Source organism: Hypomesus transpacificus, chromosome 10, assembly GCF_021917145.1.
Source record: "Hypomesus transpacificus isolate Combined female chromosome 10, fHypTra1, whole genome shotgun sequence".
In the NCBI taxonomy this organism is placed as follows: Eukaryota; Metazoa; Chordata; class Actinopteri; order Osmeriformes; family Osmeridae; genus Hypomesus; species Hypomesus transpacificus.
This window is the reverse complement of record NC_061069.1, coordinates 9051995-9188802: the sequence shown is the minus strand read 5'-3', so window position 1 is coordinate 9188802 and position 136808 is coordinate 9051995. Positions and strand designations below refer to the sequence as shown.

Sequence of the window (136808 nt, the reverse complement as noted above, 5' to 3'; positions counted from 1 at the left end):
CTACACCCTCCGGGCAACCGTGGTGAACAGGAGCACGGGTCACAAGCTGGAACCGGAGACAGAGTTTGTGGTCAAGCTCCACGACATCAACGACAATGAGCCTAAATTCGCTAAGGAGGTCTACACCGGAACAGTACCAGAGAGGTCGGACATTGGTGAGTCACTCACGATGTCCCCATCTGGTTGTTTGATTTAAGTGTGTGTGTGTCAGAAATATTATTGATTGATTAGTATTGAAGACATTTGATAAATCAGTCTCTCTCTCTCTCTCTCTCTCTCTCTCTCTCTCTCTCTCTCTCTCTCTCTCTCTCTCTCTCTCTCTCCCCCTCCCAGGCACGTCAGTAATCCAGGTGACCGCCACTGATAATGATGACAGCATGTACGGAAACAGCGCCAAGCTGGTGTACAGCATCAGCCAAGGACACCCTTACTTTTCTGTCGATCTCACCACAGGTCAGTGGGCTTGCGTAGTGGAGGTGGTTCGAAGACCTGTCCGGTGGGCAGGGGCAGTAACGCAGTGTCAAGAGATCCAGGCCAAATCTCTTTGGCAAGGATATACCACTCTGCACCTGTAGTTCCTCTCCTCTACATGCCTCTCTTTTCTTTCTAATGACCTGTCTAGTGAAGAGGATGTGTGAGTGGACTGCCTCTTTGCTTTAGCAAAAAGAAAAATGAATGTCTCGATGAAAGGAATTGTGTGTCTGTGCGTACGCGTGTGTGTGTGTGTGGCAGGGACCGGTGTATTGTAATGCACTACTCAGAACGGGCCATTAGTGCATTCCCAACCTCCATTTTCACTGTCTAAAGCAGAGCGACGACACATTTAATCATTTATAATGTGCACCCTGGAAAATCTCCTCCACTGCTCTGTGTTTTAAACAAAAGGGAGATGGCCTCAGAAAAGGCTGCCAGATTATGACAAGGCTTAGCAGCGATATGCCTGATCCCAGTTGTGACATGCCAGAGGTTGTCCCTGTCACACAGACACACACACATTTACACACAGACAGGACTTGAAAGCCTAAGAGCTTTGGAGACAAGAAGAGATGGCTCCCCCGTGGGCTCTGGGGTTAATCTCTAAAACAGAAGCTCTTATTCACAGAAACGCTCCGACAGAAGCTATTGTACGAGGCAAAATGACCGCCTGACTGGCAGGCTGCTTCGCTTCTGTCCATGTCGGGCAGTACTCAGTGTATCATGGAGGATTAGAGGAGGGAACAGCCCCCCCGGTCAGCTCCGCTCACGGCTGTGTTCAAACATCCTACGTACACTTTACCTGTAAATTATCTGTTGACGTTCGTGGAGAAATGACATCGACGGGGGGGGACATTTTTTTGGGGGGGGAAAAAAGATACAAGAGTTCATTGTGGCACGTAGTAGTATGGAATGAGAAAAGGTACCGCTTGCAGAAACCTATTCTTTTGAGACAGAGTATAGTGTCCTAATCACAAAGAAAGGGCAATGAAAGCCTCCGCTGCAGCTTCATGTACAGTAACAGTGAGTGGTCAGTGATGTGGATTCACTAAACTCTTCAGTTTGCTTGTTTTCTGTGTAGGCGTGATCAGGACAGCCTTGGGTCCAAACGACATGGACCGGGAGCAGCGCGAACACTACCAGGTGGTGATCGAGGCCAAGGACATGGCCGGCCAGAGGGGAGGCTTGACGGGATCCACGGTGATCAACATCACTCTGACCGACGTCAACGATAACCCGCCCCGTTTCACCCAGAGTGAGTACTAATGTTTCGCACGCTGTTTTTATAGACCAGGAAAAGCCTGTATTTCCCCAGAGACCAATCACTGGGAGTAGTCCCAGTACGCTTTGGAATTAGCAGGATGGAAGGAGGTCCTCTGGGTGTGGGCTTCAGCTGTGCTCACCCCATGGGGACATCATTCAGAACTGTCTGCTGCACACAGTGTAGTCTCTCAGCAGAAGAGGTGGTCGCTGAGTGTCCATCGAGAATGAGGACATGATTAAACAACCACAGTGCTGGCCCAATTCACAAAGTCATTCAGTTTTTCTTTTTCTAATCCAGATTAAATCAACAGAGTACTTCTATCCCCCTCTCTTTCCTCTCCTCTTTGACACTCTCTCACTTCCTCCCGTTTCTCACTCTAACCTTCTCTTCCTCTCATTCTGACACTGCCAATGTTTTCTCTTTCTTTATTTCCCTAACCCCCTTTCCTCACCCTGTGTTGTCAAGACTCTGGCGGCTGTCAATTGATTGCACCCGGGGATCTGTTGGACAGATTGCTTTTGGCATTACAATATAAGTCCCTTCATGCTAGATGGTAGAGAGAAGGCTGATCACAAACACTCACACACATACATAAACACACACACACTACAGTTTGAGGTAGGACGTGGCTGAGAGGACCATTCGCCTCTTTGTATTCAGTCGTGTCAAAGACAAGATTCACACTCTTACATGTGTTCCAAGGTTGTGTAACACTGCCTTTTGGTTCAGGCTTCAGAGCAGGAGTTGTCCATGGTGGTAAATCACAATGAACGTTGAACTAATGTTCTTGTGAATGTGTGCGTGTCAATGCCTCCAGGCATATACCAGTTCAGCGTTCCTGAGTCGATGAGGGCAGGGACTCCCGTGGGGAGGATCCGAGCCACAGATAAAGACATCGGCAGCAATGCCGAGATGGACTACACCGTAGTCAGCGGCGACGGCATCGACATGTTCGACATCAGCACAGACAAAGACACACAAGAAGGAGTCATCACTGTTGTCAAGGTAAATACCAACCGCTGCCAGTCAGCATCTGGGCTACACGGACATGTGTCACGGCACAATGCCAGTGCTCCAGCATCATTTGGGTTGGCTAACTCTGCGCGGTTCTGTAGCCTCTAGACTACGAGAGGAAACGCTCGTACACGCTGGAGATCCAGGTGCAGAACACGCAGCTGGACTCGCGCTTCCTGTCCATGGGCACCAAGGACATGGCGACGGTGCGCGTCAGCGTGGAAGACGTGGACGAACCGCCGCTGTTTGAGCGGGCCAGCTACATGATGGAGGTGAAAGAGGACGCCGCCGTGGGCGTGGCCCTGGGCTCGGTCAGCGCCGTGGACCCGGACGCCTACCGCAGCCCAGTCAGGTATGGAAAGAATGTTCCGGGAACATCAACCCTTCGAGTCCGACCTGCTGGCTAGCACGCGGTGGCAATCCTAGACTAGAATTGTGGAAAGGCGTCGTAGAAGAAGTCTGTATGTGTGGGTGCATTTGTGTGTGTGTGTGTGTGTGAACCCACCTGTGAGTCTGAGCAAATTAAATCATGGTCCCATGATCCCTAATTATCGGCTTGTTGCCACCCTCATGGGTAGTCAGGTAAAGGGCATCACAGTGAAAGAGAACCCAGCCAGGAGTTGCCACAGGCACACTGTACTCTCTGTATCTAGCTGCTCTGTTGCTCTGTGGGCACATGTCCCTCCATCTACCTGACTGACAGGGTAGGAATTGTAGACAGAGAGAGAGAGACTAAGAGGGAGAGAGACTTTGAATGAGAGCAAATTACATATTACCATCGTAAATCGAACCCAAATGACATTCTTTGTTCTCCTAGCGCTGCGGTACGAGCAGGAGCTTAGGTCAAGTGAAATCAACCCCGCTCAAGGGTTCGACTACATTCAAGAATAACTCTTGTCTACATGCTTCACGGCACACGTCGCCTCGTTCTTTCTTTCTTTCTCTTTCCCTTTCTCCTCCTCCCTCTCAATTGGTGTCTGGGCTTCTTGCAGGTATTCGATCGACAGGCGCACAGACCTGGACCGGGTCTTCAACGTTCACCCGGGGAACGGCTCCGTGTTCCTGCTCAGGTCTCTAGATCGAGAGGAGGCGGCCTGGCACAACATTTCCCTCATCGCCACAGAGTTCAGTGAGTGTCCTGTCCCAACGACATGCGTATGACTTCCAGCGCACTGATGAGTCACCAGCATCCTCATTAGAGTGAGGATCCAACCTGATGGTTGTGTGTTTCTGTCTCCTTTGGCAGACAACCCCAGGCAGACCAGTCGGGTCCCTGTGTACGTGCGTGTGCTGGATGTCAATGACAACGCGCCCGTCTTTCCTACCATCTACGAGACATTCGTCTGCGAGAGGACCAAACCCGGCCAGGTGTGGACACTTCCCTTGCTGAACCCTTACAAATGCTCTCCTCGTCCATGTGACAAATACCCACCTACGTTTATATACTAACATGGTGCTTGTTAGTTCTTGTAACAAGTGTTAACATGGTCAGTGAAGTGTATTCCTAGTACAATACCACAAAACCATCTATTTGACCACAAATAGGGGGTACATTATTACCAAATACTACTCAGCAGGTTTGAATGCAGGCAGTCTGGTGTCTATTAGTCCTATAGCGTCTCAGGTGGCTGTGACAATAAGACATGTCCATCATTCCAGCACATGCATATGGAGATAAAGCTTGGGGATGACAGCCCACCCATCTCCTGCTGTGTGATTGGTCCCCTGGGCCCTTCTCTCTTCTTCTATGGTGTCTGATGAGCTAATCCGTCATAGAGGATGACAGGAAGCTGTCACACATCAAGAACGAGTTTGAATAGGTGGCTCTGTGCCACTCATCTCCTCTCCGACTCTTTCATCCCCCATCCATCTAGTCATAATTCATTTTGGAGGGAGAAATCAAGCCAAGCCCTGCTTCCCAGTGGAGCATACTTGCGTGTGTGTTTGATTCTCTGTTCAAGTTTGGGACTGTGCGTCCTGTAAATGAGGAGGATTTCCATCAGGTGTGTCTCTGTTGTCCTGTGAGCAGAAGATCCAGACAGTGAGCGCAGTGGACGCTGACGAGCCCCAGAATGGGAACAAGTTCTTCTTCAGTCTGTCCCCAGAGGCCAACTACCGCAGCAACTTCACCGTCAGAGATAACGGAGGTGGGTAGATCCCCCCCCCACACACATCAAATCATATTGGGTAGCTGCCCAATGTCAGAATTTAGAAGTGCATGTCATTTGCTTTATAACTGCCTCAAAAAAGTTACAAATGCCCATGTAAATATTTTGTCAACAATGCCACGGACCACATTTTTGCACAGTTATCGGAGAAATCGAGGAAGTCAATGATTTAACCATGTACAACAGTCTGTGCAATGTCCTCCAAGCTCCACCTGACACAAATATTGTTCTCACCGTGTAGATAACACAGCTGGAATACTCACAAGGAGAGGGAGCTACAGCAGGCTCACCCAGAGTATCTACCACGTTCCCGTGGTGATGACGGACGGTGACTACCCCATGCAGAGCAGCACGGGCACGCTCACGGTGCGCGTATGCACGTGTGACCGCGAGGGCAACATGGAGCTGTGTAACGCAGAGGCCCTGACCAGCTCAGCTGGCCTTAGCACTGGAGCCCTCATCGCCATCCTGCTCTGTGTCATCATACTGCTAAGTGAGTACAGCGTGTGTGTGTGTGTTTGTGTGTGTGTGTGTGTGTGTGTGGAGCTGTCATCATCGTCCTGCTGTGCGCTGAACGATGCTGAGATGGCTGGAGGTGAACATGAGTGTGTGAGTGGGAGGTGACATGATATCTGAAAGCAGAACCATCGGGGGGTTGTTGAAACCATCCGTTGGGTAACATGAAATCTTGGCATTCACAATCAAATGGATTGCATACTTTGAATTATGAAAATGACAAGAAAAACTGAAACTTTGAATCAGGCAAAAATCTAAAGCTTTTACAGATGTCAGATTAAGTATTGAGCGGGCTTCTCGGTCTTATTTATTATTTCCATATAGCCATGACCTCCATGACTTTCATGAACTCAGCCAAGCGTCATATTTTACAGATTGCACACAGGAAAAAGAGCACCTTGAATATATGGAAATTAATACAATAGACCTGTCACCTTTTCTAAATTACCTACAATCCCATGGGATGCTGACAATCTATTCAGCAAAAGAGACTGAGAGATGGGATCTGGGTTATGCATGCATGAAGCAGCTAGTGCTCACAGGGTGTGTTCAGTGCAGCGCGAGAGCTGAGTGACCAAATGGAACCAACTACCCCTGAAAGGCAAAACACCCATCTAGCCTAATATACCTCCACTCCTTTCTTAACCTCTCTCTCTTTCTCTTTCTCCCTACTATTGTCTTTGACTTTCTCCCTATCTCTCTTTCAGTCTCTCACTCTCTCTTTGAGATATGAGGACCACTATTAATGAATGGTTGATGAAATGAATCATTCCAGTTTGGCGTTGCAGTGATCACGCTGTGCATGGGGACGTTTTGGGCCGATAAACCTGGTGTTAAGCTCCCCTCTCCCTCTCTCTCTCCTCCAGTGATCGTGGTGCTGTTCGCAGCCCTGAAGCGCCAGAGGAAACAGGAGCCGCTGATCATCTCCAAGGAGGACGTGAGGGACAACGTGGTCAGCTACAACGACGAGGGCGGTGGAGAGGAGGACACCCAGGCCTTTGACATCGGCGCCCTGCGTCACCCCGACACCGTGGAGGAGACCAAGCAGCGGCGCGACATCATCCCCACCGACACGCTCCTGTACCCGCCCCTGCGACGCCACGCCGCTGCGCTCGCCGTCCCCACGCAACGGGACAACGCCGACGTCAGGGACTTCATAAACCAGAGGGTTCTGGACAACGACAGTAACCCCACGGCCCCGCCCTACGACTCCCTCGCCACCTATGCCTATGAGGGGGCGGGCTCTGTGGCGGAGTCGTTGAGCTCACTAGGCTCCTCCTCCTCCGAGGGTGACCAGGACTATAATTACCTCAGCGACTGGGGGCCGCGCTTCAGGAAACTGGCAGACATGTACGGGGCAGAGGACAGCGACCGAGACTCCTAGCTAATGCAGTTCCAGTACAACGCTCATACACACACAGACACACACACATACATAAACACCTACATACACTCTGCAGACATAGTGACTCTGGTCAGGCTGAAGAGGAGGATTAAGTCAGCCGAGTATTTTTTTACTAAGTGCCCTTCTGTTGCCCTGGAAACTGACGGCCATTGTCTTTGATGTCCGATAAATTGGGTGTTTTCAGTTTTTTTACTCTTTGTGCTAAAACGTCTTCATAGACAAAGTGATTCTCACTTGGAAGTTCTATGGATTTATATATTTTTCTGTTCTCCCAGTAAAATGCATTGAGATGAAAAAACATTCTTTGTTTCTCAGTGCTTTATGTCACTGTCAGTATTTTTGCCAGATTGCTAACATTTGATGTGGATTTAATAGACATTGTGACACTGATTCAGTATTGTGAGAACAATATGTTGCTGGGCTTCACGTTTGTTTAAAAAAATTGAGAGACACTTCTTATGCAACAGTGCTTAGTTTAGGCTGTATTACAGTAGCCCACGGATTCTGCAACTCTCCTTTCTTCAACCCCCCAAACATTTAGAGCACAACTGCAACATGTGAAACCTTTTGAAAGAAGTAGGTAAAAGGAGAAGACAGTACTGTGCATAACCAACAAATTACCATTACTATTACTGACCCCTGACCCCAAGTGTTTACAGGAAATCAAGGAATGCAGTATCCAAGAAATACCTTGTATAGCTTTTAAACTGTATCTGCTACCTTATTTAATGAGCTTACACACGTTGCACATTTTTGTTTCTGTATTTCAACTGCTGTCACCAAGGTAAACAACTGCTGTCACCAAGGTAAACAACTGCTGTCACCAAGGTAAACAACTGTAACTATTTTTATGAACAGAGACATCATTAATTTGTGTTGTTGTGTTTACACTGTTCCAACAAGCAAGTTCAAAAAAAAATTGTTGTTTTTACCGGTAAGGCTCTGATTTTCGCTGGGCAGCTAAAGCATGTACTGTGGCAGACAGCTCAGAAGGTTCAAAAGTTTGTTTTCATAGGACAGAAGGAGAAATAGTAACTGTTTCTTGAAAAAGCGTTGTGGAAAAGAAACCACTATTAACCAGTTCCTGGACGTTGAAAAGTTTGTTTTATTTTATTCATGTTTATATTCCTGTTGATTTGCATATCATTTATATTTTGATCTATTTTGGTTTTGGTTTTGGTACCTGAACCGGTCTCTATTCCTGGTTGGCACATCTGGTAAAGGCTTAAGTTCGCAAGCTTCAGTTATTTGATTGTGATTGGCCACGTAATGGGAAGAGGGACACATATAAAGCTCCTCCCCTTCCCAGGAGTAAGCCGGGCACGGCCGTCATGCTACCCCACATGGGCACGAGGAAGAACATCTTTTGCTGTACTTCTCAGAAAGGTTCCTAATCTGACCATTGTGATATTATAATCTGCAAGAGGTTTGTAAACCGCCCAAACAGCACAGTTTAAAACTAAAAGCTTCATATTTAATGTTGATCCCAACTGAAATGCTCAACCTTCCTGCCTAGACCTTGAAGACCTTGAAGAAGTGAGTGCTAAGTGTACACGTAACTGCAGGAGCGTTTGCTTGCATTTTAAGTAGCGATAAATCTTGTGTTTCCTTAAAAGAAAGCAGAATTAGTCATGCCATAATTAATTACAAATATTTGTATGCTGTGTTGATCTATCAGAAATATGATGGTTGGAGTGGTACTGCCTTCTAAAAGATTCAATATCAGAGAGAATTCTTTCAATGGAAGCCAAAATTAGCATAAATTATTGCTTTGCCACATTAAAAGCATTGGTATGTTAGACTGTGTTGTCTGTTTGGTGCAGCAATTGGTTGGCTATCAAGGTGTTTGTCTGTAAGATGTTCTGGTGGTGAATGAAACTGTGGACCAGTCAGAGCTGCATATTGTGGCAGTGATTGAGGAGCTTAGACGATGTTCATGTCAACTGCTTTTTATATTGTGGTTCTTTTTTTGTACCAAATATTTATAGGACACAACGACAATGATGATGATGATGATTAATTGATATTCTTGAAAAACAAAAGACTCGCTGTTTTTTGATGTATTTTGGAGGTGTACAATTTGATGTGGCCAGTCAGAAGTCTTACTATGGTGTATTAAATGTTTAATTTTATCATAATAAACTTTTACAGTAAACCACAACAGAAGTGTGGTCCATGGTTCATGCTTTAGAGAAAAGGAAAATGTTCTTTAAGCAGCAGCCAATTTGGAGAAGTGCTCGTTTAACTAATTAGAGTAATCCATAATTTGATTTTAAAGGTGAACCATTAATCTGCCAAATCTGATTCATTTACATTTAGAGAGAGCTGATTCATTACAGGCTGACTCTGACTCATTTACATTCAGAAGCAGATGATTCGTTTAGCAACTGATTGTGGATGATCAGAACCTGAGCCAGATGGTGCTATTTCAGCCAATGTCGGTGTTAATTGAATCATTTTAGACCTTTGCCATTGTGTAATTTGGTATCGTTTCTCTGCTGTTGATGACCTGCCTTTTTCTCTCCCTCCATCACTGCATCCAGATGCAGCAGCTGCAGTGGTAAGTGTAATACAAGCATAGGATTGTTATGTATTCAGAATGTTGACAATTTTATACAGTAGATCTTTTATGAATAATCGAAACATACATCCTGGTAAAATTTGAACATCCACATCACTTATTCCTTCAGAGATGAGAAAAAAACATATAATAATAACAACATAATGATAACGACATAATAAAACAATAACACTTAAACGATGATCCAACATTGAGTAACCCAGAGTAGAAAAAGGAATAATCAAAAAATGTGCAATATAATTTCGATCTACCATATGGCATGTTTTAAAGCCTTTTCTTCCTAGTCCTAGCTATGGACCATATTTGGGCCCATCTGCTGAAAACAGAAGACTTTTAGCTAAATATACGCAGCACAATGAGCTTGGTAAATGCACATGAACCTTGTCCACAAGCTGTTCCAGCTGAGGAATTAGTGGAGAGATGTGACTTGTCCATGTTCATCCCAAAGGCGTCCTTCATTAGGGCCTGCTCACTACTAGTCCCACTGTTAATCTTTAATGGGACTGTGTCGCGTGGGGGTGAATGCTTGACGAACATACACACTAAAATAGACATATACACATGCATGAATTCCCTCATGAAGCACAGAGGACAATGGATACATGCATCCACGTATACATCTTTCTCATTCGTTCTTTCCTCTCTCCCTCTCTCTCTCTCTCTCTCTCTCTCTCTCTCTCTCCCTCCCTCTCTCTCTCTCTCTCTCTCTCTCTCTCTCTCTCCCTCCCTCTCTCTCTCTCTCTCTCTCTCTTTCTCTCTCTAACCCTAACCCTCTCTCTGCTCATGCTACACAAATGCTTTGTAAACCAAAAACATTAACCAATCTAAATACATTTGATTTACTATAGCATTAAATCCTTGCAATAGGATGCATGACTGTGGATCTAGATTCGGTTAAATCCATCCTGCATGCATCAGGTATATATCGGGGAGTGGAAGAGACTGGAGAATGGTTGGATGGTACAGCAGAATAACAAATTGATTTAGTGTCCATTGACAACAGAGCTGGAGGTTTGAGTGCTGCTCCTCTGACAGAGTGAAGGAGAGAGAGCCTAGCACTCATGAAGAGAGAGAGACCACGTGTGACTACACCAACAATGTCTGGAATTAGTGAATCATTATTTCCTCATAAAGCCGTTTGATTTCAATTAGTCACGTGATCATGGTGACAATTAAAAAAAAGAAGAAAAAAAAAACATATTTAAAGACCAGAGACATATTTCTTGATTTAATTTGAAAGGCAGACTGGGCTGGTATGAGAGAGAGAAAGACAAAAAGATATTTTGGAGCTCACTTTTCACAGAGACTTGGAATTCGACTACATTTGATTGGTTTAGCTTTCCTGCAACAACAGAATCGTTAATGCATTGTGTTTCCATAGTAGCTGCAAAGGAGTGGTGTGACTTAATGTTAAGGATAAAAATAGGCCTGTGATTGATGCATTGTCTTTTCAGGTGTATGTGTGGGGTAAAGGTACATTTGACATAAATGCGAGGTGGGGGGACGGTAATGGGGACAGTGATGGGGACTGTGATGGGGACAGTGAGGTACTGCTGTAGACATCCTCTGTCTGTCCTTCTGCTGCTTGTTCACTCTCCAGAGGATGAATGGGCACCTCTTCTGGTCCAAGGACAGATCTGAGTATCGCGTGTTATAGTGTAAATAGTGTTATTTACTTGATACTTTATTGCACACGATATGGTTGTGCTTGTAGCGGCTCCCTGCCCTACCCAACTGATACGCCGTCTCCACCCGAGACACCGTCTCCCCCGAGACACCGTCTCCCCTGAGACACCGTCTCCCCCGAGACACCGTCTCCCCTGAGACACCGGCTCCCCCGAGACACCGTCTCCCCCGAGACACTGTGTCTCGACATCCGGGCAGAGAGCAGCGAACGCATTCCCCCTGAGAAAGAAGAACCAGACAAAGGGAGGAGGCCGGGGAGGCGGAGGCCACAGGAGGCCGAGAGCGTCTGTGTCGCACTAGCAATGCAGGAGCTGGGATCCTTGCTATATATACCCTATGAGGAAGGTGTGCCTTGCAAGTGATGTGACGAGTTGCTGGTGACGCACAAGGTCTCGCATCTCCTGCATGAACCAGCTCTGCTTGATTTTCATGAGACTTTAGTGTAATGTACACATAAACACTCTGCTTCTTAGTGAATCAATTGAGAACAACACTTCACATTCCCAGCACACATCAGCATCATGTTTTCAAGGCACCCATTGAGGACTCTTCACTGTCCTATTTTTCTCTGTCTGGAGGCTTTTATTTGTTCCAGTACATTCAGATTTGTTTTGTGTGTGTGGATTCTACCCATCACCACTTTCAGTGATAGTATCTTCTCCTGTTTAGCCTTCTTCCCTTCTCCTTTTTCTTTACTTCTTTCAACTCATCCAACATTTCTATCTCCTTCCACTCTTTGTCCATTAATACTCGGTTCTGGTGGTCTACATTTCTTTGGACAGAAACCTGCCAGTTGTCCTTCTCAACCAGGATGCTTTGGAAGTTGACTATTTCTGCCCTTGCCGTCTTCACCTTGGTTTCCTCCATCTTGTGTATTCTCCTTCTGAGTTTGGTCATCTTCACTTCAAGATCCCAGTTTCCTCTCGTCATGTGTTTTTGCTCCGTTTTGTCCATCACCATTAACTTATCTTCCTCTCCTGTCTGATGGCAGTCACAATTAAGTTATTGATTTTATTCATCAAAGTCAGTCACAGGCCTTGAACTTAGTTTTTCCTTATTTGCAATATCAGACTTAGGATTGGCTATGTCTTGTTTCCGTTCAACTTTAGTTTCATCTCTCTTTAGTAGATGTTCTTGCTTCCTCTCTGGCTAACCACTTCCCTCCTCTAGTCCTTCTCCTTCTCTTCCAGCACCCTCTCCCTGGTGTTGAGAGAAGCTTCCTTTAACTTCTAGCTCCTCAGCCACACTGACTTGTTCTCTTTGACATTGGTCAAACAAGTTTTTCATCTCTTCCTTTTCCAGCATGACCTTCTGAACAGCATCTGCCTGCGCCTTTAAGATCTCCACTTCTTTCATATTCTGCTTCATGTCCACCTTCACCTTCTCTGTGATGGCGTTCCTTTTTGCCAATATGACCCTGTTTACTTTAGCTTTTGCCATCATTTTCTCCACTTGTTCCATATTTCTCTTCAGATCTTTCATCTCATTATCCATAATCTGCTCTTCTCGCCTTTTCTGTTTTTAGACAATGGCAAAGTTCCAGCTGCAGTAAACATATGAACCTCCATGTGGAGTTATACCATGTAAACAGCAAATGTACAGTACTACAATTATTTTAGAGGATGAGTTTCTAAGGTCATTAATACCATATGTCTTCAATTAAACGCCACCCTTAAATAACTCTCGATCGATCGCCGCATTGAAATCTGATAGTTAAATAAACACCGTACTTGAATAAACGCTGTACCTTTCATTTACCGTAGGTACGGTACAATGCTAGACTGTCACTAAATATATATTTCTGCATCATATGTCCTCTTTGGCATCCTCGTCAGTGTCTTTGCAGACGTTCGCTTATTTGAAAAATCAACTCATCAATCTAACTCTGTATGCACATGGCTGTTTATATAGTTGACATAACGTAATTTGGTTACTTAAATTGTTACAATACACCAGAGATGTACTAATAAATAAACTGCTTTATGCAATCTCTGTGTTGTTCTTACTTACTAATTAATTATACGCCTACCCCAATGGAGGCATATATTTAATACGATCGTATTACCGCAAAAACATAGTTAGAACAAATATGGTATAGCCTATAGGCTATGTCTATTTTCGGAAACTCCCCACATAGGCCTACTGTATTAGGGGTTAGGGGTAAAACAGAGAATTGGGATTCTGCCTTAATCCCACTTTAGCGTTTTGTCAGTCATGATCCTCCAAATGTTTATTCTTAGACCATTTGGTGTGTTAAAAATTATTTGAATTTCAACCGTTTTTCAGATTATGAATTGGCCATGTTTCAGAAAACAGAATTTGCTGGTTCACATCTGCAGGAGCCAGGACCTTGCCGACTCGTATCTCCTCAACATTTAGACTGTCAGAAGTAGCTGACATGCAGTCAATCATCAGGAAAGCTGGATTAGGGAAGACTGTGTCCAAAGTCCATTTGGAACGAAATGATAAAGTCTCATGTATGAGTCAGAGCAGACCTGAAGCACACACACACACACACACAGGGGCACGCCGACACACATTCACAAATGCAGCCCAGAGTGTGTGGGGGTACACTCACAGCTTTAGCCTTCAATCCCCTGTCTGGCAGGTTCTGTCTGGCAGGTTCTGTCTGGCACATGGTAAAGGCTGGTCCACCTTGTAAAGAGTGCATAAGAAGACTGTCACAGCGTTACTCTGTGGCACATGTAGTGACAGTGTATGCAATTGCAATCCAGGAAAAAGGGAGTGTTTTTGTCTGTATCGGGTTCACTGTGTATGCGTGTGTGTGTTTGAGTGTGAGAGAGAGAGAGAGAGAGAGAGAGAGAGAGAGAGAGAGAGAGTAATCATGTGGTTGTACGTGTTATCACTGTATAGTGGAGTACACAACAAGTTGCAACATTAGTCAACATGAGCATGGTTTGTGGAGTATCTGTCCTAGTCCCATTTTCCTCAGCTTTTCAACTTTTGAACTCATTCGGGATCAGTGAGCAAACCCAATTTTCTGTTTGAACACTCCAGAGCTTCTCCAAACAGGACACATTGGATGTGTGAACATCCCTCTCCCTGTCTCCTCCCTTTCTCCCTTCCGTCCTCCCACTCTCTCTCCCTCCTTTCTTACTGCGCACATTCTCTCTCCCTGCACTCACCCACCCCTCGGTCTCCCATCTCAATCTCTTCGGCAAGAGAACTCGTTGATGTGTGGCCGTTCAGATGACAGAGAAACATGCTGTGGAGAAGCTCTGTCTTTGTGTGGCTAGACTGTCTACAAACCTGACTGTATCACTGTTTAGACACCATGGCAATGTTTGTGTTTTCTTGTAATTCATCACTTTTCTTCATATATTTTGCTAGCATGTTCCATTAGATATTACTGGAGATGACTATATCATTTTTTTCTCCCTTTTCATGAGTACAGCATCTTGTTTAAATTACTTTGATGCTTGAATTGCAAATTGAGTCGTCAATATGGAATACATTACATGTCTATATAAAGAAAATAATGTTTGTTGTGCTTGATGTGTAAGCAGAAAAGATGATCCTGTTTGGAACATCAGATCCTATTTAGCGTAGCAGAATCTAACTGTGCCCTTCTCTTGTGAAACAGATCAAGCAAAATGTCGCTGTGTTCCTCATGGCTGATCAAAAGATGAAAGCATACTTTCTTTGGCTCTTCTTTGTCTAATTCCCTTTCTCTCTTTTCTCCATTTATATCTACCTTATATTTAACACTCTCTCTCTCACACACAGACTGATAATAGGAACACACTGATTAAGTAAAAATAGAAGAATCAGTCTCTTTTATTGTGGGACGTTGTTTTACGTTTGTGTGGCCATTAGGTGCACTAAGAGGACATCACCTCCAAGTGCTATATTGATTGAGCAAAGAGGGCCCTTTTAAACCTATTTATAAAAATGTTTCTCCTCTTGTTCAATATCAGTCTATTTGTAGCTGTTGGTAGCATTCTTGTACAGAGTTCATGTCTATGGGAGAAGCATTTTACATGATAAACAATATAGAATATCTGTTGAAATGTTATAGTTGCAAATAGCCTGAATTGATCACATTTGTATTCAGAGACTGCATATATCTGAAAAACAAGACAGCTAACTTTCTATGACTATAGGCTAACATTGCTTTCAAATGAAGCACACAGATCTGAGTTTTCATCTCTCTCAACAAAGGTTTCCCACTTGGAAAAATTCTTCCATTGTTACTGTTAAGTGCCCACTCAGTCTCTCCCACTCTGAAGCAATGCTCTCTCAGAAACAGAGAAGAACAGACCTCTAACAGCTCTCCAGATCTAAAGTCTCTCTTTGTGACTCTTTTAAGAATTTGTGCTGGTACTTCACAAAACCACTGAGCTGAAAACCACTATTCTCTGTCCCAAACAAACTCAAGAGAGCTGGCTCTATACCTGTCCGTCTTGAGAGTGCCTAATATGTGACCCAGGAGGGTCCTGCCCTCTCACTACATGAGGCCCCATTGGTCAAAAACTCTAAGAGTCCTTGACAGAAAAATGTGCAATTGGTTGATAAGCACTTCCTAAATATTGTCATTAAGAGGACTAAGGAAAGCTATCTTCCAACTCTTTATTTGACAATGGTGACGATATGATGCGTGGGGATTAATTTCTCCTTTCACTCATTTAAATGCATTGAGTCAGGGGTTATGTAGCAGAGGTGGTTTGGGGACAGGCTACCGTGGGGATGTAGGCCTGTTAAAGCTCAACTGCTGCCCTAAAAGAACATCCTGTTGGTCTCATGGTAGACAGTTTCATAATTTTATTCTTATCAAAAGTGCTGGCTCTCTTTGAATCGAGACATTAAGTTGATAATATTTTTTGTTTAGTTGTTTAGTACTAGGTACATCTTACAGTACTTGGTACACATCTCCCTGCATTAAGGCTTCTGTATATATTAATTACATTTACATTTAGTCATTTACCAGACACTCCTATCCAGAGCGACTTGCAGTAAGTACAGGGAAATTCCACCGAGGCAAATAAGGTGAAGTGCCTTGCTCAAGGACAGAATGTAATTTTGCACGGCCAGGATTCAAACCAGAAACCTTCTGAACAATAGCCCCATTTACTAACCGCTCAGCCATCTGACTCCCCATTAATCCCTCATTCATATACAGACACTCATCTGAACAGTTTTTATTCTATTCACTGGTTCATGCTATTCACATGATATTTTCATGGTATTCACTGGTATTCACATGCTATTTACTGGTATTAGTTTTACCTGCATACCTGTGTCTCCACTTGTGTCAAATTATTTGTAAATAGTTTTGCACATATGTGTATGTAACGATCGGACTCAGGAGAAGTAGTGGCGATCCAAGTGAGGGCTTTTAATGGTACTACAGAATAGTCAAGCAGGCACAAGTCATCAACAGGCAATGCAGGCAAATCCAAAGGCTAGTCGGGTCACAGGCTTGGGTGGAACAGGGGCTGGCAGGGACATCAGACGCTAGGCACAGAGCAGGTACGGATGTCAGGCTGGGGTTGTTATGTCGGTTTCTAAGGATCCAAAGGGAAGAGCAGGAGAACGGTCGAGACAATAACAAAGGTTCGGTACACATATATCTAGATCACAAGTAACGCTCGGTATTGCAGGTGAAGAATCACTAACAAGACTTTGCAGTGAAGAAACAGGCTAAGCTGGTATATATATAGACAGAAATATCTAATCAGGTAGACGAGATGCAGGTGTGTGTGTGTTGAGGAAATTCAAAACCCTGGTGACTGTGATCTGGGGAGGGGAGCCACCACTGTCACTGTGTATTACACTGTGATTGAATCCTGTGTTTTACCCTGTGTACAGCCCTGTGTATTTTTGGCATTGCGTATTTTGTTTGTTTGTGTTATATATATATATATTGTATTTGTATATTTAGCATTGGTAACATGTTTTTTTCCTATTCCTATTTCCTCCACTTGCCTTCTGCCACGCAACAATTTCCCCCTGGGGATCAATAAAGTACCAACCTACCTAACATGAGTAGTCACTCTTACTTAGCTGGGAGATACACATGTATTCATATCTCCCCAGTTTATTTGAACAGGGACCGACGTGAACACAGTGGCATAATGACAATCAAACAAAAGTCTGCCGTGTTACAGCAGTGTGAATAGAATCAACACATGGTCTCAGCATGCCTCTCTCTCCCCCTCTCTCTCTCTCCCTCTCTCTATCTCCTTCTCTCTCTCTCTTTATATCTCTCTTTCAGGGTGTTCATTTAACATGGTTGGTTTTCCTTTGTGACCCTCAAGGAATTAAAACCTTTCATCAAGTTCACTGTCCCATATTTACTAATGAAACAGTATGTAATGTACAACAGGGTATCTCAGCTGGCATTCTCTAAAGACAAACGACATCATTAAGATAGTCGTGATGCAAAAGAGAGAATAATAGATTAGAGAAAAGAAAGCAAAGTAACAGTCCCCTGATGATGAAAGTGATATCATTAAAATGGAAACCCAAAATGAATGTGAAGGACTAAAAGAGAACGTATTTATCTCCCCCTGAGCTTAGGGGTGGTAGAAGATGAAGAAGCAGAAAGAGGGAGGGGTGAAGGGAAGCAGAAACCCAGGCTGCATGGGGAGAGGACTGGGGCCAGAGAGGAAGGGAGAGTGGGTTGGAGGTTCAGATTATAGCTAGGCCATAATGTGAGCGAAGTGGAACCAAAGTCTTAATTCCAGGGGGACTTTGATCTAGAACACCTCACCCAGCCTGGGGGACTGTGGGAGTCGTAGGAGTAATTGGTTGGGTTCCATTTTACTGACGCGCACCAGCTGTGAGAGTCCCACTCAGGGGGAGATTCAGATGAAACAGTTCAGTTCTCCATCTCTGAGCCAGATGAAAACCCCACTTTATCTTTCTCTTCTTTAGTGCATGCACACATCTATCTCAAATGTAATGTATGCATTTGCACACAGTAAATGGTCTATGAACAGTATATACTTCCCCATTAGAAATTGTAGGAGAGGCAATTGCTTTATTGATTGAATGCGATGACCGAGTATTTGTTGCGATTCTAAGAAAAATGGGTGTGGAGGGATGGAGAGACTGAGAGGAGGGATGGAGGAGTGTAGGCAGAGCAGCCATTCATCATGTCAACGTTTCCCTTCTTTGTCCGTTTTACTTCACCCCAGAGAGCATTGAAACATTTTTCCTCCTCTGTTCAGTTCCACTCTCCCTCCTCCATGGACTGATTAACTAAGCACGTCTCGCACAACAAACGTGTAAAGTAAAATGTGCATGTAATGCTTTCGAAAGTTACTCGGATGTCAAAGTTTGTTTCACAGTTTATTCAATTCCACCAACATAGCTCCATTCTTGAACTATTCCCTCTCTCTCTTCACCCCCCCCCCCCCCCCCCCAACCACCACAGAGCTGTTTCAATCCCTCTATCTCGGAGTCTATCCCTCCTTCCTATACCCTAGAAGGCAGTCTTCCTCTACCAGCCCTGTCGCTGCCAAGGAGGGGAACATCAAAGCCTGGGCCAGCTCTAAGCAGCCCTGGAGATCAAAGTTAGGATCATCTATAAGATCCAGTTCTGTATTCTCACCTTGAATAAGCCACAGCACCATGGAGGTCTAAGAAAGAGACAGACATTGTATGAGAGAGCTAGAGAGAAGACATATAGAGGTAGAAGAGAGAGACAGGGAGATGGAGAAGACGGTAAAACAAAGAGAGAAAAAAAGTCAATTCAAAATTTTGAGTTAAATATGTGATTTACAGAGTAAAGAATGGTGCCACAGACCAACTTGGAAAATTGGAAGGCTGTCCATCAAGTTTACGAAATACAGGTGTGATTCCCGCACTTCACTTCACCCGTAGAATGTACCGTTCACATTGATTCATGGCCTTTTCTTATTGTACATCCCAGAGTCTGTATGAAGGTGGTTTTCCATTCTGTGGGATTAGGGAGTGGAGACTGAGTGACTACAAAGATGGGAGCTCAGTAGGGGAGCTCAGATGGGAGCAACATGGGGTAAGACAGCATCGCCGCAGCTACGCAGCCAGATTCTATATGGGAGAGAACGTGCTGGAACAGGGTAGAGGGGATGCAGGGAAGACACAGTGTGGATGATGCCAACATGAGGCTGACATGTCGGAGAGTCGAGCAGATTATGTTGGTGAGACTCTGGGACAGCTTAGCTTCCTGCTTCTCCCTGTCACAAATCAACTGCTTCAATAGTCTGTTCTTTGGCGAGGGGCTTCTGTGTGGCTCAACTCTCTGGTTCTACCAGGGTTGGGGGGTTGATCCCGTATTGTCACAAAACAGAGCAAGGGCTACTCACACACTACACACACAGTCATCTTTACAGTCCCTTTGATTTTTGACCTGAATACATAGTAATTTCCATATTATTACACCGCGAGCCCTTTGCATTTTAGACACCGTCACCTGCAGTGCGTTTACACAGTGTCATTCATCATGCACACCAACCCTGTCTGAGTGATGTCATCAACCTGTGCCATTCGCGGTCGCGAGGGGGCGGGGGGGGGGGGGGGGCTTAATGGGCACCAGGCTCCTTGCTCCACTTAGTCTCCATCTTCAAATAATCAATCATGTGATCAGGATGATGACACACAAGGTGAAAACAGCTGGGGAAGCAGCAGGGAGGAGAGAGATAGGGAAAAGCAAAAGAGAGACAAAAAAAAAGAGAGTAGATGAGAGCAAAAGAGAGAGAAAGAGGGAAGGAGAGAGAGAGAGCGAGAGAGAGCGAGAGGGGGGGGGGGGAAGCCCCCCTGTTTTAGACAGGCTTCAGAAGGTTAAGCTACAGCTGGACCCATGAGGACTGCTGAAGGGCAGAGTGAACAAGGACATCTTGAGAGAAGCAACCCCTTTTTTTGGTGCAGCATTTCTGACTGACATTTACTCTCTGTGTGATTCATAGCCCGGATAGATCACACATCTCCCATGATCTCCAGGGATAACAGAGATACGGAGTTCCACACTTTTAAACAAACAAGTTGTGAGGTTATGTTGCCACTTCATAACTTGAGCTGAAACTGTAGGAACAATAATGTGGCAGAGAGTCTTATCTACACCACCAACCTGTTCACTGAAGAATCGCTAGTGATTATGAATGAGTTATATACTGCAACAGATATGGTGGAAAAGTAAATTTATCCCACTGTGTGTGCGTAGCTGCTCCAGGCCTTGAACACATAAGAGCCAAGGATCATCTTCACCCGGGCCAGTAACCTTCCCTCATGTGAACAGGGTCTAAGCAGCAGTTTGAAAGGTCACAACCTCTCCAGTCTTCCATGCTGCATGACTTAACAACCCCCCAAAGATCACCACCACATGGACTGACGATGCAGAGAGTGGGCTTACTTATTTACGCTTTCCTACGCGAACATAGGAACAGACCCCCATAGATACTCTTACATATCACTCCAAACATACACACACTATAAAATATTGGTGCTACTGTACTTCAGTTACCCAACGGTTATAGGAAACACAGATATTTCACGTGTGCTTCCATTTCTTGCCGAAAACGGAAGAAAATCCAGAATCACACACTGTGGTGCTTTTTTTGTGGAAATGTGCAGTCATCGTCATCTGTCAAAATCGTCCTTCGATTTTCGTCGCTGTTCATAGCTGCTCAACGTTGACCCTCAGCGAAGGTTGACTGTTTATTCCACCATTTGAGCAATTTCATGAAAAGGGATAGGCCTACTGAATGCCAGCGCCCTGTAATGAACCATGATAAGAAGCTACAGAAGTCGGTGTACAGTATATCCTCAGGCTGACAACTGAACACAGAGAGAAAACCCCCACTGTGAAAATAATAACATCCAGAGTATCAGCCATAATCCCTTTTTCTGTTCTCTTTATTAGGGAAAAGCTTCCATCGACACAAAGCGCCACCATCTGCTATCCAATAGCAGCTACTGCTAGCACACTGTAATCCACACATCAACTGTGTACGGAAATTAGGGACAAGAAGGAGAAAGAGAAGGCGGAAGAAAGAAAGACAGAAAGAAAGGGAAAGAGAAATTGAGAGGGGAAGAGACAGAATGGACTCGCAATGGATAAAGATGAGGATAAGTCACTTATTCGACAGAAAGTGTACGAATGTTTGATGAATGTGTATGAAGGAGACAGAGTGGGAACAAATTGAGAGAGATTAAGGGAGAACAAAGGTTTGTAAAAGGTTCAGTGGTTCAGTCATAAGACTGCAGAAAATTCCCTGTACCAAGTCAGAAAAGACACTGGATCCCCAAAACACACACACACAGATGCACACGTGGACTTACACGGTTTCTATTGTCAGACACATTCCTTGGAGAGAGACCTCTTGTCTGCCCCAGTGAGCATGGGTACTATCACACCAAGAAGTCAAAGGTCAACGGAACTCGAAAAGGTCAGGGTTGTCCTGCTCCGCAAGCATGTCCCCCATTCCGAGGGTGAAACCCTCTCTGACTGAAAGGAAGATAAAGAATGCATTTCTGGATTCCCCCATGTGTACATTAGCGAGCGAAACTGTTTGTGTTGAGGTGACACTCGAGTCACACACTCCAGATGTTTATGCACATCCATATCAGCATGTGTTTATTCACCTCCTACAGCTTTCAGATAGGAAGAGACCTGTAGATAGTGAGCTCAATGTGGTGTCTTTAAAATGCTACGGGTGCCACTGAGTTAACTGCCTAGAATGGTTGCAAAGTGCATACCATTTCTACGTAGTGTGCTAGGCATAGCATCAGGAATGCTTTTAGTCACCCTTATCAAACACTATTTTGACCCACTTATCCGTCTGTTTCGGTCTGTGTACAGGCCTACCATACATTCAGATTGTCTGTCTGTCTCATTTCCTGCCAGTCTTATTGCATGCCTGTCTATCTGCCTCACGACCTACCTGCCTCAATGTATGTCTTTTCTTGAGCCAGCCTGCGAGTCGGCCCCATTGCCCGCCCGCCCGGTCGGTCGGTAAGCTGGGCAGTGAAAAGGCAAACCAAGGAACTGAATGACCAACAAAGCATCCAATCAAATACTGATGAAAAGAGCTCAGCCATGCACAGAGTGGCACCAGGAAGAGGAGGGGGTAGAGAACTGCATGGTAAAATGAGTGGACAGCCTGCTTTGTTTGCCCACAGTTACTATCAAAACACGGGTTTCAGTCTAAGTCTCCCAAAAGGTCTCCTAGTGCGTCAAGACATACACCACATACACACACACACACGTGTTGTTTGCAGTTTGCAGAGATGACATCTTGAAATCTTAGAATAGAACACCTCCCCGAGCATGCATACAATAGACATCTGTGACCAACCCAATGCTTAGGACTAGCAGAAGGTTTGTACAATAATAGCCATCAATCATGGCACAATGGTGAAACTGAATTTATCTTAACATCCATACTTGGTTTGAACTATATGCCATCTCATAGACATGACAGGCTGCTCACACTGATATGAGAAAGAGATTATCTGCTGCTGGAGGAGGGACAGATGTTCCCCATCTTGTTTCTGGTGGGACATGCTAAGCCGTAACGATGAGAATTGCCAGTGTGGAAGGGCTGTTACAGCAGTCATGTAACACGAACACACACACACACGCGTGTACAGGCTATGATGAGACACATCATGCTGGAACACTCTGAACAACACCAGTTGTAATCCGATGGATGAACATGATTGGAATGATGACGACATAGGGCTCTATTCACGCAAGGGTATCGTTAAAGAGATGTTTGAACACTGAAGTTGTATGTTATTTAATCTTAAAGTGTTGTGCTGAAAGGTGCCAAAAATGACAATTTTACGCATGTTATGTCAGGATGAAAAGGACTGGCATAGGACCGAAATATGAATATAAAAGTTTGTCTATTTCACTAAAATAAACAGATCTATAATTTTGAAGGCATTTAGTTACTTTCATATTGAGTACAAAAACACCATATTGGATGAAGTTAATGCACTTTTCTATGCTGAATATGACCCGCCAAAATGAATCAAAGGGATTAGTAAATGGTTAACAAGTGGTCTGTACTTATATTAATGTATAGTGTCATGATGGTGACATTTTGTGGTGAACAGCGCTCTCTCCTGGTCAGATGTCTAATAGACGCACTTTCAAGAGTGAGGGGCTATAAATGTGAATGTCTGCACCACTAACGATGTACAATCTAATAAAATAACTGTTGAAAGTAAATACGAATAAGCGAAAGGAGATGAAAGTACTATCCCGCCCCTCACAAGGGACACAGATACCACAGAGGAAATGCATGCTCAACTGTGAAGAAAAGTAGAAAGTGCATATTTTGAAGGGAATTAAGAGCAGAAAACTGGGGCGCAGGATAAACAACTTCCCCGCTCTTCCCTTCCCCAGGCTGCTGCCTCCCACTCACCTCTGGTGGCTGCATGGGGCTGAAAGCGTGACCAGCCAGCCAGCCAACCAGCGGCCCTGGGGCGCCTAGGCAGATCTGATGAGGGTAAGCTAAACCCTGGGTGTGTGGGATGATGGTACAGAGCCATCGAGAACACTGTTGAGGGGTTCTGTTTGTTTCAAGAGAATTTAACTGAGTTGAGGTATTCTTTAAAGGTTCTCTCTCCCCTTCCATGTGTAAAGGTGCAACTAAGTTCACGTTAAACTCATTAATGCTTGTAGTACCATCTGCTGGCAGTTTGGAGAAGTGTTTTATAAATGTGTGAATTCAGTCATAGGTATGGAATGGTGAGTTACACATATAATGCTCACCATTAGGTTTCTGCCCCCTGCCTGTTCTTTTCATTTATGTTATGTTGTCCCTGGTTGCACTCAGTGGTTGTCACTGAATTCAAATGAGCTATTTTGTTTAAGTTGAGTAGTTTATGCAAAATGTACACTGGACAAGGTAGCGATGAAACTGTGGGAGCTTTATTAGGTTGACTGATGATTATGATTAATCTTTGATAGAAATTGAACATAATACTTTTGCACCAGGAGTACTGTACATGTTTAGAGCATTTCAGACAAACGGCGAAATGGAAACATGATCAACATTAGACATTCATATCAGAATGTATTTTCCTTTTATATAAAAATAAAGCATGGCTTACATAGCTGCACTGTGACAACCAAGTATATAAAATACACAGTGGCAGTTTAAAATGGAGGCTGATAAAACAAACAAAGTAATCCCAAAAGTGAAAAGTCAGTAAAAGGTTAAACCAGTCAAAACCAGTCAAAACCAGCCAAAACCAGTCAAAACCAGTCAAAACCAGTCAATAAATTATTTATATTAATCTTGTATTGTTTACTGTCTTTTCTTATCTCATGCGTGAAATAAGAAAAGTAAAAGAAAAGTAGGTAAGATACAACAGAAAAGGGAAGAAAAACTTTTTGGGGGGCAATATTTTTACTCCTGAGAACCTTTGACTTCGCTTTTGAGATTCCATAGATTTGTGCCAATAGGCTATTGCCAATATTAACTATTTAAAAGGTGAAAATGCATTTAATGATTTGAATCCATAATTATTTGTATATTATTATATAGTTATGTCTCAAATTATTTATAGCAAACATTTGATGGTAAAAAATTGTAAATTGCTTTTGCCTGCTGTTGCTGTTTTGAAAGTTGAGGCATCAACAATGGAAGTGGTTGTGTATTGTGTTGTATAATATAAATAGTATATAATAAATAAATTATCCATGTTCACGTGCCATTGTAGGGGATGTATTGCAGTTTTTCTCAAAGGCTTACACACTAAAACCAGAACTTGAGACACAATGACCAAAATCTGAAACTTGGGAACCAATTCACCAATTCTGCGCAAATGAAAACATTTCCTGCTTTTCAATACATTTTGCAATCCCACTTTTTGCTTAACACTTAAAACATTCTCTACATTTGGCACAATAATGTTTGTAATATTGTTAAAAAAAACAAGAATGCAAATCTGTTAGACTAACTTTTCACATTTTAAATTATTAATATTGGCACAAATCATTCTCCATAGTTAAGTCATTTATTCATCCAAAGTTTGTTTTCCAACAAATTTATTGACCCAGTATTGTTCTGTGTGGTGTTTAGTGGTTCAAACAACAGCATTCATTACACAGGGACCTTTTGTAATGGTTTCATTTGCTGTTCTATCATCAAGTCAAATTCCTCCCTCTCTCTGTTGGGGAAAAAACAAAAACAAAAACCACCCATTACCCATTGTAACATCTGATTGGTTTGTATTACAGTATTGTTCATAAAATCACCCCTCTTACCTTTTACTGAGACATGGCCCTTTGAGATACTTGTCCTCTGCTCTCTCCAGTGAAACCTTGTCCACACCAGCTATGGCATAGATGATGGCCTGGTGCAAAGGAACAACAATGTTGACAACAACATATATTTAATCTAATGTGAACTACACTCTCAAACAAATCCCATTTGGAAAATGTACCAAAACCAGAATCAACCAGTTTAACTACGTACAGTGCCCTCAAAATTGCTTGGGACAAAAACATGTAATTTTCTTGGGTACTCCAGTTTTAGATGTGTCGCAGTTGGCAATCTGTCGCCTGGCGAAATTGTTTCTCTGGTTAATCGGTGGTTTGCATCTAGCAGTTTGGCCTCTGTATTTTTTAAGTGTGTTCCTGGTCTGTCAGACAGGTGTCTTTATTCATTATGATTTGTCATTGTGAGTGCTTCTACCATCAACTGTGGGGGTCTCACCTGGCCTACCAGTCACTTTGAAATAAATACAGTCACCCTTGTTTTCTTCTCATATTCTGATACTGGCTTTCTTGACTTTCATTGGCACAATTCTGTTCCTCAGGACGAATGGCAGCAGCAGACTCCTGAGGTAATCAAAACCCTAGGAGGAAGACTAGGTGCTGATAGCTTTATTAAACCTGCACCAACATAGCAATTAAACACACCTAAGGAATCGCAAACACCTGTGAATCCTGAAAGGGGGGGGACTATGTATAAAATGTGTCATCAGTTCTACAAGTAGTATTATAGATTTATGAAAACTAACTTTTATAAAAACCTGAGAATCTGCCTTTTACCCACTTAGTTTGAATACAAATCTAAAACTGTAAAAGTACAGAAGAAGGTCAAGAAAATGTTTTGTCCCAAAACATTATGGAGGCCACAGTAATTGAACATTGGTGTGGACTTCACACCAAATGGCTATCTGACAACGTTCTCTAAAAAGGTAGCACAAACTTAGAAGTTAGACCTCGGGGAGCAGGACGTCAAGGACAAAGCGGATGCGATCAGCGTCGGCCAGGCAGCGGGCGATGCATGGGGCCTGGTCGTACACCCCCTTCAGGTAGAGGTACACCTGGTCCAGCTGCTTCTCATCCTCCAGGTAGGTGTCCACTACTGTCCGGCTGGCCCGCAGGAAGGAGCGCAGCCACTTGGACTGCTGCTGTCCGCTGATCACTGCCTGGAGGAGGAGGGAGGCAGGCATTCAGAAAATGACAGCGTGGAAACAGGGATAGGGCGTGCAGACGCTCTCGGGAGATCAAATTATAGCATCCTGACCCTAAGAATAACATTGGAACCCTTGGTGCAAAATGCTGGTATTGTTATGCAGGGGGATCAAGCACGAGGGGCAGATGCAGTCAAAACAACACGACAGGGTTTCCATGCAACCAAACAGACGGAACCGTGGGACGGGCCGTCTCTCCACCCTGCTGTACCCACCAGCAGACGCTTCTCCACCCTGCGCTGCTTGATGATGAAGTGCACCAGCTTGTCGTTGGCACGGTTGCGTGCCGCCTTTGAGCGGTCAGGCAGGAGCTTCTTGGCACCTTGTTCCTCTTGCTGCTCGCTGAAGCTCTCGTCCTCGTGGTCATCCAGGACCACGTAGTCGTCCTCCATGATGAGTTTACTAGGGAAGGTGAGAGCAGATGTGCCCTGAGGGTACATCTTCCTCACTGGGCAGCCTGTGGGGGGAGGTGGGGGACAGTATGGTTGTGTCATTGGAGATCCTATTTTGGTTTGGCATGTCTGGTAGGCCTATGTATTTTACATGGGTGTCCAACTTGCTGTTTGTGCAACAGAAAAATATTTTATTTTATGCTCTTAATGGTGTTGGGTATCCCTGGGTAAAAAGGGTTGCAAAGAACAAAACTTTTTATATGTAAATACCGTTGAGACAGGACAACTTACTTATGTCATCAGCAAAGTATTCAATAAAGGAGCCAGTGAATGAGCCACATCCTGAAAAGACAGGAGCTCACATTACAGACCACATCCCAATACTGTCATATTTTTTCTGAAAGAAACTTTGATGGTGCTTGCTATAAACTTTTTACCGATACGGATTCTATAGTCGGTAATCAGCTCCCGGCACCATGTGATGGCACCCTCATACTTCTCTTTGGCTTTTTCCTGTCAGGACATGGAAGAGAAATATTTGTTAATAAGATTTTTTGTTTGTTTGTTTGTTTTTTAAGGTAAAAATACGTTTAAAAAAAATAATAATAATAGGAAAGGCATGAGATATCACATTTACCATAAGTTGATCAGCCTCTTCACAATCAAAAGGCTTCAGGGTCTTTAGCGCCACAGAAAAACTATGAATCCAAACGGTTAGGGTTGATTGTCAATGTCAAAGTGAAGCTTAACAAAAGAGAATGGAGTGCAGTAATAGATCAATTACAACTGAAAGTCCTACCCTTTGCGTATCCTCTTTTTGTCAAGCAGTTGATCATCAATAAAAACAATGCTTGCCTTTTTTAGCTTTCTGTTTACACGTTTCACCTAAGAAATACAATTCTTTAAAACTTTCCATTTTAAAAACCTTTCAAACGACATAAATATGTAGAGGTTAAACTCACCATTGCAGGCCAGAAAGGGTAGTTCCTAAATTTGCACCAAACACATTTTCCCTCTGTTATATGTGGGGGCTCTGAAAGACGGAACAAAGATTGTCTCCATTTTGTATCAAATCAAGTTAACATGAGCAGAATCCAATCAAAACAAACTCCTCACGTTTGTCAATCTGTGTTAAAAAGCTGGGTAGTTCCTCTTCATCCTCCTCCTCTTCGTGTTCTTCCAGGAGAGGAAGTGAGGTCAGATGATCTTCTTGTAGACTCAGTTCAATGGACAGGTCTGAGGACAGGGTAGTTTCATCTGGATTTAACCTGACTGCATAAACAAATACAACAGTATTTTGCACAATCCCATAGATATATTAAATCTATGTTTGCACCTCACTGGCTGCAACATGTATATATTCCAGTACCTTGTTCCGGTGACTTTGCCTCAGACAGGGGCTCAAGCCTGGGTCTACAGCGCTGGTAAGACTGAGAGTTGCTGGCGTTTTCATCCTCTCTCCTAGTCTTCAGTCCCTTTCTGCACCTGCGCTTTGCTGGAGGGCACCTAACGGAGCAGGACTGTGTCTTTGTCCATTTCTCATTTCCCTGCGTTTCCACAGCGATCAGATTCTTCCGAGGCCGACCTCTGCCCCTGCGTGGGGGGATTACCGGCAACTCTGATGTCTGGAAAAAGTTCAGGTTATGAACAGCAGTCACTCAGAATCTACAGTACATCAAACTATATAGTTGTCATATGTGGTTCACACAAAATGTGATTATGAACAATAGATTATTATACAAGACCTTTTCTAAAGGGGTTGTATCCGACTCCTTCCATTCACTAGGTAGGGAATCTTGAAATGTCCTTCTACAAAATTCGACAGGTGACAGGGGGACAGGGAGTGGGTTGATTGTAGACATACTACGGTCTGGAGTGGAGCTGAGACATGGCCTTGGAAACTGGCATGGTTGCTTTCTGCATTTCCTTGGTGTGCTTGGTAAGGAAACATGGCTTTCACCTTGCAGACTAGGCATATCTGTAATTCTGGTAAATTGGTGAAGGTGTGAAGATCTTTCAGATTCATTTTTGACTAATGATTTTCTTGACGTATTCTGCCGCTTTCTTCGAGACCCTACCAAATTGCTTGTTGGTAGATGTTTTTTGGCTTCTTTTGATACTTCTTCAGTCTTAATGCATCTCTTGTGGGTTTTGCTCCCATGCTCTTTTGCCAAGGTATCTGTTACTGTCCCAGTGGCTAAGTCATTTGGACACTGGGACAAATCTGGGAAAGTCAAATTTGTCATTTTTCTCCTATTCCCTTTTTTAGTCTGTCCCGTCACAGGCTCTTTCAAGACTTTAGATGGGCAATGTGGATTAGACTTAGGTTGGGGTAAAATACATTTTTTCTTTGACACATGTGAATTCAGTTCTTTCTGTGAATGACAACTTGTATTTGACTTGTCCCCACATGCATGGCAAGTTTGAAGTCTGTTGTCGGGTAATATCCTCTTTCGGAGATGATGTCCATTTGTTGTAACCTCTGAGACAGACCTTTGTTTCTCAAGGGAAATAAATGTTGTTGATGGGATGGGGCTTTTTGACTGAACGTTTGCTTCCAAAGCGAGATGTTGTGAAGAGAGTGCATTGCACCGACGACTGGTGCGGCGTAATCTTCCCAGTATGGGACAGGGAGGGGTGTCGTCTGAGGATATTATGTTCATGATGCTTCAAGTATTTAAGTGAGTTTCGCTTGTCATGTTAAGCCTTGTTTGACTGTGAAGAGAAACCCAATGTTATTTTAAGGATTGATAATGTTGTATCGGTCGTATGTTGCATCGGTCGTGTGTCATGTCAAGATGATCTTATATGTAAATTATGTTCCGTGTACTTATATGTTATGTTATGCCAGGTGCTTGCGTTGTCTTGTCTTAGGAATTTCAGTGCCCAGTCTAACCTTGTGTTGTTCTGTTTACCTGACAAATAAAAGACTTGACGTCAAGCATCCTAGTTAAGTAAACCATCGTGTTTATGTTGTGATTCAATTTGGCGTAGCTAGGCAAACAACAATCTACGACAAAAACAATTGACCTGTAACAATGTAAACATCCGTATATTTGTTTGTAAGCATACGTAATACTTAAGTAGTAGTGCCACCTGGCACACAATATTTGGTCAACTAGTTATATAACTAACACCCGATAAATAATGACGGTGTGCTCGCACAAACTTAGAGCTAGCATTTCCGTTGCTGTGTTGTAAAAATGTTGTATTAGCTAGCATAGCTAGCACTAGTGCTAAATGTGTTGTCTTGCCCATGGCGAGCATGCAACTGCAAGTTGATTCTAAACCCTCTCAAACAGCAAACAATCGTATTTCTGCACTAAAACAGCAACGGGTGAGGCAAACTTTTTGGGTCACAACGAACAATAGAAAAGATGATACCTACTCACTTAAGTTTTCAACCTTCGTCGTCGCAAAAACTTTCATTTCCGGGTTTGCCCACCTGGGTTTATGGGATATGTAGTACGCTACTTTTGTAGGATGACGCTGGCCCATAACATTAGATGTATTCGACAACGCTGCGCCGGCTTCGGCTGCAGCCGCCTGCAGCCCGGCTGACTTGAAGTAGCCAATGGCATTCTCAGCTTCAAGGCAGCCGACTGTAGCCGTCTGTCGGCGCCGCCGTCGCTGCATGAAGTTGAACACACCTATTCTTGTCAAATAGCCTAATTATGTCATTACCCTTTTGCAAAACGTTACATTGCATTATTTAATTTAAATGTAGGTTAATTGTCTAAATATATTTTTTATATAGGTGTGAATTCACTTTAATTATAAGTGCCCCTGAATGCCAAACTCTTTCTATCTATACACGTTTTCAATTAATGCACATTTAAACTTATTAGCCTAATCATTATTATTAATTGATCTAAACGTCAATGCTAGTGCTTGACCATCTAGACAGCTATGTTTGATGGCCATCAATCGGTTTCATTATGTCCGAAATTATAGAAAGCTAGCTAAATGACAATGCCTGTTATGAAAATGATTCTACCGTATAACGAGCTATCTACCGCAGTTTAACTTTTTTCGCTAAAGAAAAGAATGACCTGCCCATTAAATCCTAGATTTGTGAATGTAGCCTAAGTAGGCTGTAGGTTGGCTTACACGTATTAAATAGCTTGCGAATGAAGTTTAGACTGGTATTTACATTTAAAACATGGACAATAGTAATTCGTGTCATTATTTTGCATCAATCCTCACCAGATGTTCACATTCAGTGTTTTAATCAAACATGTGTGATCTCACATTAAAGGGTTAACCCAGGGAAACGGAACTATTTGGCTCGTGACGCGAGTTGGCTTGCGCTGAGAATGTGGGCAGGAAACGCAAGACAAGAAGAGAGAAGTGATCACGTTTTCCAACGTCGTTGTATACGAAAAGCAACAAAATGTGCAGCAATATATATGATTAGTGTCCTGGAACAGTCGTTTTCCACGGATTCATTAGTCTTGGATATTTAGAGACAATCCTCGAAAGCTTTCACGACGAGGGATTTGACCAGAGAGAGCTGCCTTCGTTCCCTGCCTGCCTGGTTGAAAACATCGGGGCGGCCAGCGGGTGGGACTGGGATTGGAAAGAGGATTCGTGGAAAGGAGCCGTCTGCTCTCTGAAGCCATGAGGGAGTATAAAGTGGTCGTTTTGGGTTCGGGTGGAGTGGGCAAGTCAGCTTTAACTGTTCAGTTTGTGACAGGATCTTTCATCGAAAAATACGACCCAACAATAGAGGATTTCTACAGAAAGGAGATCGAGGTGGACTCGTCTCCGTCCGTGTTAGAGATACTGGACACGGCAGGAACCGAACAATTTGCCTCTATGCGAGATCTGTATATCAAAAACGGTCAGGGATTCATTCTGGTCTACAGTCTGGTCAACCAACAGAGCTTCCAAGATATCAAACCGATGAGGGATCAGATCATCCGCGTGAAAAGATACGAGCGAGTGCCCATGATCTTGGTTGGAAACAAGGTGGACTTGGAAGGCGAGAGAGAGGTCTCTTCCGGGGAGGGAAAGGCGCTGGCTCAGGAATGGAATTGCCCGTTCATGGAAACTTCTGCCAAAAATAAAGGCTCGGTGGACGAACTGTTTGCTGAAATCGTCAGACAAATGAACTATTCTGCTGTTCCTAGTGGTACTGATCAGTGTTGTTCGTGTATTCTTCTCTAAGAAAACATAAATAGCTATCTTGCTAGATATGTGAATCCGAGCGATAAGGCCTAAAAGTCAAGAGCATCGAACAAGCCCAGTTTTGAAAACTTGTTGATAACTAAAGACACAGTCTCAGTGTCTTTAGGCCATTAGTATTTGAAGCTTCCCTCAGTTGTCTTATTGCACACACATCGACGACGAATACAACAATCGATTATGTAAATAGCCTGATAAGTGTTTACATGACAAAGTACTTGAATGTTTGATTTTTATAGCTTTGTATATGACACTTCTCTGGAAATGTGCCTCAAGGGGAATGTCTTATTGTGAAACCTAAGAGAGACACTTATTTTCTTGTCATGTTCTCTGTTTTGGAAAATGTGTGGTGATTTGATTTTTGTTGAGTTGTACTGTTACATGTCTTCTGGGTGGATCCTTCAGTATTGGACGAAAATATTCGACTCCTCCCCCAGAATAACAGGGGTTGGTCACTTTTAGGGGATTCCTGTAGACTGAAGGAAAACATCCCAGAAACATAAGAAAAATGTTCTTATTTGCTTATTGTTCAATGCAACTCTAAACCCCAGCCAGTCAAGCCTTGCACAGGTGATTGGAATTACACCTGAACATCTGAGCCCCAAAATACCATCCCTGATCAAGTTTGCTACAGCAAAACCTGAACATGTCTTCCCTCTTTCGGATGTGTGGTACAGCTAAAGAGAGAGACAGGTGTGCATTGTAATGAAAACATTAGTGGATCTAACAATAAGACTTGCACTTCTGATGACACTGTCCCTCTTCAGTGTTAGTAACTAAGTACCTGTAGTGTGTTATTGTCCAGGGGACTGAGTCTCATGTCGAGTGCCTTCTGAAGAAAACAACTGACTGTGCCAACTGATGACCCCTTCTCCTTATACAGAGACACTGAATGGCAATCACAAAAAAAATATTTACATTTCCTTTTACTAACTTTACCTTTGTTCTCAGTTGATCGTCGTGAAAGAGGATGTTTAAATTAAGCCTACATCCTTTTAAATCAGTTTCGTTTGGGAAGTTGATGTAGAACAACTGTTGTATTACGCCATGGTTTGGCCAGCTCTTCTGCGATGGTACTACTTTACCAGGAAAAACTAAAAACAACCCAAACCACTTACAGTATGTCTTTTAGTTCAGTGAATTGCAAGCCATGTCTGTTATTCTTTTTGTTTTGTTTTTTTATTTTTCTAAAATGTGAAAATCTGACCCAATTGTAATTTTGACCTCTGACAAACCTTTTACCATTCAACTATCTGCTTTGGAAGACTTTTAATACATAAAGCATTTTATGTAACATGTTGGTTAGTGGCTTCTTTATTTCATTCAAAGATATTGATGCATTTGTTCATGACATTTTATCCAATCATTTTACTGCAGTACTTTATTTGTAAAATATTTCCAGAATCCTAACACACTCTACGTTTTGTAGACCCAGTAACTGATGTTTTGCCTTTAGTTAATATAAGATTAATATAAGATTAATGATGTTGTATAAGTGAAGAAAAAGTATTCATGTGAACAATTTGCCTATTTTTGAATGAGCCTAGATTCAAGGTCACAGCATAAAGCATACCATGCATAATATGCACATTTCACCCTATTATTTCACTAAAATACTATACAACTTATAGGTGTGTATTATTTCTGTGCCACAGTTTCGGTAGTGGGCAGGGCTTCCAGTAAGTGCGTGTGCCTCAACCCACAGGTCTAAATATTTTCTCGATGGTAGAGAAGGACAGAGAGTGCTTTCACTATCTGTAACCAACCTTGGAACCTAACTTTAGTGCAATGCTTTTACAAATCCTATCACGTTCAAAGGTGAAGTCATCACCATATTGAGGTGAAATAAATTCACTATATATCGTGGGGTCTGATCTTAATAGGCTACGACAAGGAGATACACACCAGCCATTACTATGGGCCTGTAGTGTCATTAGTATGCATTATGCGATGCATAAGTGTGATAGAAGCAGAGATAGAATGTGAGTAAATAGGAGTTGGTGCAAGATTGATCTGCATTTTGTCTTGTTCTCTTGTCAAGAATACCTCACAGGGACATGCAGCCAACATAGCCTCTGCCTGGAGGGCTTTGATCACATGACCTGCTCTCCGCTTCACCAAGACACAGCTTCCTCCATGAACTCAGTGACCCAAACATTCTGACTGATGTATTGTTACATGCCTTCGCCTGTGTCTCCCAAACCAACCTACAGATACTGCCTCTCCCCTGTGCTCCGGGGAAATCCCAAGAAAACAGGTTTAGCTAAATAGCCAGCAGCTGTTGTGTATCTGATGGTATATTGTCACTTAATTATTAACCAATGGTTGGCAATTACTGTCAACAAAGGGAATCAAGGCATTAATTCAGGAATGGCTATTTCCATTCCATATTCTCTGTGTGGTGATCTGGCCTTCTGAAGAGTAACAGAATGCAGTGTGACCTAAATTTGGTGTTCCTGGTAGAGGAGACTCATGTCCCTGAGGAGCCAGTGTGGAGGCAGGTTGGGTAGAAAGACACCAGAGAGAGACTGAACCATTCACAAACATTCTCCTTTCATGTGAATGAGAACCACAACTAGAACCCCACTGACCACAAAGGAAGTACTTGACATCCCCTTGTGATGATGTTATATAGCTTGTACATGGCTGCTTATCAGAAGTGTTCAGTAGCTTATTATCTGTGTGGAATTCTAGGCCAGAGGAAGGGTGGGTCAGTTTGAGATTTCCTGTCTTCCTTTAGAGTCTAACTGCTGCTAGGCCTGCTGTTGGTGTGTTGTGACACTTCCTCTTAACCATGCAGAGATGGGTCACACTCAGTGATGTGGAAAGCGTTCACTGCCTGACCTCTGAATGTGATTGGCCAGGAATACACGACACAAACTATGAACCCCAGATCCAGAGAGTACTCTTGGTTACACGTACCCATGTAGTGTGTACGAAGGGAATGGAGGGAGAGAGGAAAAGGAAGATGAGACGGTTTCACTTGCAGTGGATATGATGGCTCCGTGTGTAATTTCATTTGCGGAAAAGGGGCCAGCAAGATCATATGACCCTAACTTTGTCGTCACTGTAACCTAAACATAGCATCAATACGGTTAGGTTAGAAACATTGGACAGGCCGAGAGACACGACTTCTGGCGTGGGACCTATTTTGGCATAGGTATGCCATTGACTTAGGAATCTGCTTTGGAATCACAGTCTAAATGACTCACCTGCGGTATGTTTTGTGGAATGAGAATATATGATCTCCAATCCCCCTGACTCATCTATTTGCTCCTAGCCCAGTCTATACCATACAATATCATGGCATTTCCTCGATAGTTACACATGTCCAAAAGTAACTATTGACATGATCACTTAGTTCCTTAGCTCTTCACCAGTGCTATTGGGACTTGAGAGTACTTAAGGGTCTTGTTGTTGGTATGTTGCTGTTGTGTGGCCATAAGGAGAAATGAACCAGAACATTCTTAAGATTTCTTGATGAAAGCTCCTGTACAGCTCATGACTACATGGAGTTGAGATTTATTTACATTTTTAATGCTTGAGTAAACATGTGCAACTTATTTATTATTAACTTATTTCTTATTAACTTATTGAGTTCAATACTACTGTTTTTATGGAGATTGACAAAAAATGACAACAAATCTAACCAGAAAATTTAACTGAGTTTTATCTACCTGTGGTTGGGTTATATGCCCCCCTGCTGTTTGTGTAGACATCTTTGTAAGTTAGTGTAATTTCCGTGTTGAATGGGCCAATGTTCCTATTCCTCACATCACCAATAGAAGCTGCAAAGGCAACCTTTTTTTCTGCAATACATATATAAATAGGACACATGAGGACTGAGTTGGTTGCACAACGCTGTAACACATTACTTCTGAATAGCCAGGTAACATTTCAATATTATTATTATGTTGTTGTAATGGACTGTTACTATTGCTATGTCACATAACTGTTGTTACCTTGCTCGTCTTTCAGGAATCTAACCTCTCTTTCACTGGCCTGCAGCCTGACCTCCAGCGCGGTCTTGGTGGCCTCCAGCGCGGTCTTGGTGGCCTCCAGCGCGCTCTTGGTGGCTTTCAGCTCCCGTTTCTGATCAGCTAACAAAATGCTCAACTCTCGTAGCACAGCATGGATCTCCGAGTTGCAGGAATGCCGGCTATCTACTGTGTCTGATCTCTCAAAGAAAACTTCCCTGGCAGCTTGCACTTCATTCTCTCTGGCCTCTCCTCCCAGGTGGTTCAGTGGCAGGGTGACAGGTCTCCCACTGCTCTCAGCTGGGCCTTGGTCTTCACCCACAGATAGGTGGCACAAGGCCGCCACCACAACTGCTGCACTGATTTTCATTCTTCTTAGAGTCTGATTCTTCATTCTTTTCCTCACTTCTGTGTATCTTCTTCTGGTGTGTTTCAACAGTTGCCCCGTTTGAGCTTTTATATCTTGGTGCCATAATCACGCTAGGCTTATCTCCTACACCTATAGCCCCTGTGGGCAGGAAATGTTCACAAATAACCTTGTTTTTTTGCAAATGCTTATCTTTTGTATCACAACAACCACATGGTTTATGGAGGCACGAGGCACGTGAAATAACAATAACATGTGCCATTTGGCATCATATAGTGATAGTTGAGAAACAGCCATTTATTTTTACTGTGTGCCATAACCAAATAGTGAATACCTTGATATCAAAAGTGCATCATCAGTTTACAGGAAATGAAAGGCCCTTATCCACGTGATGTCACCTATATTTATTCTGCACGTGCATGTTGTACCATATGTACGCAAGTATGTTAGAGAGACAACAGCTAGCTGACCTGATTCAGCCTGCTGCTTCATATTAAGGTCAACAGAGCCACTCATGCAAGCTTTCTGTCTGAGCAGGAGTCCCTGTCTTACAAAAGGTAGTCAAATGTCAAATGCTCGAGACTGAGCAACAGGAAGCAAACTGTCTTCACTTCCTCTGTGTGATTTTATGCAGGATGTGGTTACCACGGTGATGGTAGAGGGCAAAGACTTGAATGGCAAGCACCATTTGCTTGATATTGTGACATTTCCCCGTGTTCTTGACTGGTCAGCTGTCCATCTGACAGTTTGGGATGTTTGGTAGACAGTCTGGGATGTTCGGTAGACAGTCTGGGATGTTTAGGAGACACAAGGGGATGTGACAGAGAGACAAATTGAGAGACCAACATAAAGAGTTCAATGAATAAATGAGCTGGAAGAGCCAACAGGGACCTGGGGATGAGAAAAAAGGAAGCTGGTCGAGTAGAGGCTGGAAGGAAGGATGATGTTGTACATATGTGTGATGTTCCTCTACTGATGCCATGGTGCCTGCTGCAGAGAAAGACAGTGTGGAGGACTGGATGAGTCACTCTGGGCTCAGGCAGTGGAGTGCAGGCCTCACATCACAACATACTGAAGGCCTGAAATAGACCAGCGCTTTGCCTTAGTCTGCCTCTTACTCTCACTGCACTGAGTGGGTGGATGTACCATGGAGACACAGAGCTGCTTCCAGCTCTCCCCTCTCGCTCACACACACATACACACACGCACACACATACACAGACTGTTACGTGTCACTTAAAGCATTGGATGATAGAATACCTTATGAAGCAATGTAGTAGTGTAATAGACGTACATGTGTATGAGCATTAGAGAGTGAGGGTGAGAAGGAGGAGAGAACATCTGAGATGCTTCTTAATAGGTTTATATTATCCTCCTTGGACTTCCTGTTCAGATATGCAGTTGGAAGGTCGATCGTAGCAGCACGCAGTGTAATAAACCTTCAACTTCATTATGAATTAGGTTTAATAACCGATCATAAAATCCTTCATCTCCACACACTTTTTCCTGACTGCCTAGGCCAGTCACCTCACCATGGATGAACAACAAACACAGGCACACCCTGTCCCAGTATGGACGCTATCACATGTTCTGTGACCCTTTGTGTGGTTCGGATATTCTGAGCTATGAGATGCAAAGTTATTACACACATAGTCAAGGAAACACACCTCCTTGTAAAAGTGCTGTTAAACAAATAATAACATCACTTTTTGGTTTTACAACACATTTGCAGGAGGCAGGAGTGTAGAGTCTTTGTTTTAGGAGGGTGGAAGAAAGAACTCCAGCTCTCTCATGGAATATGGACTGTGTTGTGTTTCTGCATGTGTGTGTGCTCACTGGACAGCAGAGGGCAGCACATTCTTGATTGTTTCCCTCAGTCCCTTTCCACCTCTCACTCCTTCCTCCTCAGTCGGGGTGTCTCTCTCTCTCTCTCTCTCTCTCTCTCTCTCTCTCTCTCTCTCTCTCTCTCTCTCTCTCTCTCTCTCTCTCTCTCTCTCTCTCTCTCTTGTGAGCGTGTGTCTCTCTTTGATGTGGAGCAATGGGAGACGTGCGTTTCTTCTTTGACCTGGGCCTTCCCGTCCTCTCTTGGCTCGCTATGAAAGACATCGGTCTCCTCCTCCTTCCTCTCCATGGGGGCTGTGCAGAGTGCAGGAGCAGTGTGCTCTATGTGTGTCTGAGACTGCAGGCAGCGAGCCCCAAATGCATGTCTGTGTGTGTGTGTGTGTGTGTGTGTGCAGGTGTGTGTGTGCGCGTGTGTGCGTGTGTTTATGCGGGGCGGCTGTGCGTGTGAGTGTGTTTATGTGTATGTGTCTGGACTCGGAGAAACGTCTTTATCCTGGGCCGACAAGTAAAAAAGAACTTTTCCCTCTCTCTACACAAACAAACACACACACACACCCACCCATGCACTCAGCAACAGTTAGCACATCAGAGGTCGTCGTGGGCAGCGTTGCTAATGAGAGATGACGGGGTTGGCCGGTGTAAACAAACAGCCGCTACTGAAGAGGCCCGTTCCCGCTCTCTCACACTCTCTCTCTCTCTTGCTCGCTCATTCGCTTGCCGTCCAGCCCCGCCGGTGGGGGGACAAAGGGCCCTCTCATGGAGCTCCTCACAGGGGCAGAGGGGGCAGGAGCACGAGGAAGGACCACAGAGCTCACCGTACACCCAACCACAACAGCCCAAATCGCACACCACTTTGCATTACTCCCACTCATTCTGCCCCAGACAGAGACCCACCCAGCCTATCATACTCCCCCCCCCCCCCCCCCCCCCCCCCCACGACCATTAACCATCCATCTCCACCCAAACCCCAACCTTAGAACCGATTTGTCTCTGTTGGGAGGGAGGGTAAAATGTAAGGATGTAGCCGTGGGCTGTTATGAAGATGTTCCCAGTGTTTTAGTTCTGCACGAAGAGACTGAGGAAGGCTTCAGTATGTCAGTTTGTGCGTGCGTGTGTGTGAGTGTGTGTATCTACAATATGGAGTCGAGAGAAAACATGCTGATTAACTGTTGTGACAGTTAACCAAACTGCTCAGTCAACTTAATATCTTACATCCTTCAGATATGAATCTCCATGTTCTATTCATGGCAGTCAACTTTCAGTACGCGCGCGCACCTCCATCAGTCGTGCGCGCCGCCGTTCTTGCGGAATTCAGGGGGCTGTGGTCGGACTCCGAAAGACTCCCACATAGAAAATAATGAACAACAAATTTGACGCGTGAGTAATCAAAGCTGTTTTGAACAATTAACGTAGAATGAGCCCCCCGCTACAAGTGCAAATGCAAAATCGCCAGGGAAATAAGTACTGGTCCTCAGTTGCGTGGAGAAAAAGAGGTGTGTCTCTGGACTGAAGTCTTGCAGGGTCTGGGAACACACGAGTGCTTATCATGTTTTGTCTCAATGCAGTTGACAGCTATCATAAAAGTTATGATGCATGACAATAGCGAAATCACCCTTTACTATCGGTGAATGCTTCGTTTTGCGGTAGTATTTATGGCGTTAAGGACCCATGGGCCGTGCCTGAATCCTCGGCTTGCAAGTAGTTGAGAGGCAGGGGCAGGTGCGCGGATAGTCGGCTGCAAATAGTCCCTCGTGCGCTGGTGGTACTTTTCAGTTATTTTAAACCAGAGGCAGCCACTTTCGTTGATATATCCCATTCACTCAAAGTGTGGTGCCGACGTGGGTGTATATCTTAGTGTGTGTGCACCCTGTCATTAGGGCTTTGGCGCTGGCATTCAAATAACATTTTATACCGTGCAGTGAGGCAAATGCCACACCTTGCTTTGAGCAAAAGACTCCAAACCAAACTTCGCATTACTTTTCACTCGTTCTCCAGTACTTTATGTTGTCCTACCTGTCTACTCTCCTCCCCAGTCTAAAAGATGACGATAGTGGGGACCACGATCAGGAACACGGCTCACCGAAAGACTGTGAGAAGGAAAGACATGAGGAGGAGGAGAGGGACCAGAACCCTGCCAAAAAGAAGGTGTGTGTGAGAGTGGGTTTCATGTATCTGTTGAATGAGTGCGTATGTGTGGAATGATGATGATGACGATGAGGGTGACTCTCTGTCCTCAGATAGCGGTACCGGGAGCAGGAGAGCATCCTCTCCAGTACAACTACGCCTTCTGGTACTCCAGACGCACGCCAGGCCGGCCCAGCAGCACCCAGAGCTACGAACAGAACATCAAGCAGATCGGCAGCTTTGCCTCGGTCTGTCAGCCTCGCCTCCGGCCTGCCCTCTCTCTACACACACACGCACTGTGTGTCTGAGTGGCCTGTTCTGTGACTCATAGTGCTGGTTTGGGCAACATGACAGTAACGTGTTAATAGTATTGTCTAACCAGTGTCAGTGAATTACAGTAATGGGTTATGTAAGTTGCCGAACCAGTGTTAGTGAATGATAGTAATGTGTTAACAATGTTGTCTATCCAGTGTTAGTGAATGATAGTAATGTGTTAACAATGTTGTCTATCCAGTGTTAGTGAGTGATAGTGATGTGTTAACAATGTTGTCTAGTATCCAGTGTTAGTGAATGATAGTAATGTGTTAACAATGTTGTCTATCCAGTGTTAGTGAGTGATAGTAATGTGTTAACAATGTTGTCTATCCAGTGTTAGTGAGTGATAGTAATGTGTTAACAATGTTGTCTATCCAGTGTTAGTAAGAGATAGTAATGTGTAAACAATGTTGTCTATCCACTGTTTGTCTCCAGGTGGAACAGTTCTGGCGCTTCTACAGTCACATGGTCCGTCCTGGAGACTTGACTGGTCACAGTGACTTCCACCTCTTCAAAGAAGGCATCAAACCCATGTGGGAGGTGGGTACTTTACTGGATTCTTCTGACTTTACTGTAGGAGTCTATTGAGTCCATTTGCACATAAGCCTTCCCTTAGCCATGAAAAACTGAGCAGCTAAATACGTTAAACAAATCTGTGAAGAGCACGTGCACCCTCAACTGTTGTGGATAAACACTGTATAGAATCACCACTTTGATGAATCTTGATAGATTATCATTAACATCTGTATTACACGAGGCTGGACTTGCAAGAAATAATTGTGAAATGTTATTCATTAGTTGGGTTACATTACAGTGATCCTGTGTGCCTCTCCAACCCTCACCAGGACGATGCCAATAAGATGGGGGGGAAGTGGATTATCCGGCTGAGGAAGGGGCTGGCCTCGCGCTGCTGGGAGAACCTCATCCTGGCCCTGCTGGGGGAGCAGTTCATGGTGGGAGAGGAGATCTGTGGAGCCGTGGTGTCGGTGCGCTTCCAGGTACGCACACACCCACAGCTACGCTGACACACATAGACCCAAGCCATATGGAAAAGCATGTGCATGCATAAAGACGCACTGGCACACGCATGCTGATATGCTCTGATTAAATCTTTTTTGTTTTTTTACTGCAGTCGTTTTGAACTCTCGTCCTTTCTTCCTCAGGAAGACATCATTTCCATCTGGAACAAGACGGCCAGTGACCAGGCCACCACTGCCCGCATTCGAGACACTCTGCGCAGGGTGCTCAATCTTCCCCCCAACACCATCATGGAGTACAAGACACACACAGACAGCATCAAGTATGTTTACATCTCACATTTCTGGGCTAACACACACCGACATTCCAGCAAAGGCTTTGCCAACCTCTTGAATCACTGGGTGTGTGTCCTTAGGGCCTGGGAGGACTTCCATGGGCTGGTGAACGCTAGCGGTGGTCGCTAGTTCCTGGATCTGTAGCTCTGCCAAGACTAGGTAGCTGTTTGTGTTGCCTTCCAGGCATGTCTCTGGGTACCCTAACCACTCGGTACACCCGTCTACAGCTTTACTAGCTGTGTCCTTTGCTGATGTCATTTGAATCTTTTCTGTTTTGCCTGTGTTTAGATGAGGGTGTGGTGTCGTATGGATGAAGATTCATGAGAAGGATACCTCTATAAGAATCAGCACTGTTATAGATGGAGAGAGAGAGAGAGAGAGAGAGCGAGAGAGAGAGAGAGAGAGAGAGAGACAGTGGCAAGAAAACCATTCCTTCTTTTCCATGGTGCATGGAAACTATTGGAACTAAACTTAAAAGCTATTCAACAAGACATGGAGCCAAGCCGTCTGTTGGGGAAAGAGAGTGTATGTTTTTATAATCTACAAGAGACTAATGAAACCTAAGTGGATGTATTTTTTAAGGTGAGACGCAATGTCTATCATCCACCACTTGAGAGAGACATTGCAACAAATGTTTGGTGATTTGTCCAATGCTGGTTAACGGGACAGTCGATTCTACAACATATACCAACCAAACTGCTGACATGAATAGATATTTGTCTTTGTGTAACCAACAATCACACTTTGTTAGACTTTTAAATGTACAGCAGAAAAATGCAGTACTGTAGAAGTTATTTTATTATAGTGCAGTATTTTAACTACAATCGCCTCTGGTCATTTGAAACTAGAATTATAATTGTGTACAAAAATATATTTCTAAAAAAAACCTGGCCTTTTGAGAGATCACATAAAGGAATCTTTGATTCCTCACCTTTGATCTGGAAGTTGAATCCAAAAGACGTGACCCATCATCAGGCTGGACGGAGTGGAGGGTCAACTGGCCTCTTTACAGTGGCCTGCCAAGCTGCCTATATCACTGTGCCTGGCCTCAAGCCCCAACCAAACCAGAATTGCGTTCTGTCAGATTGTTTTCAACCCTTCAAACTGCCTCTTCAGTCTGGGTATGGTGGTCCAGAATGAAGACCATGCTGGATATAACAAGCCCATGGAACACTGATCTAAAATCAGCCAGCCTGACCCCCGTATAGACATCTGACTCGACCCTAGGAAAAGGGGGCTGGTTTTGGATCAGGGCTTGAGGCTCAGTTTTTATCTCCACCCTGTTCATACTGCCTGGGATTGGGTGTGTGGTGCTGGAAGTCTGCGTGCGTGTGTGTGTCAAAACAAGCTAAAGTACTGTACGATCTACACCTGATGGATTATAGCAATAAATGTCAAATATGCATCTGCTGCTGAGGACCTGTGTGCTGTGTCATGTTCTAAGGCATGCAAGGGACTTCCTGTTTGTCAGCTAAAATATCTGGATTTACTAACAAACATAGAGGTGCCTGTTTATATCCCATGCATACACCAAGAGGCTGTGTTTAATTAAATCCATATGACCATGAATGATATCAAAACCAGGTTTTTCAAAACTTTCACTTAGCCTTCTTACGAGGACTTTTGATAAATCTTTGATAAATAGTTCCAGTTTGTTGATAACTGATGCAGCAGGAATGTGGAGAGTTAGGAGGCCTTGTCGTCCTGTACTGCCGTACACAAGCAACCCTTCTCCAGCAAAACTGCTAGCTGTCCCCAGCCGCTGAGGCGACGAGAGAAGCTGTGAGAGGGAGCGGGATGGTCGTTGGGGGGCCTCTGCCATTCTCACGGTCTACTTTTGATCAGAGGAGTTTGCTCATCTCTCACTGGCTGATTTCCCAGACCACTCAACTCATCTCGAAGAACATGTGATTCTACAGAAAGAGAAGAGTCAGCAGGTGATTACATGGAACTAATGTTACATCTAACACTCGAATATCTCCACACACAGCAAGCTTTAGATGGTGAGGTGGAGCAAGCTTACCAACAGGAAGGTAGTAGCCAACAGAAGCAGTTTGGTGTTTGATGTCATTTCCTGTGGAACTGTAAAGGTAAGACATACTTTCATGAACTCTTTATTGAATTTAGTGGTAACTTTGAGAGAAGTAACCAGCTGAGAGAAGTAACCAACCTTGCATTCCAAAGTATTCATGATCCATGTTGCATTCCTCATTAAACCCAGGCCACTTCTTCCATATTGTGCCAATTTTCTCCCCAATTGTTGAGATCACCTTTGAAAAATAACATCACTAGTAATGACCTTGTTTACTGACTAAGCTTTAGAAAAAAATGTAAGACACTGAAGTTAATGAGAAAGACAAGCCAAGAGTGTTAGGTGATGGATGGATGGATAGAGGCATCGATGAGACCTGGAACTCCTGGTTGGCGAAGCAGCGACTGGGGCAGCAGGAGCCCTGAATCCTCAGATTGGACCTTCCTTCACAGTCACACACTTCCAGGAGAGGAGTGAACATGCTCCACCTGCAGATTACAGCAGCTGATGAACACACAGACACACGCATCCCCCCCCCCCCAAACACAGACACCCCCCCCACACACACACAAACACACACACACATCCCTACATCCTGCACGTAACATACATAACACACCCACATCTCCATACATCTCTGGGAAGACTCCCCCCCCCCCCCCCCCCCCCCCCCCCCCCCCCCCCCCCCCCCCCCCCCCCCACACACACACAACATACCGCAACTCCTCCCAGGACAATCAGCAATCAATCAGAGCTAGGTTCCCATCATGCTTCATTGTTGCATCCCCAGAACTGCCTGGTGTTCATCTAAGAGTTCACAGCAGGTTACCCTCAGGACATCAGAGACAACCTCCAGTACAGTTACAGCGCTGAGCCTTGATCAAACTACTGTTAATTGGAGAGAGTAATTCAGGCGTCACTGACTGCAAGCTCTGGTAAACACACAAAGGAGACCTCAGTTGACCCCCAGGGTAATACTTGGCACCGCTTGAGTGTGTGTGTGTGTGTCTGCATGGGTTAGTGGAGGTTAGGCAGGGCCTTGATCTGTGTGGCTGTATTAGCAAATGGGAGTGACAGGAGCTACCGTTGAAGAGTGTTGAAGAGTGATTTAGTCTTTCACAACCAGATCTGTGTGGGTCTAGCTAGCCAGGCAGCTGTGGTCTAGCTCCCCCAGTTTAGCCTCACCCCGCTGGGAAGGGGAGGGAAAATCTGCCTGCTATTTACAGTACAGTCCTGGGTATCAACCATGCAAGCACAGGGCTGAGTGGGTGGGGACTGGACTGGGGTACGAGGGGGATATGTATGTTTACCTCTGCTTCACTGTGCCCACGAGCTGGTGCTGGGGAGTGTAAGCCTTCATTTCCATCAGGCAGCAGCCCAGGCAGCAGGCGTCCACCCTGAAGGGCCTCTCAAAATGGAAGACCTGGCGAGCCTGGGTGTCGAAGCCTTTCAGCGAACAGGAGCGAGCCGGACCGCAGCACTGCAGACACGCACAGGAACTCTCTACAGGAGAGACGGACGGATGGGGAAGATGTACTGTGTTCATGTAAACAGCTTGTGTTATACTCCTTTTTGAGTAGAGAGGGGAGGGAGGTGGGTTACAGGGACAGTGTTGATGCGTTACCTTCCACAGCTACAAACAGCTGCTCTCTGCTGCCTCCGCTGGTGATGCTGTACGTCCTGCGGGGCACGCACTGAGGACCTGGAGAAGATTCAGAAGGTGAACTTTGTTGTCCCACAGAACTTTGGTTTGCGCTTTCACCCAGCTGAGGCCAGAAAAGACAGTCATTCCATTCCAAAAAAACAACAAAAAAACCTACAGGCTATACACATGGGAAACAGAGACATCAATAAGACATTGGCACCAATTGCTTGAATTAAAGATAGATGTACATAACCAGATAGATCACTCTACCCAATCTATGACAATCCATTCTGCTCAATTGCTCACAGTACCGACCCTGGAGATGGCTACATTATCTCTCTCTAGTGTACCAACCTTGCAGTTCTGGCTTGGCTGTGATGTGTAGCTGGCTGACAGAGTTAAACAGCGACAGACCCTCTACTCCAGCTCCTGCACCTGGCCACTGTTCTCCATGCAGCTGCATTCCTGGACCTCCAACCTCTCCGGCTCCCACGTGGCCATTCTCTCTTACATCCCCATGGCCCAGGCTCTGACTGTACTCATCAGACCCCAAGGCTGGTGAGCCTTGTTCGGGTCGAGACCCAGGCAAGTCTTGGGGATCCAATCGGGGCCTCCGGCGCCCACGAAAAGCCCTAAAGAGCATCTCGATATGCTTTTCCCGCTCTAGACGCCTAAAGGGGAGTGGCTGAGCTGTCACTGCTGACATGGTCTAGAAGAGGAAGTAACGGGACAGGAACTTGTTTTTGATAGATTAAATCAAAAGATGTCTGAACAGTCATTGATGTCATTTTTGAAGATGGTGCTGATTTGTGTTTAGGCACAGCATGTCTACAGACAATAAGAGTAATGATAGTGAGTAAGTTAAAGTTTTAGACCGAGGAGAACAAACTAGTTTCACACTCCACTGTAGTGTTTCCAGTTCAACTGTGACATGTTCTTGGCAGCAACACAATCGCAAGCTTCAGAAGACAGAGTGAACTGATGCAGCTACCAGGTCCAGACTGCTTCAAATTCACCTCACAGAGTCAGAATTGCAGTCGCACACACACGCATACACATTCAGAGTCAAACACTTATACACATGCAGTTTTTACCAGGGCGGTTCAGTTTTACTCAATTCAACAACCCTCCCCTTTTCTAACATTGATTTTAAAGTATTAAATGCTACACAGCCAAAACTGCCATCCTCGTTTTTTCTCCTCATGTTTTAAAACACCTCCAGCTTTGTACATCAACCATGAACACAAAATATTACAGTGAAGCCTTTAGACAATGTAGGTCAGTAGATGAGCTCAGTCAGAGAGATGTCTTACCATCTGTGGAGGGCTTCCTGGCATCGCTGAAGCTGCAACAGACTGACGCCCCAGAGGCTTGTGAGAACGAGGGCTGCATTAGACAAGCCCCTGAGTCTCAGTGACCAGGGGGTGTGTGTGTGTGTGTGTTTGGGTTTGAATGTGTCTTGTCAGAGTGCTGTTTGTCTTTGTGTGTGCGTAAGGGATCTCTTTCTTACTCCCATCAGTCTCTGTGGTTCCATCCCACCTCCCTGACTCTGTTTCCATACCAACCAGCCGGATCTGCTTATTGTTGGGGCAGAAAGGCACCACTCACCCATGTGATTCAGATCCTGCTCTGCGGGCGTGAGGGGGGGGGTTTGGGGGGTTTGGGGCTTGTTCTCCTCTTGAACCCCTAGAATGCTTTTTTATATATATACAAAATAAAAATGAAAGGTTGCAACTCAAAAATAATAGACAGGTCTGTTTTTGAAGGTTGTAACATTTATTTTTCAAAAGGTGAAAAGTACATGTAGAAAAGCACTGTGACTTTATTGGATATTAAAACCTCTAGTATCCTTGCATGACACAACACTACACAAGATATTGGGATCAATAAAAAAAACATTAAAAAATCCATTAACCAATGAATCAACCAATAAATCAATCATTTAACTCATCCGTTATTAAAAGAACCATCCACCCTCTGACTCCTGTCTGTGAAGAGTACCTGTACGTTCACATAGCCACCATCATCAAGGTCTAACTCAGCTTATGATCCTTATATTTCAAAACAGACCGCTGTGTTCAACAAGTGGACGCTGGACCGTCTTTGAGCTCAGAACCAGCCTGTGACTGGTCACAAACTCCAGCCATTGGCCCCTTGCAGAGGTCCTCAGCAGTCCTCAGACTCCTCCACCACCCTCCACCTCTTCCTCAGTGAACGACTGCTGAGCCCCACTTCTCTCCAGACAACCATCCTCAGATCAGATCTCTTCTGTGGTTTGTGTGAGACTCGACTGTTGTCCTCCATCAGGCCGGGAGGTCACGCTCCGTGGCCGTTCCCAGGGAGAGCTGTCAGGTTGCCTCCCAGCTCAGAGCCCGTCTCAGGCAGGTACCTCCGGGGGTCGCCGGGGAAAGGAGAGGAGGGCGGCTGGTTGAAATGACCCGTCAGGAAGATCCCGATGGTCCCCAGGAAAAACATGAGCGCCATGACGATAAAACACATTCTGTCGATCACCCGGGCGACCAGGAACCACTCCTCGTTCTCCTGCAGGGGCAGGGGAGAGGAAGAGGGGGGATCAGGGGGTCAATTGTGGCTGCACCATGTATTGCAGATGTGTCATCTCAGCGTCGTGAGGATGGCGTGAGGATGGTGGAGCACGCGTATTTACACTCTGGAAATCGTTGTTCTGCTTGGCGCTCTCAGCAATGTGCTTGCAGGAGGCCACACACTGCCGGAGGTGTGGGGAGGCCTGTGCCAGGCTGGCACCCAGCTGCTCAGCCGACCCCTCGTCCAGACCTCTGTCTATCAGGTCAAAGGTCATAAGGATGTGTGAGGAATGTATTCTACGCAAACACTCAGAATGACCTTGGTCAACACATACACTCACGGATCTTCTCCAGGGCTGTCTTCATCAAGCCGTTTCTCTCTCGGAGTCGGGTGAACATGAGTTCCGACCTTGCCGTCTTCATCACGTATTCCTCCGCCTTGGCGATGAGGCACAGGGAGCTGCGACGGCGGCAGGGGACCGGGGGCACGTCGTCATGGCTACCCGCACCGCCGCGCGTTCTCCTTCCTGTCTCCCGGCTGCTGTCGTTGGCGGGCGTCCATGGACGCATCCGCATCCGCAGCAGGCGAGGCAGGATGTTGAGGAGGATCTGTGCGGACCCAGTCAAAAGGTCAACCGCAACCACAGTCAACCAAAACCCTAACCCTACATGCACACAACCAAGAGCCACAAAGGACTATGAGGAACCTTTACCAAAATGTACATGCTTCTATGAACAGGGCTACCTACCTTCCTGACTTTATCAGTCATCTTATGCGTGTTTGGTGTCCTCAGTGACACGTTCAGAACGACGACACAGTTCATCACCACCATGGTAGTCACTGACATGACGAACATCAGATACCTGCAGAGAGGGAGGGGCAGTGATGGGAAACAAACACCTGCCCCAGGATGAACCCCACAAAGACAGTCTCTGTCAATAAATGACTGAAAGACTGCAGCACACTGCTGTATTGGAAGGGTGTGCATAGTCTTACTTTCCGATGAGAGGCACTGCTTTGGAGGTTTCTGGAACCTTCTTGGCGATGAGGAAGAGAAAGACAGTCTGGCCCAGCAGAGTGGCAATCGACATGGTGCACTTCTGACCACCAGCTAACCAAATCCCAACCAGCCACAACCAAACCACAACCGCATTACAACAAACCAGACAATAAGTCAACAACCAAAACTGAAGAATGAAAGTTAGCATTTTTTGTCCTTTTTATCTTTGGGTGTGCATGTTTGTGCGCAACCCTCACCTTTGGCAGGCAGGAAGTAGACAAGTAACCCCAGGGAGGAGAAGAGGACACAGGGAATGAGGATGTTGATGATGTAGAAGAGGGGTTTCCTCTGGATGATGAGGAAGAACACCACTTCCTGGTGCTCCAGCTCATCTCTGCTGTAGCCATGATTGATCACCTTCTTAGCTGGCCGGTGCCTGATCACCCACTCTCCATTCTCTGTAACACACAAGGGTTGTCCTTACTGTCAGGGAATAGAGGGTCTTTGCCAGTGAATGTTTTTTCCTGAATGATAAGCTCAATTGAAGAGATTTGAGTCTCTACAGTATTAGTATGCATGAGTTGACTATGTGTTAGGATCTGCCATGATACCTGTGAAGGCCTCAGGGTCGATGACCACCCACTCCACGGACTGGCCATCCTCCTCGGTGAGAACCAGCTCAATCTCGTTGGCACTGTAGGTCTGGGACCTGAGCACAGGAGAATACAGCCATCTCATCCAGACTACACAGTTATCCATTATACAGGAGCCCCTAACATGCAGACAGAGGACACAGTCATTCATTAGGGTTTACTAGACAGCAGACTGAATAGGGGACCCCAGCCTGGGAGCTGGGAAAGGATTGTCCCAGCCTTGGCCCTTGGCTGACAGGCAGAGGCAGGGAAAAGACAGAATAAATCTAAATATTCAAGTAGGCTACCTTGCTTTCCTTGTGTGTGTGTGTGTGTGTGTGTATGGAGCCCATGTTGTTTGGGGGAAAAGGAGTTTGTGTGTAGAACGAGGGATGTTATGGCAACTAAATTGACACAGCCAAGCTGAACATTGAAATGCTCTCTACTGCTGGCGGGAGAGGACGTTTTCTTAAACTTATAGGTTTGCTCAAGGTGTTTATGTGTGCTTGCGTGCCGTGTTGCATGCTCGTACCGGAAGACCATGGTGCAGTTCTGCCAGTCGAAGGGGAAGTAATTAACGGTGATGGAGCAGGCGCTGCGGTAGATGGCTGGAGGTAGCCAGTACACACAACCATCAGGGGACACCAGCGCGTTGCAGTACAACGCCACCTCAAACTGCCCATCCACACTGCACACACACACACACACACACAGACACACACACACACATACACACAGCATTGAAAACATCCGACTGACAGATAGATGCCTGTTTTCACCAAGCCACAGATAGATGTGTCCGTGTTCACTCACTTGTTCTCCAAGATGATGTCAGGCAGCCAGATGCTCTTAGAGGGGACTCTGAGTTCAGAGGTCAGGTTGCCATAGAGATCAGACCTAGGGGGTTGATCCCATCTCAGCCTGTAATCACACCATTTCTACCAATCACAGACAAGGACAAGGTTGGTTTTGTATTTGTTCAATCAAGGTGACTAACTTGTGACTCACAGTTGTTGTGCTATTGTGTTAAATGTGGTGTGTGTTTGGGTTGAGTGTTTAGTCTGTGTTTGCGTTGTGGTGTGCAGTGTGTGTTTGCGTTGTGGTGTGTAGTGTGTGTTTGCGTTGTGGTGTGTAGTGTGTGTTTGCGTTGTGGTGTGTAGTGTGTGTTTGCGTTGTGGTGTGTAGTGTGTGTTTGTGTTGTGGTGGCTTTACCATCTCTATCCACACGCTGGTTGTCAAGGCCTCCTCTTTTTCATTCTGGAGAGGGAAAGATTGATAGTTAGAATCTCTCTCTCACACGCACACACACACACGCACACAGTTTCAGCCCCTGTTCTTACCAGAGAGATGAGGTTGGTGAGGGTAATCTTGACAGTGACCTGTGTGATATCACCACCCTTCTCCATGGGTCGGACGTTCTTGTTGTAGCCTTTCATCAGGTCCTGGAAGAGCACCCCCTCCAGGTTCACCCCAGCTACAGCTGCTCAGCGGTGCACAGGGTGACAGAGAACATGAAACACTAGCAAGAGAGAGCTCTGCTGTCTGAAGTTGGGGACACCGAGAAGGGAGCATGTTAATAAAGATATATTTGTGGCAAAAATGAGCTGTGGAACTACTCAATACAGACACAGTACCACATGAAACACAGACACCAGGCTGTGGAAGTCAAACAGATAGCATGGCAGCTAGGGCCACATGTCTACAGAGTTGGTCTGTTTGGTCGAAGGCTGGTAGCAACACACACCATCACAGCAACATTCACAGCTACTACCAATACTACAACCATTACCCACTTTTTCCGGTAATGGTTGTAGTTAAATGAAACTTAAGTGAGTGAAACCACATGGCAAGCTTCAAATGTATGAATGTTTCTTCGATCATAACAGCGCTGATGTTAAATTTGTGTTTATCCTTGTGAACATCACAGTAAACTACTTATTAATACATATTAATGAACACCTAAATTCAATGGGCTCAAATTCACCCCAGCCCACACCCAAACCCCACAGTATGGCAGCATGCCTACCAGAAGTGGACGAGGTGATGAGAATCCACAGGCAGGAAGCCAGACAGAGCAGAGATCCTGACTGCATCCTTGTATGTGGCTCAACTCAGCTAGGACACGATATCGCTCAACCACACCAACATACTACTCCTCAGCCTAGGTTGGCACCTGGCCTCTTGGTGGCATGTGTGTGTGTGTGTGTGTGTGTGTGTGTGTGTGTGTGTGTGTGTGTGTGTGTGTGTGTGTGTGTGTGTGTGTTGGGGGTGTTAGGGAGGGGTGGCCTAAGAGAATTGTCTTACGGTCCTGTGAGTATTTTTGGAGTCTGGACTTCTACATTCTTTCCGGTTTTTCATTTTCAGCTGTCACAACACAGATATTCAAGCACACACTGGTGAACTGACATAGTTTAGGGATGCGTGTGCACTGGCGGGAACCTACTATATTTTGGATATCACTTTCCGCTCTGCCAAACCCTGTTGCTATGGAAGACAAGGTTTATATTCCAATATCCCCACAAAGCCCTGGCCGGCCAGACTCAACACAGGGACCGCTTTAGATTGTCTGTAGAGGGATGAGTGTGGGCAGCTGGCCCTCTCTCTCTTCCTCTCTCTCTCATTCTCCCCCATCTTCCTTTAGTCTCTCTCTCTCTGTCATTTCCTGCTCTCTCTCTCTCTTTCTCTCTCTCTCTCTCTCTCTCTCTCTCTCTATCTCCCTCTGGTTCTGTCTCTCTTCCATTCTTTCCCTCTCTCATTTTATTTATTTCTCTCACTCCATTTATATCTTTAACAGCCACTACAGGGAAGTTGGGTTAGGCACGGTATCTCAAACTGTGATGGAAAAAAATCGGGCTAGGCTCATTTTACAGTCACGGCAGATTGTTTTTGTTCAGGGGAGTGTTTGGGATTATTGGGGGATAATAGTTTACTGGCATGAAGAGCTTTTCTCTTTCTGCCCACAACGGCTGTTGCTCTGTTTGTTATTATACAGGAGGTCTCAGAGGGAAGAACAAGGTTTTACTGGAGACAGTCGAAAGTTCAGTTTTTAACAGTTTCCGGGTTATTGAATATCAATAACTATTTATACATTGTCTGTCGACAGATCTGTGTCGATACAGAGCTGACGTGAGGACAATCAGGGACACAAGAAACAAAAAGGAAAAGGAGCTACTGCACATTGTGTTGGGGTTAGAAGTGTTTCCAGCTGTCACTGAGATTCCTGCCCTCCCAGTCTGGCTAGCTCTGTCTGTGTCTGTTACTCTGTGGGTCCTGAGCCAATGTGCTACTGGTCTACTGTTGCTGATTCAGCCCAGCTCCAGCGCATCAGATTCAGGTTCTCATCCTTCACTTTCAGCAGGTTCCAGTTTGGTTATCTATATGTTAGTTTTAAGGTTGGTGTATGAACACTTTGCAGGGCAGCGTTAGCTGAAAGATAAAACTAAGATAATTGTTGTAATAAATCTGTTGAAGTGTTTGTTTACAGTTTTAGTTAAGCCCGACAAGAAAGCTTATCCAACTTCCAGTCTATAGTCCAGGAATACCAAGAGAGGAGGGAGGAACAAGAACATGGTGAAATACTGAACAGCCCCCACCCTGCCCCCGGCCCCCTCCCAGCCCCCGCCCCCCACCGAGGCCCCATCCAGACCCCACCCAGCCCCCATCCAGACCCCAGCACTGGTCAGCTGTTGAGTTGACAGGAACTCTGTTGCTGCTAATGACTCTGAAGTTGGAAGAAATGAATGGGATGAATGAAAGTATCTTGAAAGCATGAACAGAGGAGGCTACAATATTGGTATAATTATGTGCAACTGTGTGAGACACTGTCACAATAAACGTGAGGACAACATGAATGATAATAACAATTGTATTGCTTTTTTTTTTTTTTTTACAAAAATAGTGTCTCTCTATTCAAATAAACATGCTCAAAAGGAAGATGACAATGGACAGTATGTACAGTCTGCTCACTTAACAAGAGGCTCAACCTTTGTAGATACAGACATTGTGAATAACTTATCTTTTTATACAGGCTCATAAGTGAGAAAAGGGTTGTGCCTAACTCAGTTACACACCAGCCTTGCAAGGCAACCCATGTCTGGAAGCAGTTGGGTGGATGTCAGTTTCATACATTCAGGGTTGTGTATTCAACTACAGTGTAGCTCCAGCTCCCATGGAGGGGGATGATTCGTGTTATTGTTGCTTTCAGCAAAAACTATAGCACACGCTCATAATGATGGCTGTGTAACATTGCTACAGCACTGCGATGAAGCCCTCAGCGTGAGTGAGCTATCTGCAGTTCCCACTGCAGCCCTGCTTGTTTTGAGACGTGTCTCGGATCCTCTTAGTGCCCCAGCAGTCTCTGGGTCCTCTGCTTGTCCCCCCTGTCACCCTGCTCTCTCTTCCCAGCAGGACTCTGAGTCTGTCATGGCTCCCAGGGTCGGCCTGTCCTGTGTCACTGGCCCAGTATCCCAGAGACATGACTCCCTTGCCTTGTCTAGTTTGTCTGTCCGTCGTGACAGAGTTACGTTTTGAGGGCGTCGAGTGCCAGGGCGATGATGCGGGGCATGCTGCGGTAGAACGACTCGTTCTCCAGCCCCACCAAGCTGTAGAAGGTCAATGGTCGTCCGCCCACCGTAGCCCTGACCCGCGCCTCGTACAGGCCCCGTTCGTTCTTCGAACTCAGGTCCACCAGCACCTGGGGGGGGGGGGGGGGGGGGGGGGGGGGGGGAGAAGGGCTATCGTGATCAAGACTAGAGAACACATATAATGAAATTCAAATCCAAATCTCTTCTCCACCTTCATTCCATTGCCCTTTAGAAGCTCACCTCTTGGAAGTTCATGCGTAGGTTCTTTGTTGGGATGCCCAGGACCCAGCGGTACGAGTCTCTGACCCGACTGACATGCTGTGTGGACTCTGCTACTCCAGCGCAGGCTGCAATCAACACATTTAACACATGACTACCGGGCTGGCCACCTATGTCACGAGAACCTGTCTGTGAGTACATCATGTGATTTAGGCCACAGAGAAGTTTCAAGGGACATACCTTTAGCGCCAGTCCCTGGTGTCTGCCTCTTGTGCAGACTCCTGCGCTTCCTGAGGGCCGGCCGGACAGGAAAGGAAACGGGAATGGAGGTCGTCGCAATGTCCTCGGAGGCCCCATCGGGCGAGGTGGCGGATTGATCAGGAGCCGTCAGGGAGGTCAGAGCCGTCCTGACCCTGCCCGCCTCCGCTGAGCCGGAAGGAGTGAGCTGGCTGGGGCGCTGTCCTCTCGGCTGCACGGGGGGATTCTCAGTCTGGGACCCCAGCTTACGCAGTTCCTCCAGCAGAGCCGCCAGGACAGATTCCGATTCGCGAGCTTCCTGAGGGGAGGGGCTCCTGGGGTCGCTGGTGGGTGCCCCCCCCGCCGGAGGGGCGGGGTCCGTCTGGGGGTTGTCTACGTTCAGGGCCAGCCGAGGGGGGGCAGCTCGGGAGTCCAGTTTGGAGCGCAGGGCTGAGATGATGGACTGGTACTCTCTCTCCAGCTCCGACACAGACGATCCCTCTGCCTGGAGAGGGCAGCAGAGGAGGGGGGAGTCACATTCAGGTTAGGTCGTCACCGACACTACTTTCGAGACAGGCCATACGTTGGTGAAAACAGCTCTGTGGGTCTGCCACGGTACTGTAATAGAGTAAAGCACTACTAAGGGAGCCAAACCTGAAAAAACTGCTTCTCCTCCTGACTTGGGTGCTTGGAGTCTCTCTGCTGGTCCAGCTCCTCAGCCAGGCCTCTGAGGTAGTTCTCCCAGTCGTCCACCAGGGGGCCCACCTCACCAAACAGCCCAGGAAGAGGAGGAGGAAGATCCTGCTCATCTGACCACCCAGCACCCCCTAGCTGTTCTTTAAGAAATAACACCCCTGTTACACTACAGTATGGTAGACTGCACACAATGTATACATGTAATATACCAAAGGAAATTCCCTATATATGGCACAGAGATATATATATGTGAATTGAAATGCAAGGCGTGCAGGACAAGGAGCTTAGAGGGAGGGTGAGGCAGGAAGTTGAGCGTTAGAGAAGGAATGACAACGCACCCAGTGAGGGTCACAGACAGCAGAAAGCAGGCAGCTTGGTACCTGCTAGGCTCGCGAGGTCACGTCTCTCCCGGATGTGTGCGTGCGTGTGGGGGAACGCGCTGCTGTAGATGTGCTCCACCAGCTGAGGCAGAGTCTGGGTGAAGAAGGTGAGGTCCACCTTGTCCCTGATGTAGTCCTCGGCCCTCTGGAGGAGATCCAGCAGAGTCTGCAGGAAGGAGCGCAGCTCTGGAGACCAGAGGAGACACTGTTAGACTACATGGAAATAGTCTGTTGATGTAAATATCTCCGACAGGGAAACCTTCGGCTGTGTTTTTTATGCTAGCATGTGTACACTTACGACATTTCTTGAAGCGGTTGTGACACTTGTCCTCAGCGATGCGACTGCAGGCTGCCATACCCTGGCCAGGCGGACAAGTATGGGTGTAGAAACGACACAGCGACATGAACTCTGACCTCTGCTGCTCCTCCGACAGCTCAGATGTCTTCAACAGCTCCGGGCAAGTTGGCTCGCGGCTCCCAAAGGATTCTGGGAGAAATTGGAAGAGCAGCCGATATCAGAATGGGAATCGATCAAATCAGAATTTGTCATGTCGCACGGAAATAGATTCTTGATGTTGATTGGATTTCCAGTAGACTGTAACCTACTTTGTATCTCTGCCTGGATCCAGTCAGAGAAAGCAGACACACGGGTGTAGACCCCAGGCTTGCCCTTCTCTCCACAGCCATCCCCCCAGGAAGTGATGCCGTGGACCTGGAAGCGGCCTGACATCCTGTCCTGATAGATGAGAGGGCCTCCTGAGTCCCCCTACAGGACAGACACGGAAGCACATTCATCAAAACCTTGGAACAGAAAAACATTCGAATGACCACGGGGCCTTTTTTGCAAGTTTGTTATTGTTTGTGGGAGGTAAATGGGAATGAAGAAACTAAACACATGTTACAGGTTATCGGGAAACACTGAGATAAGCAACAGAACACTACATCACTCTACGTCATTTCCAGAACCATCATCAATGGTGAGTCTGGTCAGCTGCCAGTCTCATGTCTAGGTACTCTACATGGCTCTAGCTAAGCTGGTTTCCTACCTGGCATGAGTCGATGCCGCCAGAGAGATAGCCGGCACACAGCATGGTGTTGGTGACCAGCTCCTTGCCCAGGGTGCTCTTGCACGTGCTCTGAGGGAGCAGAGGAACCTTGGCCTCCATCACCACATCAGCAGAAGGCCCATCTAGGGAACAAACATACTCTTTGTTTTATAATCACGTCTCTGCATTATAAATACATGTATGTATGTATGTATGTATGTATGTATGTATGTATGTATGTATGTATGTATGTATGTATGTATGTATGTATGTATTTATGTATGTATGTATGTATGTATGTATGTATGTATGTATGTATGTATGTATGTATGTACTGTATGTATGTATGTATATATGTTCTAAGAACTAGAAAATGCTTCAACAAAGGAATTATTGTGAGACATGGACACACAGATTGCAGGGTGGTTTGAATACAGAGGCAGTCTGACCTACACAGTCGAACACACACACAGTCAACAGACAAGCTGGCTTTTCTTTCCGTTGTGTCTCTTACCTTCATAGAGGGAGCCCCAGCCAGCCACCAGACAGGGGCTGCCTGTCGGGGGCTCCAGGCCAGAGGGAAGACACACGGGGGTCACATGGTCCGACAAGATCACCGGAGAGGTCAGCTCTACTAGGGCTATGTCGTTGTTGAACGTCTTTGGGTTGAACTGGAGAGGAGACAGAGGGAAGATAGTGTTGGACTGGCATAACCTCCTCCACATCCCAAGTCTGGGTTTGGAGTTGGAAGGAAGAACAAATGATAGACGGAGGACACACACACACACACATGCAGTCATGATGCTCTACCTTGGGGTGGGGGATGATGCGGTTAACCTTGAGCACCTGCTCATCAGGGTCAGCCTTTGTGATGTCAAACTCTCCCACCACAGCTGTCCAGTAGCTTTCACTGCGGCTGCTGGAGGGAAAACAGCCGAGTCAGCGATGTCCACGCCAAGTTTATAAAGACATCAATGAACACATGCATCAACACGCTCATCGACTCCCACGTACACACACACTCACCCAGCAAAGCAGTGAGCTGCGGTCACCACCCAGGAGCTGTCCACCAGCACCCCCCCACACATCAGCCCTCCGTCCAGCTGCAGGTTGACCAGCCAGGGCCAGCTGCCAGGGGGTGCCGGGGACCCCCCCACGATCCTGGAGCGAGGCTGGGTCACGTTCTGCACACCCGAAACCCTCTGACCACACACTGCTGCTGGGACAGACGGAGAGACGGCAGGACAGAGAGGTGGACAGGAGGGGTCAGTAAAGACAGCCCGCTGCTGTTACGTCTCATGAATGGAAACAGATGCATTCAAAGTCAGGCTGCTTAGCTGGCTGAAACCTTTTTCAAGCCATGTTGTGTGCACGTGCAGGCACATCACACAGTGCCTGTGTGGTTCTGTTATTCCTCACCCAGTTTGTGTGTGAGGATGTGTCCCCCTCAACACTGTGTGTGTGTGTGTGTGTGCCCCTTCACCTTGTGTGCGTGTTTGCGTGGCAGGCTCCAGGTTCTGCATGGTGTTCAGAAGGCTGCACTGGAGCACACGGGCGCTGCAGCTTTCGCCCATGATTCTCACGCACCCCTCCCTGTCCTGGTCGCCCTGGCGACAGCGGCGACGGTAGAACCCACAGGCCTGGCTCAGCAGCCAGCTCCGCTCACCCTCCTCCAGAACCTTCTGGGCCTTGGTGATGATGTCACAGCTGGGCTCGGACAGAGCATTGTGTGGTGAGGCTGGGGGGGGGGAGAGATGGGGGAGGGGGTGAAAGGATGAGAGCCAGGTTAGCACAGTCACGTATGACAAAGGTCTCTAAAAAGGTCACCTAGATTAGAAAATCATTCCATGTTCTGTAAACCTCTGTATCTGGTTCTGATGACTTGAACACTTGGGAGACTCATATCTGACAATAGTAAATGGATTGTTCACTAGTTAACATAGGTAAAGAGAGTAAGGCTAAGCGATAGAGAGAGAGATACAGAAACAGATAGAGACATGGAAAGACAGAAAGTAAGAAAGTCAAAAAAATCGAGAGAGAGCGAGAGAGAGTGCGCGCACGCGAGAGAGAGATAGAGTGAGAAAGAGAGAGAGAGAGAGAGAGAGAGAAGGAGAGAGAGAGGTAGTCAGGTGTGTCCTTACTGCAGGATCCGGAGCGCTGTCCACAGTCCTGAAACAGACAGGGCACGCAGTCCCTGCAGCCGGCTTCGGCCCGGCTCCTCTCCGAGGAGGCCAGCTCCAGAGCTGAGAGGGCGCTGCTCAGAGCCGCCTCCAGAACCACCGTGCCCCGGTCCGACAGAGCTGCAGGGGCCCAGGAACCCCCGGGGAGACGAGGGAGGAGAGATGAGAAGGAAGAGAGGAAGAGGAGAGAAGTCCAGGAGATCCAAACAAACAGAAAGGGAGACAAAAGAAGGTTGTCAGTGAGGATAACTTGCACACAGTGTACCTGTTTGACAACCATTAAGTCATACATGGTTGTGGTTGAAGGTCTTCAGTGTAACTGAGCACATAAAGTTGACAGTGAGGCGGCAGCCCCTGTGCTCAGATTGCCCTCGCACGCAACCACAACGGAAGGCTAGCAGCCCCTGTGCTAACGGAAGGCTAGCAGCCCCTGTGCTAACGGAAGGCTAGCAGCCCCTGTGCTAACGGAAGGCTAGCAGCCCCTGTGCTAACGGAAGGCTAGCTGGGAGACGCGACTCGGGGGAGGACATTTTGAGGTCTCACTCACGAATGAGACGATGCTTGACTGTGGGAACTGTGTGTGTGTGTGTGTGTGAGTGGATGGAGCCGGTCGGTATGTGTGTATGTGTGTAGTCCCCCTTTTTTTTCTCATGCTGCTCTTTGAGCTCATTGGCAGCGAGCTCACGCTCGGAGCGCTGGTGAAGCCTTCTACAGACGCACATCAAACGCCCCGACGACCCCGCAGCACCCCCCCCCTCCCCGCACCCCCCGCCCCCCCTCTGTGCCGCGCCACATCACAGGGCCTGCCGCTAACGATGACAATGCTGATTGAAGACTTAATTAGAGGCTCCGGGGCTGAGCAGAGCGGGCACAGCTTGGCGGGGCAGTGCTGGGTACACAGCCTGGCAGGACTGGATGGATAGTGCTGGAGCCTTTGGTCCAAGCACACCACCCTGCCCATGACCATCAGCCCCACCAACCCTAACAACACTTGAGTCAGCCGTGCTACCTCAGAGGACACGGGTACCAGACTCTTTCTCTTCCTTCATGTCATATCTAGTGACCCTGACTGGACCGCAACACATTGAACGTGACAGCATCCTACTCACAGTTGGACTAAAGCTTCGTTGTCTAAAGTTTCCATAACACAGACTTGACTTCAGGATAACTACCTGTTGGTCCAGTTTAGAATAATAGTAATAATTTTGAAAGACAATGACCAGCCTGAGAACTTTACAGTCCTGACTGAGCATCAACATCTACACTTGACAGAAGGAACTGATATTGTGGTGAAGCTTTTATTTAAAGTTCCTGTCGAGAATGTTGCCTTAGAGGCTAAATCAAAACCAAGCTTTCAAACATTGGCCTATGTGTTCAAACAGGAATGATACGCACAACACATGTAGCTGCCTGGAACAGAACACGAAGCTAAACCTCAGTCCTCCTCATCTTCAAGTCTGCGAGGAAGTGACCCTGGGCGCCTTGTCTTACCTTTGAGGGCACTCTGAGGCATCCTGTAGACCTCTCTCCCTGTCGGAGCTCCCAGGAAGCAGTCCAGCATCATCAGCAGCATAGACACCAGCAGCATGCTGTCAGACCATCAGGTGCAGACGTAACCAACGACAACCAGCGAGAGAAGCAGCAGCAGCACACAATGTGGAGACGGTAGCAGGGCTGATCACGGTGTGTGTGTGTGAAAATATCCACGTCCTGTTGTCTGGAGGCTCTCTGCACTCACTGACTGTTCTCCAGTACTTCCTGGCTCTCTCCCGCACGTCGGTCATCTGTCTGCAAACGTACTCAGAGGAACAATAGGTGCCTCGGGTTTGCTCTGTGGTATATATAGAGTCCCCAGGGGAACACCAGAGGAGGAGGGGTGGGGAGGGAGGGAGGGAGGAGAGGAGGGAGGGGTGCTCCCATAGCCAATACACAAACAGCTGAATTCATTAAGACTGTGACAGCAAATCGGGCGCAACTTGCCAAGGCTGGATATTACAAAGAGGTTTGGTGCTGCGAAAGGCGAGAGAGGGAGGAGGACATAGAAAGAGAGAGAGAAAGGAAAGGGGAGGGTGCCAAGGAGGGGGGTGTTTGAATTCATTAACATTAGAGGAACAAGGAAAGACTTCTGAGTATGGTCTAATGTGATATATATATGGTAAAGGAGGGAGGGAGAGAGAGAGGGAGGGAGGGAGGGAGGGAGAAGAGAGGTATAGGATATGTCAGAGAGAGATGATGGTGGAGGGACAATGTGGGCATATGAGTGAAAAAGAGAGATAGAAAGAGGGAGAAGGAAAGAGGAACGTCTGCCATTCTCCCTGCCCGTCAAAGAGGGCTTTGTCCCTGGCGTCTCTCAGAGGATGCCCACATCAAAGCTGCCCCCCTTGACCACTTGGCCGCCGCCCCCTTTGATCACTTACAGGCTTTTATCTCCCCCATTAAAATATTGTCAGTTCACATCACTTTTGTCTATCTCAGCTCAACTCCCCTTTCGTTATATAAAGATATGGTAATATTGTGTTGGTGTCTAACTTTTTTTTCTTCCTTCTTCAAACAACCACACTTTTGTACCGTATGTTTGTTACTGTTTCCAGATTCAAACACAAACACAAACACAGGTAATAAAATATGGAATCCAAAAAATGAAAACAATCTGTAAAAGGGTGACTGGATTAAATAAAGCTTTGAATATATTGTTTTGCCTCCAATCAGTCAATAAGCAGTATTATTATACTCTTCTTATTAACAGTTAGTTTATTTTTTCATATTAATATTTACTATTTTATGAATACCACATTTCTTTCATTTTAATTGTCACATTTACTCGTCGCTATCATTTACAGTCCCTTTTCTTTTGGGATTCTATCATAGTATGTGGTAGAATATATATAGAATGATGTTTCTTACAAAGGGATATTGAATAGATATAGAACGTCTAAACTATTAATATAGACTGCTTCCCTGAGGGAAACATTTCAAAACCTCCCAACATAACAGATCTTATTCCTCTGATGACGTTTTTTCTATGAATGTAATTTTGAATGAACACATTCAAAGTGGTGGTGTAAGGAGATATAAATCCAACTTCTTCCACATGAAGAAAAATACTTACAGATACAGGTTTAGGAGTGTTTGTCTGCAGGCCCACCGCCAGGCGTGCCTTCACTCAGACCACAGGGGGAACAAACATACGTCAAGTACAAACACAATGTTCTCTCCAGCCACAGGCTGGAGGACAGGAACGTGGTCACACCAGAGTTGCCCACAGTGAAAGCAGTTCTCCCTGGCCTAGGCCAGCATGGAGGCCCTCCGGAGTCATCTCCCCGCCAACCAAGCTGAAGGATGAAAGGCCGGCGGCTCCTGGCAGGACACTATCAAAGAGAGCCGGCCATGCCCAGCACTGCCCACTGCTGACGGCAAGGACCACACTGCCAACAACATACGTGTGAGTGTGTGTGTCCGTTTGTGTGTTGACGTGGGTTTGTCTGATTGAGAGCTGAAGCAAAAAGAAGTTTGAGCGTGGGTAACTTTGCCAACGTCAAAGGGGCCTGCCTTTGATGTAGTGGGGTGAGAGAGAGAGAGAGAGAGAGAGAGAGAGAGAGAGAGAGAGAGAGAGAGAGAGAGAGAGAGAGAGAGAGAGAGAGAGAGAGAGAAAGAGAGAGAAAGAGAGAGAAAGAGAGAGAGAGGAGGGGGGAAAGTGATACCTCAAAGAGGAAGAGAGAAAACCAGGAATGTGCAGAGCAAGATGGAAACGATGGAACATTTCTGAGTGTCCTGTGTGTGTGTGTGTGTGTTGTGCCCCAGGCCCCCTCCCTGCACCCGCGAGGCACAAAGGCCCTGAGATCTGTAAGGCAGCTCAGGCAGAGCGGAGCGGGGATGGCATGGGACAAACGGGCGGCTCGCTTTCATCCCATCCCTCCATCTGCCTTTGATGTCCTTTGATTAATCTGCGCTCTCTTCCCATCCACCCATCTAGTCAGTGGGCAGAGTGTAGCGGCCTTATCTCTCTCTCCACCGCTTTGCCACTCTGTCAAGACTCAGCTATGTATTCAGCGAGGCCATAAGTATTTTGACATGACTACCAGAGCAACATATCAGTTCTATATAATCTATTCATTTAGTCTCGAGACAGAATGGGGAAGTCAGGGAAGGTGCGTAAAGTACTGCAGTGTCGTTTGGTTACCAGGGACGTGAAGATTTCCCAGGAGGGTTCAGTCCTTGGGATGGGGTGATGCACATTTGCCCCAAAGGGAGCAAAGTGTGGCTGGGTGGGGGGGTTGCTTCTCCGACTCCTCGCCAGGGGGCTTGACGAGCTGGTTACATAAAGTAACCGCACAATGCTCAACACACAATCACGTCACAATGAGGACCTTAACAACAATCGTGTTGGATAACACCCAGGTATTGTGTGCGATTATGAAACCATTATATCTCCCATTGTCTAAGCCAGAAAACAATTGAAATCTAGGTCAGTGGGGTACGCAAGAGAGAAGGGGTTCCCAACATTTCAGCACAGACAGACACTTTAACCCCCCGAGAAAACTCAAGCAGAAAGAGCTCGTCTGCCCAGGGATGTGTTGGTTCATTGTTAGACATCTCATTAATTAGATCGAACATTAGGTTGACTATCAACTGTTCAATAGTTGGGAAATGGGTTAGAAAAGGATTATGTCAGCATATTTCAAATGTCATTTCATGAGACTCGAGGGGTGCAACCAAACTGAAATATGTGTTCTTACTGAATGTAGTCCATCGCAAACCAAAAAACTAAAGTTTGAAATATTAAAATATTTCTGTGATATAAAATATCGTAGTAATATAGCATAAATAAAAGTAACAAATATATATATCACAAAAAATAAATAGCAAATGTGGCACACACTGACTGACAAATTTGCAGATTTTTATTTTATAAAGGAGACATCCAGAGTGATCAGTTATAAAGGTGGAGGAGGTGGGCTCAAGGCCCTCTGTGTCTCTGGGCCAGAGGCTTGTGCTGTGACTGGGCCAGAGGCTTGTGCTGTGACTGGGCCAGAGGCTTGGGCTGTGACTGGGCCTGGGCTGAGACCTAAGGATGCGGTTCTGGAAGTCAGCTCCTCGGGGGGACTGGGTTCTTGCCCTTGGAGAACATATCAAGGGAGGGCTGTCTGTGCTGCTCTGCCCCAAAGCTTGACCCTACCTTGGCCCCCTCCCCCTCCTGCTCCACGATGGACTCCATGGGTTGGATGGAAGTAGGGTTGGCCTGGATTAGCCTGCGGATGTCTCCTATCTGAGGAAGAACAAGCACACAACTGACCCCTGATCACTCTCCTGTCCTCCTTAAACCCACCCCTCCCCAACTCCATCTCCCACCCCCCTTCCCTCGCCCTCTTTCTCCATCTCACCTCAGTCTGTATCTGCTGCAGGGCTTTGAGGTGGTTCTTCCTGCACTGGCTCACTTTAACCACCTCTTTTTCAATTGAGTCAGAGATACTCTCACAGCTGCAGCACCTGTATCCACACACACACACACACACACACACACAGGATGTAAATGACATAAGAAAAAATCAACCTTGAGTAACGAGCACAATCAGAAGACGGCTGCGCCTTCCTCCCTGCTCTCACCACTGCTGTAGTGTGTCAGCGATGTAGGCCGTGCCCTCCACGGGGAGGTCTCTGCCGATGCAGCCGTCCACCTCCAGCTGCTGCCTCACCTGGTCCAGCTTCCCTTGGATGACTTCCGCGTACACCGCTTCAATCACCAGGTCCTCCAGCTCCCGCACACTGGCCACCTCCAGGTCTCTCAGGAGCACAGAGTAAGGGATCATCTAACACGATGGGGGGGGGGGGGGGGGGGGGGGGGGGGGTTGTAGAATTGAATACTTTTATTGGAGTAATTAGCTTGCATTTTAACTTCATACTAAGAGTTTGGGTTACTAGAGTCCAGACATCATCAAGGGCAAAGGATTTGCCTGGTCGCAAGCACCAGAACATGACGCATTAAAAAATAAATAATCTACTAAAAAGGATTCTATGCAGAACAGTAGTGTATGTCCTATAGCTACCTGCGTATTTGCTGCGAGGGTTACAATAGTCAGTTGTCTCAGCTTGTTCTTTTGAGCCTCAGAAAGAGGAGGTAGGGAACTTTTCAATGCTGCAAGGATACCAAACACAGTACAAAACTGCTTTGATGGACCATTTAAAATCATCATCATCACATGCCCAGTGTGGCAGTGTTACTATAAGATGCAAAAATCAGCCAATAAGCCATTTAGGCTACTGTATGTTAATGTACTGTGTCATTTAATAGGCTTTGAGTAACATACAAATGAATAATTCATAATATAGCTACCACAGCAGAAAAACTAAATAGCATCAGGCATAGTAAATCAAGCAGTTGTCTACCTTTGTAATCATGGTATGTGCCGTAGGCAAACATGTTCAACAATTGTGAATAGCCATCGTTTGGACCTTCAGATAGCTGAAAAGAAGAATTTCTGTTTGCTAACAGTGACACCTAGTGTTGCATTATTGGCAAATAAATGTGTTTTGTCATATGTTTAGCGGTATGAAGGAATTATACCCTTTGAATGCATGGAAGCTGTAAAAATTCCCCGAACACATAGACCCCGGGGGCCTCCAGCACTTGGTTTATTAGGGCAATCAGAGCAGGTCCTTTAGCATGTTTGGCCTGCAAAATGAACTGCTCAACCTGGTTGCAGTAATTTTGCTCCCCTGCCATCTGAAGAGAAACACAATTAGGTAGGCTCGTTTTTTCAACTTTAACATTACAGTAGCCGAGCTTGCTAGCTACCGTCAACAAAATAAAAGTTTCTACACATTGGCTAGTTTACTTATCTTGCCAGCTAGCTCTAGCTCACTGTTAAACTTCCAGCACTGTAAAATGAACTGAAAAGTAGATCTCAATACCGTTCCGTGTGTAGCTATTTCTAAGTTTACGTTAAATACTCCGTTGACAACTCACTTGGGCTTTTTGCTGCTGTCAAACGTCAACCAATAAATGTGTGGTTTTGTACTAGCTACGTAGGGCCAAGGCCTAATTAAATCCTAATCAAGTCTAAACAGTTGGGCTAGTTGAACGTGCTGGTGCTAACTAGATTAATAATAGGCGTGCCCTTACACGTTACTTCTGAAAAGGCATGAGAAACGTGCATACCAATAAAATGCCTTAATCACGAGCATGGTATAAAAAAAAGAAGAAAGAAAAAGCAGTGATTACACCGACCTATTTGACGAATAGGCCTAATTCGTCAAACTATTACCTATAAGTTTGCAGATAATATTCCTCCTCACCACCAACAGTCACAACGCATCTCCATACCTACAAGTCGTGTCCTTCCAATTTGTCTTGTGTATTATTTGTGTGTAACGTCTATGATTAACCGATAAATGAGGAATATAATGTAAGGTACTCTTATTCATTTGAATCTTTTTCAGTTTTGGTCACTAGATGGCGCTAAAGACAAGACTTGGATTCAACAGGTGAACAAATTTTGTAAAATACATTTAGGTTTAGTTTCTTATGTTCATTTTAAGTACAAGGATGAAGGAAGTCATGGACGATCCAACTGATGGTCTGACTTGTTACAGTTTTTCCACAGTTGTGCCTGGAATTTACAGCAGCTCTGCCATACACACACAATACAAATATGCGTCCACAATGGCCACACACACACACACACGCACACACACACACACACACACACACACACACACACACACACACACAAACACAAACACACATAGATGATTATAATCATTGTAAGCTTTTCTATTATCTGATGTGCAGGCCTAAAGTAAACAATCCCTTGACAATGGGAGGAAAATGCAATATCATATTTGTCCAAAGGAGGATATGAAAAATATGTGGGCCTGAATAGTAAATCTCTCTCAGCATTTGGCATACCCTCAGTCGAGTGTCCACTGACTGATTTGGGTTACCGATGCCGAAGAATCTGTTTTCACAAGGGAACACTGAAGACGGGCTGTTCATCACCTTAATGGAAGAGTATTGATTGTGGTGCAACAGCACGATATGCGTCTGCAATAGTAATGAACTTTCAGAGAAATCACTGATGAAAAGGCATCTGGGGATATCCGGGAACAGGGCAATGTGTACATTGATTACTGGTCTCTTGGTCTCTCTGTGTCTGTGTGTGTGTTTGTGTGTGTCTGTGTGTGTGTGTGTCTTAGTCATGTGTTACTATGTGCCATCACTGTGTGTGTGTATGTCCATTTGTACACTGACTGCATGTGTGTCTCTCATGCTTCATGACTGCACGTACTGTCTATGTCTGTCCATAACATCTCCATTGTACGAGCATGCACTGCAGATCAGTATAATCTCTTTATTCACTGACCTCAAGCTGGGTGTAGACTCGACAGCTGTCGTTGTGTGAAGGGACGGTAGACAAGGATTTGTAGGCAGTCTTAGTGTGTAAAATGTGTGCCTGTGTGTACTATGTATGTGTGTGCACCGTGTAAAATGTGTGTTGGCGTATATGTGCATGTGTATTTTTAAGGTTCTGGGGCGTAATACTCTCTTAGCTTGCATCCTATCTCTATCAGAATCCTCTCAGCGATTAGCGATAGAAAACATCTGTCAGTCACACGGACTGTTTTGTTTACTGTCAAAACATATTCTTTCATGTATTAAGGCTGAAAAGAAAATCTCCTTACTCTACGTGGCACGGCATTCCGTGTGTGGTGCCTTTACATGACAAAGATCGAGCGTTTAAGACGGCATCCTCCTGTGGGAGAGAGACACCATGATTCTGTCAAACATCCCAAAGAAATTCAGACAGAGAGGTTGATAGATGACCCAAGTGTGATTATTCCTTTTGGGTTCCAAAACTTGTAAGTCTTTGGAATAGTTCTTTTTTGCAATGGGTTAGACACACCAACAAAACGTTTGTGGCCCATCAGTGTGTGTGTCGAGAGGCTGTATTTGACTGAGGCTCCCTGCTTTTCCAGACGCTGGCCTCTGATGTTAATTATACTGATGTGGTTCGACATGGACCTGTGAAGCTGCCCCACAGGGAAACCAGGAGATTGTTAAACATGTATATATGTCTGTGTGCACAAACGTACACTCACAAGCATGCATAAACACACAAAGATACCACACACATGCATGCTTGTACTGATGCACACAAAAGCACGCTGACATTAAATGGGTCAGCTGCTATGCCATGTCCACTTCACTAAGGTTGATGCAGCTAAAATGTTTGCATAAAGACAGGAAGAGTCAAAGAGATGGGAATTTTTAAATGACGCCTAATGTTCCACACAGAATGTAAGCATACACACATCGGCCTGACCTTGATACCAACACGATGTGGCATGTGATTATTCAAAGCTCATAGCCATGATTATAGAGACACCTGACAGTTTCATCAGGAAAAAAAACATGTAGTCATGACGACATGATGCCATCAACCTATACTCTGAATAGGTATGGATGGGAAATGGAAGCGAACCCTGGTTAAAATTCAGTGGACCATATCCTTACAAATTCCATTTCCTGGACAATGAAATTGAATGTAGCCTTAGCAGCAGTTGATGGCTGTGCATATACAGATCTTAAATAAACACTGAAATCCTTGATTAAGTAGCAATAGATGGATTTAAACAGGCGCTTGTCATCCCTGTGTTCCGCAAATGATCAGTTATGACAGGCAAAAGGTCATTGCAACAGAACGTTTTTCGAAGCAGTACTGAGAAAGCCAATTCTGGAGTCGCTGTCCATGGTATTGAACTTGCTCGTTCATATTCTATAAAGCTAGCCTGTTCTCTGTTGGCCTGAAATAAAACGTTTTTGACTAATCACTTTTATGCAAATAGCCTACTCTCTGCATGAAAAACACATTAAGCGTAGCCAATGTTTGAAAACTGATTAGGATGATGTTACCAAAGTAAACGATAGCCTAATGAAGGATGGTGTTGTGCGAAACAGAAACAGGACGTGTATAAGTGTGAGTGACAAGGCACGTGTGCGAAAGAGAGAGAAGAGGAAGAGAGAGAAAGAGATGAGTTACAATAAACCGACAGTTGAATCCATGATACAGGGAAGAGTGAGAGGGGTCGATGTGGCATAGGAAAACTAAAAAGTAGGGTGGTCAGTCTCATTCAAAAGTCATTGATATTGACGTGGAATGTTGTTCGAAAAAAAGATTACGCTTGCATTTTAAAGGACAATAGCGCAAGACTGGATAGCTTGACTGGACCAACACTGCTGAGTCGACCACGGAGCTGCCGCGGCATGATGACTTATAGGTCTAGCCCAAATGTTGTTTTTGCTTTTTCGATCAATTAAACACGTGAAACTAATTTATATTTCCAGGTGAGAGAAGACAGCACTGCCTACGCTCTGCAAGTGCCCATATTTCGGACTCAAGTTTTATTTGTGAAAGGTAAGCTAAAGGCTACAGAGTCAATTATTGTGCCATGTAGACTATTGATAAAGGTATTTATATTGTAGTATGGCAATTAAAAACAACTATTTTTTCAACATAGTTTAGTATTCCAGAGTCTATGGATAGAATGGATTCTATTTACTTTTATAGACTTGCTATCAATTAAACATGAGCGCAAATGACAGTGTAGGCAATATTTGATCACACTTAATTTTCATCTAATTGGAAAACTGTTACTATTGCATTTCCTCATGTCATAAAATGAGTTTGCGGAGTTCATAGCATACTGTACTGGATTGCGCGCGCTCTGCCAATTGGTATTCTGCACATGAGGCTTTGGAGCCGAGTTGGGCTCGCATCATGTAGCGGATTCGTTTGTTTTACTCAGCTACATCTTCGGCACGGCCAGATGAACGTAGACAACCATAAATGTACACATAACCTGAAGCTTTAATTGAGGCAGGCGAAGACAACGAACACCTTACTATTTTCCTTTAGATTTCATAGAGTATATCCTTTCTAGTGAAAGGAAGTACAGTAGTCTTGATATATTAGGTTTAAATATGGTTTCGCTTGTAATCTCTGTATTCTAATCAAACATCCAACTGGAGAAACAGTCAAACATCCAATATCCTATATCAAATGATATTGACCCAAGAGCTGTGACATTTCTTCCAGCAAAATGTCTCACAACTGCATTTGCTTACCTCTGTATGACAATTTGCAGGAGATCCATACTCCTAAACATAATAAGTATACTGTAGCTTTGTTGGTCTGTTAGGCCTTGGGTCCAGTGCCAGTATTTCAGTCTAATTTTTCCTCTGGGAGCAGTGGCATGGAGTTATTAGACTGCTGCTGCCTTTGAGACTCATTCTGCCTGGGGGGGCCTGTGAGCCCTGCTCACACACACACACACACACACATACAGAGTCACACACACACTAAAAGTGAGAGAGACCCTGATTATACCCTGTGTATGTGTTTCAAAAATCAATTGTAGTGAGGCTCTGGTGCACAGACCAGTGGTGGAAACATAAGGAAATCAATGCAGGTTTATTAACCGAGCTGGGCATCTCTCCCCAAACACAGACACTGATACACATTTGTGTGTGTGTTTGTGGGCATACATGTGTTTTCTCATTTGTCTGTTTGTGGTGGTGGTGGAGGTGTTGGAGGTGTGTGTAAGGGGGGGCTGAGCCTATCCTTCAAAGTCATTGTGTCATGGTTGGTTTACAGTGGCCTCAGTCTATTTGTGGACAGGGGCACATTGAGAGCGGTAATTTAGCGCCTGTCAGTCACAGGGGAAGGACAAGCGGTGAGAGATGAAGGAGGTCAGAATGGTAAAGGGAGAGTGGAAATGACACAGGGATGGAGGTAGAGCAATTGGAAAGGAGAGTGACAGATAGATTGACATGGAGTGAGAAAGGTGAGAAAGGGAGATTGAGAAAGTAAGCAGGGTAAATGACAGCCTCAATTTCTGGGGGCTGTTACCCCAACACTAGCTGTAAGACCTTAATGGTCTTCAGGCGCCAAACATCACAGCCGTTTCCATAACAACCTGATAAGACAGGCTCTGTTGAAATGAACATTGGGTCCAGATTTGAACTTTCCCCCTCCAGCTTTTTCGGTCTCATTTTCTCTTTCTTTGACACACACATCACTCAAATTCTTTTAACACCATGCATGCCAAAAGTGTTTGGAATGCATTTTTTGATGAGTAAGGTAACAGTTTTGATGGTTATGGCCCAGAGATCCAGTATACTAATATAAACTCTTCCTGTTTCACTTCACTATACATTTTGTACACTCAATGACAATATCACCATGTCATGAAATATGCATGTGTTAGTGTCGTAAGGGATATTGTAATATGGATCACAGTTGGGTTTCAAAATGATTACATTGTTAGAACCCCTGTGAATAAGCACAGCCTCATGATGTCCCAGCAAAACAACAGAAACATTCACTGTTACAATCCCCACTTGCTATTAACACTGCTAATACTCAATGTCCCTGTTGGTGGTCACATATTGACAAGTTCACATGCAATTTACAAACAATAAGGTCAGGCACTTTTCATTTCTCATTTAAAGGATACAAAAACAGTAAACTATATAAACAAATATCTGTTGGTGACCCCCTTTTTCTACGCCAAACTAAATAGTTACCACAGTAAACATCCACGCTCTAGAGCTGCTTAGCTAACGAGCATCTGATTCTGCAGATTATGCGTGTTTTGAGAGAGGATTACATCAAATCAAATGAACAAGTTGGCCTCTCACCAGATAAATTCCATGTAGACCAAGGAAAATGCCACACAAAGCTAGTGGAACTGGGAGTTATTGTGGAACAGGCCAACCGTCAGTGTGAAGACATGCATAGATCACAGTATCTTTCAGATTTGAGACAAAGTCACATGTGAACTGTGCTGATGGCTCGATGCGTCATAGTGCGTCCATGCTTCTCAACTTAAACCAATGGCTTTCAACAGCTGCCTCAACATCAAAATGAGGTGAAAGATATGCCTAGACTCTGGTTTAGGTGGCGGGGCTGTCACTAAGATGGATGATAAGGTTTGTTTAGGAAAGACAAATGAGAAACATTATGTTCCTCTCAATTCTATTTGAAGACGTACCGAGGAAATTCTGCACACTAATTATTCTCTCTTTAGCCTTTCTTTTCCCCAGTGTCTTTTTTTGACAACATTAGAATGAGAATGACATTCTGCTAAAATGATGATGTGAGTCATTCTCAGTGGATAGAATGCCTTTTTTGAGGGGTCTTTATAATGATGTAGCTGCTTATCCTCATGAATGTATGGTAAATTAAGCAACACATTTGAAATATTTGAATCCATGTAGTTATTCATTTACTTAATAATCCAGATTATTTAAAAATAGACGCACCTCTGAGTGTTACGAAATGAGCATCCTGAAACAAACAGTCAGTAAATCCCTATATTCCCTTTCCCAGCAGTGATTACAACAGAATGATTTATGCATTCCAACGCTCAAAAAACCTTCTGACTGCTTCTAAGCTATATTGGAATACTATATTGCAATGCTGTCTTTTAATGATGAAGTCTTTCTGGTGAATCCAGAGGAAATGCCCTCTGGCTATGTAGACCCAGGCACAAGGAGTAGTAGTAGTAGTAGCTCAATGCTTCATGCTATAATCAAAGACTCAGATTGCTTTTGAGCTTAGTGAAGAAAAAGCAGTTTTGAGATCAAATGATTATTGCCCTTTTAATCTTTGGAGCGTTGTTTTGAAAAAAGGGAATTTAGAGGATAGGGGTTCAAACTGATGTTAAATTCTTGTTATACAATGTGGGTGTGCTGTATGTGTATATATGTCTCCGTATGTGCCCAAATATGTGTGTATGTATGAGCGAGAGAGAGAGAAGAAGAGAGAGGCCATTAAGGAAACTGACACGTCTCTTATCTTTAATGAACAGAAACCCACAAAAGAAACAGCAGATATTCACTGAATAGACCAATTGACATGTAAAGGAAAGACCTTGTTGATAAATTGGTTAATTCTTAATTACCTATCACCTCTTCTCACTAATCCACAGTCTGTGATGATATGCTAACATACTGTTTCCCTAAAGGCCTGATCATGGGTCTGTATCACTCAGGGGTACGCTAACGAATGCAAACTTTGATCTCTGCTGTATTTTCCTTCTCTCCTCCCCTCCTCCTCCTCCCAGGTTCTCTCTTGTTTCCCAGGACTCCTCACGCGCGCCAGTGAGCACACGTCTGTGTGTGTGTGTGTGAGAGAGAGAGAGAGAGAGAGAGAGAGAGAGAGAGAGAGAGAGAGAGAGAGAGAGAGAGAGTGAGACAATGGTTCTCCTCCGGTTCCCCAGGCTGGCTCTGGCCCTGCTGGCCCTTCTGGCCCTTCTGCCCCTCCCCTCGCTGGGCTGCCCTTCCAGCTGTCGCTGCTACAGCCTCACTGTGGAGTGTGGATCTCTGGGAGTCAAAGAGATCCCACAGGGGATCCCTGCCTTCACTCAGGTCAGTTAGCCTATCCCACGGTTCATACTGAGAGTTCAGGAGGACACTAGCCTACCACAGCTATTATGTTCGATCGCTTGATTTCATTGGAGTCCCTCCCATTACATAAATCAAAGTCAAAATGTTTACATTTGTATAGCGCTTTTTTCAAAGCACAGAGAGCTTCAAATGCATCCAAATAAACCAAAACAACTGCTCAGTTAATTGATGAGATCCATGCAAACCATAGGCTAATGTCCTGATAGTGAGTTAATGAACGATGTCTTCCGAAAAGCAATTGCTTGCACAATAATCCTCTATTTAGAAGCCCTCAGCCGTTATGCTAATGTTGTCTCAGGGTCAGACCCCCAGCATTACTGCAGGATCATGCATATTCATTAGGAGACGACTGCGTAAATTGTTCTGTTGACCTCTGTAACCCATTCTATACAAATCGAGCCTCATCTTTCTCTGCGGGTTTGAAAATGTGATATCATCAACAAATAGAGCATGATAAAGGATGGAATACATTATGCATTTTACACAACAATTCCCATTAACAGGTTGCATTATCTAAGTAGCACTCTTCTTCAAAAGCTCAACAATAGCATGTTTACTTGTGGCTTAAGCAGGTATGATAATGCGATAACCAGAGAATAGTTTGACATTGTCTCAATGTCATTCTCTCCCCTCTCCAGACCATCTTCCTCCAGGACAATGCCATTGTCCAGATCCGTCTGCAGGACCTGTCCAGGCTGGGCTTTCTTCACTACCTGTACTTCCAGAACAACAGCATCTCAGCCGTGGAGCACGGGGCCTTCCTCAGCCAGGGCCAGCTGCTGGAGCTGGCCCTCAATGGGAACCTCATCCACCTGGTCACAGCAGACATGTTCAGGGGCCTGGAGCACCTCCGGATCCTCTACCTGGCTGGGAACCAGATCACGCAGCTTCAGGACCACACCTTCAGAGGCCTGCAGGTCAGACTGGCTGGCTGGGATCAAGACGTTGATGATATGGATGATGATTATCGTTATAATGTTCAATATGACAATTATTACGATGATGATCAAGATGATGATAATGATAACGGCGGATAATGAATAATGTGCCCATCATTATTTTTCTTTTAAATACATCAGGCCGCTATTAATAAATGATGTCAAAACACTGAGCGTGGGGTAAAAAGACAGTGTGAAGATCAATGTGAGCATCAAATCCCAGTCCCAGTGGATTGGGCTGAATGAGTGACTTCCTCAGAGCACTTCCTCTGTACTAGAATGTATTGCCAAGCACCACGACAGTGACGGGACGCGAGCACATGTTGAAGTCTTGAGGAGGGACAGATCAGGGTGACAGGGACAGCTGCTGACTCCCCATCCCCTCCCTGGCTGTCTGTGTCTCCTCACAGCGTCTGCAGGAGTTGCACCTGCAGGAGAACAGCATCGAGGTGCTGGAGGACGAGGCTATGTCTGGTCTGTCCTCCCTGGCCCTCCTGGACCTGAGCAGGAACCGCCTCCGCACCCTGGGCCCCGCCTCCCTCAGACCCCTGGTCAGCCTGCAGGTGCTGCGTGTCACAGGTGGGAGGGGCCAGTTTAGGGCCTGTTACTAGTTGCTAGGATTTCACTGTTCTTTTTAGATTCCCACATCTGATAGAATACATTATCAGACAAAAAGAGACACAAATCTTAAACCTCTGCTGTACTCTCCTCCGCCCACCCAGAGAACCCGTGGCGCTGTGACTGTGCCCTGGCTTGGCTGCGTACTTGGATTAACGAGGAGGGCCAGCGTCTGCTAAGCTCGGCCGAGCGACGCCTGCTCTGCGCGGAGCCGCCTCGCCTCTCCCACCTCAGCCTGGTGGAGGTGGCTGCCAACAGCCTGGTGTGCATCCCCCCTGTGGTGCAGCTGGAGCCCAGCCATCTGACCGTGAGGCTGGGGGAGAGCCTGCGGGTTTCCTGTCAGGCCTCGGGCTACCCCCAGCCCCAGGTCACCTGGAGGAAGGCCGCCCACAGCAAGGCCCAGCTTTCCCCCCGAGGCCTGTTGCAGGAGCAAGGGCCTGAGGCAGACTTGTTTCGGTTTGGGGCCGGGGGGCTGGTGACCGCCCGGCCCAGAGCGAGGAAGTTGAGGGACGGAGCAGATGGAGGAGGTGTCCATGGGATGGTGCGAGGGACGGAGGAGGGCGGAGAGCGGGACAGCTTTGACCCAGATACGGGCAGCGGGATGTTGTTCCTTAGCAACGTAACAGTGGCACATGCCGGCCGCTATGAGTGCGAGGCTTGGAACCCTGGGGGAGTGGCCAGGGTGACCTTTCACCTGGCTGTCAATATGTCCTCCTCGTCTTCCTACTCTGCCTTCTGGCCTCGTCTGCACTCATCCCCTCCCTCTTCCTCCATCTACCACCCAGAGGTTGTGGATGTGAGCCAGGAGCCTCTATATGAGCTAGAAAGCATGGACTTCAATGCCTTGGGCTCAGCCACCCAGACAGCGATCGCCATGGGCATCTCATTGTTGGCGCTCACCGCTCTTCTCCTCCTCGTCATGATCTACACCCGCCACCAGCAGCGCAGGAAAGAGGAGGGCGGTGGCTTCTGCGGCAGCAAGGAGGAGAGCATCCTGTATGTCAACGACTACTCAGACGGGCCCACCACCTTCGCCCAGCTGGAGGAGTACCGCGACGAGCAGGGCCACGAGATGTTCGTTCTTAACCGTGCTAAGCCTGTCTTGTCGCCGGAGCCAGCCTTCACCATGCTGAGTGGCTTTGGCCACGGGGGGCTGAGGGAGGCTCTGTTGGAGCACCAGGGGCTGCAAGTGCAGACACTGAGCAGGTTAGGGGGGATGGGGCCACGAAGGAACCCTGCAGAGGGAGGTGAGGGTCCCCCCGTAGACCCGGAGGGAATGCTCATCAATCAGAGTCTGCTGTTTGACACGCAGGTTGCCTACGAGATCCACTGTTGAGAGCTGATTGGCTAGAGGAGGAGCAGGTGTGAGTTGTACTCGATTGAGTTCCTGGAGAGAGAGACATGGTGCCAAGTGTTTCAATGTGTTATCCAGCCCTGAGGCAGGATGGAGGTCTCATGCTGGACTGGTTGACTAGAGTTCATGGAGGACTATGGAGAGACATGTATTTTGTATTTCCACTGAAAACATAACACTGTAGAAATATTTAGCAAATATACATAATCTACATTAGAGATTTTGACACATTAGACATGGATTGCACAACAACATTGTCATTGTTGTCAATTGTCACATTTAGTGGAACACTGTAAACAAAACCATAAAGGAACAGTAGGTATCGTGAGGTCTTTGGAAAAGTGATCTACTATTTTGTACCCATGTACTGTATAATTATGTTCTTTGTGCCACTGTTCTCTCATTTCTAAATGTGTTGTTCTTCACCGTAAAGTACTGAGTGTACTGTACTGTACTTGAGTGTATTGTACTGGAGTGTACTGGACTGTTTTGTTCCATTTCTCAAAAAACTAAAACAGAAATCAATGTGTATCATTACACAATACTGTCAATCAATACAATGAAAGCACTGGTCCATAAATGAGTGGCTGTGAGGGGTAAGATTTATATAAATGCAACAGTATATCTTTAATACTTTTTGTATTCCTGATTTCCATACAGGTGAATTCCTGACTGGTGTATTCCTTATTAGTATTTTCTTAATTACTGTTACATAAATTCATTTTCCAAGCACTATTCCTGTAATTATGTTTTTTCATAATTCAATTTATTAGATGGACTCGTTGACTTGAAGTTCAGAAGACAACAATTTAATTCTTTCAGGAAGAAAAATAAGATGTTATGTTTCTTCCTTCTTTGCTAATGCCACTAAACATTCACATCGTAATCCTTTAGTCCAAACTGATGCTTATACTCCCTTCATCTGCGCTCATTGGTTGTCATGGTTACTTGGGAGTTGGTATAGTAACGAGGTCAACACATGAATCCTTGGGGGACCCAGCTGATAGTAGTCCAGATTTACGCATTATCTAGAGCCCTATTGGAGCCGGTTGTATTCATACACAATAGTACCCCTGAGCTAGTCTAAACTAGGCATTACATGAACAAACCTTTGAGGAAGTATTTTAAACTCCATTGCCTCCAATCTGATCATCAAAAAGCAAAAAAGCAACAATTAGGTTTTAACATAGCTCATAAAGAATTAATTAGTCACACTTCAATTATGTATGGATATTCATTGCAATGCCTATTGTATTCACAAACCCTTTGAAAATGTATACAAGACAAGTCTTAAATGCATTTAAATGCATAACAGACTGCAGATGTACGTGATTTGGGCTACTGGGCAAGGGAGGGGAGAAAACAGGAATTCTATGATAAAAATATAGTTCCATACATCCCTCTAGTGGTGAGGACTTTCTCCTCCATGATCTCTTTACCGACTAGAGCACAAGGTACTGCTGTGAGGTCCTGAAATGAAGAAAGCTGGAGGTTTGTGGTTTTGAGCAGGAATCTGGTATATTGGGGAGCAACAACAAGAACCCCTCTTTATTTGTATTCCTCCTCTACAGCTGCAATGTCTGTGAAGACATCCTCTACCAGCCAGCTCCAGTTAACCTTGGAATGATAAGGTGTGCTGTTACTCACCACCCAGAACTGATCCACTTTTGAACTAGGAACCTTCTGTTCATTAAGGGCCCAACCATGAGCTATTCCCAAATGTTTACTCAAACACCCAGTGGGTTTCACAAGACTACCGTATTTGACCCCGGGCAGTTTTATCTCTACAATTCTGTATGGATGATTGAGTGGGTTATTTAAGCTGCAAGGCCAACAAACGACTCACACACCTAGCGTAAATAACCTTGTCGCAAGCACACCCACTTCACACATGAACACATACGCAGTTATTTATTTGATCCACAAGCACAAGGTTATTTTGTGAAGTATATGTGGGTGAGAAGATTCTCAGACGATCAATAATCCACCCAACACTCTCTTTATTGGGGGGCGATGGTGTATACTGTGGGGTCATGGGGGTCAAGAAGACAAGACATTGAAGGCGGTTTTATAAAAGCAATATAAAAGTAGCAAAAGATTTCTTTTCTTGAAAGGTAATCTAAATGTAAATTACATATAAAAAGTCATAACAAAACATAAAGACCCACAGGTACGTTTTTTAAGATGTTAGCAATCATAAGATGCCATTATTTGCACTTGGCAGTTTCCAACTCATATCATCAACATTGTTATTATCTACAGTACAATCTAACAACGTCTTTGATTGATCCAAAACTAGATTGGAGTCAGAATACCTGGTGTGATCCAGAGTTGAGAAACACAACTGAGGCATTCTGCCAGTCTCCATCACCTGGATGTTCCTGTGAGAGATCAATGAAAAAGGATCAATTTGTCATTTCAACCACTTACCCATTGTTTTGTTTGGGTTTGACTGTGAAGTAGAGATGCAATCAACATCTTTAGGGGTAGACACAGACACCAAACTGAAGGACTTACACTGAGTCTTGCTTTGTTTTCCATGGCCCGTCTTTGTCTCTGTGTCTTCCCTGGGAATGAGACAGTGTCATGGTTACCAAAAGTATAATTAAGTGTGTTTAAAAGCTGTTTCCTCGTCCACATAGGAAATATTGAGGTGGTCAGAACAGACGGAACAGAACAGGCCTTCCTTACTGTAGTGGTGCCACAATTTATAGGACAACATCACTAGGGCCACCAGGATCACTATGACAGCACACACCATCAGAGGAGATTCCATGAAGTGCCTACAACAACACAGCCACAACTCAGAGGAAGACCCCAACAAACACAACAGACTGAGAGGCAATCGTTAGCAGGGGGTTTGGGAATCGTGTGGAGAACACATTAAGTGTTATCTGGAGAAGCCATGTGAGTACTACATGCACAACTGTATTTGCTCAACATTGTCACTGATTATGTACCTCTGATAGTCCCAGTCCTTAGCGATGGGTTTGGGTGGGGGAACATATGTATACTGAGAGGCTGACTGCGGCTGGCTGGTAGGGGATGTCTTCACAGACACTGGAGCTGTAGAGGAGACATCAAATGAACTTAGGATTCTTTCCATGGCTCTCCAAGCTATCATGTACAATCAGAGATTTGGGACATTCACCACATTTTGCCACAAGCTCAAAATACAAACATGAAAATCAGACTTTTACGGATTCACTTCATAAACAGCAACTTTTAAATCCTATCTTACACATACTGGTGGTTACTCGAGGGGTGACCATAACGTGAACAGACATCTGTTGCTGTGCAGCAGCACACCAGTACCAGCCCGAGTCTCTCTTCTCCAGGTTCTTGAGGGTGACGGAGAAACTTCCTTTCTTGTCGTCACTGATCACCACCGACGTGTCCTCGTAGATCCCGGACTCGGCATCTGTCACCAGACATGAGCTCCAGTCCCCACTTCGGCACCACTTCTTCTCACTGTCTCTGTTACAACACCAAGACAGCGACTGGGTGTGGATATCACGGTACATGTGCTGATGTTAAACCAAATAGAAGACAACATTTTGGATTTGGTGTACAATTTGGTATATGCATTATATATCCAAATTGTACACCATATTGTAGTTGTTCTAGAGAGAGCCATTTACTGTCAACACTACAGTACTACAATGAAAGTAAAGCTGCATTACCTGTATTTTTCACTGTACTGACATTCAACAGTGACACTGGTCCCTTCCTCTCCACTCAACCTGCTGTTGACCACTGACATACCTGTGCAACCAAGCCAATGCTTACAAAACACACCAGCACACATTTTGGCCTACACCAATGTAAGAAATTCCAACTAGAACTACTTTTTCTGATAAGTGCTTTGCTACAGTGTTATAGTTATACTTGACCCGAAACAACTTGTTAGGGTCCAATTACTCACCATGAACAACATCGACATGCAGGGAGGCCGCAACATCAGCACTCCATATGCCTCCCACCTCCACCCCGCACCAGTACCACCCAGAGTCTTCCTCCTTCAGCTCCCTCATGGTCACGGTGAACACAAGCTGAACTGGGTCATCAAATATGGCCACCTGCTCTTCAGAGCCAGAGGACTGAGGGGTGTCTGTGCGGGCCAGGCTAGTGCATATCTCCCTCATTCGACCCCTGCACCAGTATTTCACATAACCGGCATACTGGGGTTCATAGTGGCAGGGGATAGTGACGGAACGGCCCCCAAGCACGGCCAGGTCTCCTACAGTGGTTACGATGCATAGAGAGACTGACGGAGGGGAAAAGGGGAAGACAGCAGGTATTAATACACTGAATATGGATGTGAATCATGTGGTTGATTTTTCAGATATGAGCTAATGCAGGTCAAATGTAGCATTGCGCATGCCTTTTCTATAATAAAGAAAGAGAACAGCTAGTGTTGGTCAATCTAAGGGGCCCTGGGTAACACTGGAGGAACTTACATTTACTAATTTTAGCAAACGCTCTTATCCACTTCTGGTTTCGTTTTCTTTAAATATAATTGTTTTGCACTTGCACATGCCATCATATTAACATTTTTGGTAGACGCTCTTATCCAGAACGACTTTTTAATAGGTTAAACAAAACGATACACGGACGTCCGTTGTACAACAATTCTCATTAGATTGACAATAAAAACCTTACATTGATACAGCCTCCTTTTAGAAGACTTTAAGATAGTTCTACACATAAAAGTTTTAAAACCTATAACCCATCCGAGACATACGGTTGGCTATACATTCCATATCAGTTATCATTGTGTTTGATTATGTCTTTGCTGGATGGTGGAGAGGGCCTGGAAAGAGAATGAACTCGTCTGCCGCTGAAAATGTGAGCATTTCACTGAACTTTGGCACAATTTTTGTCTTGGAGACATGCGGGGGAGTAAGGAAAAGACAACATACAAGGAATTCCAGAACATAAATGGCGCTTCAAAATCGACCTATGCAAACATCATGTTCTTCATCAATTGTGTGTAATGACAGAACAGCAAAGGTCTGCTTAAATCTTGCACATTCTCACCTGAATATAAAGACATGACTTGTCTGGTGTCTAAATAATTATCCCGCAAAACAAAACATTCTTAAAATATAACATCGAAACTTCGTCTCATCCTACCTGGAAGACACGAGAGCAGGGCTAGAATAAAGGATAGATGCATGTTCCAGTGTCAGAAGTTGCGGTTCAGTTTGAAGTTGGTCTTCTCTAGTCTGAGGGACACTTCGTTCCGCAATCCCACTAATTTCCCTCGAGTCACATGACCATAAAAGATGGAATCCAGATGTTGAGCATGTTACCAGCTCGGTGGATGATGACTGGTAGTCTACATACAAAATACAAACCCCTAGCGGTTGCCCAGGCTTGTTCAACTCCGGTTGTCCCTACAATTCCTCATGTCTTGCTTGGGCTCATGTCAATGTCAAAGTTGTCATGACTAGTGCAAAATATATCGCAACATTTGCTTCTAGTTTTAATGATTTCATCATTGAAGATTTTGTAACAATGTGTCATACAGAAAAAGGTTTTGTGGTTAAATAGCTGAATAGTAAGAGTTTGGAAACTGGATGTTATTTTTCTTACTTGGGCACATTTGCAAACAGTTACCTAGCTTAGCAACTTCAACATATTCAACAGGGACAATACATAGCAGTGCACAATATTCCTAAATGTTGCTGGTATAAGGGAAAGCGATTCTAGATGTGTGTTTAAATAGTGCTTAAGAGCCAAACTGCCTGTCTATTAACATATATACAATAGTTGTTATCTACGTGACTAATCCAGTCCATCAGTTGAGTATATTTTCACAACATTGTGTTCCACTTGAAATCTCTCAGCTGGTGCATGTTTAACACAGATCTCAAAAGATAACACATAAAACAACCAAAAACACAATTTTCTGTTTATTTTATTTGAGCCTGTCTCAAGTGCAAAAGGGGAATGCATAACAGATTGGAAAAAGTAATAATAAAAAAAAAACGTCTCTACACATCAGTAGGAAAGATTTGTAGTTCACTTTCTGCCACTTTTGCATCTAATTACAGGGTGGGTGTGGGATCAATTAAGCAAATTATTGGCACAGTTGAAGAGGAGCTCCAATGTCTTGAATGGTGATCTTCTGGAAATGTACTTTCATCTGCAAGAAAATGAAATGGTTTTATGATTGAAAGAAACACTCAGGTTATGGTTACATAGTAGATTGCTCTTTTCATTAATCAACAGAACTGCGAGCAATGCAGTGTCTGGACTACCTCTATACACATACCTGCTGAATGGGGCCTGGTGGACTCGTTTTCTAGGGTTCATCAACCAATGAAATTCATCACAACAAGATGAAGCACGGTGTGAGCAAAGAGGAAGTCAGCGAATGCCCTCTCTGGGGAGACGGACAGGAAGTCACCTTTGTTCTGAGGGTTGATCTGGATACGCAGACATACTGAGGAAGAACGGACAGACAGAGTAAATACAATGCAACACCATTAATATTGCTAGCATATAGAATCATTGTTCACAGCATTATAAAATAGATATGGGACTGCGGACTTTGAGTAGAAACGTACATCCATGTTGTGTAGTACCCAATTATTTAATGATAGGGAAATAATTGTATTCGGCATATTTAAGAGATTGCCAGAGCTGTGTGCAATAAACACGAGACACCTGTCAGCTAAATCATTCTGTGTTTTGTGGGCTGAAACAAATGAATGCACTGTGTGAATCGAAGGAAGGGTAAAACACATAATAATTGGTCCCTCTAGCAAAGTATTCGAACATTGTTGACTGACTTCAAGCAAGGCCAAGCCAACTACCTTGCTACTAGCCTCTACAATCGGCGCTAGCTTAGCATCCAGCCTGCAGCGACCTCTTCCATGCACCATTCAAAAAGGACAAAAATATCACACCATGCAAATGTAATGAGGGCCAAATGGAAGTTGAACATAGCTACACTACCTGCGAGAATGAAAGATCCGACGCACGATATGAAGCCTGACAAAAAGCTGTTAAATGGGAAGGTCCCGACAAGCAGACAGTATAGGAACTGCAAGGCTCCTGTGAGTAAGATGTACAGGAGATATGAATCTACTACTTTCAGCTTAGTCGGCGTGGTCGTGGTGTACTCTTCCAAGAACCGAGAGACAACCGATAGAACTGAATTAGACATGACTTCGTTTTGGTTTAGCTAGCTAGATTACAATTAGCTAACCGATGTAGTTAAATTGTGCTCTTTTCCTTGTTAGAATGAAATGACGTGTCCACCGCGCAAGGAAGTTGACGGAAGATCCTGTGTGTTACAGAGAATACGGTCCGAATTTCATCCTGGTTGAAGTCAGCTGATCTGGGAGCAAACTTGTTACACAAGCCCAAAAGGAGATGTTCAGCATTACACAAATCCTGCTACTATACGTTAAAGCGCGATAACCGATGTGTTACTATTGACGTATGTTTCGCTATTATAGTTTGTATTTAGTTATCGGGGTATGTCAGGGTATGGATTCGACTACAGCTCAAATGCAAAACGAGACTGAGACAGAGTAAGTACGATGATGGTTATAAAACAAATTGACCCTCCAGCAGTCAGCCAGTTAGCCTACTGCTTCGGAAAATCTTATTTGAGTTACAATATCAGACATTTTATACAACCCAAAATGGTATTTTCTTCTGTAAATAATGTTTTCAATAATAACTACTTACTAATCGTATTGCTCGGTCGATACGGTAAAGCCTCAGTTTGATATAACCCGGCATGACCTCACTCTCGGTTCGTAAGTCAATTTAAATATAACCATAGACATGTATATAATGTCTATGAATATAACAGCCTACATATTGTGGCGTATTATAAGAACATTGGAATTCAGTGGAACTTATTTTGTTTATGACATGAATAAGCCTAGGTCATAACTCTAGGGTCGCATGACATTAGCAACTAGTAACTGAAAATATATTGTATTTGTGTGTTCAAGAACAGTGCACCAGTGACATACTGAGGGAGCAAGTTATTGTGAGTGACACAGCACTTTTTGCATCGCGTGTGAAGTATACAAAAGTGCATGGTTGTAATTATACTGCCCCCTTCAGAGCTTATTAGGCGTATTACCGTAATTAATAGTAGCTATGGTATCTCCTACACACTGTGATTAGCTCACTAATCCCAGTTTTCTTGAAGATTGATATGGTCCTTCACCAGTGGTTGACAACAACTTGGTCCAATTGTTCCTTTGTGTGTGAAAGTTGTATGTAGAATGAATCACAAGCTGGTATTCAAATGGGCTTGCCTTGTATGATAAGTAAGATAGCGCATTCATGTTCAAACTCTTTCTAGCCGACCTTTACCCTATTATCCCAGCTTGCTCTGCATTGTATCTGCAGCATTCACCTTACCACAATAATTATAATAATATAATATTCTCATCTTTCTTATTTCTACCACCGCCGGTGTGTGAATGGATGAATGAAAGGCAAATATGTAAGCGCTTTGGGTGCCACTAAGGTACAAAAAAGCACAATATAAATGCAGTCCATTTACTTTCTCTCCCTGCCTGTCTCACCTTCCGTTTTGTCTTCTCTCATTCTCTCTATTTGTCTTCTCTCTGTCTCCTCTCTCTCCAGGCAGGACTCAGGGTGGGGTTGGTGGCCGTCCTGGCGTCCCACCTCCATGTCCCTCTTGAAGAGCACAGAGGCCAAGATCCTTGCCTGTGAATACATTTCTCCTCGTTTTCTACAACAACTATTCATGTAGCAACTGCAGTTCACTGAACAATAGTCTCTGTTATAAATGTGACATATGTGTCTGTGGGATCACTGACAATTGTCCAAACATATGGTTTACACTCTTTTCTAGTGAAATCCCAAACCAGGCTCGTTAGGATTGATGCATTGTTTGATAGCCGAGTTTATACAGATGGACACTGTGTGGGTTGTTTACGTTTGTTTTGGTCTGTCCTATATAGGTATTCAAAATGATGTGTGGGCCAGGTTTGTGACCTTACCCAACCAGAACAGGATATGGACCCTCACAGTAACTAACAAGACAATCCGCAAACCGGTTGAGCAAGGTATTCTTAACAGCTGCTGAAGGGATAAAGCCCTCATTGATATTTAGTCAAATGCAAGTGTTAAATCAGTAGGATGTGTTTCCTGGTCTCCCCCAGCTCCTAAGACTCCAATAGTCATGGTCCATGGGTTTGGTGGAGGTGTGGGCCTGTGGATCAGGAACCTGGATGCCCTAAGCAGGTCCCGGCCCGTTTATGCTTTCGACCTCCTGGGTTTCGGTCGCAGCTCACGGCCCTCCTTCCAGTCTGACGCCACGCTGGCAGAGGAGCAGTTTGTTGAATCCATAGAGCAATGGAGGCAAAGCATAGGCCTGGAGAACATGATCCTGCTGGGCCACAGCCTGGGGGGATACCTGGCCACCTCCTATGCTCTCCAGTACCCCTCCAGGTGAGTGGTCGAGGCTCATCTTCATCACTGAGGGTGAAAGGATCTGTGTGGATGATCGCCATGCTGAGGAGATGCACATTGGCTTCTTGCTGTGTTACATACTGTAATAAAATGACTGAGAGATCTTTTTGTTGGTATGCCTTTGTCAGGGTGAGTCACCTGATCCTGGTGGATCCTTGGGGTCTTCCTGAACGAGCCCAGCCTGAAGAGCAGAGCCAAGCGGGACAGGGGACAGAGGTCAAGAGGCCAGCCCCCCCTCGCTGGGTGAAGGCTGTTGCCTCTGTCTTCTCTCTGTTCAACCCTCTTGCAGTTATCAGAGCTGCTGGACCATGGGGTGAGAGATACATTGAGGAGAATGCATTGCTACGCTATGCATGATCAAGAAATGTTTCTTGTGTCTGCTTTTTATTAGCATTTCGATGTCCCCTCCTAATAATCTGTTCTTTTCTCTATTTATTTTGATCCTTTCCTCAGGTCCGGGCTTGGTGAATAGATTCCGTCCAGACTTCAAGAGGAAATTTGAGGACATGTTCAACGATGACACTATGACTGAGTACATCTACCACTGTAACGCCCAGACCCCTAGGTAAAGACCCCCACTTCAAGCGGCTCCTTATTATACTGGATCTGAACACGCGTACACACAGAATACATCTTCAACATCCATTATTTTCCTCACACTTTTCACCCCTGCCTCTGTGTCTCAGTGGGGAAGTGGGCTTCAGAGCGATGTCGGGGTCTCTAGGCTGGGCCAAGAAGCCCATGCTGCAGAGGGTCCACCTGCTGCCCCCCTCCATGTGTGTCAGCATGCTGTACGGATCCAACTCCTGGATGGACAGCTCTTCTGGGGACAAGATGGTCCAGATCAGGGGCCAAAGCCACACTCGTGTAGTGGTGAGTATGGGACATGAGTTATCAAATGGATTATTATATCTGTTTTGAGAATTGAATACAAAGATACAGTGCCCTCCAAAAGTATTGGAACAGTGAGGCCAATTCCTTTATTTTTGCTGTAGACTGAAAACATTTGGGCTTGACATCAAACGATGAATGTGAAACCAGAGATCAACGTTTCAGCTTTTATTTCCAGGTATTTACATCAGGATCTGATGCACAAATTAGAAAATATCACCTTTTTGTTCGAACCCACCCATTTGTCACGTGAGCAAAAGTATTGGAACATTTGACTGACAGGTGTATTTTGTTGCCCAGGTGTGTCCTATTACATACATTATTCAATCAATAAATACCACTGAATGTCTACACTCAGGTTCAGATTGGGTAAGATAGGTTTTGTCTATGCAGACTGTATTCAGAGGTGAAAACAACATGAAAACCAGAGCGCTGTCTTTGGGTGAAAAACAAGCAATTGTGAGTCTTAGAGAAGATGGAAAATCAATCAGAGCCATTGCAGAAACATTGGCCATAGCCAGTACAACCATTTGGAATGTCCTGAAGAAGAAGAAAACTACTGGTGTACTAAGTAACAGACGTCGAACAGGTAGACCAAGGAAAACATCAGCAGTTGATGACAGAAACATTGTAAGAGCTGTAAAGAAAGACCCTAAAACAACTGTTAGTGAGATCAGCAACAACCTCCAGATGGCAGGAGTGAAGGTATCACTATCTACTGTTCGCAGAAGACTTCATGAACAAAAGTACAAGGGCTACACCAGAAGATGCAAACCACTCATTAGCAAGAAGAATAGGAAGGCCAGGCTGGAATTTGCCAAAAAGTACAGAGATGAACCTCAAAAATTCTGGGACAAAGTTTTATGGACTGATGAGACAAAGATTAACTTTTACCAAAGTGATGGAAAGGCTAAAGTTTGGAGAAAGAAAGGAACTGCTCATGATCCCAAACACACAAGCTCATCTGTGAAACACGGTGGAGGTAATGTCATGGCTTGGGCTTGCATGGCTTCTTCTGGGACGGGCTCATTAATCTTCATTGAGGATGTAACACATGATGGCAGCAGCAAAATGAACTCGGAAGTCTACAGAAACATTTTGTCTGCCAATTTAAGGAAAGATGCAACCAAACTGATTGGCAGAGCCTTCATCATGCAGCAAGATAACGACCCAAAACACACTGCCAAAACAACAAAGGAGTTCATCAGGGGCAAGAAATGGAAGGTATTAGACTGGCCAAGTCAATCTCCAGACTTAAACCCTATAGAGCATGCATTTTACCTGCTTAAGAGGAGACTGAAGGGAGGAACCCCACAAAACAAACAACAACTGAAAGAGGCTGCAGTGAAAGCCTGGGAAAGCATCAAAAAGGAAGAATGCAAAAGTTTGGTGACGTCAATGGGTCACAGACTTGCTGCAGTTATTGAAAGCAAAGGATTTGCAACTAAATATTAAGTCTTATTCACTTAAATATGTTTTAAGTATATCTGTTCCAATACTTTTGATCACATGACAAATGGGTGGATTCAAACAAAATGTGATATTTTCTTAGTTGTGCATCAGATCCTGATGTAAATACCTGGAAATAAAAGCTGAAACGTTGATCTCTGGTCTCACGTTCATTATTTGATGTCAAGCCCAAATGTTTTCAGTCTACAGCAAAAATAAAGGAATTCGCCTCACTGTTCCAATACTTTTGGAGGGCACTGTATATAAAGAAGATTGTAAGTTTGGGGCACATTAATACCTTGTACCTCATGCATATTGTTTTGTCTCTCTCTCCTCAGTTGGTGAATGACGCTTCTCATCACGTCTATGCTGATCAACCCGAAGAGTTCAACAAATTGGTCCAGAATATTTGTGACTCCATAGACTGAGTATGTTTGTGTGAGTGTGTGAGTATGTGTGTGTGTGTGTAAATGGTTAGACTGAATGTGGGATCTTGTTTGATTTTGTTTTGCACATGGTATTGGCCAAAAGTAGTTTCAGTGCTACCGTTACACAACCTACATGAGTTGGGTTTGGAAGATGGGACTCTTGAAGTGAGTATATTTGTGACTGTAGTTGATATTCTACAGCTCTGCACTGAGAGATCTGTGTACACCCCAACATTAAGCTCTTATTCAGAAAACTTTTTATTACATTGTATACAACACATGGTCAGTTAGGGAAACTATCAGCCTGTTTTGTAATATCATTGTGTTGTTGTTGCATTAATCAGATGTTTAATTATATGCTACAATCAGTATGCAATATGGGTTTGGGGATAAAACATTATTGTGAGGTATACATATGTGTGTATATGGCCAATGCCATAAAAGCATGCTTTGATCATGTGCCTTGGTTTGTCATTAATAATAAATACATGATTGTTACATATTTTCTGTCTCTACCTCTAATCTGTCTAGTTCCCTTTGACAGTTTTGTTTAGCATATTATACCACAGGTATTATACCACTTGGTTGAATGCTGTGTATGGCACTGGAGTTATTTTCTTGACCACTAGAGGGCAGTAAAACTACGTACATTTTGGAGTGCATGCAGATCATTTGACGTTTGATTTAGACATCTTACTATACTAACTACAAACTCACATGATCCTACACGCAACCCTCTGAATTTATTGAACAAACGCGCTTAATAGGGTGACTGGTTGGTGCCTGTGAAATCAAAGATGTTGCTTGCACAATATCGTTTCTATGCTCCCTTGATGTTTATTATAGGCTACATGTAAAGGAGCACTAGGTTATTGTTCTGAATGAAGGTACTGTACTGCAGAAAGAGAACATTTTGCAGGTAAGTACAAGCCCCAGCTAAATGGATGGTATGTCATCTTTTAACATTGATGTTTTTACACCTTATAGGCCAGTAGGGCTTGTCTGTTCCCTAGGTTACATCATGTCAATCACTCGGGACTTTTGTTCACACTGTATTTCTTTTTTAGTAACTTCACAACCATTAGATTACAAAACATCAATATGTACATAAATTAGTAATAGAATATAATACAACTAGTTCATAGTTTTCTTCTCATTCTATTTTGATTATATAAGTTATTAAATGTGTTTCTTAAATCAAGAATAAAGAAAAGTTAAAAAAGACAATAGTAAATTACCATTATGCATAAATTATGATAGCATTTTAGAACACTTGACAAGTACACCTTAATACTGACAATCGTAATCTTACAACACTGGTAAACAGGACATTCAGATACTATGTACGCATTAGTCTTATTTGATAAAACTTAATTAAGGTTATCTTCATTTAAGCCATGTGAAAACATTTTGTTAACATGTCAGTCTACCTTCAAATGTTTGGTCAGGCTACAGACATTCAAAAACATGTACATTTTAAGAACACAGTTGAATATAACAGCTAATAGGTATCAGTACAATAACAGCACCCTGAAATCATTGATTATTTTTCAGTAAAAAAGCACAGTTCTATTTTAGAGCAAGGCACAAAAACGACAAAAGTCAAGTTCCAAGTTGCTATAGAAACACACATTTTCTTCTTCACCTAAAATCAGTAAAAATGTCCTCTGAGGATTTGTTAGAAAATCCCCACTGACTTAGACTATGGTAGACCACTCACATTGGCAAACTCTTCTGTCAATCACCAGAAACAGGAGATGCAAGTCATAGTGTACAGACTAAAGTCATTTCCTTGTCATCATCACCCTTCCTGTTATGATTGTCTTAGGCACGGATTGAAGTAAAGGGTTAATACCACTATTAGGAACAGTCTACACAGACCGACAGATGGACGGACATACAGACAGGATCAAATGTGCTGCCTCCTCTTGTTGGTTACTGGGCCTGCACGAAGATGTCAGCCACACCATGCACCTGGGTGAGCTGTCTGCAGTCCAGAGAGGCCACCAGCTTCCTAGGGCCAGGCTGGTTGGGGATGAAGTGCTCAGTCACCGTCACTGTGGCCAGGCCTCCCACATCACTGATGAGGGAAAGGGGTCGGAGATAAGTCACTTTTTTTTTAATTCACTAACTAGTAAGGTTAAAATATGCATTTGTGGGACATCTGGTTGAAGAAAAGAAACAAAAAGATCAGCCAAAGAAAGAAAGATCAGGATGGAGAGATCGTAGGATAGTGCCATAGCTGTCTCACCCCACGATGACCTCGTGGCCCTTCTGCAGGCCCAGCCCCTCCACGCGGACCACCACGCCCTTCAACGTACGAGGCAGCGGATTGGTGAACGTGATCTTGGCAGACATCGTCTTACCCACTGTGGCTTCTCCAATAGGCTGAGAGAACAAAGATAAGAGCACGACTTTTACTACTTGTATGTCACATTTCGGGTGATTTGGCCCTGGGGCCAAACTTTAGAAATGAACGACTGCTGTTGCATGAAATGGTAATGTTTTAATAGGCATAGGAGAACATGATGCGGAAGTGTCCCCAATTCTTCCATATGCATGACATTGTACTATGTTTGATGTGGAATCCTACTGACTAGGCTAATGCTGATGCTAACTGACCTTGATTTCGAGGTCGGGGGTGCGGAGTCTGAAGCTGGTCTGTGTAGCCAGCACCTGCTGGGTCTCTGCGACCCGTCCAGACAAGGTCAGCATCAGGGCAGCCTGGTCGACTAGCTGGTCCTTGTAATTGTTGTAGGGCAACACCCAATCAATGCTCTTCTCTGTAAAGAGATGTGAAGTTTCAAAACACCGTCTACTCTGACCATCATCATGATCATGATCATCGTCATCACAAGGGTCATCGCCATCGCTTACCTTCGTTCGGGTTAAGTTTCACGGCCAATTGATCCTTCTTCACGGTTCCCTTCAGCACGCCGGTGTAGTACATGACTGCCACCTGGCTGTGGAGGGTGGTATTCCGTGGTTGAGAGCTCATGTTCTTCACCTTGATGAGTAGCTTGGCGTCAGAGCCCATGCGTGGCCCCTCCCCCTCCATCTCCACCTCCACACTCACATCCTCCGCCCTCGGGGAGGAGTAGGTGTCAGGCTTGCTGCCGTAGCGACTGGCTGTCTCCACGGTGATACGCTCCTCTTCAGAGTCTTCTGCGTGTTTGTACAGGTGTGTGATGTCGTAGCGTTCGTCGGAGCCCACAGCCTTGGTGCTGATGCAGTGGCCCACAGCTTTCTTCTCGCTGTGGATCTGGGTGAAGGTGCCATCTAGGTTCCTCTGCCAGTAGATCTTATCACTGTTCACCTGTCGAGGAGGCAGACACGCCCGCACACAAACACACACGTTCCAACACAAACACACACATTCCAACACAAACACACATTCCAACACAAACGAGATAAACAGGGTGAGGTTTGCCTAACAATGATGGCCGGAGCTGACATGAAACTTAGTTGATCATTGATACTTAAACTTAAAAGTTCAGAGAAAACATTATATTCAGTATGTGAGTAATTCCAGTGAGAACTGCAGGCACAGCCCTGTAAGCACCATGCCAAGTGAGCTGCAAAGAACTACCGAAAAAATCTAAACAGACCGGTCCGAACACCTACAGTAGAGACCCACGTCACTCACCTCAGCAAAGACGAAGGGTGTGTCGTGCTTGAGGTAGACCTGGCCGGTGCGGATGGCGGTGACAGAGGCGGGCCCACAGCGGAAGGTGCCCTGGCTGGTCTCCTGGGGGGTGGAGTCCACGGCCTGCCAGCCACCCATTCCTGGGGGGAGGTCAGGTCTGGCCATCCAACAATCATTCCACACATGGAAGTTCCTGTAGAGACGGGGTGGGGAGGGGTGAATATGCTGCCTGGAGGAAGATTTGTGGGGAGGTAGATCTGGAGCTGGGTATTTAGAGCAAAGGGTTTGAATAGCAAACCAGAATATCCCAATATGTGGCCTAGACTGAAGACTAGATGCCTATTTCCACGTGCTCATAAGGTCTGGAGTTTTTCTTGACGGGCAACCAGTTCTTTTCGAGGATAAGGAGAGGAGTGTTCTGATCGTGACTTATGTTATATTAGTATCGTACCAGACAGAGTCAGAGTTGAGGAAGTCCAGTGACTCCATGTTCTCATCAAAGAAGATGTCTGTTGTGAGGGAAACGTCCGTGTCGTGGGCTGACTGGAAGTTGGTCACACTGCGGGATGGGATGCCCAGACACCTGAGCACTGAGGCAGGAAGAGAGTGGGGCGAGAGGAGAGGAGGACATATTGGTGATTTATTCATTCTTATCTCCAACCAATAGAAAGGAGTGAGAGGCCCTGCAGGGCCCAGAGTTGGCCAGAGGGACAGCAACATGTGTTTCTATCTGAGACTAAACTGGCAGGTATGTGAGGAATGCTGCCAGGGTATTCTGGAGAGATATGAGCTCTGAGGGTGTATAGGAGGTCCAGCAATGTGCTGGGGTCAGCCTGTGTGTGTGTGTGTGTGTGTGTGTGTGTGTGTGTGTGTGTGTGTGTGTGTGTGTGTGTGAGGGTTAGGGCTGTCCCGCATGAATGAAGTTGTTCTGTTCCAGAAGACACAGCTAATAAGAAAAGCATAAATGATCTTATTGGAGAGCACACACTCACTCTCAAGCATAGCACACACACACACACACGCACACCCAATCATGACACAATCACACACACACGGAAAACGCATGACACACCAATCCAGAGAGACTTTCCCACACCTTCATATTCCCAAAACAGGCCCACCTTAAACAACTTCCACAGCATTACGGTAATACAGACACACACATACCTGTGGTTGTGACTCCAGAGAAGACCCAGCACTGGCCGTATTTCACTGGATTTCCCCCCTCCTTGTGGTACTTCCTCAGGATGTCCACACTGCCACTCCAGGCAGTGGGGGAAACTCCGTTAGCATAGTTCCCTGACCAGTTCCCCTCCAGAACCCCAAAGTCATCCTGGGCGTTGATCTGCAGAAAAGGAAGAAACCAGAGATAACACCAGCCTAGGATTCTAAACATAGCTTGGGCCTGTGCTTCCTTTAATCCAGTAATCACATCCACCCACAGCGTGGTCTACATTTTCAACATGAAAGACTGGAAAGGTCCATGGAAACAGGCTCAAAAAGACCAGCTGGAGGAGCATGAGGACTGACCATGGCAGATATGACCCGGACCACGTTGACTGGATCTGCTCTGCCGGAGGGGGCCATGCCGCTCTTCTCCAGGATAAAGAGACAGGCATCCAGGATGCCTTCTTGACTCTGAGCCACATACAGAGAGAGTTCCAGATGAGGTCACCACAATGCTCCTGGGGCTTCACCCACATTTGATATCATTTGATATTTGCTTTCTCGTGTGAGGTGGCGTACCTGTCCGAAGTTCCATGTGCGAGCGCCTATCTGGTTCTCAGTGCCGTAGTAGATCCTTCCTGTGTCATTGAGCACATACTCCTTCCTCTCCGCCTCGTCATCCATGAACACTGTGTCATCTGGAAGGACACAAATAATGAGCTACATACCTACGTACCTGAAAGCTTACACACTTACCGAACATGAGCACGCTCAGATGCTCAGATGCTTGAGACTTTATCCAATACAGCATCAAGCTGACTCAAGCTGGATTCATGGTCATTGCAGTCACAGTTGCACTTTCCATGTAACTTATTGTGAAATCATGCTTCCTTTTAAACAACGTATGTTAAAGGGCAGGAATGTCTTGAGCAACACAATTCCCGGAATGTACAGTGAGAGCACACACAGGCTCATTTAGAGGAAGTGTGTGACATCGTCATGGCAAGCTAATCTCAGCAAGGGGTGGGAATAGTCAGACACTGTTTCTGTTTTTTGTCTGACTGATTCTTTACGGACACATGGTTATGATTAGCAGTGAAACAGTGTGAGACAGAGGCCAGCTATAGGAGGGAGTGGTGATAGGAGAAAGGGGAAGAAGGGAGGATGTGGAGGAGGGAGGGGGATGGAGGTCAAGTGATATACTGAGAAGGAGTGGTTGGGATGGGCCAGGGGAGAAAGTGGAAGGAAGAGGGACGCGAAGAAAGGAGGAGGGAGAGAGAGAGAGAGAGAGAGAGAGAGAGAGAGAGAGAGAGAGAGAGAGAGAGAGAGAGGGAAAGTTATGGTTAGAACATGAAGGGAGGGGTTAAAACATGGAGAGAGGAGGGTGTGTAGAGTTTTCACAGGGAAAAGGGAGGAGAATTAAAGTTCCTGAAAGGATTCAGCAGCTGAAAGCTGGCTGGGTCTACATTCTGACGAAACGTCTCTGGCATGCGGGGAAAGAGAGGGCCAAAATCAGAGGAAAGGAGGAAGAGACAGAGCAAGGAGTCGGCGGGTTAAAGAAAGAAAGGGAGAGAAAGAAAGAGGAGGAGAATATTGCCACCAGCTGCAGGATTATAGTCATATAGCCCTACGGCGGTTTGTACAGTAATTGTGGATTTCTTAGTTTTATGAGAAGGAAGGAAAGATTGCAAGAGGGAAGGAGAGATTTGACTTGCTGCCAATACAACAAACAACCAAGAACAGACTGTACTGCAGCAACATGTACCCCATCAAACCAACCTTCCCTGCAGTCCTCCATCGTAAGCATGTTTGAATCAATACAATGAAAGAATTGTTTTATTTATCAATCCATGTAAATCCAAACAAACACCCTCAAACCATTGCTGTCAGCACCACCTAGAACACTTGAGAGTTGAGACACACAGACACACAAGCATCCCAACTAAATAGTTGGTACCACACTAACTAAAGAGTAACACTACTGTTGTGCAGTCAGAGAACCAAACCCTGTGGCCAGACAGGGTCAGGTTGGGACTATCTGACAGACAGCCACACATTACTGGCCAGTGAACGTGGCTTGCCACCTAGGTGCAAAGCTACTCTAGCAGTTATATGAGCAAGCCACAGGCTAAACAAAGTCACATATGCAGAGTCCCAGGCTCAGGCAGATGGATCCTGTGCATATTTATAATTATCTTTCTACAATACGTTGGTGGAATGTTGTTAGAGGACAGTACATTAGATAACAATTCATACCACACGTTTGTTTATGTTTATGTGTCAGTCTGTGTGTATCTGTGCGTGTAAACGTACTTGTGTGCAACTAACATCTGTCTGCCTGACTCTCTACCTTCCCTCCGTGCCTTTCCACCCTCCCTCCATACTTGTCCACCTTCCTCCCATCCCTCCACCCTCCCTCCATCCTTGTCCACCTTCCTCCCATCCCTCCACCCTCCCTCCATCCTTGTCCACCTTCCTCCCATCCCTCCACCCTTCCTCCATGCTCACCTTCACACCAGGGATTGAACAGCATGACGATCCGCTTGCTGGAGTCATGGGTGGTGGACCCCTCTTCATTCTTCATGCTTGTTGTCACGGCGAGCCCATAAAGGCCAATCACAGCCTGTGGTGATGAGTTGACGGACAGCTTAACCCTGTTCCCATTCTGCTCCACAATCTTGGCCTCCCAACAGTCATCCTGCAGCTCCTCCACCAATGGGATGATGACGTGGGTGCCCTTGGATACCAGGGGGAGGGGCCCTGTGGGAGTTCAATGTTACATTAAAGTTGAAATAACTTTGACAAACGTAACGCTATACACATTAGTTGCATTAACTGTAAATGCACTAGTATTTAATGGGACAGTGCATTCTGATCCAGGATAGTTACTTATGTATGTTAATCTTTGAAGCACAGTTGACAGTTACAGTAGTGTCATGGTTTCTTTATCAAAGTCAAACAACAATCATGTGGCTTATCTGATTGACACTGTGCCATGCCGATCTATCCAGGGATTTGACACATCCAGACACACAGAGTCAAAACAGTGCCGGTTGCTTGTAAGGTGGTGAAGATGGTTTTGAAGCACAGAGATTTAACAGATACACTTGGCTCACACACATACACACAAATACACACTTGTCCCAGGTTCCATTCTTCAAATAGCCATGTGAATGACTATTTATACAGAGTGAATGAGTGTGTGTGTGTGTTTGTGTGTTTGTTCCAGCTTGCATGTGTGTGTGGTGGGTAGGGGTCGGGGCATGAATGTGAGGGTGTAAACATTTTGTGAGTGTGTATGTGTGTATGTGTGTATGTGTGTATGTGTGTATGTGTGTATGTGTGTATGTGTGTATCAGTGCATGTCCAGGTATTTGTGTGAGTTCACTTCAACAAAACAGTAGTATTCCAACAGACTGGTCCTAGGTAGATAGAATAACAGCCAACTGATAAACTACTGTGGGAGACATTGCATGAGGTAAACCACGTTAGTCACACTACTCAAATTTATAGTTACCACAGAATGTGACAGACCCACCACTAAGGGTAAACCACATATCCCTCCTATTCTTTCTAGTCCAGTCAGCAGAATGTGCTCTAAGTAAACAGAGAAGACATGATAGACTATAAAATATATATATATATAAATCTTTGCTCTGGAGAGTATTTGTGTGTATAACCATGTCTATGACAGGCATCAACAAATGACAGATTTAAATAGGATATCAATCAGATCTTTTTATGAAATATTGCTGATAATGTGAATACCATACTGTAGATCTCGTGAAATCAAGTTCAATAAAGATTTGTAAGATATCCTTTAAGCACACAGTTTTGTAAATATCGTCTTATGCTCAACAAAAGAGTTTCTACTGATTTTGTTCTGGGCTGCAGGGTTTTACAGAGCTCCCTTTAGAGGCCCCATCTACCATGAGCTAAGAGGAGAGTTTATCAAGATAGCATTGTTTCATCTGACCTTAAGTCAATTCCACCCCCCTTCCCCTGCCAATCCCACCCCTTGCTGAACTGCCCATAGTACTGTAGCCTCCATCTGAAGCTATACTCTATATTCCCTTTCCTGACCGTCACAGGTTATGCTAATATGAGTAGGCAGATTCAGAAATCTGGGAAGATTTATTGTTATATTCTTGAAAGGACTAAAGGAGAACTGCAAAAGGAAATTAAATGAATATGATACAGATGGGAGAGTTTATCCCCAGTTGAGTAAATTGACTCTGCTGGTCTCTTTCACTGTGGAGCTAATTCATCCTGGTGGTACTGGGTAAACCTGTCTTCCTGTAACAAAGGACCTCACCTTCCTCCCATCACTGTCAGAGTGTCTGGGGTGAGGCTGGATGTGTGCGTGTGTAGGGTGTGTGAGCACACTCCCTCCAAATATGTTACATATGTTCATGATCCCCCTGTTTCACAGCTGCTTATGTTCCCTCCCTTCACCAGGAGAGTGTCGGACAGCAGCTGGCTGTTGTATGAATGTTACGGTGCTCAACAGAGGAAGGGAAAGGATCTCAAGGATCAGGATCCAACTATGCAGTACCCGACACAACACAACAATCACCTACTGTTTCAACCTAAACTGACCATCTCCCCAGACCCTAACCCTCCACACACACACACACACACACATGCGCACAAATGCAGATGTCTCACCAGTTCTGAGATCCAGGTGGAGCTTGTCTGTGTTGTGGTTGAAGGGTCGGGTGAGGTCCAGCTCCATCTGGAAGGTCTGGCCACGGCGGATGATCAGATCACTGCTGTGGAACAGGTCAGTGTGATGCTCACGACGGTTTGGACCAGTCTTGGTGCTCAGGAGGTCCACTGAGTGGACGGAAAACTTCACCTCTGAGAGAGAGACAGATAGAGACACAGACAGAGACAGAGAGAGAGACAGAGACAGAGACAGAGACAGATAGAGAGAGAGAGAGAGAGAGAGAGAGAGAGAGAGAGAGAGAGAGTCAGTCGATATAGGGCCAAATATTCTCTTTCGGAAATTAGTGCTTTCTCAAAAGCAAAAGAAGAAGCCTACTTACCGCTCAGTTCATTGTCTCCAGCGTGCGGCTGGGGGGGGTCCGGGGTCGGAAGGGGGGGCTTCTCACCATCGATCGTCACCACTGTGTCTGTGGTGTCATCAGAGGTCTGTCGTCGGCAACAGCACGGGCACATCTTATGGAACCACCTGCTACAGGCCCCCTCCTCTTCTGCGTCCTTGTCCAGGGCAGGATCACTCACGCTGGGGGCAACGCCATGGAAACGCCCCACATCCGAACCATCTCTAGCTGTCAACCGTTCGCCTGGCATTCTGAAAGAAAGGAATGGATGGAGAGAGAGAGAGACATAGACATAAAGAGAGAGAGAGAGAGAGAGAGAGAGAGAGAGAGAGAGAGAGAGAGAGAGAGAGAGAGAGAGAGAGAGAGAGAGAGAGAGAGAGAGAGAGAGAAAGAGAGAGAGAGAAGCAGACAGTCAGTTGATGAGTTGCTAAACTATGTAACAAAATATGAGCATTATTATGTGCACAATGGCCTGTGTTTGCAATTTGACCAGACAGCAACTTTTCTTCGAGAAGATGGTAACAGAATTCCACATTCTCAATTCCACATTTTTCTACTACTCAATAGTCACTGTGTCTTGGAGTCAGATGGCTGAGCGGTGAGGGAATCGGGCTAGTAATCAGAAGGTTGCCGGATCGATTCCCCGCCGTGCCTAATGATGCTGTGTCCTTGGGCAAGGCACTTCACCCTACTTGCCTCGGGGGGAATGTCCCTGTACTTAATGTAAGTCGCTCTGGATAAGAGCGTCTGCTAAATGACTAAATGTAAATGTAATGTAATGTGTCTTCTTCATTCTCCCCCCTCATTTCCTTCCTAGGTCCTTGAGACCAGCATCCACATTGTCTCATGTTTTCTTAAAAACGTTTCCCACAATTACTGCATTCCCCAAGTGCTCTTTCCACAACCATGTGCTTCTCCAAAAGCATGCTGGGAGCGTTAAAACTTACGTCCCCAACAACCAAACTGCAGTCGACCCTATCACACACCCCTCCCTGCATAATAGGCTGCAGTCTGGACCTCATCATCTCCACCCACCCCAGCTGCCTAGGTTTCTGTGTGTGTAAGTGTGTGTGTGTGTGTGTGTGTGTGTGTGTGTGTGTGTGTGTGTGTGTGTGTGTGTGTGTGTGTGTGTGTGTGTGTGTGCAGTCTGTAAGACCCTTGGAGCACCCTGGAATCCTGCTCTCTAAACATAAATGTGGGTTCAGGGTCAAATGCCAAAAGGGGCCAGGGCTCAGGAGTCATAATAAGGGAAGTGTCATCTGTACTGGCTTCCTCAGTCTCTAACAATAAAACTGATCCAAAATGATTACATAAATGATGACATTTATTAATAAATAAAAGAGCATTTACTGCTTTTTCTTCTTTGGTAAACACTTTACCTCATGTTGTGAAGCTGCAGTAATAAACGTCACCAAGGAGGAAAGTACTGGTGTAAACATTCTTTATACTCAAGGGTAGGGTATAGCTTCATGAAGTGATCCAGCTGATACTGAGTGAACTGAACAATGTGTGTGTGTGTGTGTGTGTGTATGTGTGTTCTTGTCTTTAAACCATCAGACGCCCTTCCCTGGACTTTCTCACATCTAGTAAATCCTCAAAACCACAGCCCACTTCTCTTTTTCTCATTCTCTCTTTTATTAAATGCTCCCAACCCTGTAGGTTTACCCAGCCTAAAACATTGTCACACTTTAACATACCAGCAAAATGTTTTGTCATTATGACATAAGAACAACATTTAAGGATTAAACATGTATTGTATCCTGTTTTCCCTTCACTATGTTGTTAAATGTACAAGATAAAATATCTTAGTCCCTCAATATTTGGTAGTATTCCTTCTCTTCAATCATGTCTCTTCCCAATCAGCTAATATTGCAGTCTTCCCTCCCCTCCCATACACACTCTTCCACTACAAGAGAATTTCTTGGCAACTTTGCTAACATTTCTGGAATGCAAACTTGACACTAAGATAAAGAACTTAGATGGCATTCAGTTTACTTTCCCAGTAAAAAACACTCCTACTTCTAATAGTATGTCTGGTCTAGGCTTGGTCACATAAAACACCCATATAGCAAAACCATGAAAATAATTGCCAGATGTGTAAGACGTCAGTACCTTTATTTAATGAAATGTGTGTTCTTAACACAAGAATTGTATAAGCAAAGAAAAGAGGAGAGGATACTAGCAGGATAATTAGAGAGTAACATAAGAACTCAAAGAAATTTGCGCTGTGATAATCAGGTCATTCCGTTATAGGTTGTTTGAGGTAATAGCCTATGTGTTTCATTTTGAGAACCCCTAATTGAGCCTGGTAGCTTAACATTCGTCCACACACACACCAGACACTTATTTTGTGTGTGAAAACATTATTGGCTATGTATTTACTTTGTCAAATCTACTTAATCAACGATTAAATGCAAAAATTGTAGCCTCTGTGTCATTTTACACCTACGGCGTTTTCACACTAACAAAACATCAAGGCATTGAAACATTCGGTTGTTGTACACTATATATTAACTAAGAAATCAATAGTCCTTACCTTTTATTGTGCGTCTCTCGCTTTTGGTAACTTTACGACTTGAAAACTTGAGGAACACTTATGAAGGATTCAGAGACTGTTGACGTTAGGCTACTGTATAGTTTAAACTGTGTGTAAAATTGTCTCAATGCACGCACCTTTTTGGATGAGGTTTTATAATAGGTTGAGCAATGTAGCCTGAACTTGACACGCCCTCTCTCTCCGTCCCAGTCCCTCAGTTTTTAAATACACTCCAGAAGACCGTCCATAATAGCGCATGCGTGCTTTTAGGCGATTCGCGTGAGTTCAGCATGACAAAATTGTCCAACCTCCCGCATGTTATCTGAGGCACAACACCAAGCAAGTTCGGAAAGAGAGAGAGGGAATGCAAGAGAGAGAGAGAGAGCGAGAGGGAAAGAGAGAGAGAGAGGGGGGGGGTGATACAGAATACAGAATGAGTGACCACACCCTTGAAATCAAAAAAGGAAGACATAAAAACATGGTTACCTAGAGACTACAGAATCTGTGGGCACTGTACATCAGGGGAAATTGAAACAGAAAAACATTTCCTACTTAGAAAGAAAGTATAAGGGATCAATAGCTGGAAAAATGTAACCAGTTAATTGAAAACTACACAGAACTTTACATTATTGAGAAATTAAGGATATCTCCGGGCGAAGGGCCTACTGCAAGCCTTGCCGCTAGATATGTATCTAAATGTCACAACCTGAGGGACGGTGATTCAACCTTGTATGACTGTTAAAAACGTTTTATATCTTACTGTAACATGTATTTATCTGTTACTTTTATACAGTCCCCAACTTACTATGTTACTGTTATTTTGCCATATTATCATTGTTGGACTCCTTGTAAAATTTAACGTTATCATATATGTTAAAATGTCATTTAAAGTCAATAAATATGGACTGCTTTGGCAATACTGCTCAACCCGATAAAGCATTCTGAACTGAGAGAGAGAGAGAGACAGAGACAGACAGAGAGAGAGAGAGAGAGAGAGAGAGAGAGATAAAGAGAGAGAGAGAGAGAGAGAGAGAGAGAGAGAGAGAGAGAGAGAGAGAGAGAGTGAGCGGGAGTGAGTGAGTGAGTGAGTGAGTGAGTGAGGGGAAGGAAGGAAGGGTGGGGTGTTTTGAGAGGTGTGACCTTGTGTTCACCCTTCATCCTAGAGAACGACCAAACCATTGCCACACATGACATTGCACCCTGTTGCATTCCAAGAGGGTACGTTAGTAACTTCCATCAAAACCGTATGTTGTTCTCTACGACTACACCCACTTGGTTGTATCACACTGAAGGGGCACCAAGGAGAGTGCGGTGGGGACAGTTCCTCTTTTATAGCCTCACGAGGAGGGCCAGTCATAATGAACATCATGGTTTAGTGAATGGAGAACAATACATTCTAACAAATATGTGTTAAACATTTTAGATACCACAGATACCACACGGTGTATGGTATATGAAGCATTCTGAACAAGATGTACAGATTTGTCGTTGGCTAGAGTATTGTGTCATGACTGTTTCTGAATAAAAGACTCCTGATGACATGACTGTTTATATCATGTTTCCTAAGCAGCTAGTCAATGGAAAGCATGACTTGGAAGGCCTGGGGTTTGCAGCATCCTTCGACATACCAAACAGACGTCAGATCACACCTTGTCTAAACCTGTCCCGGGATTACCTGTTACCACATTCAGGTTGAACTGTTATTAGTAAGGGTGTGATCTGAGTTTCTGGAAGAGAGGTGTCTTATGATGCAAAAGGACATCAAGCCTCTATTGAATGCGTTGTCGTGTTTTTATCCAACCTGTCCAGACCCATGCAGCTAAGCAGAAGAGCAGGGGTCACCTGTCTGCTATTAGGCTAACTGAGTTATTCTGACTTCTAAAAAAACCGATGGGGATTACTGGCAGAAATATTACAATATAAGAGTAAATAATTTAACCCTTCCTGTGTTTGAAGAGAAAAGATTTATGTCCGGATCTCGAGGGAATACATTTGATTACTTACCCGTAGGCTACCTGGACACTTCTTATCATACACCATTGTGCAAATCATTGCAGCTCAAGCCACTGGAAGCTTGTTGATTTTACATTATATGGAGGAGTGCATAAAATAGGAGTAAAGTCACATGTGAGAAACTCTGTTAGAAATAACCATAACTCCACTGAAAACATCTGTCACAGCTGGAGTAAGTGGGTGAGAGATGATTGGAGGAAGAACAAATTGCATGGATTTTTGGAGGGGGAATACGGCCATTTTATCAGTAGTAGACATTGATTGATCAAGACTTTTGAAATTGTGAACCGCTATTAAAAAGAAAAGTAGCCTATTGTTGTATTTTTAGGTGTGAATAACTACCCGGAAGGGTGCGGAGAGTTATTAATTTGTCAGACAAAGGTAATTGCGAAATGTACATGATGTGATACAATGACATAATGACTGTCTGTGTGTGAGTCACGGGGAGATGGTTAGTGCGAACTATTTTGTTGCAAGATATTGCCAAAACGCCCATTTTCGCCAACACTTCCTGTGACGACATATTCAGACTGCGCCGAATACGACAGCATTTTGACGTCATTATTCTGCGACACAACACAGTCTCCCTTCAAATTAACATGTGAGTTGAGCTAACACGGCTTGAGTGTAGCAAATTACGAGACAGTATAAACAGAATAATTTGATATTGTACACATACATGTACACGTTGGTGTACAACTGACATAGTGGAAAGCTAGTATGTTATTATCGACATTAAACTAACGCTTCTTAGCTAAACTTGTCTTTGGCTTACTTATCAACCTAAACTCGCTAGCTTGTAGCTTAAGGAATTCAACAAAAGATTCAGTTAAAGTTCATGATAAATCATTAATTTCAAATTAAGGGGGACAAATCCTACATTTGCATGGAGAGATAGCATTGCTCCCTGCCTTTGAAATAATTAGTTACGTTAGTTTAGTTTGCAATAAACCAACCGTAAACTGTAAAAGTGATCAATGTTGGCAAAGATGGAAGAAAATGAGCAACGGAAAGAGGGAGGAAAGAAGAGAAAGCATCCGAAAGGGGAAGAAAGGGACAGAAAGAGAAGAGGAGATTGCGATGGAGGTGGTGATGGAGATGCAAGGAAGCGGTTGGATCCTCTTAGTGTGGGCTACTTTCGTAGAGTTGGAGAGAGGCTCACAGAAGGGTTCGCAGAGAACGAGGAAAAAGGTGAGATGTCTTTGGAAGTGTGGATGATGGGGACAAAGTTATTAGTCTCATTAAAACCATAGGCATTGTATATTATTAGAAGCTATTTAAACATTTGGAAGTATGTGGACTCACTTTCACCATTCTCCTTTTTGCAGTAATGTTTGTTGAGAACGTACTGACAGAGGTGAAAGGGAAAGCTGCTGTAGTTGCTATGGATGTGACGGGCAGTATCACTCTCCAACGGCTTCTCCCATTGGCCACTTCTCGCCAAGTAGGAGAGGTGCTGGCTGAACTGGGCGGAGAATCCGGGTCAGAGTTCAAGACTGTGTCATGTGACAAATGTGGTGGTCACGTTGTGGAGAGTGTGCTCAGACAGATGCCCAGGTGTACCGGTGAGTCTGGTGTGTAATAGAAATAGCTTTAGTTTCTAGTGGTTTCTCAACAGTGTTATATCTCTTCCCTTAGATTTCATCCTATCACTTGTAAGGGGGGGATGTAAATAGACAAAATGTTGCATTTAGTTACATGCATTTTTGAGACATTGTTAATGACTTATAATTCAGCAGAACTCGGCCCACCACAGAAGGACCAGACATCAACCACAGAGGAAGAAGATGAGGGGGGTTGTGGGATGCTGGAGGCACAGGTACTCTCTCTGAGTCGGATGGTGAGAGAGAACAGTGCAGAGTTCATCAAAGACATGTATGGGTCACACGTTGCTCGCACACTCATACACGTGCTGGGAGGCTGCCTTGGTCCAGCCCGCACTGAAACCCGCCCAGGTACGGAATCACGCACACACTCAGGAAGACGCTTACACGCTTACAACTGTTACCTTAATATTCCTTCTTATGTGGGATTTTGTTTGTGTTTCAGGTGCGAAGGAAAGGAATTTTGTTGTTCAACTGACAGACTTTGAGGTTCCCACTTCATTTTGGTGGGAGTTGAAAAGCTTGTCGTCATCATTGATGAACAGTGTCAAATGTGAGACGCTTACTTTTCATTGTACTGAACCTTTATTTTTACACGCTGTTACGCAGAGTGTAGTCAGATAGAAAACAGCTTTTTCTTATGTTGTTCTGCATGTTCTGAATAAGAATGTCGTTCCACACATCTTTTCCAGTGAGTGTGACCGATGCTGTGGCCAGCGCAGTGTTCCAGACCCTGTTGACAGTGTGCCACCGAAAACGTCCAATACTTTGCAAGCAGCTCCTGAAAGGCATTGTGGGATACTTGACGTCCCTCAGTTCCGCTCCTGGAGTTAGGTCAGTCGCAGTTACACTTGAAGTTGTTAACTTCACATGACATAAGTAGCATTCAATTTCTCTGTAAGTAAACCCAGCACAAAGAAAGACGATGTTTAATGTTTGTATTCCCCTCTGTCTTTCTGTATTAGTCCTCTCTTGGTCTTTATGAAGGACCACGCCTCTAGTCGCCTCCTAGAGACAGTCATCCAGCTATCCCACAAGGCCCTGCTCCGTGACCTCTACAAGAACCACTTCAAGGGTCAGCTGGTTACCCTAGCGATACACCCAATCGCCAACTTCCCAATACAGAGATTCACTGCGGCGTCAACAAAATACAAAATGGTGTGGTGTATGTCTGTCAACACTCATTGTTGTGATGGATATCAATCAGTCTGTATATCAAAGCATATATTGCTACACATTTATGATGGCAAATGCTTAAAGATGAGCCCTAAACTCTGGCGCTCTCCCCTCAGTTCCTGAAGGTGTTTGATGAGCTCATGGAGGGTATGGAGGCAGTCCTGGCTGCAGGTCACATGGGGGTCATAGTGCAGCTGACAGAGAGCTGTGTAGAGAGAGAGGAGAAACAGGCACAGATGATGCGCTGCCTGCTCACAGTAAGTGGCAACACCAAGTGGGGCTTTCAACAACGTGTCCAACTGCCTTACATTTTAGGAATATCTATTCTATCTAAATATTGAACATCAAATTGAGATAAATAAGTCCCTGCGAGGACTATAAATGAAGTTATCCATAGCGTTGGCTTAGCTTTTACATATTGTTTAAGTGTAATCAAGATGCTTTGCCTTTTCCACATGTAATATTGTAAAATCACCAGCTGTGAGCAGTCATCATTTTACTCTCTTATGTATTTTCTTACCTACCAGGCTTTCCACTGTACAGAACCTGCTTCCCGACAAACTAGCTGCCTCCCCCTCTTCATGTCTCTGCTGACCTACGAGGTGTACTACCACTCTGAGACAGCAGGGGGCGAGATAGACACCGAGGTACTAATAGATCCCTTTTAGAGACTTGCATATAAAGAAGATATTATCTGAAGCATTAAATTCCCCCCCTTCTGAACAAAAATGTTATTGCCTAGATTTATGTAACTGCATGCATGTTCCTTCTTAAAACACACCACACCAATATGTTATTTTGGTATTATGTGTATTGTTGTTAATGTTTTGAACTCATCAATACTGAATTCAACATATCCTTCTGTTATGTGTCTTCTCTAGCGCCCTTTATCCTCTATATGCTACCATGGCTCCCTTCTCGTCCAGACTCTGGCTAAATTCAAAGACCGCTCCCTGCTCCTGGGCAGTTTGCGGTCCCTGACCCCGGCTGACCTCCTGATTCTTGGAACCAACCAGTGTGGCAGCCATGTCCTCCAGGTCCTCATAACCACGTCTAGTGATAAGGGGAGAGGAAAGATACTGAGGAGATTGGAGGTATGAAGATAACTGACAACTGTATGTCCTCTTTAGAGTGGCTCTCAATTATCATTAAAACCGTGTTTTGTTCCTGTCACACAGTGGTCCATGTCTCGTATACCTGGTTATTTGCTTGTACTACATATGGATTCTTTCTCTGCCATGTCCCAGGGCCAGTTTGTGCAGATGGCTTGCTCCAGGTTAGGCAGCAGGGTGCTAGAAGCTGTATGGAACAGCTCCAGTGTCAGTCAGAGGCAGAGCATCGCACAGGAACTAGGTAAGACCGCTTACCCAATCAGAACGTTTTACCTTTTCACATACGCTGGGTCACATGATTGTTAAAGCTGGTTTGTCACTGTGTCTAACCTTTGTTCTCTTTGTTTTTCTTTGTGTATTTCCTCTCTGTCGTTTCTCTCTCATTCAGTACCCTCTGAGACCAGGCTAAGGTCTGACCAGTTTGCAAGACATGTTTGGGCCAAGTTTTCCCTGACATCCTTTGTTAGGAGGCACAAGCAGTGGCAGGAAGGACAAACTGGCGAATCAAAGAAGAGGAAACTTTTTAGCGACATTCTGGATTGATGCAGTTGCTTTTAAGGGGACCAAATGAAAAAAATTGACTATATGATTAACAGGGCTGATATCTAACATCATAAAAAGTTCCACAATTACATTTTATGTCAATTTGATTTTAGTGCGATTGACACAAAAACAGTTTGTGTAAAGAACATGAATCCCCTGGGGGAAATTAGGAAATGCCTACCACAAGATGGCAGTGTAATGACAAAGAATAAAACCATGACGTCTTCTCAATTTACAGCAGTTTAAGTCAGTTATTGCAATACTGCCTCTATGCAAGCAGCAAACACATACCAACAGATGGGCGACATTCTGTTTATGGTAAAGCATCCTCTGATGTATTGAGCCTGTGTCTCAGTGGTTGATGGTTATGAACGTAGATTACAGAAATGTATTTACAGTGCTGTATTAGTGATCGATAGTTTGTTTTCAATCATGACAAATGTGCATTACGCATGCATCCTCACCTAAAAGCTTGTTTGTGTACATTCATAACAGTCATAACAGTGACTCAGGCCCTCTTCCTTTCCATATCTGAAACATTATCCATCCATGTTTTATCTGGTTACATAATGGGGCCAGTGTGAATGGAATGAGTTCATTTGATTAGTTTATCAGTTTGCACCGTTTATCCCACAGTAAGTTACATTCAGCCCAAGTTTGGATCAATAATATAGCTATTCCGGAGCGTACTAATCACACTTGGGATTTTCTTCTTGCCACTTGACTGGCTTCACATGAAGGGGATTTAGTGGTCGTTTTAGTGGGCTTTCAGATCACATTAAGGTTGATTTCCCTCTCCCCCTACACACATTACACTCCTTGATTCCAGTCCATTATTGTGGGCGTTTAGTAAACAATTCATACCCAAACCTCAGCTACACAAACACATGTTTCTACATGCTTTTTGAATAAGCCAGGGCCATTTTTGGCACGTATCACTCTTCATCTCAGTCCTGCTCTGTCTGCCTGATCCTTAGAAGCTTTTATAGTTGTTTATTGCTGTGCATTTCTCATGTGCTTAATGCACTAGGGAACTGCCTCAGAACAGTGACCTTTGGGGTACTACGGGACGTGTCTCCATGATGCCACATCACATGGAGTCCCCGGGGAGCTGCCTGCTTCACACCACGCCACTCAATGTCTCCCTGCTATAAGTACACAGCAATTAATGGTGCTTCATATGCACGGCTGTTAACGCCCCCCCACGTCCATACACACTGAGACACACACACTTAAAAACCTTTTCTATATCGCTAGTTCGAATTTGCCCATGCCCAGACTTGAAATCATGTTATTTGTTTAGAATTATCATCGCTACTCCTTCCCCAGTTTGATAAAGTCATTTCTGTCTGGTATTTGAGAATAATGATCTCCAATATAGGTGCCTGGACCCCTCCTCCCTCCTGTCTCCCTACCTCTCAGCAGATGAGTCAGCGCAAGACAAAAAGAGAGGAGGCATCTGTCACGATCTGAGCCTGATTAGGTGTTCGGTGAAAAATCATCCCTTACATTCTTCTATCCAGCATTTCATCAGTGTGTACAGTCATATCTGAAGGACTCACCGGAGAGGTGGGTGATACGTGTACAGTATGTGGTGTGATCGTAACTCGGTATTATGGCTATGGAGAGAGGAGTTTCCGTGTGACATGTGGACAGTACATGTATCTAATGTGCAGGGGCAGTTTAATGATTGTGGAGTGTGAGCTGGCTTTTCCTTCCTCAGTCCAGTTAATTTATTTGGTGAGAGTCTCCTTATTCTGTTTCCACCAGACCCCCCCTCTCAGACTATTTCTGCAACAACCTCGTCCCCCCACCCCACACTCCAAAACATCAAAACAAATAGAAGACAATCGAGATGCCAAAGGACTCCGGGACTCCTTGTCTCCTTGACAACAGTATCCAAGCAACCATCACTCTTCAAAGCATTCCTCCAACCTCATCACTCCCCCAACCTCTCTGTCCCTTTCCTTGTCTTCCATATCTCTGTCTGAAGGGTTCACCTGTCTCCACTCCAGACAGATAGCCTCGATCGACATCAGTGGCTAACTCTCTCTCTCTCACTCACACACACACACACACACGCACACACACACACGCACACTAAGGAGGCTAGGGGAATATCTTCTACCTTGAACGGGAAGGTGGTGGTTATTTTTGTAATTGGTATAACTAGGGTAAAGCAGAAAACAATCTAAGAAACAGGGACACTCCTGTGCTCTCCCTGTGGTGATTTAGGGTACAGGTCTGTACTCGAGGGAAGGAAAACCATGTTCTATTTAACACGATCAAAGTAAGGATGAATACCGTTTTTTCTCTTGGCTGAAAAGCCTATTTATCATCCAGGAGTTTTTAAACACCCACACAATATTGAAGTTGCTAGTTTGCCCCAACTGACACAGCAGAAAGTTCAAAGTAGGACAGAGACAAGAATCTGCCCCCAATTGCCACTTTATTCTCTTTCCAGAAAATGCTATCAGTGATGCACAGCTTCTGCGTTGCTGATTTTACTATCTTCTTAGAAATTTGGACCATGTTTTATTCATCGATGTCTTCATGGAATAATGACATGACGCTCATCAAGGACATTCAACAAAATTAATTTATTCTCGTTCGAAAGACAAGAGTGACAGTGACAAAGGAGTGAGCCAGTGTGTAACTGTTAAGTTGGTGATGTTGCCAAGACATCCAAACAACGTTTCCAGAACGTCTCTTCTTGCCTGTGTGGCCAGCCGCCACAGCATTGCTGGAGCTCATAGTAATATGATTTGGAATGATATGAACATATGATGTCTGTGGGTACAAAAACAAGTCAAACATAAAACAGCCACAGGTAGTTAAGTTTTTCAATCTCTTTCCCCTCTTCATGGCTCTGATCTTCTCTCTCATGTGTTCCAGTGGCCACCCACAGTGCTCCGACTCATTCAACCAGGAAATATACGTTCCATCCAAATATTGCTTACATCTATTTGTTCTGAGCAATATTGACCGGCTTCTACATTCTGTACTAAATGCATTTAAAGGGATATTTTTGAGGGCTGGAATACTTAATCAATGTAAATGTCGGGAAAGTCGTTCTATTCGGAAGGATTGATATGGGTAGCAAGGTTTGGTTCACTGACACTTTAAAAAGTCAGCACCTTCATCAGTGTCAATACGATCGATGCAGCCACGAAGATGACCGTAGAAATCGATGGCTGTTAAAAAAAGGATTGTGAAGTTTCATGACATCTGATTAGGTCCTGAGGCCAGTTTATCAAAAGTGCATGGATGAGGCTTCTTCTTAGGGGCCTATAAGATCACATGAAAGGTAAGGTACACTGTTGGCCAATGAGATGTTGGCAATCCAAACCAGTGTTTTTACATGAACCTAAGGGGGATATTTCCTATCACTGCTTTCTAGTCATCGTAACAGCATGCTTTTAAAATGGGACTACATTAGGTCTACATTAGATCACTATCAGTCTACTTTATAAGTGTGTGCCTTTCGGGTGCGTGTTCATTTTGTGACTTTGTTTTGAAAATCGTTTAGCAAAAGTAACCACGCCAGTAAGTACTGTATGTTCTCTAGACGCAATTTCTCTCATCTCTCTCTTTTTCCTCTTGTTCTCTCATCTGATAATGAGATGTCTTGTATCTATTTCAACCAGCCTTTCTAATGACCTCGCTTCTCTTCCCCAGGTAATGCCTTAACCCTCACCACCACCTTCTCCTCTGCTCTCTCTCTCTCTCTCTCTCTCTCGTTTATTCTTCTGCTCTCTATCTTCTCGACCCCTCTATCACCGTTCTTTTCCTTTGTTTGCACCCCCCACCCCCTCTCTCTCTCTGTGTCATCACACCCCTCTCCCTCCACCTCCTTCTTGCTGTCACCCTCCCCCTCCATTTCTTCCCTCCTCCTCCTTTCACACATGACCCATCCCCCAACCCCATCTCTCTCTCTTTCTCTCCGTCTGCCAAACATGCATGTCGTCACAGTGCACTGAGGTCATGACAGGAGCGGGATTTCTGCCGGAGGATCTTGCTGCCCCTGTGCCTGCTCATCTCCCTATAGCGGCCCCTGTCCCTGTCCCGGTCCCTGCCGTAGGAACGAGGCACCAGCCCGGACAGGAAGCGCTTGGCCCTGCTGGTCAGGCTCTCCCGCCGGCCTGCCCCGGGGTCCCCCTCCGTCCAGCCGGGGCCCACGCAGTCCCCCCTGGCCGCTCGCACCGAGGCCTCCAGCAGCTCTGTGGTGCCGTGGTCCAGGGAGGCCGACACTTCCAGGTAGAGACAGTCAAACATCAGGGCACTGGAGTGGGCCTCTGGAGGAGAGGTAGACAGCGAGAGAGAGAGGGAGAAAAGACAAAAAGAGGGAGAGGGATGGGTTAAAGAAGGAAGATTAGAGAAAGCCAGATGTGGGGAGGAGGGCAGAGAGAGAGAGAGAGGTTAAAGGATGGGATTGTGGTAGAGAGAGGGTTTCAACAATGACGCCATGTTTAGTGGCAACAGACAAATCCCTCTTAAGGTCGAGTCAAGCTTAACCTAAAACCTCTTAACAGCTGATTAAATGAAGCACCCATAACCTTATAAAAGCGGAGGGAGATGAAATGAAATTGTGGTGCGACGGGAGAAAGGTTCAGCTGAATGGAGGCTGAAGCTGATTGTAGTGAGATTAGTATACTAACATGAAATGCTAAACCAACATCAGATCAATGTCAGAGAGATATTCAGTCAACTGAATGTCAATGTTAGTTCAACATGGTGAATGGGGCTGGCACTGCCTGAAGAGTGAGGTGTACTGGTTCTTGAACTGCATATGACAACATGGACACCACTGTTTGTGCTCAAATAATATTGGTGAGGGGAAAAAAAGATAGAGAAGGAGCGAGAGAGAGACAGAGGGAGAGAGGGTGCTTGGATGAAGATGAAGTCAGCAAGGTAGGAGAGTGGAGGGGGAGGTGGGGTATAGAGCTCGAACACAGGAAGGAGGGAGAGAAGGACAAAGAGAGGAGAAAGAAGTGAAATGCTGACTAAGCAGGACCGTTATTACAGGACAACTCACCCTCACTAAGCCAATGATTGAAAATACATCTACGTTGTGTGTGTATGGGTGCGTTATTGTGAGTGTTACTGAAAGTGAGACACATTTGTGTGTGTGTGTGTGTGTGTGTGTGTGTGTGTGTGTGTGTGTGTGTGTGTGTGTGTGTGTGTGTGTGTGTGTGTGTGTAAAAGAGACACCCAGAATATGTCTTTGCATGTGTGTGTGCAACAGAGAGAGAGAATAAAAGTGTCACTACCTTGCCATGAATATACTTTATGACCCAAACCTATACAAACCAAGCATGAGGTGCAACAGCGATACATCTCCATTAAGCAGATTGGTTAAGGGACTTCCGTACCCAGGCTCAAATATAATACATGGGGTTTTATAGCAGACAGAGGGTCTGTCAGTATGTCAGGCTAGGAGCATTTCCATATCGATGGTCACATTACAGTATTGCTGCTCATAGACCAGAGGAAATATGCTGAGCACAGCGCTAAACCGTATCCTACCATCCTTCCCTTAGCCCTTGCCACCTCTCTTCTTCTCTTGTTTCTTTTTATCCCTGCAAGCCAGACTCATGAGTAAGCAAAACAAACACCACACCACACAAGAACAACACCCACAAACACCATACAACAAGAATCAACAGCACGCTACCGATCTGTGGAGCCAGACAACCTAAAACCAACTAAAACCCAGCCATATGCCCCAAATCTCCACACCATTCAAAGCATTCAGCTCACACCAACCCATCAGATGTCACACCAATGCCATGCATCATGGACATCCCTGGACCCCACCCACTCCCTCCCTCCTTCTCTTCCACCCTCCCTCCCTCTCTCTCTCTCTCTCCCTCTCTCTCTCTCTCTCTCTCTCTCTCTCTCTCTCTCTCTCTCTCTCTCTCTCTCTCTCTCACTGTCTCTCTCTCTCTCTTTCTCTCTCTCTCCTCTGTTTTCCTCTTATCACAGCTCTCCACACACAGCACAGTGTCTGCCACACCAAGCAGGGGAAGAGGAAGTGGTGTAAACCTGTGTGTGTGTGTAACTGTCGTCGAGGGATTGTCACCGTGTTCTTGATTTGTACGTGTATACAGGTGTGTGCATATGTGTGTATCGGTTTGAGTGTGTGTGTGTCTTTAGGTTTGTGTGTATGTGTTCCGGGTTGTGTCAGTGTGTGCTTAGGTGTAAGTAAGTGTGTGCATTCATGTATGTGTGCATAGGTTTGTTTGAGCGTGTGCATATGTTAGCGAGCTGGCAGTGGCGCATATAAACACCCACCCCAACGCCCACACTCCCACACACCCACACACATAGAAAGATGGTGACACCATCCGCCCCCTGACAGGGAGAGATAATCCAAATAGAGATGTTCCATCCAAAATACAACAGAGGAAAGAGGTGAGTGCTTGAGTAGCTTTTAAAGAGGATTAGGTAGGAGGGAAAGCTGCCCTCCACAAATCCTCAATGAAAACAGGTAGATGCGTCCCTGAATGCAACAGCTACAGCCTTCCAAAAACGGTACCTTTAATGTAGCCTTTTGTCTTTAGCTTGTTGTTCTATGTCTGAGATTGTTAGCGATGTTCAACTGTTATGCAAGTTTGTTTTCTCGAGTTATGGGATTTAAGAGAACCTCTCTGGTGCATTATATCTAAACGAGAACAGGCACACAAAAACAGAAAGGTAGCCAATGTAATTCCTCTGAGCCTTGGAAAGAGAGATTTTAAATCTGTCCAATAATCTAACAAATATCACGTTGACTATTGAGAATGTATTTATTTGGAACCATTGCCATTCAGCAGCCAAGAAAACATTCTACCCATAAAACTGTATACTGTAAATATTATATTTATTCTGATAACATAATTCAAATCAAACAAAAAATCATTGAGTGTTTGGACAGTTGTGTGTGTGTGTGTGGGCTGTGTGTGCGTGTGTGTGCGTGTGTGTACAAAGTGTATAGAGTGTGTGTGCAGAGGATGTCCTACCCTCGGTGGTGATCTCACGGGACCGAACAAGGTCACTCTTGTTGCCCACAAGGATGATGGGAGTCTGAGGTAGGGACTCCCTGAGGAGGAGGCGGAGCTGGGCCGTGCGGTGGAAGCTGCGTCTGTCCGTCACGGAGAAGACCAGGATAACCACTTCACACTGCAGGGTGGAAAGGTCCTACACACACCACACACACACCACACACACACACACACGTACACAGGAAGACACAAGAGTGACTCTCGCACACTGCCATTCACGAGTAAACAAACATTATTGGCAGTGGAACAGGTCTGAGGGTTTACTGTGGGGATGACAAACTGTTGTTTGAACTGTTTTGTCTGATGATTAAGAGATATATGAAATAACCAAAAAGACATATGATTATAATAACACAACAATGGAGTCACAATTGAAACCTGAATATTCAGAGTGTTTACCATCCAAACTCAGAGGCCAGAAAGCCCAGCTGACCGGTCCTGCTCTCCTTGGAGAGTCTGCATTTGAATCCAGCCCTCTGCGCCCTTAAATTTCATGTTTCGCTTTGAGATCCTGACGCTTTTAACAGCAGCCACTCAGTCCTCCTGTTGTGGAGCTGGATCCCAGTCTATTAGTGTTGTGGAGTGTCTGGCTGGACCTGGCTGGGTGTGTCAGCTGTGGCCCTGGAGAGACGCTTTAACCTCCCTGACACTAAACACTCCCACAAACAGGGGAGAATGGACTGTCCTCTCCCATAGAAACCTTGGCAGTTATTTCTTTAACATTGTGACATCTAATCCAATCCCCTCACCCTCAAGTGTTGAAATAGTATAGTATACTATATGATATAGTATTTAACCAAGTCTATTTGAATTGCACTGAACGTTGTCGAAAATGTCTAAAAACTATAAGGAAATCTGAAGACGTTAACTGCCCCAAAAAAACGCATGTGAGACCATGTAACCCAAATACTCCCCCGCTCGTATTATCCAAGTCTGCATGCCTGTTTGCTTGTGCGTGTGTTGGTGTGTGTGCGTGTGCATGTGTGTTTTTGTGTGTGAGTGTATGTGCCCTACATCCACAACGGCGAGGGTGAATTTCGTCTCCCCTGGAGCGAAGGAGATGCCTCCAAAAACCCTCAGCCAACACAAGCCAATGGGACAGGAGCCCACAGCGGGACAATTATGGTTGCAGGAACACACAATCAAGCGCACACACACTCTCTCTCTCTCTCCATCCATCTCGGGCCAGGAGAGGAGGGAGCTAGCAGCACGGAAGTCAGCTTGGCCACCTGTCAGCAGCTGAGAGAGGGGGAGGAGATGGAGGAGGGAGGGGGGAGGGGGGGGGGGAGGGAGGACACCCACTAATCTTAGTAAGCAGGGAAAGACAGTGTCGGAGAAGATGGATGGCCTGCGCGGTGACGGAAGGCTCTCAGGGGTAACTGGGTAACACTCTATGACAGACTGAAACAGACAGAGAGATGGAGAGAGAGAGGCATGGCAACTCAACACTGTCCTCGTCTCTCTCCTTCCCTCGTCGATGACACTCTGGTGTTCACTGCAGCGCAGGCCATCTGTCAATAGCTACCCCTCCCCTCACACACACACACACACCTACACACACACACATGGCTGTGAACACACACGCAAAGCACTCACGTTTATGCATGCTCCGTAGGTACTGCTAGGTTGGGAGAGTCCGTTAATGTGTCATCCCTTTAATCTTTAATGTAGATTGTGTGTTTACAAAACTAAACAAACAGCAATTTGTGAACATCAGATTATAGTTCTAAGTAGCACAGCAAAGTACTGCTGTATATTCTGAACCCATTCAGTGTCATCTGTCCTTCCAATGTCTCTCTCCAATCACACAGTAATGCTTCATTGTAGACATGTGTACGGTTTGTGATTCTGATCTGAACTTTGAACTCCAAACAAAATGTATTTGCACCAAAGATTTACGTTTACATAATGGAGAGGAGTTATGTGAGATCACAGGAAAGCAGCTTTCAGCTCTAACATGGAAAACTACACAACACAACTACAACCTCCCCCCCCCCCCCTCGGCCCACCTCATGTACTGGCATCCTTAGGGCATCTGGGGCTTTTCACTGTGATTTTCCCAAAAACAATTCTGTGGTAAAAAAAATCCCCTGGACATGCTACATGGGATTGGACCTGAGTGCCCTAGAATCACACACATACTCACACAAACATTCACACACACACTCTCTCTCTCTCTCTACCTCACTGTCTGTTTATCTCTCTGTCTCTCTCTCACACACACATGCACCTATTTCTGGAACACAATAAAGTGAGATTAGGAGGAGAAATGGGGGCGACTAAATGCCACAAGAGACCAGTATGACAGAATGAGGGGGTCAAATGGATGGATAAATGGATAGAGGGAGGGGGAGGGAGAGAGAGAGAGTGAAATAAGGACAGACCCTAGGTCTCTACTCTGGGTGAGAAGTCAAAATCTGATAATAGGATGAAGGAGCTTAGTGGTGATCAGAGGACTGCTGACTAGGTCTGTTTGGTTCGTCCACCGCCACGCCCGTCGGGACAGACAACAGAGGCCATCTGGCCACACACACACAGATGCACACACACACACACTTACACACCACAGCCACTGTCCTCTGATGCCTGACACACAAGGTCAAAGTGTGATGTCATCACAACACACAGAATTCTAGAATACCCATCCTCACCCACAAACATCACATAACATTCCTTCTAAAAAACATACAGCCGAACTGTCACACCAATGGACCACCTCAACTATCTGTTAATTCGTATCTGTATATACAAATAGCCTTGCTAACGTAAACAGATATGCAGCAGCCTCACAAACATTACCCACAAGGCCTTGGTCTATAAAGATAAAATGGCCACAGCCACAGTTGGTTGGCCTATTTCCTCCAGGCCTCAGGGTGCACCTCATGTCCTATTATAAATATTTTATTTTAGAGTTATCAAATAAACATGGCCAGCAGCAACACAATATCTGGAGCTCTTGCTGGATTTAATGTAGCCATACAAAGATCAGGCATTCAATTTGCAGCCTGTATTCCAGTCAGACAGGTGTCACCTCTCCTCACTTTAATGGAGAATGGGACGACAATGCCAAGGGCCATAAATAACCAAAGCCCACCCCATGACCCTCAAAAGTCAGAAGGTGATTGGATAAATGATGGATAGCAGACAAATAGGTCAATAGCATGGCATTTACAGTAGAGATGACACTGTGGGCTTCTTGGGTCATGGCCAAGCATGCTGCTGTGGCTATTTTCAGAAACTGGATGACTTATTTAAACTATTCTTCTTCCTGACGTCACTCCCTAGGCAGAGAAGGAGAAGAGTCGCTCAGAGCGCTGGGTGTTTTTTCTATTCGTGTCTGCGTCCGAATGTCTGAGTGAGTGTGTATATGTGTGCGTGTGTGTGACCCGCTTCATAAAGCTGTGGGGCCTGCCTATGGTGGTGGATGAATCTTGTGCCACTGTAGCTGTTTGGACGAGAGAGAGAGAGACGTCTAGAGAGAGGGAGAGAGAGAAGAGAGAGAGAGAGAGAGAGAGAGAGAGAGAGAGAGAGAGAGAGAGAGAAAGAGAGAGAGAGAGAGAGAGAGAGAGAGAGAGAGAGAGAGAGAGAGAGAGAGAGAGAGAGGGAGGCCAAAGCAGAGTTGCAGGTGTGAATCTGTATGGGATCCAAAGAATAGAACAACTCTGTGTTTGATAGGATGATGGTGTTCAGTGTGTTTCAGTGTCCAGCTGGAGCCTGTGAGACAGGCCAAGCTAACAGGGGAGGGGCCGGAAGCCTTGGCTGTCATGGTCTGATCCACGCTGGGTTAGATGGGGATTGGGGAAAGGGGGATGGGGAAAAGGCCCGCTGGTTTCCATGGTAACGCTGAGTCGACAGTACGGGACGTCCGGACAACAGAGGGCCAGCTAGCTAGCCAGGGTCAAGGGTCATGGGATATGGGCAGATAGTGGTAGCATCGGCAAACTAGGCTGGGAGTGGAGGAGTGGGGGTTGTCTTCATGTTTGTGTGCGTGTGCGTGTGTATGTGTGTATATGTATATGTGTGTATGTATGTGTGTATGTGTATGTGTGTGTGTTAATGTGTGTATGTGTGTGTTTATGTGAGTGTGTTAGTGTGTGTGTATGTGTGTGTGTTAATGTGTGTATGTGTGTGTTTATGTGAGTGTGTCAGTGTGTGTGTATGTGTGTGTTAGTGTGTGTATGTGTGTGAGGGCTATTAGAGGGTGAGGCAGAGCAGTCGCAGGCTCTTCTCTCCCTGCTGATGGCTTGGAGCTTCTCCAAACCCCCGCTGGCCTGCTTGTGTTACCAGGGCGTAATACCACAGCTAGTATTAGCACGCACACAATAACACATGTAATTGACTTTCAGAGAGATTTAACAACAGAAAAGGGGCCGTTCTGGGGAAGCAAGGGGGGGGTCCGCTAACAAGCAAGGGATGGGAGGGATGGAGGGGAGAGACGGAGGAAAAGACAACAACAACAAGAGGGAGAGAGAGAGCGGTGAGGTATGGAGCAAGGGAAGAGATGGAAGAAGGCTGTTGGGGCTGAAAGAGAGAAAGCAAGAACGAGAACACGGAGACAGAGCGAGAGGGAGAGAACACGAAAAGAAGGACTGCCAAAAAAAATATAATCGAAAATATATATAAGCGAAAAGTGGAGTTGACACCATGAAAGCTGGCAAGCAGCCTTGACTGGAGTTCCCCCGTCAAATACATGGTATAGGTTTAAATTATTCAGCTGTGGAGAACCATGCCTGCATGCTCTTTGGACATCTGGAGCAGAGCTCAACCATCTCTGAGTTTGCTCCCCACTGAGTCAATCTACAATCATTCACACATTATTAATAGCAGACTCTCATCATGACTGAATGGGTTTTGATTTAACACGATAATCCCAATACCAGCATGGAGCAGAATCAGACCAGCTGTTCCTTCCTAAATAAAACCCATTTATAATAACCACGATGGGTAAGGCTACATAGACAGATCAAGACTAGTTTCCCATACAGTACAGATAACAGTCCGTGTTGCAGAGGCTTTGTCACATTCTTCATACCTGCTCTCAGACGAAACTACAGGAGAACAAAACAAAAGGAACTTTTCTACTTGAGGGAAAGGGCAAATGGAAGCCAGGGTGATGCCTCAGGGCTAATGCATACACAGACACACCCAAACAATAACCCATACAGAATGCTCTATCTCTCTTACACTCTGTCTCTCTCTAACTCTCATTACACACACAGCCACATCATCTCTTGCTGACATTTTAAAGAATTCTGAGAAGGAATTTAATCAGTGAGATACTGGTGAGAATTAATCGAGTTCCGAGACACGGATCCACAGACAAATCAAGAGAGGACTAATGCAACATGTAAATTGATGGACTGTCAGAGCTGAAGAGACAGAGCGTGTGTGCTAGAGTCTGTAATACAGTAGCTCACCTGTTTCCAGTTGTCATAAACAAGGATTTTGCTGTCCTCATCGTCAACTGTCACTGTGCGTTCGTAGCCTTCCCCTGGAAATACACAAGCTTGTCACACACACACACACAAACACACACATGGTCTGACACCTAAACATGCTAAATGCATGTCAACATCCCACCCGTGGTTTGAAGAGAACACAGTTAACCATTTCATATAAACTGTGCGTGTATTACAGTACAGTACATTGAACAATGATGTTTCCAGAAAGATCTGTGTGGTCCAGTTAGTGAGCATGGGGATTTCAACTCTGGGATCGTGGGTTTACATCCCTTAGGGAAAACTCAGTGTAGCTATCCACATGGCTGGATTGAAATTGGTGTTGATAAGAGCATCTGCCTATAGGCACATATATCAGGATTAATGTTCTGCTAGTGTCCACGGTGTGTGTGTTCAGTGTGGTAGTCATCAGTGTCATGGCAGTGTGCCCATCACTCTGCTATGAGAGGCAGTGATTGAGTGGCCATTGACAACTGCTTATTACCATGAACATTTAAGGCCGTTTGATGACAGGCAGGCGGGCAGACAGACAGACAGGATGGCCAGTGGGGTGGAGTGATGTCAAAGCTGTCATCTTGAGGTCTTGAGAGCAATTCTCAGAAATGTGCACATCAGGCATTGAAGTGTCAGTGGGATGGTCCTTGACATCATGTAAATGGACCCCCCTCCCCCCCCCCTTGCTCACCTCAAACATAAACACACATACAACACACACAACATACACAACACGCAAAAGACTTTACCACAGGCTTGTGTTTCAGAGTCCACAGACAATGATCTGTCCGACAGTCCGGCGAGGGACAGAGCCAGTGACGACTTTCCAACCCCATTCTGTCCAATCAGTACGATCCTCAGAGCGCCCCCATAATGACCCCCCTCCACTGCCTGACAAAAGGATTCAACTCGGGGAACAGTGTCACTGATTGGCAGAGTGGCAGGTCCTTCCAGGCCTGGCATCCAATCGCAGTCCTCCGACACAGCCTCTTCCCGCCTCAGCTGGTGCTTGATGGGCAGAGGTGTGCTTCCTCTTCTGAGAGGGGGTGCGGTGGTAAGAAACATACTGTACTGAGGGAGACAGGGAGGCAGGTGGTTAGCACACGCCCCACTGGACATGACCCACATGAGCATGGTGCTTCTGGGAGAGCAGAGCGTCCCCCTTAATGTGACAAACAGTCGTGAGACACATGTTTCCTGCCGTACGTGCACACATTGAGTATTCAGTGCTTCATCACTGCATTCAGTGAGGACATCTCTTCTCGGGTGTCAACAGATGGATTGCGGTTTAGGTTGACAGGCAGGCAAAGGACAATTTCTCTTCTACAAAAGATTTTTGAGAGCGTTTTTAGTAGGCCTACCAGGTCTGAGAGAGAAGACCTCTATTAATATTAATACAGCAATTAGTCTAGATGCGGCACTGGCAGTAACAGAAGCAGGTGTGCCTGTGGCTTATAGAGATGCAACCTCACTGACACACAGCAAGCTAGTAGCTCTTACAGCACTACAAGACAGAGCCACAGCACTAATTACACTAATTGAAAGGGTCTAATTCAGTAATCATGGTCTATATTTTCTAGGAGACACAAGGGAGGAATAAAGAAAGATCTGGAGGGGTCCTGTGACAAGGTTGAGGCAGCGTGTCATCGGCTTCTGTGTCTGACTAGTGAGAAACTGGAGCAAACATTGCACACTACTGCCTACATTTCGAACTGTACTACAGCCAAGGCTTGGCTGTTGATGGCTTTGCTATTTTGTTAGGTTATTTTGTGCATAATGACTGCTGAATGCTCACTGCAACTAGACTACAGCAGAGATTCCGCTACAGCTGTTCACACCTCGGCTGAAAGGTGGCAGTTCTAAATTTAGAGTAATTATATCGAAGCAGCATGAAATAATGAGCACCAACTATTTAATCGCATCTCATCTACAGTCAATAATAGCTTATTATCCTTGTGAACACAATGTATTCATAGTTAGTGTACAACGTGCACATAAGAAAAAAAGGGCTTATTAGTTGTGAGCATAGACAAAGTAGATTCTACCTACAGCGGTTCTCCCACTAAAGAGGGTGTGTTCCCAACACCGGTGAGAGTGCAAATATCCATGATCTTGTGTGAGGTGAGTACAAGAAACAATTGCCTCTTACCTGGTCTGTCATCGTTATGAATTCTTCGTCAACGTTTTGAGAAAGGAAGTCCTTATCTGCAACCACCACCACCCATATCAAGTCATCTGCGCTCGCTGCCGTACGTTCTCTTCCCTCTATACATTCACCACGAGAATTATAGATAGAACAAAAAACACGCTCCAGTTAATTTTAAACATTCTAGATTTCCAGACGCGTAATTTCTTCCGAATGCTTCTCTTTTGTCTGCTATCTCGAAGTGTTGTTCATGTGAATGTGGTGTAAATGTTACACCTGTGTCTGTAATGGATAGGCGACTCCTCCTAGGCTACACAAGCTATCTGCCCGCCTCTTCATCCCCCCTCTTCTCCCAACGCCCAAGAGAATGCGCTCCAGCGTGCAGCCTACTGTACCTGATCTCCCTCTCTCTCTCTCTATCTTTCTCTTTCTCTCTCTCTCTCTCTCTCTCTCTCTCTCTCTCTCTCTCTCTCTCTCTCTCTCTCTCTCTCTCTCTCTCTCTCTCTCTCTCTCTCTCTCTTTTCTTTCGTTCTCTCTCTCTCTCTCTCTCTCTCTCTCTCTTTCTTATTCGCTTTCTCGCTCTAATTTTCTGTCTGCAACAATGACTTTAATCTTTAATGTGCAGAAAAAGCAGATCATCCATGGCCGTTTTTGAAAATCCCCATTAACCAGCCTGCATTAAATTCACCGTTAGGAAACGATTAGCACGTTTTCAAAACATGAGGCTTTTTTGAGGACAAAGTAGATAGTTTTTGATGCTAGAGGCAACACCAGCCGCTAGGGGGAGGCGTTGTTTTTGAGGGGAAATTATAATTGCCATTTGGTTGCTCTGGTCTCGTGTTGCTGCTCTAAAACAGATATAGGCCTATGTTTGACAGTCCTCTGTCTTCTTTCCAAAGTCTTCTTTCCTCAAAGATCTAAGGAGCCGTTGTCTTGTGTTGGTCTGTAACCCAACGATGAACTCCTACCTTAGTCTCACCGCCTATATCCAGCCATGTCTCTAAACAGCAGTTTATTGTAAGGCCGGTCCAGACAGCATGTTGCAATTTAGAAAGTGAGGAAGACAAGCTTCTCTCAGTGGGACCTATGGAGCCACGGTGCCTAATCTACAGACTTAATGAAGTCTCATCAGGACATCAGAGGCAGCAAGCCAGGGCCTGGTCGTGTGTGAGAGAATCACAGTGAGGGCAGATGAGAGATAACTGTGCTCATTAGCCCAAAGCTCTGATAAAAAAACACTGTCTGCTTCGTCTGTTACATATTCATAAGCCGCTCTGGGTATCAATAGTCCATTGGACGTGGGAAATCAGTTAGAAAGGGGTTGAGGGGTCAAGTTGATAGATGAAATGGAGCAGATTCATGGCTCAACCAAAATGACTCATGAAAACGGTCCATGGCATTCTTTCTGTTGAAGCCTGTTTTATTTCTAGGATCAGAAAATGTTTTAGTTTTGTGGTAATCATGGTATTTCATGTTGTTGATGAGTATGTTTACTGTCAGTGCCTCTTGGTTTAAACTCCAGTGGAGGATTAAACGCACGACTGTCTCAAACCGAATCTACTAAAACGGTTCCACACAAACTGCTGAAGAAACAAAGCCATTATCTAATCAGCCCCAGGCTCAAGTGATTCCAACCTCCCAATGAATTTTAATCACAGGCCATGCCGTACTTGAATATGAATACTTCAAAAACCCCACAACAAAAATCCAATTACAGTCCCAGAGTCTGTCAGCCCAAATGTAATGCTCCTTCTTTTGTGAAATCAAACCACACCAAATGTAGTTTGCTTGCTACTAGTTAATGTTTTATTTTCTCTCCGTTCGTTAAAAAAGAGCAATCCATTTACCGATAGGAGTCAAGTGGCTGAGAGGTTAGGGAATCGGGCTACTAATCTGAAGGTTGCCAGTTCGATTCCCGGCCATGCCAAATGACGTTGTGGCCTTGGGCAAGGCACTTTACCCTACTTGCCTCGGGGGGAATGTTCCTGTACTTACTGTAAGTCACTCTGGATAAGAGCGTCTGCTAAATGTAATGTAATGTAGATGACAAAATAAATCTGTTTGATCATCAGACCATGAAAATGTCTCTCTGTCTTTTCACACTTGCCAGAAGTGAATGAGTTGGAGAGCCCCTCTCTTCAAGGTCATACAGTTGTTGAGATGACTGGAGAGCCCCTCTCCTCAAGGTCATACAGCTGTTGAGATGACCAGTCCACTCCAAGGCTTCACCGTGGGAAATTAGAAGTCGTGTCTTTTCTGTGTTGCCTGTGTTTCAAAGGTCCCAGAAATAGATTTACGAGGACTGGATGTCCTGGTAATCTGATGGATTAGATTTAATAACAAAACCCCAATGGAGGCTTTGAGACGAAGGGAGAGGAATACAAAAGAATGTGAGAAAGTCTATCTGTCTCACTACACATGAACATACTACACACTAAGCACTACACACTACCCTCACAATATATCCTCATTATCACCTGCTCTTCTTTGCACCTCTGGCCTTGTTCTGTAAGAGCTCCAGGGGGATTTGAATCATGTGTTTGTGAGCAGGGCATGTCTGTATCTATTGGTTAGCATAGGTCTCAGAAGTGTAATGGCCTGTAATCGAGATTTGCTGGTTCCCTCTCTCGAGGTTCGGCCCATTCTAATGGAGTCTGGAGTGGCCAAATGATTGCTGACCTGGATTTGTTAAGGATATACATTCTCAGGTGAACTTTATGTATAATGTATGAACGTATTGTCTAATAAAGGCTGCTGGAAAGGATGTTTCACAAGCATCGAGGGTCTAATTCTCATGTCTATTGTACTTAACACATCATTTGGTTGCTTAACTTTCATATACGCAATAGTCTATGTAAACTAAGTGCTGACTTACTTAACTGCTGTTAGATGGTGTCACATCACATGTTCTGCCTTTTCACAAATTTACACTGATTAAACTCACCACCCTCTACGTTCAGAGTGAGAATTCTCTCAGTACTGCTACTTGAGCAGAGCAGTGAGGTGTAATATTCAGGCCGCTTGACGAGACCAAACTCACTGTGGCCTGAATTTCTAGTTGGCTGGGGGATAAATACAGTAAGTAGAAAAGACGTTTACTGTGTAGCACAGCTGCTGTTGACAGAAGCGTGCAGGTGGTTCTCTTTGATTTCCATATCATTCCACCTGTGAAAAACATCCAACATCTTGTGTTGGTTTTTACTCTGAAAGGTTATCAGATTTTATTCCTGACACAATCTTTCCTGCTTCATCATCTCTCTTTCTTTCTTTCTTTCTTGCTTTCTCTCTTTCTCTCTTTCTCTTTCTCTCTCTCTCTCTCTCTCTCTCTCTCTCTCTCTCTCTCTCTCTCTCTCTCTCTCTCTCTCTCTCTCTCTCTCTCTCTCTCTCTTTCTCTCTCTGTGTATTTAGATGTTAGGATGCAGTGTTGCTAAGTGATTCTGACAGCTTGATCAGAAACATGAGCTTGTGGGTTTAGGGCCCGGTGCATGACGTTTACGACACTATCCACCTCGCACACACATGAATGACTGCATTTCATATCTTTCAAAGACTGATCACTAATCATTTATAATGTCTTCATATACTGTTAAATATTAACAGTGATTGTGCATCATTTAGATATCCTACACATTTTTTATAATGATAATCTGACCATTTTTACTTTCACGCTTGACATTTTTTACACAAATATCAGAACTTTCTACTTCTTAGCTTGGCTTCCATTGTGATGCTCCATACCAGCAACAAAAAACATGTATACCTGTTGCCTCGCCAAAGTAAAGCAGATGTGCATATGTCTGTGTCTGTGTGCGTTGATATCTGGCTGTCAGCCACCGGCATGTGTCACGGTGTGATGCATGGGGTTGTGGATGGGAGGCAGTGGTAGACTGGACCGCGGCAGGCATGGAGGCGAGGCTGGAGCGACACGCCTGCCAATAGCAGGGCCCCTCCAGCGTTTGCAGCTGGACGGTAGCAGGGTGCGGAGCTGACGGACAGCTGTCCGGGTGAACAGGAAGTAAAGAGGCGGGTTCCAGCAAGGGGCAAAACACACCAGCAGAATAGCGCACAGGGAGGCCACCTCCCAAAGTATTGAGACTTCCGTCACTGGTTCATGGGTTGGGGAGGGGGTTGTGAGGAATGGATAGGAGGGAGTTGGGGTTGGGGTTGGGGTTGGAGGTGAGGTAGAGCCATGAAAGGGCACCAAATTGACAAACTCTAAGACATAGTAAGGCAGCCAACTGATGGCAAAGACCAGAGTGGATCCAACCAAGAGTGCTGTAGCTTTCTTGTTGCGGCGGTCTGCAATCAGGGTGCCACGGCAACTGTACAGGTGTGCTATGATGTGGCTGCAGTTTCGTCCAATGCAGACTAAGGGCACTACGTAGTAGACCAGGAAGGCAGGGATGACAAAGGCCAGCCGTTGGCGCAGCCCTATCGACCAGCTGCAGCCTCCATTATAGTGGATGTAGGTGACCTTGGGCAAGGCCATGGTGATGGATACCAGCCAGATCAAGGCCAGTGCCCCAGCCCTGGAGGAGAGAGGGAAAGGAAGAACATGTGTGAGGTGGGAGCATTCCGCTCCCCTGTAAAAATAGCATCAATCATCATTTCCAAATGGGTCATCGGTCAACAGCAAGTTCCAGAATAAACTCGGTATATTTATGACCGTGATGAACGTACAAGACTGAGAGGGTCTCATGCCACTGCTGTTCATTCCCCCTACACACCCCTCACCCCTCCTAACCCTCCACCCTCACCCCTCCTTACCCTCCACCCCTCCTTACCCTCCACCCCTCACCCCTCCTTACCCTCCACCCCTCCTTACCCTCCACCCCTCACCCCTCCTTACCCTCCACCCTTCACCCTTCCCAGTTGTAGAGACCCCACGCTGTACTCACAATTGCTTGGGCGTGGCGGGCCGCCTGGCAGGTGGAGCCACGATGCGATACCGAAGCACAGACAACGCTGCCAGGCTGAAGATGTCCACACCGGCCATCACGGACGTCGTGAACCCCAGGAGCACGCATATGGTGCCCCCTAGCTGCCAGTCCTGGAAGCTGGCGCTGAGCAGAGTGCTGGACAAGGTGAGGAGGGCCGCCAGGTCTGCCAAACTCAGGTTGAGCAACAGGACAGAGCTGGGCTTGGAGCGTCGGCGTGGGTTACGCATCAGCACCAGCCACATGAGAAGGTGACCTCCGACCGCCACCATCAGAGAGAGCATGCTGACTAGCGGCAGCACCACGGTGAAGGGGATGGTGGTCTTGGTGGACACGGTGTTGAAGAGCAGGTTGACTATAGCAGGCATGGCTGGGATGAGCGGGGGGGGGGGGTTCTCTAGATGGTTCTAGATGGGTTCAGCTGAGGATAGGAACAAGAAGGACGGAGGAATGGGCGGGAGAGAGGGATGGAAGGGAGAGAGGGATGGGTGAATGGAGGCAGAGGGATGTGAGGGCAGGGAAGCTGAAATGGAGGGAAAATTAAAACATAGAATGGACGGAGGGAGGACGAGTGGAGAGCAGTGAACAAGAACTGCCTCCAGTTTCTAATAAAATCACACGATTCAAAAGGCACACAGAATGACAATAGTTTCGGGAGATAAACCGGACACGTCTTAATAATGAATGTGATTGTAAGACACTTATTATTCCTCTAATAATAGTTTTCTATTTGGCACCGTTAGGTGAATCATTCACCTGTAACCTGTTATTGCAGAACACTGGGTGTCGGTGCGTTTGATTGACAGCTGCGATGACTCAGAGAAGCCAAGCCTTCCAGGCTCTGAGGAGTTGCTTGCCAGCACACACAGGCAGCTGCTGGTCAGTCCCTTCACCACTCACGACAACACAACTTTGCCACGGAACCACAGAGAGACAGCTCGCAGAACACGTCACACATGCGGCATCTATTTGCACTTAGGAGACGGGCCTTTTACAAAAGCACACGCTGTCTGGTTGGCCCCCGGACACGAGCAAGGTGCACAACCACTCAAGGCTCCCACTTGGAGCACCCTCTTTTTCCAACAAACCAGATTTTTTTTTTTCTACAACGACAGTCTGGCAAGAGGCAAATGGAGACAGTATTGAATTCCCCCAAGGGTCTCCCAAAGACGGTGCGGCCCCACCAGGCTTTGGGGCAGCCTTGGTTGCTATATAAGAAATAGAAGCCTTCATGTGTTGGTGAAATGCTGACTTTGGAGGCTGTGAATGTCAGCTGACTGGATCATGGAAAAACACGCCCATCAACCATAGACACAGGAACTAGATGGCTTGACATTTGGGAGGATTTGCCCTGTTTAAATTGATCTTTCATCAAACTCTGAGTTCTTCCCCTAGGTATATACAGGTTGATATCCGTCCGGTCTCCATCATATGCCTATATTCTTACTGACTATCAATAATAACATGCCGCTTACAATGTAAATTAAGTAAATTCCTTTACCCGTACTATATACAACAAAAAATATCCCTTCATTATTTATTCATGTTCAATATGCTGATGGGATGTACGCAGAATGAGACATGCATCCGTGCGTCAATGATTCTCCATGCATGCTAACATCAAAGAGATGATGAAAGTAAATGACTCTCCACCACTGAGAAGTCCTATAGGAAGCTCGAGCTACACTGCGGGCTAGTGCAATGAAGTGCTCACGACACATTGAGCTGCCACTGTATTCCATTTGTTCACGTCCACATGAAATGTGAAACGCAGCAGGGGCTCCAGGAGTGTGTGAGAGAGTGAAACAAAGAACGAGCTAACAGCTGGGATCTGTCAGACGACCCATAGAGACCGCGGGGCAGCTGATAAAGAGGATTGAGACCCATCACGAGGGGAGATGACAAACGTTTTTCAGTGTTTTCATGTGGCCGGCTCGAGTCTTGGAATATTCTTCCTTGAATGCCACATCGTTTCTCAGAGACGCTACAGCTGGATAGGACAACTGATCCACCCACCTTCCCTGAATCACATCCCCACCTCCCTGACAAACACACCTTTACAACACATCAATATACACACTGACAGAATGAGGCTCTGTACCAATAAACAGATGTATGTTCTTGACCTAGTTAGACCATTCAAGAGACAGGCTGCCAGATAGCAGAAGAATCAGATCGACCCTGAAAGGGAGGAGAGATCAGGGTCACACTTACTGTGGACAGTAATCTGCTCCGGGGACAAGCCATCCTTTGTCCATCAGTGGCTCGGCTGGGTAAAGAGGAGCTGAAAGGACACACACCTGCGTCCCTTCTACTCTCACTTACAGGCATACACACATCTAATCACACACACACAGATAAAGTGTGAATCTGTTACACCATCCAAACCTCTTCATTAAAAGTCACATCAATACTGTAACCCTTACCCGATTTTCGGACTGAAATGGATGACCGTGCAGCAGTGCACCGGTTTGTGAGCACAGGTACTCTATCTACATGGTTTTCCCTGTCTGCCTGTCTTCTCCACTGATAACCAGAGGGTTTTCTTGACTCACAATGTGTGTCTGTTCTTCTTTTCTCCCCTCACTATCCACCCACTGCCCTCTCTATCGCTCTCCTTCCCTTTTCTCCTGCAATCTCCCTCTGAGACTTTTTCTGCCTCTTACATGGTCCTTCTACTGTACCCACCAGCCGCCTTTTCACTTTATTCATCCCCTCTCTCCCCTCCCTCGCCCTCTCTCCCCTCCCTCTCCCTCATCCTCTGTTTGATCCTCCCTAATCCTCTGACAGTCGGGTATAATGAGATTCACCTGTCGTTAAGGAAACCTCACAGTAAATAAACACGTCCAGGTATGTAGGTGGGTCAGAGAGACAGAGAGGGAGAGTGAGAGAGAGAGGGAGAGAGTGAGAGGGAGGAAGAGAGAGACAGAGGAAGAGAGACTGATAGAGTTAAGGAAAACGCATGCACTGTCAAATGTGCCAACTCAGAAACAGCTAACAAGTGGGTTTGCTAATCAGGCCTGAGACAGCAGAGTATTTCTAACTGACATAAAGACAGCGGTGTGGGAGTATCCTAGGCCTCACTCAACTGCCTGGGCTCTGAACTCCCCCAGAAAGCAATCCTGTGCTTACCCACTGGACCCCTGCCTCATACACACTCATTATAAACCTTCCGGTGTTGACACAGCATGTCAAGTAGCTTGCAACTAGTAGTACCCATCTGCTACTGTGAACCTCCTGGCACACACACATAGACACAGGCCCAGACACATACACACACACACACACTTATACACATGCACACACAGACAAACACACACTTACACGCATGAAGACTTGCTCTGTATTCTGCTTGTGTTTGCTTCCTCATGTTTCTGGTGTATTGTGTGGCTGCATGGGATATGGGAAAAGAGGTGTGTGTGTGTGTGTGACCTAATCCTACGAATCGATGAATTTAATTGGTCTAACTCTTGAATGTGCACTGCCCAGACAGCTATGAAGATGAACTACTGATGAACAGTTTGAACTGTTTCTCAGGAGACAGGAGCTGTTGACGTCATAGAAACATCAGTGGTGTGTGTGTGTGTTGTGTGTGTGGGATTGTGTGTGTGTGTGTGTGAGTCAGAAAGATAATTATTGCATAAAAAGGCTCCTTTGTTATACAGTCAGATAAATCTTGATCTTAATCAATGGTTTGTCTTATCTGACTCTGTCTGGCGTTGGAATTTCCAAGAGAAATGGAAAGTCTTCCAGTGAACATTGCCGCAATTGAAGCAACACCAAATGCTATTTATCATGATATGTTAATGTTTGAATGTGTGAGTTTGCAAGTGTCACTCAAAATGAATCACTTGTTTAGTGAAAACATGGTACCATAAGTTTATTACTCAGTCTTTACTGCCCTCTGTTGTCACTCATAGGAACTGTAGTGTTCTTTCTAAGAGTAGAATTGGTTGATACCGTATGTACAAATCAACAAAGCTGAGTTGAGCTCGGAACCTTAAGGCTCAACAGAACAAACCCCAGCCGTGTTCCAAGTCCACCACCAGCAGACGAGCTGCCACCATGTGCTGTTGAACCTCTGAGGTTTCACGACACAGGGCAAACCACCAGCCTGTTTCTGCTCTTTTCAACTGAAGAACTGAAGATTCCGGGAGAGGTTTAGAACCAAGAGTTGAAGGTGAACCTAAACTCAGAGTTCAGGAAAGTTTGAAAGGAAAAAGTGAGAGGTGGAGGTAGAGTTTTGGGCTTGGTATTGTTTGGCTGCAGTTAAGACTGCAACACTTTCATGAAATGATGATGTTGCTGCTGGTGGCAGCAGCAGAAGCAATACTGAAGTGTGCAGAAATAACATTTGTTTTATTTATCAGCTCATATCGACCAAATTCATCCAACTTACTGGGTAACGCATCATAATGCAGAAGAAAAGTACTCCAGGCATTCTGCCAAGGCAACCAAAGTCTTTTCTTGGCCCAAAATTGAAAATAATTCTTCAGAAGTCGATCCCCCAATCTGAATCCAATTGAGTGTTCAGCATACAAAATGAAGAGGAAACGCACAGGAGGAAGCTTCCAAAACAAACAGGAAGCAAAGACAGCTGCAGGAGATGCTTGAAGAAGCATCCTTGTCATGTACAACAAACCCAGCACCTGGTGATGTGTAAGGACGCTGGCCTCACTCACGCTTAGTATGCAAAGGATGGACCACCAAGTATTAAATATCATTATTTTATTGTTCTGCATGTTAATTGGCTTTTGGTGCCCTAACATGTAGGAAAATACTATAGTTTATTCACAGTTCATCTGAGACGTTCATCCAGTTTGTTGTAAGTGCTGACATACACTTTGAACTTGCTTGCCGTATAAAAGTAGGTGCTGACACTATGCAGAGACAAGAGGCAGAACTAAGAGGAATTCAAATCAATTTTGGGAAATTTCATCTTTATTTATCCTATTCATATATGCCTTTTTAGAAAATATACTCATTTGAGTCCTGTAAAATCAGATAAAAACAATCATCTGTTCCATGGACCAACTAGTAGTACTTACTGTAATAATACTGGTACCAAATGATAGAACACTTCATTAACATATTCAGTCTCCATTGTCGTTATACATCATACAAAGATGGTTACAATACAGTCAAAATAATTACAATCAAACTAAAGAAAATACCGGTTACAGAATAACGTCCACAAAGGTTAGTGCAGATTTTGCTCATTTATACTCAATAGGCCTATACACAGAATATCAATACTCCATTAGAATAAATACTGATTCATTCTTACAGTAGCAGTGTCACAGATTGTCGTTTAAAAGAGAGGGAGAGAGAGAGAGAGAGAGAGAGAGAGAGAGAGAGAGAGAGAGAGAGAGAGAGAGAGAAGAATAAAAAATAAAGTCTAATAAAAGTATATGTACAATAGTAAGAGCAAGTAATTGTTTGTGAGTATACTGGATGTGAGAATGTTTCTGTGTGTGTGTGTGTGTGTGTGTCTGAGAGAGAAGGAAATTTAGAGAACATGGTATGTGTGAGATGACAAAGCAAGTAGGACTGGTGTAAAGAATGTCAGCATTCATGCATCACGTTTCACAAATGACACAGTGACTAATCATGCCACCATCGGCTCTATTCTGACTGTGTCGGTCACTTCCAAGAGTTCATAATGACTTGTTTTTCTCTTGCTCTTACTCATCCTCTTTCCATCTATCTACTCCCAATCATTTTCTCCTCCGTAATCCTCAGTAGCTTCTCCATCTGCTGGTGTTGTCATGACGCCTCGCTGTTGCCAGGCTCCGGACTGTCGTGACCTAAACAGCAGACAGAATGTCAGAGCTCTTCTCTCCAGCCTCTCTAGCGTGAGTCTCAAGCTTGAAAGGTTCTTATTCAGAATCGAGCTATAACCGGCGAGACAGGAAGCTATCTGGAAGTAGCAGTGGACAGCAGACCCACACACACATGGACAGACACGCTTACACACGGACAGACGTGCATATACATAGACAAAACGCTCAAAAAGACACTCGACCATTTGCCAGAAACAGATCCAGATACATACACACGGATGCAGGATAATCCAGGGATCTGTTTCTGCTTTGGGGGAGACGGGGTTTTTTCACGGGGGGTTTGCGAACTGAGGACCTCTCCAGATCACTGGGGCTGTCCCGTCCCATGCCTGAGGGGAAATGATATGAGACGTACAAGCGGGGCCACACACATGGGGAAGACGGAGGAATGTAGAAGCCTTCTCTCAAGTTGAGAACAGACCCAGCAAACTATTTTCAAATTACTCGGAAATATTGGAGTGCACAAAAGAAAACCTTCATATGAAAAAGTACTGAAAAGTATGTCTTTGTTTGTTGTTGGACCCAGTTATACATTCAGAAGATTTGACTGACGGACACATTGAATGGCAGTCATAATGACATCAGCGAATACCGCATACTGTATATACTGGACTTTGCCAATGCTATTACGAATTGCAAAGTCAGTCAAAGACAGAGGACAACAGATTCCATTCTGCTGTTGCAATGCAGAGGCATGCTGTATACAGGCAGCCAGAAGACAGTGGAGTCAGAGCAGGAAGGGTTGTGCATTCATGTCACACACACACACATACCAGCGTCACAAGAGTTTGCTTTCCTGTTGCGATGTGGCTTCGATATCCCGCCATTTGTTGATCCATCTTCATCTGATAGATAAAGTATTCACCATAATCGTTACCACCTGATCACGTCTAATCCTCCCCGGTACAGCTGCCACTAAACGACCCATTCATTAGAATGAATTAAGAATAATCATTTGTATTCAATTACAGTGGTACCTTGATTGACAGCTGAACTGGGTAAATCAAAACTAGGTTTGGCAGACATGGGGGGCACACGGGGCGGGCTTTTCTTCTCAGTGGTGCCTTCTTCTGGAGTGACAGGGGCTCCACAGGACTCCAGGCCAGGCTTGGCAGACGCCGGTGGGACAGGAGGCGGGGTCTTCTTCTCACTGGTTACCTCCCCAGGTGGAGTGACAGCAGGCGAGGTGTATGGAGAGTTACTATCCCGGGATAGATCTTTACTGGGCTGGAGAGATGATACTTGGTCAGACAAACATACATACACACATACACACACACACACGCGTATGCATGCACACACGCACACCTTCGCAGGAATAGGGGGACGCTGTCCCTCTGCCCCTCGGGTTCTCTGTGTTACGTCTTGTCTCTTTGCGTTCCTCTCGACCTCCCTCTCTCCTTCCACCCCTCCACAGTCCTCGGGGGATTTGTCTAAGGGCAGAGAAAGATTGAAGAAGGATTATGTCAACAAACAAACAAAACAGGTCTGTGATTGCACAGACCTCGTTCTTGTCGGCAAAGTTGCCTCTACTGTGCATTGTTGCAGTACCGGAGCTCTCCTGCAGGTGTCGCTGTCTCAGACCAGCCAGATTGGGCTTGCTGCTCTGTGGAGGAGGATCAGGCTTCTGTCCGCAGGGGGCGGCCTCTCTGTCGGCCCTCCCCTCTTCTGAGGACTGCCCGCCCTCCGTTTCTGTCCGTGTGTCTGTCTGAAAGCTGACTCTCTCCTGCCTGCCCGCTTCCGTCTGCTTGTCCATCTGTCTGTCCGTCTGCTTGTCCAGGCCGCCGGTGGACGCGACGTGGCCGTTCGCTCGGGTGTCTGCCTGGGTCTCTGGTGTCTGTCTGTCCATCTCTCTGTCTGACTGTCTGTTGTCGCAGCTGCTAGCGTCGGAGTCGATGTCGGCCCCGATGCAGCTGTACACCATGCTGACCAGGTCTGAGGACTGCAGGGAGGGCAGAGATGAAGCACACACTGTACAACACTCGTCCGCTAGGGCCGTACAACAACACAAGCCAGAACAGTGCCCTGGATGTGAGACTGTGAGGGGTGGTGGTGGTGGTGGTGGTGGTGGTGGTGGTGGTGGTTTGGGAGGGGTGACTCTGCACCTGTCTCTGTATGTGGCAGGGGGGGCTGCCGACCCTCACCCCAGGGAGGGGCACACCATGGCTGGGCCTGGGAGACGGCATGCCTCCATTGGTTCCCTGTATAGTCGACTCCACCCTGACGGCATCCTTTGGGTGCTGAATAAACGAGTAGACATTCTCTGAGGCCCTGCAAAGGGCAGAGAGACAGAGAGAAAGAAAAGAAAGAGAGAGAAAGACGTGTTACAGGAGGGATTTATCTTTATATGAGTCCTCGTATTTCCACTTCTGAGAGCTGGATATCCACATGCTGTACTACGCTAAGGACTACAATAGCACATGGTCTCCACACCCTTTCCTAAAGGCCCCTCCCATTCCTGCATACTCTGCGTCCTGATTGGAGATAGTAGAGTTGCGGTTCTTCCGGAAGCCGGAGAAGATGGACAGGACGCTGCGTCTCTTTTTGCGTCTCAGGATCTGGGCTTGATGGTGGGATGACAGTTGACTGCACAGAGGGGAGAGAAAGAGAGAGAGAGATAGATAGAGAGAGAGAGAAAGAGAGATAGAGAAAGAGAGAGAGAGATAGATAGAGAGAGAGAGAAAGAGAGATAGAGAGAAAGAGAGAGAGAGAGAGAGAGAGAGAGAGAGAGAGAGAGAGAGAGAGAGAGAGAGAGAGAGAGAGAGAGAGAGAGAGAGAGAGAGAAGAGACAGTAGACATTAAGACAGGGATATGACCTTTGTATAAACCTGTATGAATAGGAACCGAAAGAAATCTATAAATCAAGCCCTGTACATGAAAATGAATGGACGTGGATCCAAACATTCAGTGTTTTGTACCATGTGTTGTCATGCATGAGATGTTGTGCAGTTTACCTGTCAGGTAGAACTCTCTTGGTGTAGAAGTCAGGAAGTCCATCTTCTAGCAGACTGACCCCCCCATTCTCTGAAAAGTGCTAGGGGAGGGAAACAGGGACAGGAAGATAACAGCATTACAACCATGAACACAATATCATATTGTACTGTCACTACCAAACGCTGACAACTGCAATTATTATTTCAAACGGGCTGGCTGAACTTGATCCCCTGCCAGCAGTAGTCTATTTGGAGCAGAACACAATTACTCATTAGCACTTTACAAATGGTTTGTACCGATTTACAAAAAACACTTCGAACTCGAGGACAAACAGACCTGGAGTGGTCGGTGCCTTGGGGGCAGTTTGGATTTCAGGACATGATAAATGGATGAGTCATAGCAGGCATTAGGTCAAAGTAAAGTAGTTTTAAAATGACTTATTTCGAGAAAATGGACCTCAGGGTGGAAAACATGGCTGAGAAATGGAGCGATTGAAACAAAAGATTGTGGGTTGGAGGAAAAAAGGGAAATAGAAGATAATTGTTTGTGTTGACTTGCACTTCAGATCGGTAAAAGCATATTGTGCAAGGACAGTGCTAACCATGTTCTGGATGTAACCCTCGCTGTTCCACACATTCATCATAATAGCAAAATACTTAAAAGACAAATAAATAACTGAAGGCAGGGGGAAGCAGTTTGAAAGT

At 45.2% G+C, this 136808-nt stretch overlaps 17 protein-coding genes across 28 annotated transcripts in view; 6 read left to right on the top strand and 11 right to left on the bottom strand.

Annotated features, from left to right (window-relative positions):
* LOC124472151 (cadherin-6-like) overlaps positions 1-9002 on the top strand; it is a 20380-nt gene extending 11378 nt beyond the window's left edge. The window contains exons 3-12 of the mRNA XM_047026817.1: positions 1-155; positions 334-453; positions 1556-1729; positions 2556-2743; positions 2854-3104; positions 3745-3881; positions 3999-4120; positions 4782-4899; positions 5162-5413; positions 6303-9002. The exon at positions 1-155 is cut by the window's left edge and continues 140 nt beyond it. Of these exons, the coding sequence (XP_046882773.1) occupies positions 1-155; positions 334-453; positions 1556-1729; positions 2556-2743; positions 2854-3104; positions 3745-3881; positions 3999-4120; positions 4782-4899; positions 5162-5413; positions 6303-6820 (2035 nt within the window). The 3' untranslated portion in view covers positions 6821-9002. The remainder of the gene's footprint in view (positions 156-333; positions 454-1555; positions 1730-2555; positions 2744-2853; positions 3105-3744; positions 3882-3998; positions 4121-4781; positions 4900-5161; positions 5414-6302) is intronic.
* Positions 9003-23972: 14970 nt separating this feature from the next.
* Positions 23973-28970, bottom strand: LOC124472343 (PWWP domain-containing DNA repair factor 3A-like). Its single transcript, XM_047027120.1, has 9 exons — positions 28905-28970; positions 27907-27959; positions 27582-27642; positions 27382-27457; positions 27236-27286; positions 26768-27009; positions 26298-26507; positions 25336-25424; positions 23973-25238 (listed from the first exon to the last, which is right to left on the bottom strand). Exons 1-9 carry the CDS (start codon positions 28968-28970, stop codon positions 25172-25174), a joined length of 915 nt encoding a protein of 304 aa, XP_046883076.1. The 3' UTR covers positions 23973-25171.
* Positions 28971-31237: 2267 nt separating this feature from the next.
* LOC124472163 (ras-related protein Rap-2b) lies at positions 31238-33425 on the top strand. The gene has a single exon (XM_047026843.1). The coding sequence runs from the start codon at positions 31565-31567 to the stop codon at positions 32111-32113; it is 549 nt and encodes a 182-aa protein (XP_046882799.1). The 5' UTR covers positions 31238-31564; the 3' UTR covers positions 32114-33425.
* A 6173-nt stretch (positions 33426-39598) lies between these two features.
* On the top strand, positions 39599-43485 carry eif4e2 (eukaryotic translation initiation factor 4E family member 2). The gene is made up of 8 exons (XM_047026842.1): positions 39599-39694; positions 40351-40462; positions 40555-40689; positions 41192-41296; positions 41602-41754; positions 41920-42056; positions 42150-42228; positions 42358-43485. The coding sequence occupies exons 1-7, from the start codon at positions 39675-39677 to the stop codon at positions 42196-42198; spliced, it is 711 nt and encodes a 236-aa protein (XP_046882798.1). The 5' UTR covers positions 39599-39674; the 3' UTR covers positions 42199-42228; positions 42358-43485.
* A 342-nt stretch (positions 43486-43827) lies between these two features.
* LOC124472159 (phospholipid scramblase family member 5) lies at positions 43828-47327 on the bottom strand. Of its 2 annotated transcripts, none has more exons than XM_047026834.1 (8): positions 47060-47327; positions 46101-46455; positions 45726-45803; positions 45412-45604; positions 44478-44589; positions 44240-44339; positions 44093-44151; positions 43828-43982 (listed from the first exon to the last, which is right to left on the bottom strand). In XM_047026834.1, the coding sequence occupies exons 1-8, from the start codon at positions 47081-47083 to the stop codon at positions 43956-43958; spliced, it is 948 nt and encodes a 315-aa protein (XP_046882790.1). In that variant the 5' UTR covers positions 47084-47327; the 3' UTR covers positions 43828-43955. The 2 variants fall into 2 exon arrangements, with proteins under 2 accessions (XP_046882790.1, XP_046882791.1); XM_047026835.1 differs by having other exon boundaries at positions 46101-46417.
* Positions 47328-47566: 239 nt separating this feature from the next.
* On the bottom strand, positions 47567-52086 carry chrng (cholinergic receptor, nicotinic, gamma). The gene is made up of 12 exons (XM_047026824.1): positions 51949-52086; positions 51263-51402; positions 51135-51179; positions 50736-50860; positions 50455-50610; positions 49902-49999; positions 49548-49748; positions 49287-49401; positions 49039-49153; positions 48631-48898; positions 48412-48545; positions 47567-48287 (listed from the first exon to the last, which is right to left on the bottom strand). Exons 1-12 carry the CDS (start codon positions 52013-52015, stop codon positions 48063-48065), a joined length of 1689 nt encoding a protein of 562 aa, XP_046882780.1. The 5' UTR covers positions 52016-52086; the 3' UTR covers positions 47567-48062.
* A 1836-nt stretch (positions 52087-53922) lies between these two features.
* prss56 (serine protease 56) lies at positions 53923-60851 on the bottom strand. The gene is made up of 15 exons (XM_047027119.1): positions 60755-60851; positions 59225-59383; positions 58667-58821; positions 58110-58366; positions 57894-58002; positions 57598-57754; positions 57084-57226; positions 56644-56803; positions 56336-56524; positions 56038-56223; positions 55616-55797; positions 54965-55466; positions 54746-54852; positions 54437-54615; positions 53923-54370 (listed from the first exon to the last, which is right to left on the bottom strand). Exons 1-14 carry the CDS (start codon positions 60849-60851, stop codon positions 54442-54444), a joined length of 2577 nt encoding a protein of 858 aa, XP_046883075.1. The 3' UTR covers positions 53923-54370; positions 54437-54441.
* Positions 60852-64198: 3347 nt separating this feature from the next.
* On the bottom strand, positions 64199-66309 carry cops7a (COP9 constitutive photomorphogenic homolog subunit 7A). Of its 3 annotated transcripts, none has more exons than XM_047026839.1 (7): positions 66228-66309; positions 65826-65984; positions 65648-65723; positions 65308-65396; positions 64868-65070; positions 64645-64750; positions 64199-64529 (listed from the first exon to the last, which is right to left on the bottom strand). In XM_047026839.1, exons 2-7 carry the CDS (start codon positions 65982-65984, stop codon positions 64350-64352), a joined length of 813 nt encoding a protein of 270 aa, XP_046882795.1. In that variant the 5' UTR covers positions 66228-66309; the 3' UTR covers positions 64199-64349. The 3 variants fall into 3 exon arrangements, with proteins under 3 accessions (XP_046882795.1, XP_046882796.1, XP_046882797.1); XM_047026840.1 differs by having other exon boundaries at positions 66173-66286; XM_047026841.1 differs by lacking the exons at positions 65308-65396; positions 65648-65723; positions 65826-65984 and having other exon boundaries at positions 66228-66266.
* A 7170-nt stretch (positions 66310-73479) lies between these two features.
* On the top strand, positions 73480-76753 carry lrrc24 (leucine rich repeat containing 24). The gene is made up of 5 exons (XM_047026823.1): positions 73480-73691; positions 74369-74647; positions 75079-75247; positions 75391-75761; positions 75846-76753. Exons 1-5 carry the CDS (start codon positions 73521-73523, stop codon positions 76620-76622), a joined length of 1767 nt encoding a protein of 588 aa, XP_046882779.1. The 5' UTR covers positions 73480-73520; the 3' UTR covers positions 76623-76753.
* Positions 76754-78433: 1680 nt separating this feature from the next.
* On the bottom strand, positions 78434-81963 carry pigr (polymeric immunoglobulin receptor). 4 transcript variants are annotated; one of them, XM_047026826.1, is made up of 9 exons: positions 81777-81963; positions 80566-80907; positions 80324-80405; positions 79888-80117; positions 79601-79706; positions 79332-79423; positions 79158-79207; positions 78956-79021; positions 78434-78663 (listed from the first exon to the last, which is right to left on the bottom strand). In XM_047026826.1, the coding sequence occupies exons 1-9, from the start codon at positions 81817-81819 to the stop codon at positions 78526-78528; spliced, it is 1149 nt and encodes a 382-aa protein (XP_046882782.1). In that variant the 5' UTR covers positions 81820-81963; the 3' UTR covers positions 78434-78525. The 4 variants fall into 4 exon arrangements, with proteins under 4 accessions (XP_046882782.1, XP_046882781.1, XP_046882785.1 ...); XM_047026825.1 differs by having other exon boundaries at positions 79882-80117; positions 81777-81962; XM_047026829.1 differs by having other exon boundaries at positions 78626-79021; positions 81777-81957.
* A 580-nt stretch (positions 81964-82543) lies between these two features.
* Positions 82544-83931, bottom strand: dad1 (defender against cell death 1). Its single transcript, XM_047026844.1, has 3 exons — positions 83607-83931; positions 82921-83091; positions 82544-82791 (listed from the first exon to the last, which is right to left on the bottom strand). Exons 1-2 carry the CDS (start codon positions 83815-83817, stop codon positions 82961-82963), a joined length of 342 nt encoding a protein of 113 aa, XP_046882800.1. The 5' UTR covers positions 83818-83931; the 3' UTR covers positions 82544-82791; positions 82921-82960.
* On the top strand, positions 83065-89387 carry abhd4 (abhydrolase domain containing 4, N-acyl phospholipase B). Of its 3 annotated transcripts, none has more exons than XM_047026831.1 (8): positions 83065-83114; positions 85266-85351; positions 85607-85711; positions 85808-86096; positions 86246-86430; positions 86571-86682; positions 86804-86990; positions 88796-89387. In XM_047026831.1, exons 2-8 carry the CDS (start codon positions 85312-85314, stop codon positions 88883-88885), a joined length of 1008 nt encoding a protein of 335 aa, XP_046882787.1. In that variant the 5' UTR covers positions 83065-83114; positions 85266-85311; the 3' UTR covers positions 88886-89387. The 3 variants fall into 3 exon arrangements, with proteins under 3 accessions (XP_046882787.1, XP_046882786.1, XP_046882788.1); XM_047026830.1 differs by lacking the exon at positions 83065-83114 and adding an exon at positions 83963-84187; XM_047026832.1 differs by lacking the exon at positions 83065-83114 and adding an exon at positions 84631-84657.
* Positions 89388-89699: 312 nt separating this feature from the next.
* tgm1l1 (transglutaminase 1 like 1) lies at positions 89700-101600 on the bottom strand. Its single transcript, XM_047026819.1, has 13 exons — positions 101301-101600; positions 98747-99015; positions 98367-98558; positions 96207-96458; positions 94278-94396; positions 94062-94169; positions 93699-93876; positions 92983-93121; positions 92532-92724; positions 91763-92201; positions 91508-91668; positions 91137-91273; positions 89700-90965 (listed from the first exon to the last, which is right to left on the bottom strand). The coding sequence occupies exons 2-13, from the start codon at positions 99012-99014 to the stop codon at positions 90821-90823; spliced, it is 2331 nt and encodes a 776-aa protein (XP_046882775.1). The 5' UTR covers position 99015; positions 101301-101600; the 3' UTR covers positions 89700-90820.
* A 2287-nt stretch (positions 101601-103887) lies between these two features.
* On the top strand, positions 103888-107981 carry LOC124472153 (nucleolar protein 9). 3 transcript variants are annotated; one of them, XM_047026822.1, is made up of 12 exons: positions 103888-104504; positions 104642-104878; positions 105050-105140; positions 105222-105268; positions 105363-105470; positions 105610-105751; positions 105883-106075; positions 106210-106350; positions 106621-106740; positions 106975-107187; positions 107341-107446; positions 107594-107981. In XM_047026822.1, exons 1-12 carry the CDS (start codon positions 104291-104293, stop codon positions 107746-107748), a joined length of 1767 nt encoding a protein of 588 aa, XP_046882778.1. In that variant the 5' UTR covers positions 103888-104290; the 3' UTR covers positions 107749-107981. The 3 variants fall into 3 exon arrangements, with proteins under 3 accessions (XP_046882778.1, XP_046882777.1, XP_046882776.1); XM_047026821.1 differs by having other exon boundaries at positions 105053-105268; XM_047026820.1 differs by having other exon boundaries at positions 105050-105268.
* Positions 107982-111668: 3687 nt separating this feature from the next.
* rem2 (RAS (RAD and GEM)-like GTP binding 2) lies at positions 111669-122752 on the bottom strand. 2 transcript variants are annotated; one of them, XM_047026838.1, is made up of 6 exons: positions 122667-122752; positions 122394-122509; positions 120994-121315; positions 120209-120282; positions 114750-114927; positions 111669-112043 (listed from the first exon to the last, which is right to left on the bottom strand). In XM_047026838.1, exons 2-6 carry the CDS (start codon positions 122403-122405, stop codon positions 111715-111717), a joined length of 915 nt encoding a protein of 304 aa, XP_046882794.1. In that variant the 5' UTR covers positions 122406-122509; positions 122667-122752; the 3' UTR covers positions 111669-111714. The 2 variants fall into 2 exon arrangements, with proteins under 2 accessions (XP_046882794.1, XP_046882793.1); XM_047026837.1 differs by having other exon boundaries at positions 122394-122728.
* Positions 122753-126049: 3297 nt separating this feature from the next.
* On the bottom strand, positions 126050-129980 carry si:ch211-119o8.4 (neuropeptide CCHamide-1 receptor). The gene is made up of 4 exons (XM_047026833.1): positions 129754-129980; positions 129542-129666; positions 127289-127748; positions 126050-126919 (listed from the first exon to the last, which is right to left on the bottom strand). Exons 3-4 carry the CDS (start codon positions 127693-127695, stop codon positions 126217-126219), a joined length of 1110 nt encoding a protein of 369 aa, XP_046882789.1. The 5' UTR covers positions 127696-127748; positions 129542-129666; positions 129754-129980; the 3' UTR covers positions 126050-126216.
* A 2094-nt stretch (positions 129981-132074) lies between these two features.
* Positions 132075-136808, bottom strand: part of carmil3 (capping protein regulator and myosin 1 linker 3) — a 5056-nt gene continuing 322 nt past the window's right edge. The window contains exons 3-11 of the mRNA XM_047027118.1: positions 136125-136204; positions 135637-135756; positions 135276-135441; positions 134722-135112; positions 134479-134603; positions 134148-134397; positions 133944-134015; positions 133383-133499; positions 132075-133134 (exon numbers count right to left, since the gene is read on the bottom strand). Coding sequence (XP_046883074.1) covers positions 133094-133134; positions 133383-133499; positions 133944-134015; positions 134148-134397; positions 134479-134603; positions 134722-135112; positions 135276-135441; positions 135637-135756; positions 136125-136204 — 1362 coding nt within the window. The 3' untranslated portion in view covers positions 132075-133093. The remainder of the gene's footprint in view (positions 133135-133382; positions 133500-133943; positions 134016-134147; positions 134398-134478; positions 134604-134721; positions 135113-135275; positions 135442-135636; positions 135757-136124; positions 136205-136808) is intronic.

Bases quoted from the DNA above. Each gene is read 5' to 3' on its own strand.
- LOC124472343 (XM_047027120.1), bottom strand. From the start codon at position 28,970: ATGAATCTGAAAGATCTTCACACCTTCACCAATTTACCAGAATTACAG. The intron at 27,960-28,904 runs GTGAAAGCCATG...CACATATAACAG, and splicing joins AGATATGCCTAGTCTGCAAG to AGGGAAAATGTGTTTGGTGC. The intron at 27,458-27,581 runs GTAAATGTGATA...ATGTCCTGACAG, and splicing joins AAGAGGCTGATCAACTTATG to GAAAAAGCCAAAGAGAAGTA.
- LOC124472163 (XM_047026843.1), top strand. From the start codon at position 31,565: ATGAGGGAGTATAAAGTGGTCGTTTTGGGTTCGGGTGGAGTGGGCAAG.
- eif4e2 (XM_047026842.1), top strand. From the start codon at position 39,675: ATGAACAACAAATTTGACGC. The intron at 41,297-41,601 runs GTGGGTACTTTA...AACCCTCACCAG, and splicing joins GCATCAAACCCATGTGGGAG to GACGATGCCAATAAGATGGG. The intron at 41,755-41,919 runs GTACGCACACAC...TTTCTTCCTCAG, and splicing joins TGGTGTCGGTGCGCTTCCAG to GAAGACATCATTTCCATCTG.
- LOC124472159 (XM_047026834.1), bottom strand. From the start codon at position 47,083: ATGCCAGGAAGCCCTCCACAGATG. The intron at 46,456-47,059 runs GTAAGACATCTC...TTCCTCTTCTAG, and splicing joins CAGGAAGCCCTCCACAGATG to ACCATGTCAGCAGTGACAGC. The intron at 43,983-44,092 runs GTAAGCTTGCTC...CTCTTTCTGTAG, and splicing joins TGGCTACTACCTTCCTGTTG to AATCACATGTTCTTCGAGAT.
- chrng (XM_047026824.1), bottom strand. From the start codon at position 52,015: ATGCAGTCAGGATCTCTGCTCTGTCTGGCTTCCTGCCTGTGGATTCTC. The intron at 50,861-51,134 runs GTAAAGCCACCA...TGTGATTGGTAG, and splicing joins CCAGCGTGTGGATAGAGATG to AAATGGTGTGATTACAGGCT. The intron at 48,546-48,630 runs GTGAGTGTATGT...TTGACCTGATAG, and splicing joins GACAGCCCTGGAGAAGATCC to ACAGAGGTCTGGACGAGGGG.
- prss56 (XM_047027119.1), bottom strand. From the start codon at position 60,851: ATGCTGCTGGTGTCTATGCTGCTGATGATGCTGGACTGCTTCCTGGGA. The intron at 58,822-59,224 runs GTAAGGACACAC...CCCCCCCCCCAG, and splicing joins ACAGCGCTCCGGATCCTGCA to CCTCACCACACAATGCTCTG. The intron at 58,367-58,666 runs GTGAGAATCATG...ACGTAACAGCAG, and splicing joins ACCAGGACAGGGAGGGGTGC to CGGGCTGTCTTTACTGACCC.
- cops7a (XM_047026839.1), bottom strand. From the start codon at position 65,984: ATGGCAGGGGAGCAAAATTACTGCAACCAGGTTGAGCAGTTCATTTTG. The intron at 65,724-65,825 runs GTATAATTCCTT...TCTTCTTTTCAG, and splicing joins AGCTTCCATGCATTCAAAGG to CTATCTGAAGGTCCAAACGA. The intron at 65,397-65,647 runs GTAGACAACTGC...GTATCCTTGCAG, and splicing joins CACATACCATGATTACAAAG to CATTGAAAAGTTCCCTACCT.
- lrrc24 (XM_047026823.1), top strand. From the start codon at position 73,521: ATGGTTCTCCTCCGGTTCCCCAGGCTGGCTCTGGCCCTGCTGGCCCTT. The intron at 73,692-74,368 runs GTCAGTTAGCCT...TCCCCTCTCCAG, and splicing joins GGATCCCTGCCTTCACTCAG to ACCATCTTCCTCCAGGACAA. The intron at 74,648-75,078 runs GTCAGACTGGCT...GTCTCCTCACAG, and splicing joins ACACCTTCAGAGGCCTGCAG to CGTCTGCAGGAGTTGCACCT.
- pigr (XM_047026825.1), bottom strand. From the start codon at position 81,819: ATGCATCTATCCTTTATTCTAGCCCTGCTCTCGTGTCTTCCAG. The intron at 79,707-79,881 runs GTAAGATAGGAT...TCTCCTCTACAG, and splicing joins TCGAGTAACCACCAGTATGT to CTCCAGTGTCTGTGAAGACA. The intron at 79,022-79,157 runs GTAAGTCCTTCA...GATCTCTCACAG, and splicing joins AAAACAAAGCAAGACTCAGT to GAACATCCAGGTGATGGAGA.
- dad1 (XM_047026844.1), bottom strand. From the start codon at position 83,817: ATGTCTAATTCAGTTCTATCGGTTGTCTCTCGGTTCTTGGAAGAGTAC. The intron at 83,092-83,606 runs GTAGTGTAGCTA...GTTCTTCCTCAG, and splicing joins CGGATCTTTCATTCTCGCAG to TATGTCTGCGTATCCAGATC.
- abhd4 (XM_047026830.1), top strand. From the start codon at position 84,096: ATGTTTCGCTATTATAGTTTGTATTTAGTTATCGGGGTATGTCAGGGT. The intron at 85,712-85,807 runs GTATTCTTAACA...GGTCTCCCCCAG, and splicing joins CCGCAAACCGGTTGAGCAAG to CTCCTAAGACTCCAATAGTC. The intron at 86,683-86,803 runs GTAAAGACCCCC...TCTGTGTCTCAG, and splicing joins TGTAACGCCCAGACCCCTAG to TGGGGAAGTGGGCTTCAGAG.
- tgm1l1 (XM_047026819.1), bottom strand. From the start codon at position 99,014: ATGCCAGGCGAACGGTTGACAGCTAGAGATGGTTCGGATGTGGGGCGT. The intron at 94,397-96,206 runs GTGAGCATGGAG...GTGTCCTTCCAG, and splicing joins GTTCAATCCCTGGTGTGAAG to ATGACACAGTGTTCATGGAT. The intron at 91,274-91,507 runs GTCAGTTAGCAT...TTGTTCTCTCAG, and splicing joins CCCCCGACCTCGAAATCAAG to CCTATTGGAGAAGCCACAGT.
- LOC124472153 (XM_047026820.1), top strand. From the start codon at position 104,291: ATGTTGGCAAAGATGGAAGAAAATGAGCAACGGAAAGAGGGAGGAAAG. The intron at 104,505-104,641 runs GTGAGATGTCTT...TCCTTTTTGCAG, and splicing joins CGCAGAGAACGAGGAAAAAG to TAATGTTTGTTGAGAACGTA. The intron at 105,269-105,362 runs GTACGGAATCAC...TTTGTGTTTCAG, and splicing joins CCGCACTGAAACCCGCCCAG to GTGCGAAGGAAAGGAATTTT.
- rem2 (XM_047026838.1), bottom strand. The intron at 120,283-120,993 runs GTAAAGTCTTTT...GTGTATTTCCAG, and splicing joins CTCTGAAACACAAGCCTGTG to GGGAAGGCTACGAACGCACA. The intron at 114,928-120,208 runs GTGAGCTACTGT...TGGTGTGTGTAG, and splicing joins TTTATGACAACTGGAAACAG to GACCTTTCCACCCTGCAGTG.
- si:ch211-119o8.4 (XM_047026833.1), bottom strand. From the start codon at position 127,695: ATGCCTGCTATAGTCAACCTGCTCTTCAACACCGTGTCCACCAAGACC. The intron at 126,920-127,288 runs GTGAGTACAGCG...TCTCTCCTCCAG, and splicing joins CCCGCCACGCCCAAGCAATT to GGCTGGGGCACTGGCCTTGA.